A 144,179-nucleotide genomic window follows, 5' to 3' on the forward strand; every position below is an offset into this window, starting at 1 on the left:
CTATCATTTTCCTGATTGTAAAGGAATTTGGCTTGATTTTTTTTATATTAACTCTTCAGTTCTCTCTGAACAGGAAGGAAAGGAATTTCAGAAAAAGAGAGGACATTTTATCCTAGGTTCTGGAATAAAAACAACATGTTCTCTGATTACAAATCCTTGTTATTTATTTAGGGGAATAAAATCTTTTTTCCCCCAGGACAACAAGTCAAAATGGAAGAAAGATTTTGATTAGATTTGACTCAAAATACAAAACAGGATGAGAGAGAGAGAGAGAGAGAGAGAGAGAGAGAGAGAGAGAGAGAGAGAGGATGTTAGATACCCTAGAGCTTAAGTTTCAGGCAGTTGCAAACTTCCCAGCATGGGTTGGGCACTGAATTTGGTCCTGTGAAAGGGTAGCAAGTGCTGTCAATGGCTGAGCTATAATTCCAGAACCAGAATTTAATTGTCCTCTTTAACCCCATAGTTCACAATCCAATCAATTGTTAGTGACCTAATAAGCCATTGCCATCTCAGAAAGTACTGGATGGAGCTCTGCACTCCTTGTAAAGAGAGAAGTACTGATAACTGAGTCATAGAGCAAACAGAACATTTCTCAGAACAAGGAACTAGGTGCGATGAGCTACTTTCCTGGCACCACAGTCTGTAACAGACCCAGAAGACCCCGGAGGCCACTTGATTCAATCAGGGTGCTTGGGCAGCCTAGGAGACCAATGTCTGTAGGTGCAGGTGTAAAGTCACCTGTTCTAAGAGCCTTAATTTAAGAACAGATGCAAAGGGATAATGTGACTCCTCTTCCACCGCCTCTCACACACGAGGAAATGGAGGTATTAGAGGATGTTGTGATTGTTAAGGTCACAGGGGTAGTGACAAAGCTGTGATCGGAAGCCAGGCCACCCGATGACAAAGTCTCAGGGCAGCCTTGTCAGAGTCTGATAGATAGACCCGAGACCTTAGCTGCCTGCTGAAGTTGGGTAGGGAAGGGTACAACTGTTCAACTGTTTGGTTAATCCTGGCATGGGCCATCCTCTCTCTTCTCAGGGAGACCATGTTTACTTCTTCAAAGTTAGACATCAATCCTTCTGCTTAAGAGAATGACAAGTGGGTATGTTCCTGAGTTCAGCCCCGTGTGTCCTTTACGTGGCGGAACCAGACACAAATGTAAATGTCCCTATGTGACCAACTTAAACACACCGTGTTAATGTTCACTTGTGGCTTCTCTGGCCTTCTTTATATCTAACAGAATTCTCTTCATAGGGTGAGATTGACCTCACTCTTAATTCTAGTAGCTTCAGTCAGTCAACTTAAGCTCTTTGATGATTGATTGTCTTATGGAAGGGCAATCAGTGCCTCAAGAACTCAATGTCAGAGCATGAATTGAAACTCTTGGGGAAGAGGATTGTTTATATTCTTCTCTGTTTCAATATGGAAGTTGGGAGACCAGAAGTTTCTGGTCCTATGTTGTAACCATATTATATGCAGTTGGCCCGTTTAAGTAAGTAAGTATGTTGAAAAAGCATATGAAACTGAGAGGGAGGAGCTAGGCCCAGGCATTTCGTCTGAACTGCTGGATTAAGTCGCTCTTGTCAACATATCTATATCTGATTCAAGACCTAATAATGCTCTTTTATCTACTGCTTAACATCTCAATACCTATTAGGGGGCACAGCTGTGCTTCGCTATTGAATTAAAGTTCATTTAAAGTTGACCCAAATAACTTTCTTAGGCTGGGGTTGAACAGGCTCAATGGTAGAACTCTTACATGGCGCACATGGAGCCCTGGATTTAATACCTAGCTCTGCAAAAAAAAAAAAAATAGGAAAAAAATTTACAAGGGACCAGCGGGATGAATCAACAGGTAAAAGTGCTTATCACGTAAGCATGACAGCCTGAGTGTGATTCCTGCAACACAGTAGAAGTAGAGAAGAGACTCCTGAAAGTTGTCCTCTGACCTCCACCTTATTTGACACAAAATCCTATAATGTAGCAATCAATACTTAGGCTAATTAAAGGAGTGAACACTCCTAACATTTTATTGTTAGAAACTTTGTTATTACAAAAAAAATAATTTAGTAGGGATTAGAATGGATTCCTTCTAATTCCCTCTTGAAGTAGGGAATTTTGCCCTATGCTTTAGGCATGATAAATCACACCTCTCCTTTCTGAGACCTAGATTCTATTCTGAAAAAACCATCCAGAATATTGCAACATGGATGCCTTCTTTATTGTAGGTGACTAAGGTTCTGCCAATTGGCCCCAAGAAAAGTTTTGCCTTCAACTGGACATTGGCCTTGGCCCTTGCCAATATTCTAAGGTCCTTTTCCATTGAGAGCCTCCCTTAATATGGCCATCAGCCAAGCACTAAGGGATGCATAATATCCTCCCATCTCCTGGATACTGGCTTTGTTACAGGAGGCTGCCTTTGAAGAGACTTGTTAGGCAAGCAGATACAATCGTTTCATGTGTCATGTCTTGAAACAGTATCTGATTTTGCTTAACATTTCTGCATCAAGTGGCATTATTGAAAATATGCCATGGTTTGGCATTAATATTGGCTAATCAGGGCAGAAGACTGAACCATCAGAACAGATGCTCAGATATGAAAACCAGACACCAGTAAATGAGAATGGGCACATTTGATGGAAACTGAAAGCCAACTAGTCAATTAAAATGGTCCCTTGACCCGCCCAGCGTGTACCAGCAAGATGTCCACTGACACTTATTGCTCAGCTTTCCCCTTGTTTGCCCACTCCTCACCTCGCTGAGAACAAACGGCGGCCAGGGACCACAGGACGGGTTTTTCTGTGACCTCCAGGTGGCCTTGCTGAGCTGGCTTCATGATATGAGCCTAATGAATATTTGTTTGAGCAGACATTATTAACCTGGTGATTGCTCAGGAAATATCAGTGGGTGGAAGAGTACAGCTTGTCTCTCTCTGATGAGGATAATTATAGAATTATACCAGCAGAATATCACTAAACAAATGGAATGTTTTCAGATGACACGCAGGTGATAAGGGAATTGGTATTTTTAAGGCCTTATCTTTCAGTGTGATCTTGACAAACCAGAGAAAGAATATATAATCAAACTGATTTCTTAAACACAACAATGAATAGTGCAATTACAGAACAAATAACAGAGGCAAAGCAGAGTATAAATAGAAAGATACTGATGAGGCTCACAGGATGTAGTCCTTTAGCCAATAAAAAAAAAAAACCAAGTTCTCCCTAAAAGTTTGTTTGCTTTTGTTTTGTTCAAGTTAGCTGTATTGGTTGGCATGATTGACAGATATTCGCTCATTCATTCAATAACTTACCCAAGCACCTATTGTGTATAAAGTGTCCAGCAGGGTATCTTGGGGAGACAAGAAGTTAGTGAGGTCTTTTTTTCTAGAAGAGTTCCAAGACTGAAGTGAGAAGACAAGGAAGAATACAAATTATTTCATTACACAGAGAAGACTTACACCACAGCTGAGTAATCGGCCAGGGAGGAGAGTGACCATGAAGGACATCTCTGTAGTCCACCAGGACAGCTGTATTCAACCAGTGGCAGAGGGCCAGCACCCAAGAGTAGCTCAGGGGAAGCATCAACATGGAGGGTACAGTCTCATGGCCCAGAGGCTACTTACCCTTAACATATCAGGCCCATGTAAGCACCCGGGTTCCTCTAGAATACAACCAGGAGGAGGAAAAAATCCCCATAGTGACCAATATCTACTTTGCGAAGTAGAGGTCTCACCCACATTTAGTTTCCCTTAATAAAGCATTTTTCATACTCAAATGTCATGGATCAACAAATCGAAATTCTTGGGCTGGGGAGATGGCTGAGTGGATGAAGTACATGCCATGCAAATGTGAAGACTAGAGTCCAGATCCACAGAACCCACTTACATCTGGGCGCAGCATCGGTAGTGTGCATCTGTAATCTCAGAATGCACCCATGACAAGCGGACACGTGAGTATTCCTAGAAGCGCACATGTCAGCTAACTTGGTACATGCAGAAGGAATAATAAGACTCTACCTCAATCAAGAGGGAAGTCAAGGACTGCCATCTGACGTTGTCCTCTGATCTCCACACGCACACCCCCAACATACACACAAACATGTGCACACACCCACACAACGTATATACACACATTTCAAAACAAATTCTTTCTGCTTTTGGTTTCTCAAGACGAAGTTTCTCTGTGTAACTCTCTTGCTCTGTAGACCAGACTGACCTCAAACTCAGAGATCCACCTGCTTCTGCCTCCCAAGTGCTGGGATTAAAGATGTGTGCCACCACTGCGAGGCTCAAAACAAATTCTTAACTTATACTGAAATTTTGCACAAATAATACAGTGTCTCTCAAGAATGTCAGAGTTGCTTGTGGTTGGGGGGCCTTGTCGTCCAAAGAATAACCACTACAGGAGACAGCAATCCCCTTGAATGTGTACACATGGCAACTGTGGACCACCACAAGCAAAGCCAGCCAGGAAGTCAGCCTCACACTCACACCAGATCCTTTTGGTATTATTATCTGCTTCATTAGAAAGTCCACAAGGAAGAACTCAGACTGATGCGGTCTGGATGAGGTGCCTTCTCTGTGGTTAGAAGAGTCATGACTCTGTGTGTGTGTGTGTGTGTGTGTGTGTGTGTGTGTGTGTGTGTTGATTCAGTCACCAGTGAGGAAAGAAGAGCTTTCTAGAGTCAGGAAGAGAGACTGTTCAGGTCATGAAACATACACAGGGCAAACTCCTGAGAGTTTGTATGTATTCAGTTTTTATCTACAACACTTACAGTACAGAAAGCTTTAGCCAACATTTTCTTAATCAAGTTGAATGTGCTAGTCCATGCTCTCTACAGTGATGATAGGTTTGAGGAGAGGGCAAAAAGCATGGATATAACTGTTTTCCTTGTATCACTGTAATATGACATTTTAGAAAAGAATATCATCAAACTGAAAAATAATGTCAACAAGGAATCTATTGCCTGCTCTACCCTGACTCTATAAATACTTAGGATGAGACATTTGAGCAAACTTCTTAGAATCAGTGGTACCCAGTACTATCACCATGAATCTGATCTCTAATATACCAGTGTACAAAATATGAAGATTAATAACGCATAATGAAAGAAAAAAATCTGATTTTTAAAAAATTTCAATATATCAAAATGCCTGAATAGTTCACCGCTGGTGTACAAACGCAGGACTAGAAAGTTCCAATATTGTACATAGTCGGCAGTAGAAAAAAGCTGAATAACTGAAAATATTACAGAATTATTATTTTTTAAAAATTCCCTTTAATGAACAAAATTCCCCTAAGGAAATTTAGGGACTTAAAATTTCTTAGCTCTCACTTCTCTTCTGGATTAATTATTTACTGTGTAAGTACGTGCCTTTCCACAGAAAGAGAATGGCAACAGCAGACATGGCTGTCAAAAGTTACTGAAACCAAAAGATATTTCCTTTAACATTTTTTATATGTATGGGTGTTTTGGCTACAGACACACGATGCCACATGTGTGCAGTTCTCACAGGGGCCAGAGGAGGGTATTGGGTCCCTTAGGACTGAAGTTATGGATGATTGTGTCACATGGGTGATGGGGACCTAACCAGGGTCCTCTTAGAGCAGCCAGAATTGTTAACCACTGAGTCATCTTTTCAGCTCCCCTGCCTCCGAAGTACTTCAATATATATGAATCCTTAAAAAGAAAGAAGAAGGTCAGTGAGGTGGCTCAGCATACAAGTCTGATGACCTGAGTTTGATCCCCAAACCTAAGTAAACATGGAAGGAGAGATTCCAACTACATATTTTCCTCTGATCTCTTCACATAAGCCATGGCACATACACATACATAGCCCTACCTGCACATACACATACGCACACGATGCTAATAAACATGAAAAAATTAAATTAAAAAACAGAGAAATTAAGCAGATTCCAGTGGTCTCTGAAGACATCCTTCTAGTCTATGAATGAGGACCAAGGAATGGAACTGAGTCACCCACAACTGTTTAGACCCTGGGTGAAGTTAAGTTCGGAGGCATGCTCCAGAAGTCGGCTCGGGCAAAGAAGTTCAGTCTCTGCCAAAGGGAAGGGATTTCTTCCCCAAAGGGAGTTCAGTCTTTCCTCAGAACTATGACCGTGAGGGCAGTCATGTAAGGAATACTTTAGATATTAGATACTAAGTAGCAGAAGCAGCTTCTGCTCTCTGCGTACTGTGTAACCAATAAGTGTGAGTTAATGATGCTTTTCATCTTCTCTCCACATAGAAAGCAAAGGTCATTAGGGCCAACTAAATTTTCTGCAACAATAGGACCAGCCATGCAACATCATTAATATTGTACATAGGGTCACAGGCATCCACATACATCCCAGAAGAGTTTGCGGACTTGCTCAATTAACGGTTCAAGTTTTTTTTCCTTTTTCTTCCACTAATGATTAAGTCCACTGCTTCCTGTAACAACCTCTGCTAGAAGTTATTTCCTTGTCTCTAAGGTAAGTATTTGTCCTAGTGGTTCTCAGATAGTTTGGTGTCCAGCAGGGTCCCCTTAATTCTATTAAAAATTATTGAGGAATCCAAAGAACTTTTGCTGGGGTGTGTGTGTGTTTGTGTGTGTGTGTGTGTGTGTGTGTGTGTGTGTGTGTGTGTGTGTGATGGGGCTGTGTTAGCTGTTGATATTTGACATTTTAAATTAAAATTGAAAATGAAGCAGACATGGGATGGAGATTTCTGACATGATAAAGCTGGTTTCCCTCACCTACTCCTTCCTGGACAGTAAACCCTTCTCTCACAGCAGCTTGATCTGGCTGGGTTTCTGCCACCTGCAGATAAAAGAGCACCGAACAATAAAGAATTAGTCTAAGGTAATAAATAATGAAGGCTTGGATTGAATACATCAAAGTGCTGTTTCCTCCTTTCCTTTTGCCACCCCATTAATTGAAAGCCTCCCGAGGAGTGATAAATTTAAACACAGCTAACACCTACACTTCACAGCACCTTACAAATTTCAAAGTGCTTTCACATTCAGTATCTAATTTTCACTACAACCCTATGAAGTAGTTTGTCTTACAGATGAGAAAACTGAGAAGTGCCAAGCCTGTTAGACTTCACACAGCGGTGAAATGGCTTAGCCAAGACTAAATCCAAATCTTACTCGCTGCATCTTCATGGCCAAAGTTCCCGTCTGTGGTGATGCTATTTTACATGACACAGAGCTGTAGCACAAGTCTTCCCACATTCTCTTTCTCGTTCTAAAAAAAAAAAAAAAAAAAAAAAAAATCCATCCTCCTACGGGTAGTGGGGCGCTGCCTCTGAGGTAGATCCTTTAAAATAATCATCCTATTTGGCTGTGGCCTGTCGTTCAGAGGGCATGAGTGGGGTAATATCACTCTCTTGAGATCTATCAATGAAGGGCTGTGGAAAGGGACCTAGGAACCCGGGCAGAAACTGGAGAAGCAGGATAATACTCTACAGATAATCCGCAGATTTTGAGGACCACCGCATCTCTAAGAAAGCTTCCTTGCTCCGGGATCAGGCGAGTAGATAACGCGAACTGCGGGACTCAGATTTCGAAGTCTTGGATTTGAAAGGTCCCCACGAACAAAAAACCGACAAAGTCAAGTTCCCAAGGCGAGAGAAGAGGAATTCAAAACAAAGTGTCTTTTCCCAGTATGAGAGGAAACTCCTAGTGCACCGTTCCACATCATGCAGATTTTGTTATCTTTCGGGGTTACTTGGACAGCCCGGGCCAGGCACGCCCGAGGCGCTCCCAGAATACTACAAATCCCATAAAGCCTCGTGTCGCGGAAGATGATGACAAAACGCAGGCGGATTGGCCGGGGCAGGGCGGGGCGCGCCGGTCCCTTCCAAGGGGCGGGGCTAGAGGCGGGGCGGGCCGCGGGCGCCTCGGCGGACACGCCCCCTCGCCCGAGGCCCCCTCCGCGCCTCTTTCCACCGCCTCCTTGCTCTCCGCGGTCAGAGAGGGCCGGAGCGAGAAGATGGCGAAGACGTACGATTATCTGTTCAAACTGCTGCTCATCGGCGACTCCGGCGTCGGCAAAACCTGCCTCCTGTTCCGCTTCTCTGAGGACGCCTTCAACACCACCTTCATCTCCACCATCGGTGAGGGAGCGGCCGCGGCCCGGGACAGGAGCTGAGACACGGGGGGCGGGTGCCCAGGGGCCTGGGAGAGGGCACGCGAGGGCTTGACGCCCCGGGAGGGAGACCCCGGGGGCCGCCGAGAGGGCAGTGCGAGCCGGCAGGGCGAGGGCGAGAGGGGCGGGCGGGGACGCGGGGCTGTGGGCGGAGGACGGGGAACCAGAACGGTCGGGAACCAGGGGTGTTGGAGACACGAGGGGGCTCCGGGGCGGCGGCAGAGGGGTCCCAGAGGGACAGAATCGGGGGAACACAGGAAATTGTACGGAAAGAGAGAAGGAGGGGTAGAATGGATACGAACATGGATTAGAAAGACAGGAAAGAGGAAGGAAACGTGAAGGGGGAAATAAAGGGTTGCGGACTTAAGAGGGGCTTCAAATGAAGTCAAGGGACAGAGGACACCAGGGACGAGAGAAATGAGACTAGGCGGTCAGAAGGGAATTGGGGGGAATGAATGAATGTTCAGGAGGCAAGGAATGAAGCGACATTGGCTGTAAAGGTGTGCGCAGAGACGCCAAGAGAAAATGCAGAAGGAAATTGTGGATGGGAGAGGGCTCAGGAGGACCAGAGGGCAGCATGAGGCTACTTGGTGGAGAAAGTAAAGGAGAGCTGGGTGTTAGCTAGAAAGGAGAAGGGGAAGCAGCCGACGTAGTGCAGGGGCTGAGCAGAGAAAAGAGAGGAAATGGAAAACGTGGGGCTCAGGACTTTCCCCAGTAACTGGGAACGCTGGTTCCCATTTTCTCTTGACTTCTTTGAATCAAGATTTTAAAAGTGACTAATGATGGGGTAATGTCTATGGAGTGTTTTAAGTTCTTCTGCATGTTAATAGGTATTAAGAGGGCTGGCGACTTTTGGGATGATGTGCTCAGAAATTATTGTTCACCCCTTCACTCTGTTTCTTGGGAAGCAGTGTGTCTCAACTTTTTAAATTCTTGAGCTTGAGTATTTAGTAACATCCAAGACACGTGATTGAGCTCATATTCCACCTGCCTCCCTATATAGTTTTCTTTGACTCTAATTACTTTTTAGGTGAATCACAGCATTCTATATGTTTCCCAATTACTTCAAGAAAAAACATTTTCCACTCGTCCCTGGGAGCTGTCCTTCTTATATCTGTAGTTAAAGACGTTTGTGTGCAGATAACTGGATCTTTAACTTATCAACCTGAAAAGCAAATCAAAACTTGTTTTAAGCTTTCGGTAGAATAACCTTAACATCATTCTCCTTGTTAAATAGCTGCAGTCAATTAAGTTCCCTAAGTATCAGCTGTTTGGTTGCCTGGGTGATCTTTCTAGTTTCCAGTACTAGCTTAGTTAACTTTTCAAATGGTTTTCCAAGTGAGCCACAAGTAATGGGGAACCAGTGTGTTGGCAATAAGTATGGTCAAGTGGCTGGAAAGTTACCTCAGTGACTTGCTGCTCTTACAGAGGACCCAGGTTTTGTTCACAGCACCCACCTGGCACCTCACAACTGCCTGTAACTCCAGTTCCATGGGATCCAACACCCTCTTCTGGCCTCTGTGGGGACCAGACATTTACATGGGCACATGTAAAAAAACACTCATATACTTGAATTAAAAAACAGAAGAACAAATCTATGTTTAATTAGTTGTATATTCTTTTAAGTAGGTATATTGTTTTCTTCTGATTTCGTCCATACAGTCTGAATGGAAATCTGGGTGTTGTGATGTCTGAGCTTAAGGAAGTTTGAGTTGCAAGTTCTTGGCAGTTAGTCTTGAGTGGGACTTTTCTTTTCTGAGGAAGCAGATTTTAAATGTCATCTTGCATCTCGCAAGTGTATTTGTAAGAGGCTTGGTGGAAGCTGGTATAGCTACCAAAGGACATTCATTTTTGGTATCAATTTCAAAACCCCAAATAACTCTGGTTCAGTGCTGATTGCATACTGCAGTACAGATGGTAAAGGACAGGCCTAACAAGTTGAGTGGGGAGGCCTCTGTCTATTCTGTGTGGGGTTCACTCAGGGTTTCCTCCTGCCTTGAAAGTGAGCAAACATGGGCAAGAGGAGTAGCTCAGCAGTTGAGAGTGCTTGCTGCACTTCTAGAGGACCCAAGGTCAGTTCCCAGCGCCCGCCTCAGGTGGTTCACCAATGCCCGTAGGCCTGTCACTTCAACTACAGAGCAACTAACTTCTCTTCTAGTCTCTGGACAGCTCCATTCACATGTGTTCATCTGAAACACAGATGCACACAGTACACATAAACCTTTTTAAAGGAAAAAAAAGAAAATGAATAAATTTCACTGATACAGTTTGTTAAATTCTTTGGATTCCCCCACAATAGATTTACCTCCCCTCCACACTTTGTTCTACATTTCCAATAAGGATATTAACTATACAAACGTAGTATTTTTTTTAACATAGTATTTTTTAAAAAAAATTACTTTTCTGGGCTAGGGATTTAACTCAGTATACTGTATATACTCATATACTATACAGTATATGCTTAACATGGGTGAGGCGCAGGACTTAATCCCTTAAGCCCTCCCCCTACTATGCTTTTGTGTATGTGTATGTGTAGTATATTACATTTCACAGTGAAGGATTCGATTCTTTTCTGAGTGGATTATTTTTAGTGATTGAAATAGCAGTTATTAAAACCAGTGTCCTTCGATGGCTTAGATTAGGAGATAGATTTTCCGTGGTGAATCTCATGGGAACTCTTGGTCTTTGTACTCTCTGTGTGGCGAATGGGGTGAAAAAGAAGCTTCAAGCTGTTTGTTCTTCAGTTGCTATGGAGGAGGGGAAGATCCCATGCCTCTTACTTAGGCCCAGCGCTCCCACGGATGTGGTAGTAGACAGCCAGACACCTTCTAGAGCTGAAACTAAAATGCTTTGCAGTTGCAGCCATGCTCGAACAGTGGGGTGAAGTTCGTAGCACTCTAGTGAAAAGTCCCATCACCCCTCGCTGACGGCAAACACATTTCTAGCAGCCGTGCCACTCCCTGCCAAACCCCAAACTGCATCTCCAGGTGATCTGAGGTGGTCGAGGTGACAGTTGGTGACCCATCTTTTCCCACCATAATTTAAGTGTCCATTTGTGTAAACTCTAGAGTTTTCTATGGCTGGGCTTGTCAAGGTCTTCTTGTGACCCTGCTGACAGACTTGATAAGCACCACACCCCAGGAGAGAGTCCTTCTGAAGGCCTGGGGTTTGTGTGTGTTTGGCAGATAGGTCCCGTGTCTGCTTTTTACTATGAAGGCATGCTTTCATTTTGTGTCTTGCCAGTGTTTTTAAAAATGAGGTTCTTCCATCCTTAGGCTGTGTGGATGGGGGTTCTGGTGTCATGAAAGAGGAGACAGTTATTTTGGTTCCGGATAAAGTTGTCTCATATACTTTTCATTTCCCTAAGGCTTGGGACTTTGAGTCCTTTCTGTACTTTGGCAGGGTAACGGTAGATTTTCTTTCACGTGGCTTACTGGGAATCTTCTGCTCTATCAGTCAGGTAATACCTGTTAACCATGGAGTAAGGATGCTTTAGCCTCTTGGAATTACAGGTGTAATGCCGCAGACCAACTAACTAGCTTTCTAGTTTATATTGGAAAATTGAAAAAGTTTTGATTGACTCCTGTCCCATCCCTTACATAATCATAATTAACACTTAGATAAATATCTTTAAATATAAGACAGTAGGAAATAGTGATAGTATTTACTATATGTTATGTTCCCTGTGGGATGTGTGTGGTTTTAATTGATCCGAAGGCACCCTGACATCTTGAAATGGCCTTGTATTGAACAAGGCGCTGGTAGAACAGAGAGAGAACAGTACTCTGCCCTGTAATGGGGCCTTCTAAACCGACTCCCTTTGCTGCCTCTCCTCCTCCCTGCCCCCTTCTTCCTGTTAAGTATTTCCTGAGTGGTTTCATTATTTAGTATAGTCATTGTTTGACATCAGAGAGAGAGTTGTAGAAATTATCTTCTTTATGCCCTGTCCCAGCTTTATGAATGCAAAACTCTACCTTCAGTGGAACTATCGGTGAAGCTTCAAATCCAAGTCTTTATCCTTTTGTCACTGCATACGAGTGTGATCCTCTCTGTAAAGACATTTTCCAGAGAGTAATTCCACTTTGTGCATTAGGTTTGTGCCTGTGTATGTGGGAAAGTAAGGTGTTTTCCACTTTGATTAGCAGTCTGTTAAGGGAAATAGTCCTGAGAGACTCTGTATGGGGATAACTTGGCACATACATAGCCTTTGCCCTTTCTTCCAGGCCTGGAGTTTCAGGTCAAGAGATCATAGTGCACCCTGTCGTTAACATTCCTTCCACATGTGAAATAACTCATGAAATCATTTTTGTAGCCCCACATTGGTAGTTGTCAATGCTAAATGCCAGCAGAACACTTTTGGTTGTTTTTTTTTTTTTTTTTTTTTTGGTTTTTCGAGACAGGGTTTCTCTGTAGCTTTGGAGCCTGTCCTGGAACTCCCTTTGTAGACCAGGCTGGTCTCGAACTCACAGAGATCCGCCTGTCTCTGCCTCCCGAGTGCTGGGATTAAAGGCGTGCGCCACCACCGCCCGGCTTGCAGAACACTTTTGGGCATTGTATTCTGTCCCATTGTAGTCTTGTCTTGGGTTCATTTGCCTTGAGTCAGTTAACAACATGGATCAAATGGGGTTCTTGTTTTGGTTTTGCTTTTACATTTTAAAGAAATTGTTAAAGATGACAGCAGCAAAGACTATATGTGACCCTCCAAGTTATTTACTAATTGACTGGTTCTTTGTAGAACAAGTTTGTTGACCTTTGCTTAAAATGTAAAGCTGCATTTGGTTGTTCTCCTTTCAAAACTTATCAAGACTTACTAACTGAAAAACAGTCTGTCATATTTACATTTTTATCCAAGATTATATCAACATCTGGCTGAGCATAAGCCAGATACATAGAAGTCAATTTTCATTTTCATAGTTGTTTTTCTTGGTTTCAACTTCTCAAACTAAAATACCAAAGAACATGCAAGTTCAAATTGAACATTTTGTGCATAAAGCCTTATTTTAATGCCATGTTCTTTCAGAGCTCTTGGGTAGGCTTCCCTTCTCAGTGCTAGTGTTGATAGCAATGTTAGGCGGAAGTGGGACTTAGTGGTGGATGATAAAGGGTTGCATTCCTCTCCGTGATGAGTGTTCCAGCCCATGAGAAAACCTGTCTAGAAATGCAGGCATGGGTAAACTGAGTGGTGCATATGAATGTGGATCTGTCTGAAGTGTTCTTTACTAAAGAGCTTCAGCCACCCTTCTGTAGGCAGAAGTTGGGGGCAGGTTCACTGGCAACAACAGCAATGCTGTCTGTATCTACTGAAAAAAGCCAGAGGGGAATCAGTTTGGATATTGTTTTAGAGGAAAATAAGTTTAGTCTTTGAAGATGAGGAAAAATTTAGTCATTGATTTTTGAACTGAATCTGGAAGGAAGGATGCAGCAGCAATGAGGATAATAGGAGCTGCAGGCTTGGCCTGGGGCAGCCGCAGGGTCTATTCTGCCACCTGCCTGCAGCTCTCTGCTGCAGATCAGCGCTCCTGTGTGTTGTAGCCGGCACCTGGAACATTTTCCAGGCAAGGGTTCTCATAGCAGGATGAGGAGAGGGTTCCAGATGGAGGAGTAGATGCTAGATAGTGAGTCAGAATGTGGAGCAAGAGATGTATACAGCTGTGGGAAGATGAAGCGAGAAAATCAGAGTAAGATTATCAGCTGCTCCTGCCTGGGTCAGGGTGCAAGCACCAATAAGTTCCTGAATGGGAGGTGGTAGAGGTGTGGACCTTGGCCAGCTGGGCCAAGGGAATGTATGTCTCCCAGCTGCGTCGTTATCATTGCCACGTTGGAAAATCTTGCCCTCGAGATAGGCTGAACTTTTCTTAGAAAACCACAAACGTATGGGTAGTTTAAAAGTAGCTAAACCGTGTTGTGGTGCTGGTAAAACAGACATATCTGTGGTTAGTTGAGGCTTGTGAACCACCTACTTACAAACCAGGCATGGTGGTCAAGGATGAATAGTAGTTACAGTATTTGAAAATGGATCCTTCATCAGGACTGTGTTTTCATGAATAAACCCTTAGTCACTTTCAGTTTCTAGGTAGGTGAAGCAGAATGTGGTGGCAGGGAGATGGCATGATGGATTCAGGGGTGCAGCAGGTCCCAAGTCGGATGGGTTTGCATCCTCTTCCTAGAGTGGAGGCCCAGGATGAGGAAGTCATTCTCTGGCCTTAGCGGATTCATCAGTGATGGAGTGTGATCATCTGTACGTAGTTTTCAGGGTCTGTGAGTTTCCCAAGACAAGAATCAAGTCAGAATCAGTAAATCTCCAAGGCCTATTTTATAGAAGTGTGCAGTGAATGAATGGATAGATGGATGATTGTGAAAGCAGTTACGGACTGTAGAGAAAGCATTGCATGAATTTTTTGTCTTTCATAGTGTTTGACATAACTAGATTATATCTGAATTGAAATAAGTGTTTAATTTGACTTGTTAATATAGAAATGCTGTCTTCTCTAGTGTAAAATGCTGTTTACCTTCCTGTAATCAGTTTTAGAATATAAAAGTGATTTCACTTATCTCTTGGTGTGCATAATAAGCCATTTTAACAGCCTGCTTCCAACCCCCCACTTTCATAAATACCAAACAGAAAATGAGTGAAATCACTGGGTGTGTATTAGAAGAGCCATTTCAGCTTTGTCTCTGCCCATTAGCTTCGAACAATGCAACAGATGCCTGTTAACAGTTTCATGCCCATTTTTAATTAGCAGATGGAGCTGTGTTTGTGTCTGTGTCCTGCACAGCACTTGTCTGAGTCACAGGGTACTGAGTGGATTAGGAATAAGCTGGACTTTTGGACTGAATACAATCAAATTCTATTTTAAAACATTTATTTTATATATGCTTATTATAATTATATAGAACCAATTATGTACCACTGAGATAGCCTATATCTAGAGGAAAACTAATGCATACAGTTATGTTTTCTGTCATTATTAAAGAAAGGAAATTACTATTTTATGCTTTCAGTGAAATTGCCATTTTGTGGCATTTCTTGAGGTAAATTCTCATGAGGCAGCTTTCTTTAAAGACTCAGTGCGTCTTTTGGCTTAGTGTGTTGAGGGGTACTCAGCACTGTGAGGGAAATGCCACTGTCCGTAGGTTGGTGTGGCTTGCTGGAAGGCTACTTTCTGTGGATATCTGAAGTTCTGTCTGAGCCCAGCAAGATGGAGGATGGTGGTGAATTCCTAACATCTGTCATGGGGAAGCGGGGTGGGGGGGGTGGGGTGGCACCTTCCTGCACATATGTTATTTTCTAACATGAGCAGGTGGCTATTGTTCATGCAACATGTTATGACTAAATTTCAGTATTAACAAATATAGACTGTAATTATTAGATTTATTGTATGTAATGATGTGTCATTTTTCCTTAAAAAGATTTATTTATTTTTCTTATTTGTGTGTCTGTTTGAGTATATATTCACATATTCACATGTGTGTGCAGGTGCCGGTAGAGGGTGTCACATCTTTGGAACTGGAATTGCATGTGGTTTCTATGCTCAATTTTTAAGTTAGGGGATTTTTCTTATTTTGAATTGAATGAATAAGAACCTGAAAGGAATGGCTTCTTTGAAAAAGAAACTAATAAGATTTTGATGCTTAGCTGCTCAGGGCTTCCTTTGGGAAGCCACATGAAGTGGTAGCTTATTTTCCCAGCCGCCATGCAAGCTGCTTTCTTGCTGCCTTACTGTAGGGCCTAACCCGGCTAAATAGGCTCACCTGTTGCTGAACCTTTGGATGGTCCCCAGGAGCTCTTTTCCTCCTCAGTCCAGAATTTTGTTTCTTGGCTCCCAGAGTAAATGCTAAAAAAAAGCTCTTTGTGGTATCATGATCATCAAATTTAGGTGTGTGGTTATACTAACATAGACCACAGTGGCAGCTGGTGGCAGCATGGCGCAATTTCTTTTCTTTTCTTTTTTTTTAATATTAGGGTTGGAAACATTCTTTTTTTTTTAATATTTATTTATTTATTATGTATACAATATTCTTTCTGCGTGTATGCCTGAAGGCCAGAAGAGGGCACCAGACCTCATTTCAGATGGTTGTGAGCCACTATGTGGTTGCTGGGAATTGAACTCAGGACCTTTGGAAGAGCAGGCAATGCTCTTAGCCGCTGAGCCATCTCTCCAGCCCGAGCATGGCACAATTTCAAGGTGCTTTGCAAAAAGCAGAATTAGGTGTAGAATCCCATCTCATCCTGGTAAAAGTCAACCACAGAGAGATTAGGCAATACATAAAGTTCCAAAGCTTTTGGCTGCCAGAGTTTGGACTGGCAGGGCTTCTCACATCATATTTAATTTTGCTGTTTTGTTGAAAAACTAGGCAATACTTATTTTAATAAATCACAGATACTTTTCCTGATATATAAAGTAGAAGGACAATCTGACTGTTCAAGTTTTGTTTTGAAATATAGGGTAAACTAATTCAAAGCAGAGTTACATACATGTATTTTTTTATGACATGATGCAATGTTTATCTGGAATAGGTGTTCTGAAGTATTCATTATCTCCATAAACACATGTAGATACATAAAGGCCAATAGAAAGGTGAAAAGCTTGCATTGTGAAATGCCAGTGGCCAGCTGTACCCTGTTTGTTTGTTTGTTTGTTTTTGGATTTTCGAGACAGGGTTTCTCCATAGCTTTTGGTGCCTGTTCTGGAACTAGCTCTTATAGACCAGGCTGGCCTCGAACTCACAGAGATCCGCCTGCCTCTGCCTCCTGAGTGCTAGGATTTTGTTTATGAATCAGGATGGGGTGGGTTACTTTGTATGGTTTTCAACGAGGAAGTCTTTACTGTTTTCTAAAGTACTCTGATAAAATCTAAAACAGCTTAGAGAACAGCTTTTTATTGAGAGTTTTCTATTCCAGTTTTAAAGTGACTCAGGTTATTTTTTCATTTCATTGGCCATTGTTAGAGCCCCACTCCTACTGTACTTGGGGAGAAGGGCTTGCCGTGGGCGAGGAAGAGACTGAAAACCATACCTTGTGCCCTTCTACCAGTTTCTTTGTTCCTTCTTTGGTGTCTTGCTTTGTGTTGGCAGCTAAAATTAACCATTGGGTGAGGATTTAGAAAACTCCTGCCTGGCAGTCTGAGAATCAATAGTGACCTTTTCTTGCTATTTCCCTTCCATATTGTTTAGAGCTGGATGGTAGAAAACGATGCTTGTCTTACTTAGTCCCAGCAGCAGTGAGCAATGACACAGGAATGAGGCTGTTACCCAGAGTATTTGAGTTGGTGCATTTCCTATTATGTTTACTTACATTATTTTAAAATATTATAACCCTACAGTATGAAGCTTTTATGGAAAATTTTAAGTACTTAATTTCCTATATGTAAAATTTCACTGTAAATTAAAATATAGAACCTGTATATAGATTATCTTTAAAGATGTTTCCATGTCTTGGTCTCTCAGTCTTTAACCTTGATAAATACCATTACATTGTAAATTTAGGTTGTGCTCTCCTTTAATTTACCACATTTTTTTTTGTTTAAATGGTCTCTTAGTTACTGTAAACACAACCTGTAGTATTGTGCAAAACAATGGCTATGCGCTTCCTTCCAGGTACAGGCATTTTTCCTAAGTGTAAAATGGAAGGGCAATCCCCCAAAATGATGATCGAGTTTTGCTATGAAATACAGGGTAAACTTCTTAAAGATTTATTTAATTTATTTTTTATTTATGTGTGCCTGTGTGAGTTTTATAAGCACATGTGTTCAGATGCCTGAGGAGGTCAGAGAGTGTCAGGTCCCCTGGAACTGGAATTGCAAGCTGGGAACTTGCAGGGAACTGAAACTAGGTCCTCCGAGAGAGCAGTGCTTGCTCTTAACCATGCAGCCATCTCTCTTGTCTCCTCAGCTGCTCAAACATTGAACTGCTAGTTTATTTCTTATGTTTATCTGAAAGAGATATTGCGAAATACTCATCTCCTTAAATGCACACAAAAGCACACGAACACATCCACTAGGAGAGAATGATGACTGCCTGTACTGTTATTTGTTGATTGCTTGTAAATTCAGTCTTCCGTCCATTATTGCACAAGCTCCTCTCAAGGACCTTAGGCTGGCCGCTTCCTCAACAGTAAAGATTGCTAGCTTCCCTGTCTTCAGAGTCCCCCAGCAGCAGCATTTTGCCAGTCTATTAAATCATTATCTATAAAGAAGAATAGATTTCCCTTTTTTAAAAAAATATTTTATTTATATATTATGTATACAATATTCTGTCTGTGTGTATGTCTGCAGGCCAGAAGAGGGCACCAGGCCCCATTACAGATGGTTGTGAGCCACCATGTGATTGCTGGGAATTGAACTCAGGACCTTTGGAAGAGCAGGCAATGCTCTTAACCTCTAAGCTATCTCTCCAGCCCCCTAGATTTCCCTTTTTATTCTCCACTAATGATTATGCTTTCTTCTCACCAGTGGGCACTAGTGTTTGACACGTTAGAAGTCAGGGTAAGGAAGTAGTAGCCTTGTGTTGCTCTTGTAGACTGGCTAAAGATTTGTAGCACTGAAGAGATTGTCCGGTGTTGTTTAATCCTGTCATGAGCATTGGCTCTCTGATTTCATGTCTCCTTTCTCTCAACACCTCATTTACCTTCAATTCTCTTGCTTTAAAAAGGAACTAATAGTTTAGTGTACAAATCTGGATGTGGTTAACATATTGTGAAAGAAAAAAATGAAGGGGTTAAATTCAGATATCTGGGCTCCAAGGACTTTTGGGTTTTATAAAGCGATAGCTGGAGCCAGGTGGTGGTGATGGCGCACGCCTTTAATTCCAGCACTCAGGAGACAGAGGCAGGTGGGACTCTGTGAGTTCAAGGCCAGCCTGGTCTACAAGAGCTATTTTGGGGCAGGCTGCAAAGCTACAGAGAAACCCTGTCTCGAAAAACCCAGTAACTAGTCAACTACTCAGTTCAAACACAGCATTTTCTTTGTTTGTTCTATCAACATTTGTATGTGGGTGTGCACATGTGTGTACTCATGTGTAGAGGCCAGAGGTCAACCTCGGTTGTTGTTCATCAGACAGAATCTCTTATTAAACCTGAAACTTGCTGATTCAGCTAAGCTGGCTAGCCAGTGAGGATAAGGGATCTTCCTGTCTCTGCTTCTGCCCCTGCCAGCCCAGTTCTGGGATTATAAGCACATGCCACCAGGCCCAGGTTTTATATGAACTCTGGGGGGCAAATACTTGACTGAGCCATCTCTCCAGGCACAACCACTTTCATTTTGGGTCTGAAAAACTTTGAGAATGGAAAAAAATGAAGAGTATCCAAGTCATTTTAATACAGCAATAGGAAAGACTGCAGCAGGATAAATAATGGTGTTATGAAAGTACCAAAGAGAGGTTGAGGAGAGCTTATAGGAGAAAATTACATGCAAACTTGTCAGAATCTGAAGGAGGGGTGAGTTACTAGAATGGGAGTGAGGACTCTCTGGGCAAGGGCTACTGCCTGCATGGCCAGCATAGCTTCCTGGAGGAACTCTGGCTCCCTGGCCAGTGGTAGAGGATGTGACCAGAGGTAAAGGTAGAGGGTGCTAGAGGGCAGATTGGGAGAAACTTAACAACCTCCTAAATCAAGGCTGGGCCTTAGCCTGAGGGCAGCAAGGAGCCAAGGAAGGATGTCACCTAGGGAAGCCAGTTAGGGTTAGCAATCCCAGGTGCCTCTTCCTTCCCTTGGGCTGTTACTATTGGCAGAGTGTTTCCACTCCTGTCTCTGTATATAACCCTTGACATTACCACAGAAGATGTGAAGAGATGATTGCCCTGTCCTAGGTGAGAGGAGCTTGACGCTTGGAGAATGGACTCTGTCAGTCCTGTAAGTAGATAATGGAGCCCAAACCTGCAGCTCACACCAGTTCTGGGCCCTTTGTCCATGGCAAGCTGAATCTCTTAAAGTGGCTATTGGCATTTTCTATGGGTTTCAGTGTGTTGAGCTTTTATTTAGGCCCAGGAGCAGCCCCTGAAAGTGATCTGGAAGAACTGTGTAGATAAACCTGGAAACCCTTAAGGGTACTGAGTGGAACATGAACAAGCCCCAGCAGCAGCTAATGCTGATGTGCATATGTTGCCTCTTGGCTTGGGAGGTCAGTGAACTTGTGGTTTCCAAGTTGTCTTAGCCACTAACTAGTCCTTTAGGAAGAAATCAGATATGTGCAGAGCAGAATGCGGGTAGAAGGGCCAGAGTTTAATTATAAGCCCTACTCTGGTGAAAAGGGAACTGATTATATCAGAAATCTCTGCATTGCCTCTCCACATGGTGCCATTGGTTTATTTATGTGTGCTTGGTTTTATATAGGCTATAATTTGCTAGGGACAGCTACCTTAATTGTGAACTTCCTTCCTCATGTCAGGTTTAATCTTCCTGTTAGCCTATCCTATCCTGTCCTTTATTTTTTTTTATTTTTTATTTTTTTTTTATTTTGAGGGTGAAATTCTGTCTAATCCTGGCTTTGTTTAGAAAACCCGTTTGGCAAAGTTTTCCTCAGTGGTGTAAAGTAGACCTACCTATATCTGGATTGTTTTCTAACTTTGAGCCTCCAGCATGCCACTGTGAGCCAGGACAAAGAAAAGTCTGAGCAGCTAAGCTTGATGTGACATGTCCACTTACTCTGTCACGTGAATATGCACCTGGGTGCTCCACAGTCTCAGTTTTTATGGTGCATGTTGGTACAGATCGACTCCTGGGAGGCTAGAAGCAGAGCTGAAGGCTCTGGATCCCTGAGAGTGTGCAGTGGCATTATGGTACTGTGGAAAAGATGTTCATCACACAGTTTCAGACGAGTCAGTAATGAACTTTCATGTGCAAAAGAGTCTAAAGTCTTTTTCAGAGCTCTGATCTAAGTTATAACCAATGGACAAAGTGGGAGAGTAGACAGAAAAACCCAAACAGTTTATGTAAAAGAACTTGGGCTTTTGTCCTGGAAACCCCCAAGTTGAACTTCTGATTTTAACATTTCCTGTTGGAGATTCTTAAGGTAAATTAATTTTAGCATTTTCTTAATTAATAAAGGAACTTCTTGTTAGGACTTTTGAGAAAAAGATGCATTATTGTTTGTAGCATAGGTTTAAAACTACTCTCTCTCACACACATGCAAACAGAGTTACATATGTGGGAACTGGATAAATCAAGTTAGTTCCAGTTAACCATATAAGCCTAGACAGCCAAATGGACCCTGGAAATCCCAGGGGACTTAATTGGATAGCATTTGCCCTTCATAAGAGCTAACATTTATGCCAGGTGGCGGTGGTGCATGCCTTTAATCCCAGCACTGGGGAGGCAGAAGTAGGCGGATCTCTGAGTTCGAGGCCAACCTGGTCTACAAGAGCTAGTTCCAGGACAGGCTCCAGAGCTACAGAGAAACCCTGTCTTGAAAAACCAAACAACCAAAAAAAGAGGCACCTATTAGGATGGATCCTATAAAAATATGGACAGGAAGATCTTGCTTATTTTGATGAGGTGTACATCAGTGTTGTAGAAAGTTTAGGACTATGTGTATTTTTTTACATTATTAGAAATACTGTCTAGACTCATCTCTAGAGTGAAGGCCCTCGCTCATCTGGCATCAGGAGACCCCTGTACAACATGTCAGTGTAAAGTGTAGTTTCTTGGCTTCCAGCTACTATATATTCTCAGGGGAGTGAGAATTTGGAGAAAAACACAAACAAAAAATAGCGTAGAATAATCTGTCCAGAAGGGACAAATATTTCAATTTAAATATTCTAGCTCCATGGCCTCTCTTAGGGCTTTGAATTTTTAGTGCAATGAGTTTCAGAGTGAAATCATGAATTGTAATGAATTTGTTTGCATATATGAATTTGAACAATACATTAAATTTTGAAGCATTGTATCTGATTTTAATGGCGTAAATTACCCAGCTTGAAAGCTAGTTAATAGTTTTTCTTTACCTAATAATCAAGATGATGATACTTTAATCTTAGAAAAGTCATTAATCATGCTTTTATAGCATCAATACATGCTATTAATTTCTTTGTAACCATTAAGCTGTCTTATTAGGAAAATTAGGGAAATAAATGTGTCAGCATAAGCATAAAGTATGATTCCCCCTGAATGTTTTCTCTCTTTAATAGATGATGATTATATGTACAGGGCAGGCATAAAGTTATAATTGGTTTTGTTTTTATATAGATCTTGTTTGGTAAAGGAAGCTGAGGTAAGAACTTAAAAGTGTTGTCTTGTTTTGGGTTTTTTTGTTGTTGTTGTTGGTCTTTTGGGTTTGTTGTTGATTTTTTTTGTTTTTGTTTGTTTTGTTTTGTTTTTTTGAGACAAGGTTTCTCTGTGTAACAGCCCTGGCTGTCCTGGAACTCACTTTGTAGACCTGGCTGGCCTCGACTCACTGAGATCCATCTGCCTCTGCCTTCTGAGTGCTCGGATTGAAGGCATGTGCCACCTGGCCTTTAGCATTAAAGATAGCTAACTGATGGGGCAGAATCTGGGAGGAGTTGGGGGCAGGGCACAGCTATGTTAAAAATACATTATGTGAAATTCTCAAAGAGTTAATAAGAATATTTTTTTTAAAAAAAAGCTAGATAGCTTGGAATGGTACTCTTACCTTTAATCTCAGTGGCCTATAATCCTGGTACTTACAAGGCTGAGGCAGGAAGACTTTTAAGTTGGAGGCCGAGCTGAATTACATAGTGAGTTTCAGACCAGCCCGGGCTAGGTGATGATGAGAAGATGGATGGATGGATGAGTGGACAGACAGATGGATAGATGATAGATAGATAGATAGATAGATAGATAGATAGATAGATAGATAATGGGAGACAGGGATGGGGTCATAAGGAGCTTAGGGACAATTAAGAGGGTAGGTTCTATTTTTGACTATAGTTGAAAGGGTTATATTCAAATTTGTATTACATTTGGCTTAAAATTTTAAAGACTGCGTTGGTTTTAAGAGTTCATTTTTTGGGTTCAAAAGCAAAACAATACAAAAAACATGCTGTGGACCTCTTTGTTTCCATTCATTCCTCAAAAATTATGTTGCATCTAGGAAAGTTGTTTTGTTAAAAATTTTAAGGTATTTGGACTGGAGAGATGACTCAGTGCTTGCTGTGGGACTGGATTTCAGATTCTCAGCAGTGTTGTAGGAGACAGCTTGTTTGTTCCAGCCGCTTAGACCCGAAATAATCACTCAGAAACTATATTATTTGTAATACTGTTTGGCCAATAGCTTAAGTGTATTTCTGGCTTACTCTCATATCTTAATTTAATCCATTTCTATTAATTTGTGTATATCCATGTGGCTGTGGCTTACCAACAAGGTTCCGGCTGGTGGCTCGCTGCGGCTCCATGATATCTCACTGACTCTGCTTTCTTTCACCCAGCATTCAGTTTAGTTTTCCCAGCCTAGCTCTATTCTGCTAAACCACTGGCTGAAACAGATTTATTCATTAACCAATAAAAGCAACACTTAGAAGGACCTCCCACACCACAACAGCACCCACATAAAAGCTGAAGAGGTGTGGATACCTGCCTGTAACCCCTATGCTCTTGAGGCAGAGCCAAGGATCTTTAGGGCCAGCTGGATAGGTTGGGTTCAAAGTGGAGAGCAATTGAGGAAGACACCACATGTCTACATCTGTCCTCCATACACTTATACACCACTCATAGATTTGTGTGTAAGAAAATGTTCAGATGGTCAGAGTTTTGCTTTAGAACAGTGTGAAGGTTTGTGATGGTGAGTTTTGCTACTGCTCAGTACTGAACAATGAAATGTGCCTCAAAGGGTAAGAACAGCAGCTCTCAGAAGGATGGGAGCTATGACCTGCATCTTTAGAACCTTTTGTTTGGTGCTCAGGCACACAGATCTCTTCATGGACTGCATGCATTGGCACTGTGTATAATTTCCTTCCCAGGAATGACTCTTTGGTTAAGCAGTAGTGCTTCTCCTTTGTTGGAAATGCATAATATACTTCAAAGGCTGTGTAATTATCACATTATTGCTTAGAACCATTCTCTAGATACAGTCAACTTGTTTTTTCACTCAGTGTTGATGTACAGTAAAATAATAAATGTCTGCTGGCTGCACTGGTGCCTCTGCATACATGCACAGTTCTCAGTGCATAGAAAGGCTTCAGGAAATGTTTTTCGAGTGACTGTTCAGTTGACATCAAGCACATCTCCTTCCCTGTCTCTTTCACCTCTCTTTCTCAGGAGTCTTTGCTAACTTGATTCATGTTCTTGGTACCATACGTTCCCATTCCCTTTCTTCTGTCTCATCTGGTTCTTTTGGTTCTGCTTTCAGTCCCATTGAAATATCTCCATACCTTCATTTTTATCTTCTTCAAAGACTTCTTGTCACCCCACTTCATTCCTTAAGATCTACTCCATTTTCTTCAGAACTCAGATCACCATGGCCTGTCATAGCCAGTGACTTGCTCAGTACTTGTGCCCTGAAGCATCTAACTAGTTGTTGGCACCCTTTGTTACCCACCCCATCATCTTCCAGAATTGTCAGCTCCAGCAGGCTTCCCCTCTTCTAACTGTGCCTTCTGTTGCCATTGTTAGTTCATTTTGCTGTGTAATTAAAGCTGTTTTCCAAATGATTTTTCTCTTTTGGAAATTAGACACACTTTTAATACAATTTGTAATCATGCTCATGTGTATGATTCTTGCATTAATGTCTGTCCCTCCTGCCAGCTTGCTAACCGAATGAGTGCAGAAAGCAGATTTATTGCTATTCTTTAATGGATCTCTAGCAGTCAGCCCAGTGCAAAAGCACTTACTGCCAAGTCTCATGACCTGAGTTTGATTTCTTGGACACCCATGTTAGAAGGAAAGAACCAACTCCCAAGTGCCGTGGCCTGTGTGCATGTGTCTTACACACATGCAAATGAATGAATAAATAAAATATAACAAATTTGGAAAATCCTTTGTGGTTTAGGTACTTTCCTTCATTACCTATGATTCCCCAAGTTTCTACTTTATATTCCTATCCTCTTACAAGTTCCTTCTTGTTCATCCTCTAACATAAACATAAAGAACCATTTCATGACTTGTTACCTATCTAATAATAATACTGCCATTTATTCTTTTCTGTATACAGGCTCAAAGCCTGCACATTATCTTTGTCTCTTTATAGTCTTCTATCTGCCCTGGTTTAGGCCTTCAGCAATGTTCATCTAGACACCTCGGTGTCCTCTTAAGTGGCCTGAACACTTTCAGTTTCATTTGGACATTCAGTTTCAGCATCTTCCTGTCCCTGGTTCTGTCCAACACTAAACTAATTAACTTTAGGGTATAGCTCTCATTGGCTATTCCTTATTTTTAAAAATCACAGTTTCTACTTTGCTTGATCAGACACATCATCCTTGGTCTGTCGTTGTGAACTCCCCATAATGTGGTATTAGCTGTACCTCCTGTTCTTACTAGGAGTCCTATATCCCAGGGTTCTGAGGCTTACTGGGTGGGACTGTAGCACCACTTCACCTGGCAAGTGTAAAATTGCTAATGGCCCTGTAGTGGTTTGGATGAGACTGGCCCTCATAGGCTTATATATTTGAATATTTGGTCCTCAATTGGTGAAAATCTTTGGGAAGGATTAGTAGGTGTGGCCTTGTTAGAGGAGGTAAGTCACTGGGGCTGAGCTTTTACTGGGGGTGAGCTTTTACTGGGGGTGAGCTTTGAGGCTTTAAAAGCTCACACCATTCTCAGTTAGCTCTCCCCTTCTATATGCCAATCAAGATAAGAACACTCAACTTTCCTGCTGCCATGCCTTTGCTCCCCCATGATGAACACTTCTGAAACTATAAGCCCAATAAAATGATTCATTTTATAAGGTGCCTTGGTCATGGTATTTTTGTTTGAGAAAATTAACTAAGACAGGAATACCATTTTCAAGTTTTTATAATGAAAAAATGCTTCTTTATTTACAAAATGATGATGATAATAAATGGCCATAATTTATCTGCCTCTCACTTGAAAACTAAACAAGCAAGCAAAATATCATAATGGAATTCTTGCTGTTTTATTTGAGAGAGAAGACCAGTTCCAGATCACTTATTTTCTTCTAAGCAAATTTTATGGAGCGGAGGGTTGCTAGCTTTCAGTCTCTTTTCAATCTCTCTTTTTTTTTTTTTCTCTCTCTCTCTGTTTCCTTTTTTTGAGGCAGGGTCTCTCTACATAGCCATTGCTGTCCTGAACTCAGTAGGTAGACCAGTCTGACCGCTTTCAACAACTTCTTCTTCTTCTTTTAAGATTTATTTATTTATTATGTATACAGTATTCTCAGTGTTCTGTCTGCATGTATGCCCGCAGGCCAGAAGAGGGCACCAGATCTCATTACAGATGGTTGTGAGCCACCACATGGTTGCTGGGAATTGAACTCTGGACCTTTGGAAGAGCAGGCAGTGCTCTTAACCACTGAGCCATCTCTCCAGCTCCTGCAACTTCTTTCATTCTTTTCATAACCACTTTTTTTCTGGGGGGGGGGGGAGTCTTATTAAGTAAGTAATGTGAAAGTCTGGAGATCACTGCTATACTCAAGGGGGTAGCTCCATTAAAAAAATTTTCATTTTATTTTTTAACTGATAGAATGAGAAAGAGCAAAAGTCTGTCTTTACCATGCACAACATGCTATTTTGAAGTATATAAATTGTGCAATAACCAAATCTAGCTAATCCATAGGGTGTTTTCTCACATAGTTACAACTTTTGTGATAAGAATACTTTGTAACTTAGAGAATTTATCTGATTGCTATATATTTTAACTATAGTTACCTTGTTGCAGATAGGTCCCTTGGACTAACTTCTGCTATCTAACTGAAATTTTGTAACCTTTCATCAGTATCTCCCCAACCTTGTTTAGTTTCCACCCATACATGCCCTCCCTGTTCACCTGTGTTGTGCCAAAGATAGAATTCTTACACACACACACACACACACACACACACACACACACACACGTATGTATGTATTAAATTTTCTTTATCTGTTCAATCTGTTCATTCTTTCATGGACATTTAGGTTCATTTCGTATCTTACCATAAAATGGCAACTATGTGAGGCAGCACATGTATTACTTAGCTAGATTTAGTCATTGTACAGTGTATATACTTCTAACATGTTGTACAAGGTAAATGAATATAATTTATCTTATTTTTAAAATACTGCAGTAGTATGGACACTGTGGCTTAGTTGGTTAAAGTGCCTGTCTAGTAAACAGAAGATTCTGGTTCAAATCCAGGATCTGTGCTTTCTTGCCAGGCGTTGGTGGTGCACACCTTTAATCACAGCACTTGGGAGACAGAAGCAGGGGATCTCAGTGAGTTCAAGGCCAACCTGGGCCACTCGGATCTACAGAGTGAGTTCCTGGACAGCCAAGGCTACACAGAGAAACCCTGTCTCGACAAATAAAAAAAAAAAAAGTACAGTAATACGGCAGTGTTGACATCCTGAGATTGGTGGGTCATACAGCATTTATATATTTATTTATGTGGTGTTGGGTATTAAATCCATAGCCAAATATGTCAATAAGGACTCCCTATTTTTAATGTTTGCATAATCTTATTCTGTTTTCCATGATGGCTATACTGGGTACACCTTATTTCTGCTGGTTAAGATCTTGTCTTTCTTGATGCTCCTTATATATCATCTTTATTATGACAGTTTCAGAGTCTTCTTCACCCTACATACCCTCCCCTGTTCCCTGCCAACCTGAGGATGTTTTCTCCTGCCTCAGTGGTACTCTGTACCCTGTGACACTTTGAACTTTTGCCTAGTGCATACCATGTTATTTCTGTGTTATGAGGAGACCTGCCTTCCTTTTCTCCTTCCCAGCCTCCCCATTCTTGTGGGAAATGTCTTTGGGACAGAAATTTGTTTCATCTTTAGGTTCTTGGTATTGCTGATTACTATACTTGAGTCTTTGGTGCTCAAAAAATGCCATTTAACTGAAATTTCCAAGTAATTCTGATGAGATAATTGATGAAGTGAAATTCTTATCTTCATGGCTAGGGGAAGTTTGTAGTGCTGGGAATCAAACCCAGGATTTCATGTATGCTAGTTGAGTCCTCTACCACTAAGCCACATCTCCAGCTTCCTTAGAATCATGTTAGGAATGAGTCTTCACTTAACCTTTTGAAGATGAATAGTCCCAGGTTCAGGCCTATTGTGGTTTGGGTAGTTTAATTGAGTAATTAACTAATTTTATATGGTAGACTTCTTGCTAAAGCTGATTTTGAGTTTAGTTTGCAGAAGAAGCCCTGAAAAGTCTTTCTCAAGTGGCAGGTTACCTTTCTTTGCCTCTGACCTCCTCTAGAGCTGTCAGTACTCTTAACTTTGGCCTGATCTGGATGGGGCTTTTGTTATGCTTGTAAGAAAGATCATGTATGTACTATTCACAGACCTTTTGCGCTCCCTCTCCCTCCCTCCCTCTCCCTCTCCCTCTCCCTCTCCCTCTCCCTCTCCCTCTCTCTCTCTCTCTCTCTCTCTCTCTCTCTCTCTCTCTCTCGTGTGTGTGTGTGTGTGTGTGTGTGTGTGCGCATTATTCAGAGGCCTGTTACTTGTATTCTTGGAATTTATTTTTTTTCTCCTTTCTTACTTCTTCCACCCCAAGATGTTTGCCTGTTTGCATTTGCGTTAATGGGAAACCCAGGTTTCACGCATGCTAGAGAACTTTCTGCCATTGAACTCCATCTCTGGACCTTTACATTTTTAAAAAAAACATGGTCTGCTAAGTTGTACAGGCTGACCTGGAACTTTCCATCCTCAGCCTCCAGTGCTGGAGTGATGCGTGCACCGTCATGCTTGGCATGCTGAAATTCTTTGTTACTGATCTGAACTGTGTAAAAGCACAGCTGGTGACACAGCGAGGCAACATGTGATGTCCAAGTGACTTCTTCAGAGACGTTTTCAAGTATTTTTTGTTTTTTGGATTTTTTTCCTACTGAGACAGAGATTAATTTTTTTCCAGTGCTGGCGATCAAATCCAGAGCCTCATATCTGATGTGCAAATATTCTACCACTCAGCCACATCCCCAGCTCTTGTCTTTTGAAACAAGATCTCATGCAGCCCAAGCCGTTCTTGAACGTCTGATTCTCCTGCCTCTAGCTCCCAAATGCCGGGATTGTAGGTCTGTGGGTTTTGGGATGGGTGGGTGGCAGTGTGTGCTAAACAACATTGAGCTAAGAATCCAGCCCTGAGAGATGATTTTAGATTTGGAGAAAAAAAAATGTCAGGATTTCTGCCAGGGAAGACACTGAGAGGAGTGGGAGATCATGTCACCATCTCCTCTATAAAGTCTTCTCTTCTGGAAGGGTGGGACCTGGGCAGTGAGCATGGTGACTCAGGTGATGGCTGCACCTGTGGACAGTGACCAATGGACCAGATTTTGGCCTTTTAGTAAGTTGTGGGCTGGTTTTGTGTTGAGTGACAGGCAGATAAAAGATGAGAGATTGAAGAGAATGAAGGCTTACCCTCACATCCCAGTGCTTGCAAGCTGCATGCTCACCCTCCTGTGTGGGAGGTCCTAATAACTTTGAAGAGCCAGTGCTCAACTCGGCCTGAGGTGATACTACCATACAAGTGACCCACCACAGCCTTTTGATATCAAAAGATAAGAGCAGGAAAAGAGGCCAGAAGAGAATTCCATGGTTAGTTTAAGATATGTGTCTTTGCTGCAAAAGCCCAAATCAAACAGAAAGCTCAGCCTGCAGTTAGTTTAAGTGAGTGTTTTGTGTTAAGCTCTCCTCTTGGCTTCTCTGGCCTACCTCACTTTTTTTCTTGTGACAAAAGAACCCTCTATAGATCAGAAAGGTAGATATTATGGAGATGCCCCTGAGGCCACAGCCAGATTGGGTGTATTCTTCTCTTGATGTGTTTGGGATGTAGGGAGGCTATAACTGCATCCCACCCCAGGATACACACTTAGCAGACCTCTGAATGACAAGTTTACTTAATCTGCTGTGTCTTTAACCTGAACATTTGGACAGGAAAGAATGCTGAAGCAGGACTTTAGCAAGAGCCTTAGTTTGAAATTGCCCTCCCAAAGCTTCTTGGTACTATATTTCCCAACAATCCTTTTAAATGTAAAAATGCTGAAAGTAGGGGTATGTGTCTAGAATTCAAAATGAACCTCCTGTTAAGTCCGTAGACAGTTTTGATGGGCCTTTTTCCTTGGTAGTGCCCTATTTACTGGTCATCCAAAAGTTCCTGGTTGATCATTCTGCCTCCTTTAGAAGTGACCTTCCTGCTCAGTGTGTTGACAGTCACTTCGGTGGGTTAGTGTAGCAGTGTCCTTGATGTGTAGCTAACAATGCATGCTAAACCATCCATAGCAGAAAACAAATAGTAACAATGGGCTGCCCTTGGCTACATGTTTAAGGGTTGAACTGTTGTAAGACAGAGTTGTAGAGGGAGGGCTTTACCAGTACATTTTCTATTCAGTTCGTGTTTAACTGTGACTCATAGTTTTTTCTAGATCGACACCTCCACCCCACTTTTTTTGAGCCAGGGTTTCTCCATGTGGCTTTGTGTGTTTCTCTGTTCTCTCTCGCTGTCCTGGAATTCTCTTTATAGATCAGGTTGACCTCAAACTCACAGAGATCCTCCTGCCACTGTCTCAGTGCTGGGATGGGATTAAAGGTGTACCCTACCAACCCATCTAATTCAACCCAATTTTGAGTGGATTTAAAATAAATTATTTTATTTTTGTATTAGAAAAGTGTCACTTTTCAGCAAGAGTAGGGGAATTCTGACTGAGAATCAGAAAAGATAGCAGTGATGAGCTGATGCTACTTTTGACTCAGGAAATAAGAATAACAGCATCCTCACAGAGTGTTGTCGGATTCAAGGGAAAATTATAATGAGAAAAGAAACACCACCTCTGAGATTTACTGTAGGAAAAACATAAGGCAGCGGGCGGGGGGGGGGGGGGGGGGGGGGGAGGAAATTCTAAAATTTCCGTATATGGTCAGAGGAGGGTAGTTTTTGGACTTCCCCAAAAGTTTCCCTTTTCACTAAAACAGCCCCAGAGAACTGACGCATGATTGAGGTCTGAGTAGAAGGACACTGGGACACGGAAACCTGACTGTGAAAGGTGGTCTTCACATACAGTCCTCCAGATGCCTCTGAGGGGGTGGAGACATGTAATTGAGAGCCATGGTGGAGTCTTGCCTGGCTTGCTTGCGTAGTTCCAGTATATAATTAAAAGCACATGTGATTATCAGTAAACACTGAGGTTTGGGTTAGGTTTGTACAAGACTTTGGCAGAAACCTAAAGCCTGTTCTGGTGTCTTAAGCTGGCCCTCCCTCCCTGCCTTTCTCTCCCTTATTCCCTCCTTTCTTTTATCTTTTCCTTCACTCCTTTTTCTTTCCTCTCTTTCTCTTTGGAGTGAAAAGGGACTCTAGATTCTGACAGTTTTCTTTCTTTTTTAATGTGTATATACGATGTGTGTGTGTGAATGTTCATGTGAACATAGGCATGGGCATCAGAGCTTGTCTTCCACCTTGTTGAGGCATGGTCTCTTGTTCATGTTGTATGTCAGGCTAGCTAGCTGGCCCACAGGCTTCTGGGGACTCTCTGCCTTCCTGTCCATCTTGTGAAGGTATGCTGGGATGCAAACTACCAAGTACATCTAGCTTTTATGTGGGTTCCGGGGTTCTAAATGCCAGTCTTCACACTTGCACACTTGAGCTGCTGAGCTACCTCCCAAGCCCTGTTCTTCTTTCAAACTCACTATTTCTAGCCTTTACATAGATTTTCATTTATGTACTTCTCAGGGAGTACCTGAGATCCTACTGCATGATTCTTTATTTCTTTCTTCAGATAAGTTCTTGTAAATGTAAATGTCCTTTTCATTACCTCAAACACATGGGAGACTCTAGACGATGATTTGAGAAGGGCCTTCCATATGTGCCTAGGAAAACTGACTGCTGTTTACTACATTACGGTACTCTGTGTGGGGCTAAATGCCCACACAGTCCACTGTGCTACCTAAAGAATTTCTTGGTCGCTGGGTGGTGGTGGCTCATGCCTTTAATCCCTGCACTCGGGAGGCAGAGGCAGGCAGAGGCAGACGGATCTCCTTGAGTTCAAGGCCAGCCTGGTTTACAAAAAGTAGTTCCTTGACAGGCACCAATGCTACACAGAGAAACCCTGTATTGAAACAAACAAACAAACAAACAAACAAAAGAACCACCAACAAAAAAGAATTTCTTGTTCAAATTGATTCCATATCTCTAAACTGAAATGTGTGCTTTTCATAAATTTAGCAAACTGTTTTTGAATATAGATGAGATAGCTTTTGTATGTAAAAATAATGATAAAAGGGAAGTTGTAAGTTTAACTTATAGTATGGGGGGACACATAGAAACACACACACGGACACACAGATAGATGCATGCACATGCACATAGAACATTGTCTTCCTTCTGGCCATGGAGAATTTGTCCATAAATCTCCCCAGCTGTTTATTTATATTGTGTTGGAACTTAAAGGAATTAAATTCTCTCAAGTAATTTTCTATATTTCTGATCTATTTCTGTTTCTCCTGTCCTCAAGAACGATAAAGAAATGGCCTTGTTCGTGTGAGATCAACTTGTATATTGTAGCAGTTCCTGCTATTATACTTGAGCCTGGTCATTCATTCCCAGATACCGTGGTTGGAAGGCAGAGACTATCATATAGTTATGAGAGCTTGATTTCAGTTGGAAAACAATCTGGCTGCAGAAATTCTTAAAGATGGGTGTGCACATTGCCAGGTCCTGCAAAGTCTCAGCTTCCAATGATGGACATGACCAGGGGTGTGGCCTAGGGGTGTGGCCAGGACAGTTAGCCTGCCTCCAGTCTGTGGTGTTCTATTTTTCTTCTCTTATCTAACTTTGAGATGTGAGTTTCTGCTTTTGAGAGTTCATGTTTCTTACTTTTCCCTTCTAACTTAAAGGCTGCATGTCATCCTTCTCTGACTGCAAAAAAACAGGGGAAGGTATTTTCTATGGATTATGCATATGCTATTTCTTTGGTTTCTCTTGTTTCTTAAGTAGGTCTTCAGACAGGGTACATAGAGCTCTTCTGTCCTCGTGCCTCCTATCACATTAGCACTAGGCCCAGGAGTACACAGTCATTCTGATGGTCTTCCGCATTCCAGACAAAGAGATCCCTGCTTTTGCTGAGACCAGTTACCGTATTTTTACCCCAACTCACCAGCTGTGACCCTGGTCCCACCGAAAGGACACTTTCTTTACAGTTGTTCTCAATCTCTGACTCTGAAATCTTTATGCCTACTCTTTTGCTGAGTCTTGGGGGAAGAGGGTATGGCATAGATGTCTCATTTAGGGTTAAGTATTCCATAACCACTTATTTTCTGAACTTGACCAGTTGTCTTTGTATTAACCACTGTCTCCTGCAAAAAGAAGCTTCTTTGATTAAGGCTGAGTGTTTCACTAATATACGGTGTCGTTTTATGTCAACTTGACACAAGCTAGAGTCACTGGAGAAGAGGGAGCCTCAATTGGGAAAATGTCTCAAAATATCAGCTGTAGGGCATTTTCTTCATTAGTGATCAATGGAGGAGGGCCCAGCCCATGGTGGGTGGTGCCATCCTTGGACTGGTGGTTTTAAGTTCTAAAAGAAAGCAGGCTGAGCAAGCCACTATGAGCAAGTCAGTAATAAGCACCTTTCCATTGTCTCTGCATCAGGTCCTCCCTCCAGATTCCTGCCTTTTCTGAGTTCTTGTCTTGGCTTCCTTCAATGATGGACTACATTGTGGGAGTATAAGCCAAATAAACTCTTTCCTCCCCAACTTGCTTTTTTGTCATAGTGTTTCATCATAGCAATAGAAACTTTAGCTAAGACATAGGGCTAAAAAGATAAGTACTTAGAAGGCATTTGGATACTAAACTATATTATTAGCAAAATAATAGTAGAAGTTAGAACCTATAACCTATAGATACCCATGGATTCTTGAACAGGTTTCCAGTACCAGGCATAAGTTCTCTCTTGTGGAGTAGGCCTTAAATCCAATCAGAAGTAGGCTGGTTACCTCATAACATTTATGCCACTATTGTACCAATGGACATATCTTGCCAGGACAGTTATTATTGTAACTCAGTGTTCATAGCTGGATAAGACTGTTTATGACTTTTTTCCCCCAGCAAGCACTAGTGATTTTTAATAATGATAGCCTATGCTATAGCTGTCAACATCTTTATCTGATGAGCTGGGGAAGTCTCAGGATACAGTCAAAGGATATTATTTGAATCTATTATGAAGATTATCTAATCAGAGGCTCATTATATTCTTTGTACAATGTGTACTATAACCACTCTAAACCGATTTAACTGGAGCTTGTGGTTTTGCAGGCAATTGGTTTCTCATTTAAAGGATGTGTTTCCATTCCATGCATTTACAGTAAGGTCATTTGCCGAGTTCTGTCAAACTCTTCCACATTTTTGTGGTAGTTCTTATCCTCTAGTGAAGCTGTCAGATGAGAGCTTCTCAGGTGCAGGCAGAAAACGTGGGCAGGCACCATGCTGGAACAGGATTTCTACCATTGGAGTTCTCTATGCCCATCCTTCCGAGTCCCATCTGTACCCCCTTCTCTACAAAACACAAAGAAAGTACTGAATTATTATCCTCTTCCTTGTAATGCTTTTTAGTTTCAACTCCATGTAAGGTCTTGAAGTTCTCATTTCACCTTCCCTCCCTCCATCCAAAGAGTGGCCTTTCCTTACCAACAGTAGATCTTAAAGAACAAAAGAAAGAGTATGTGACCTTTGGTTAACTTCCAGAGTGTTCAATAAGCCAATTTTTTTTTTTGGTGTGAGTTGCAATTCAGTATTGGATCATAAAGTCAATTTAGTGTGTCCATAGCAACTTTTTGTTTTTAATGGAAGGGAAGAAAATAGTGCAGAATGCAGAGTCCACTTCATGTGCATGGTCAGCCAGGCATGATGGCTCACCCTCTGAGTCCAGCACTCGGAAGACAGAAATAGGAAGGGGCTTCAAGTCTGAAGCCAGCTTAGTCTACAGAAGGAGTTTTAAGTAACCAAGGCTACATAGTAAGATAGTGTCAAAAAAAGTATAAGTCAGATACACAGATACGATTTTATCAAACTTTGGTGTGTGTGTTGCCGGGGGGGGGGGGGAGATATGTCATAAAGAAGTATTTCTACCCTGTGGGTCAGAAAAGCTCGAAAGCCATTGCTGTCCCTTCATTTTGCCACTAAAGATTCAGCTCATTTTAAAAACAAGTCGTTTCTACAGAGGCTGCATTTGACTGGACAGATTCCCCTTTTCCATGAAAGAAACTGGCCCTTTTCACTGTCAAGGCTCTATTGATGGAGCTTTGGCTGCTGCCTTGGCTGGCTGTGTTTTTGTTAAGGTCTCTTGGGTAATAAGCCTATTGTCTCTCTTGGTTTGGGGCTTCCTGCTTTTTGGTCTTTCTCCACGGACCCTGGAAGCCCTTCTGGTGGTCGGAGCAATGGCAGACGTTCCCACACAGCACACAAACTTCGGCAGCCTACTGTTCTGTGTCTGTTTTCCAAGTTTTCAGAAAAGGTGGCTTCTGGGAAAGGGAGACTTTCCCATCCAACAGGAAATCACCAGTTCTTTTTATTTTGCTGGTGGGTTTTTACTCAGCTAGTGTTTGTGTATTAGTCACCTAATATAATTACGCAGTTGGGGTTTATCTCATTGTGGGCATTTGTTTTGTTGTATGTGGATTAAAATCAAAAGCCCCCAAGCCAATTTAAATGATGATTTCAAAGGTTAGGTTGGGAAATAGTAGCAGAACTCTTCCTTCCCTTCCGTTTTGTTCAGGACTGCACTGCTGTTTTCTTCTCCTTCTTGAATTCTTGATGTCTGTTTTATGTGTACTAATTACTGTGCTTTCATTTGTACTTTTTCTAATAATTTAAATGTCTCAAAACGGCTTCCGTGCCTGTTCATTTTTGTATGTTTATACACTAAAGCTGTCCAAATAGTAACTTCTGTTCAGAGCATCATTAAGATGCATCCCAGTAGATGCATTTAGAGCTGTGTGAACCTGACCGTAGTCCAAAGTAATTAATCAATGTCAGGAAGTATTTACTGAGTGCCCGGTACTCACTTGGCAAACAGAACTGAAGAGCTGTAAGGAAGAGATTAGGCTGTGGCCTTTTGAAGGCTCTCCTTTCACGCGGTCTTTCAGACAGCTATGTCACCCAGTTGCTCACAGTGCTGGGCCTTCCGCTCAAGTCAAATTGGGAAAGTAAAACTTTATGATGCAGAACAACAAAAGCAACAGAATGTAGTCTAACCATACCCATTCTAGGTCCTGTGAGGATTTAGATTAGAGAGTAGCATGTAGGATCCCCTGGAGACCAGAGGCGGAGTTACTGCAAATGGAGGCACTGTCAGGTCAGGATTTAAGGGATGAGTACTACCTCCCCAGAGGAGAATCCTGCCCCTAAGAGACAGACACACCACACACCAGAGGATGAAGGAGGCATTTCTGAGTTGGTTTGTCCTACAGAAAAGCCAGGCAGTGGTGGCGCATGCCTTTAATCCCAGCACTCGGGAGGCAGAGGCAGGCAGATCTCTGTGAGTTCGAGACCAGCCTGGTCTACAAGAGCTAGTTCCAGGACAGGCTCCAAAACCACAGAGAAACCCTGTCTCAAAAAACCAAAAAAAAAAAAAAAAGAAAAATAGGGTTGGGTATGTTGGGTGGGGCTTTGTACTTTAAGGTGGATAATTACATGAGCTAAAAAGGCTGCTTATATCCAGCGGTGCTTCTTTCTACTTTGGGAGAAGGAAGTGTAAATTACTAACAGGACTGTACTGTATTTGGATAGAAGTGGTATAACCAAGAAGCTTGGAGTCCCCAGCCCTGTCATTGGCTGCCTGTGAGTTATATTAGTACTTCTTGGCCACGGTGCTGACTCAGGGACAGACTTCCTATTTAGAGGGCCTGGTTCCTGACTTGACAGCATATGACACTCTCAGGTCATTGGGTCAGCCTGTCCCAAACTGCTCGGTTGATTGTGAAGCTCCCATAGTCATGATTCTGCCTGCTTTTCCCTTCTAGCTGAGGTCCTGCGTACCAGGCCATGGGAGCGGGCTAGTCTGTGTACTTGTTCTTTGCCTTTGGCTCACAGATGAACAGTGGAAATGTTTTCCTCAAAGAAATTATAGGAGATAATTGTTGTCACTATTTCACTTCTGAGTCTCTAGTTCATTTTTCTCCCTGAATATTTATTTTACCTGGTCGTTATTGTGGAGATCTGTTTCCATCAACTTCTGCTGGGGCTTGATAACCCAAAATCTCAGAGGCTTACACAGGGCCACACATTTGATTCTAATAGTGTCAGCTGTAATTCATAGTTTCCCCTCAGGTTTCTCTGTTCCTCTTCCATCCAGGGTCCTAAGCAGCTGGCCTCAGGGGACTGAGACTGGTAAGAGAGTATGTAACAGGAGAAAGAGAAGCTAGAGAGTTCTCCCTTTTCCCTTGGGGTGGCTTCTTCTGCAGAGACATTTCCTGTGGAAGCAGATCCACCTTGCTTCCATGTTCCTTTAAGAGACCCCAGGCCTTCAGCTCCAGTAACACCATTTTTCTCTGGTCTCTGGGATTGTATGCTCCCTGTTAATGCTAAACCTTCTACCAGTTTGGCTTTCAGCAGCTTCATGGCTTGTATAACCAATTCCATTTCTTAAATTCTTTCTGCTGTGGGCTGAGGATAGGAGCTCAGTGGGAAAGGACTTGTTTAGCATGGGCAAAGATCTGGGTTCCATTGCTAGCACCACAAAGTAAACAGGTCTATTTTAAAATAAAGTCTACATGCTGATACCTTTTTAGTATACAATAAATTCCTTCTATTATAAATTATTGAAATGATTTGTTAGACCCTGACTGAGAGACATTTATTTAAAGAAGAAAATTTTCTTTTGCCTGCCGTCTTTCCCACCACCCCCTAAAGTACAACCTAACCTCAGAAGCAGGTATAAAAGTATCTGTTCTTGCTGGACGGCAGTGGCACACACCTTTAATCCCAGCACTTGGGCGGCAGAAGCAGACGAATCTCTGTGAGTTCGAGATCAGCCTGGTCTACAAGAGCTAGTTCCAGGACAGGCTCCAAAGCTACAGAGAAACCCTTTCTCCAAAAACAGAAACAAACAAGAAGCATCTATTCTCATTCTCCCACAAATGACTTCTAATGAAGCAGCATGATATAATGGGAAGAATCCTGGGTCCAGGATCCAAGCCCTATCACTTACTGCACAGTGGCTTTAGCCTCAGTGTCTCTGAGTGGAAATAAATTTCTATTATCCCTTCCTCCATCTGCAGGTAGTCTGTGATGGTCAGAACAAAGAAATGCATTATAAACTCTCAGTTCACTCTGGTGGTTCAGGGGCTTCAGTGATGCCACAGAGTTGCAGACTGTTATTTTTTTTTTAATTCTATGGATATCTGTTGGTTGCAGTATAGTTTCTTTCTCATTATAAACTCAGAATTGGAAGATACAGCAATTATACAAAATTATATCAGGCACTCACCTTATCTTAGAAGATATTTCTATATATTTAAGAGATAACTCTAAATGCTAAGAATAGTTTGACCATAGCTAGTACCCTGGTTTCTGGTTTTTCATGGCCTCCCTGTAAAAGCAGGCTCTTTCCCTGAATACAATATGTCACAATCTCAGTAGACTTGCATGAGATACTTCAGTCCTATGAGCAGAAAATTTCCTCTGCCCATCTCCCAACCTTTCATTTGAGTCTTTCTATAAGGGAGAGATTTACTTTTAACTCAAAGTAGATCTTTATTGATAGCATCCTTTCTAGTTCAAAGGATGCCATGGTGAGCCTGGGGATGTAGCTCAGTTAGAGTACCAATATCATCACTACAAGAAAAAAAAAAGGATGAGCAGGTCAGTTTTGGTTTATCTAGAACTATGTTTCAGAATATATCTGATGATCGGTTGTGCATGTAATTGTGTATGTGTGAATATATGTGTATACATATGCATTTTCCATAGCATGTAAGTTGTTTAATGAAGCAGAGTTGAAGTTTATTATAAAAAACCATTTTAGTAGAAATTTAAGCAACAGACGGGAGAAAGAGGTGCTCAGGAAAAGGACAGTACATGCCCAAGAGTAGGGACAAGTTTCTCAAGAGTCACATGGCCTAGCCTGTTTAAAGTGTGGGCAAAGTCAGATGACACACATGTCTACTAATGGGTTTTCTGTATTGTGATAGTAGGTTTCTCCACTGATGCCATAAGCCAAACCAAGCCAAATTTAAAACTAAAAGAACAGGTATATTTGAGCAAAGCAACTCCCAGGTGGGTCCTCCAGCCTCACAGATGGGGGGGGGGCAGAGAAGTCACATGGCCAAACTAAAGCAGGGAGCTTATATACCTTGTAGGTGAGGGGTGATGACATGTCCTCCACAAGCTGGGTTTGTGCCTAAGTGTGGTCAAAAGCTAACCACTTTAGGTGGGATCTTGGGCTACTGGAAACTTCAGGGGAGGAGCTGCCACAGCCGCCAAGAATACACAACTGGGCTCTTTTGCACCGTTTCTTAGTTGGAGATTCTCTGAGACAGTGGGGTTTGGAGCAAGAGAAATGGGACTTTCTGGACCAAGAGGAGTGAGCTGGAGGTTTCAGCTGAACACTACATCATAGTAAAGGTTGACCATCTTCTGTGTGTCTCTGTCTTAAACCATCAGTGACACAAGGTACTGGGAGTGTTAGCTATTCATTCTCACAGCAGCCCAGCAATAGGGAGCTGCATCTTGTTACCGTGTACAGCTGCTTCCAGGGACCAAAAGGGGGGGGGGGGCATCATTCTGAATACAAGACAGGAAAAGACCAAAATTCAAAATACCACTTCTACTAAGCATACATTTCTATCACACTACTAATAGTCAGGGACCATCTGTTGAGAGGGTTTGGTACTGTCAATTTTTAGCATCCAGTGAACTTGGAATGTATCTCTCATGGGTGAAGACTACACTACTATGGCACCTCAGTCAAGGTACTTAACCTGTTGCTGCCTCAGGTTCTTTATTGCTGAAACAGGGGAAAGGATGGCCTTGAGAGGACACAGTAAATGTAGTCACATCTTTTATGTCACTGTGCTTATCAGATGAGGGATTTTTGAGTCAGGAGCTCAGTATTCTCTGTAGACTGACCTACTGTGAACCAAATCAATAGGTTTTTGTTGTTTTGTTTTTAATACTATGTCTCTTTTTTTTCTTCTTGAGAATTTTTGGGAGCAGGGTACCACTGTGTAGTCCATGCTAACCTCTGACTCACAGTCCTCTGACATCAGCCTCCTGAATGCTAGGGATTACAGGCATGCCTCATCATGCCTGGCTAATATTATCATTTTTATAATTATATTTGATAATTTTCAATTTTGTCTAGCCATCAAAACCCTTAGGATTTAGTGAGAATTTCAGACTTGACCCAAAATGTATTTGATTTGCCGGGCTGCTAAGAGGTAACATGAAGGGGATAGTATAATGAATACTATGTTGTCTTAAATTTTAAGTCAAATTTACTTATAAACAAGAAGAAAAGTTTTCCCTTGTTGTAGTTTCCATTTGTGATAGGCAGGTGACACTTGTTTATTCCCGCCTTTGGGGACACAATCATGCACTAGTTTGTAGAAACAGCATTAAACAGGCAGCTTGACATTTTAGGTTCATCATCTGTGTTAGTTCCTGCTTCTGAAGAGACCCAAGTGTGGAGCAGGCTTAGCACGTGATGACATTCTGGTGCTATCTGTAGGTCCTCAGAACCAACCACTCTTCTTTGAGTACGCAATGCCTGACTCAGTATCAAGCACCAGGAGGTGCCCCAGTCTCTGGAAAATGAAATCCTGGCATCAAAATCTTCCTGCCTGCAGCCTGTGAAGCAGCCTCAGAACATTTCCTGTTCTGCTACTGAAACTGGACTGCAAACTCTGAAAAGGGCCAAGCCTACCACTTCTCAGCTTTAGTCTCAGCCTTTAGCCTGGAGGCCAGGAAATGTACATTACTTATCCAATGTAGGTTAAATATCAAATTTTCAGAATGTAGTCCCATTCCCTACCACTGCTTTCTTCTGTCACCCTCAGAAATTCCTGAAAGGCATTGCTGTCCCAGTGGTAGTGATCTCTTCTATTTCCACATGGCCAGCAGCATTTTCCCTCGTGTTCTCATTCTCCTTGCAGGTCATTTGGGGCTAAAACCACACAGTCATTGTGCTGTTTCTCAACTTCTTTGCATCACTGTCATGTGCATTTCTAGACCTAATGACTGCACTGGGCCAAACTGGGAGCCACTAGAGATGGAAATTCTGCCCCAGGCTTGCCTGAGGACATCTTGAAATGACCACGTGTCTGAAATGGTCATGGGGAGTACATAGTTGTGTTTCATTTTCTGTGGTAGGCACTTAGGGTTACAGCCGGAACAGTTTGTATCAGTCACAAATGAGGAAAATGAGCTTAACATTGGGAATCAACCTTTTGATTACAGAAGTAACATTTTCAGATGATGTTTTTCTTTTTTGCTTTGAAACAACAAACAGAAGCCCTCAACTGTTTCTATTTGAAACATTCTGGGTTTCTTCCCAGACATGTAGAAATATAGAACTTTCCATCTCTGCACCCATGAATTTACTTTAAAATACTGTATGTGCCTATTTTTTGTTTTATTTTGTTCTTAGGTTTAACATCCTGTTGTTATGCGGGGTCTTATGAATAGAAAGATGAGCTAAAAATATAGAAAGTAAGCCAGGCGTGGTTGCAAATGACTATAATTCCAACACTCAGGAGACTGAGGTATGAGGATCATGAATTTGAATTCAAGACTGTCCAACCTCAACTTCTTGTCCCCATCTCAAAAAAAGGCAGAGTATTTACCAAAGTTACTTTTGCCCTTTGTATAGAAGTTAACTATGTCCTCAGCTGAGCAGTTTTTAAAGCCCAGTGAGCTCACTTTATCAAAGATTGCACTGTTGCCCTCTTCTGTTTTATAGCTGATTAGATTAATTGGATAAATTATAGTACAGCAAACTTGGAATTATCTGAGCTGATTAGAAATAGCGACAGAATGGACAAATGACATCTACATGGGATGCCTGCTTGCCGGGGTCTGTTTGTGTAGATATCACAGACATACAGTGTAAGTGGAAGTTGGTGTTTATCTTTTCTTTTGTTTTTACACATCCTCTTACAGGTGGCAGCAAATAAACGCAGTATAGGGGTAGGGAATGGGGAACAAATTTGGGCAGTTTGCTAGCTAGAGATTGTAGCCCCCCAGCTGGCATACTTCCTGGAAATAGCTACTACCCTCCTACTTCTCAGTGCTAGAGTAACTGCTTAAGGCGGACTGGCATGATCAATTCTGTTTCTTTCCTGTTTCACTTTCATTAGCTATGCTTCTGGCCAGCTCACTTTCCTGAGGAATCTTGATAATAACAAAAACACTAACAAAGAACTAACAATTCCCCATATAGCAATCTTCTTTTCACACAGAACAAATGAGCTAGTTTGGTGTGCCTCTTTATGCCCCCAGATAAACAACAGATGTTGAAATCATTGCAGGGGTGGCTACCTAGAGCTGCTCTAATCCAGAATTTGAAGTCTAGTCACACTGAGTGCTGTTTCAGTTACAGTGGATGAAATATTTTCCTTGAGGTTACTTAATACAAGAATAATGTAAGAGGAAGCACCAGTTTCAGCTCCTGATGTTGAGAATCCTGCCATGCAGACACATGTCCTGGTGTAAACTGCTCGACTGCAGTGCATGTTACTTTGCATAACTCCAGTTTTTACATAGCTGTAGACATAGTGAATTTTAAGTTTTGTTGCTTTTTTTTTTTTTTTTGGTTTTTCGAGACAGGGTTTCTCTGTGGTTTTGGAGCCTGTCCTGGAACTAGCTCTTGTAGACCAGGCTGGTCTCGAACTCACAGAGATCCACCTGCCTCTGCCTCCCGAGTGCTGGGATTAAAGGTGTGCACCACCACTGCCTGGCTAGTTTTGCTGCTTTTATAATGTTATAACAAATACTTAGAAAGTTTCTATGTAATCTTGATAATGTTCAAAGATTACTTTTAATATCTTCAAAGCATTGCTCCTTGGTGGATAAGGCACAAAGTCTTCAGTGACTGATGTGACAAGAAGAGGCGGGGGTAGGACAGACATACAAAGCCATTTTCAAGGAAGTTGTTCACCTCCAGCCATCTCTTCTGTGCCCATGACCTCAGGTTAGAGCTCTCCAAATGAGTCTTTTGTATTTCACATGTCTGTCAGTTGGGGCAACTAATTGCCTGGGGATGACATGTCTAAAAAGCATATATTTTGTAAATTGAAATGTGTACCTGAGGAAAGCAGGTGCTGATGGATGTTGGGTAATTGTTAACATTCATCTCCAGGATCTAGAAAGAGCTGTCAGTTTTGAAAGAATGAGAAAAGGCAACACAAATTGAATAATTTTCCTACCCAACACTGGGAATGAGTTGGTGGAAATACCTGTGCATTTAAACAATTTTATATTATGTATATTTAAAGTTTTTGTATAAAATATATGTTGAGCTTATTCTCTTGTCCTCATTTCTTCCTCCCCCTCCTGTCTCCTCCATCCCCCTCAATAGCTTTTCTTGTGCTTCCATGTCATATATACATACACGATTTTACAGATCTCTAAAGTCTAGGAGCCACAAAAGGGAGAAAGCGTAGGCTATCTGTCTTTGAGACTGCCTTAATTGACCTAATGTGATTATTTCCAGTTGCATCCATTTTCCTGTAAACAGCATAACTTTCTTTTTCTTCATGACAGAAGAAAAATTCCATTGTGTGAGTATCCCACACGCCCTTTGCCCTTCGCCCCACTGACTCAGGTTAATTACAGTAGTTTAGCTGTTGCAGGCACTATCCCAGTGAACACTGATGCCTGGGCAGGAGTGTGCATGGCCCCCATCTTAGCTACCAGAGGGCTAGAAAAGCCTTTATCTCAGTCCCTACTTTAAATCTGTTTTTATTTTTTAAAAGCTGAAAAATAATTTGAAATGTGTCTTTGGTCTTTTAAAAAAATGTATGGAGCGTGGTACTGAAGGTTCTCTGACCATGGCAGTGTCTGGTTGGCGTTGTAAGATGTCTCATGTGCATGCTGCAAAAGTTCTCTCCTCCTTTCCCGCTCTCCTCTTGTTTGCATACTGGAATCCTGCAGCAGAGAAATACGGAAATACAGATTAAACTCAAGATCTGCTGCAGCATGTGTCGACAACTCCCACATTTTATACTTTAAATATAGTTGTTCCACATTCTTTGTGTTCTTAAGGAGGTAAATGTCTGTATGAACAAAAGATACTAAAGAAAATGTGTGTGTTCATCTTCATCCCTGGGCCAGACCAGAATAAATCTCTAGGTTTGGAACTTAGATGAAAGAGCTTATATTTATGAAGCTAATTGCTGTTTAAAACTCTTTTTTTTTCTCGTCTGTTTTTTCTTTCTTTCTTTTTTTCTTTCTTTCTTTCTTTTTTTTTTTTGCTTTAAAGACTAAACCAGGGAAGAAATTTTTACAGAATCCTTCAGCACCTATAAAGTTACAAAAATTGATCTTAAGGTGGGAACTGACTACATACATAGACGGGCTTATTGGGTATGTGGAGGTTATAAAGTGTACTAATTACTTCTGCATGCATGTGACCAGATTATTGACAGCTTCAAAGATTTATTTTGGTGCACGGTTACATAGGATTTCAGTCTGTCATGGCAGCAAAGGCATGGCTGCTTTCCCGAACCTCTTGTACCTCACATTGTGGCCAAACATGGATCCCAAGTGAGTATGACTTTCCTAGTGAACTACCTCCACTAGCTGGGTCACACCAAAAGGCTCCACAGCCTTCAGGGTTCCACCCACAGCCCAGGACTGGGTGTTCAGAACATGAACTTTGGAGGTACAGTTCAGATTCAAAACATGATATTCACAGCTGTGAGCTTTAAATTATTGTATCAGAAGGGAATGTGCTTACAAATCAGAATGATGTAATCATTAGTAGTTTTCCATTTTTTATTAGAAAACTAGTGTTCTACTTGTGTCATTTCTGCTGATTTTGTTCTCTTCACAGTCACATACTCCATCGTTTGGTTTTAACATTGTTGGTTTCAGTGGCTTCTTGTACAGCATTGGAATGCCAGTGGACTTGATGGAGGAGGCTTTGCAAACTAGATTCAGAGCTGAGTTTTCTCTTGGGTTGATTTTACAACCTCTAGTTACTGTGTTTTTCCACAGAGAGGGTAGCTGGGAAGAAACTGTGGTCTTGCAGGAGCGAGTATGCCTTTAGAGTTCTCTTTCTGCCTCCAGTAATTTGGTACAGACCTTCCTCCTCTGCTCCCTTCCCCAATTTGTTGATTCATATTAACTGGGTGAGGTAAATTTCTAAGTTTTATATTTTGCACTATATAACCTAAAATTCTTCTAAACAAAGTGACTCAGAATTTTCCTAGAAAACAAATTATTGCTAAGGTTGTTTCAGCCCCATGGCATGGATAACACTCTTTATAGTTCCTATTTAAAGAACTGAGTCTGAGAGGGAGCAAGACTATCCTTTGTTTGCAGTTTTTGTACTGTCATATTGTGACTTAATTCTGTTATTTTAGTCTTTCCTATCCCCCCCCCCTTTTTTGAGTCAGGGTCTCAACTATGTAGCTTTGGCTGTTTTGGAACTTACTCTGTAGACCAGACTGGCCTCAAACCCAGAGATCTGCCTCTGTCTTCCAAGCACTGGGATTAAAAGTGTGTAGCACTACACCTGGCTTCTAGTCTTTCTTCTCAGCTTCTAAATGAATGGATAGAATGATAATTTTCAGTACATGGGCAGATCCAGGAGATTCAGTCCATGTCTTGATGCATATTTTTTTCAGCATCATTGGAATGTAGTTGTCATTTTTCCCAGAATTAACTCCAGTGATTTGGCAATCTGTTTTTTTTTCCCCATTGCAGTAATATGTAAAGTGAGGGATTTGCTGTTTGTTTTTAAGATTTTTTTTTCAGTGACTGTAGTTTTTCCTTAACCTCTAAGTGAACAAGCCCGACTGACTTGTTAAAAGTCCAGACAAGGCAGTTCCTGGCTTAGAGTCTGGTGACTCATATAGAGGTTTTCCTGTTGTAGAGGTGACTTTCTTGGCAACATGGATGGAGCAGAGGAGATGCAGCTAGTTTCGTTTTTGAGAAGTTTGGTTCTTGAGGTGATCATGAGTTAATTACGGGGAGAAAATGGAAATCTCAGAGCTTTCCGAACTTTGAGTTTTCAAGAAGAGTTCGCATATAAAATTCTTTGTGAACAGAGATTTGATTGAAGACAAAACATCTGTTCACAATCTTAAATTCCTCTCATGATAAATGTCAAACTCATTGTTACTTCTAGACTAACACTTGACACATTTCCTGTGTGTGTATAAGTACCTGTGAGCATATGCATGTGTGTGTGAGATACATGTATGTGTGCAGGTAAAAGATTTCAAAAGCCCATGCCGTTCCCAGCTAGCTCTCTCTGTCTTGTACGTGTGGATCAGGATTAAGCTCTGAGCTGCTGCTCCAGGTTCATGCATGCCTGCTCCCCCCATCTCCCCGCCATGCTATCCTCCATGTTGATCATTTCCATACCCTCTGAACTGTGAGCCCCCAGTAAACTCGATTCTCTCAGTTGCCTGGGTCATAGTGTTTCTTCACAGCAGCAGGAAAGGAACTAAGACAAGTTGGTACTAGGGAGTGGAGTCTTGCCTTGAGTGTACCACTTCCTTTGTTTCATTTACCATCAGGCCTTTCTTTAAACTTTTCATACCTTTGAGCATAAGACTTGGTTACAACATTAAATTTCCTGATGTACTTTTTCTTCTCAAAGTGTAAATTTTTATTTCTTTTTGCCCTACTTGTTCTTTTCCTTTAGATCTGCGTAACTACATAATGGAGTCAATATCAGCCTGTCTTGAAACCACCTCTGCCAACAAAGTTAGTACAAACTCTTTATGTTAGCCTCAGGCAGGTCCTTAGGACAGGGGCAGAAAGCAACCACAGTCTTTGTGAGAATATCACAAGAATTGTCTCTAGTCTGATTGCTAACATTGTTCTCTGAAGCCTCTTGAGCCAGGTTTCTATATTCTACTTGGTTCTCAGCTCTACGGTTAGAAAGCTCCAACTGGGATGGCCTCTTAACCCCACTTACAGCGTACAATTGCTTTTCTAGTCTTCCACATTCCTCCAAAAACCCCAGATGGTCAGCTTGTCACAGCAACACTAAGACAGAAGCACATGCACATAAGTTGTTAAAGTACACGCAAGGGTTCAGGACACAGTTCACTGGCACAGTACTTGTTTAGTATTTCCAAGGCTCAGAATTCTCTCCCAGGCAGCACCAAAGAAATTAATCTGTGCTTCACCGTAGGGCTTTTATTCTGTCATGTATGTTGTAGCCTAAAGAAAAATTGAGGATTCTTCCCCAGGTTGTAGAACTAACTCCTGATTTCTCATCTCTTGTTAGTTCAATCAGATCTAATGGGTACAGCTGTCTTATTTAATTGAGATATAAGTAGAAAATTCTAAAATAGTGCAAAGCAATGCAGCTTTTTAAAGCAGGAAGTGGTGATTTGTGTCAGGGTTAATTTCTACCACAGATGGACTTAGCTTGCCACTTCCTATTCATAGAGTAGAAGACCTGAAGAACCATGAAAGGTTCCACTGCATTTGTTAGTATGTCAGCAGTCCTTTTTTCTTGTTTTTTTGAGACAAGGTTGTCCTGTAGCTTTTGGTTCCTGTCCTGGAACTAGCTCTGTAGACCAGGCTGGCCTCAAACTCAGAGATCCGCCTGCCTCTGCCTCCCAAGTGCTGGGATTAAAGGCATGTGCCACCACTGCCCAGCTGTCAGAAGTCTTGTAAATAGTAAGTTGTGTTATGAGCCCTTGCTAGTTCACCTTAACAGTTCTCTTTGCATCGACTTAACTGAGCTAACAAATACGCATAGCTTTCAGTGGCTATCTAAAGTCTCATCTAAATGTTTGCCTCCTAAATATTAGACTAAAATTTTCAAGCTGGAAGGCTCTGACTATATGGTGACAATAGATTTAAAACTAACAGAATGTTTATTTATAAGAGAATAATGTCTTAACCCTCCCTTTTAAAATCTAAGTAGCATTCTTAATTATAATTCTACTTTTATACATTTTCTCCAAGTTTTTTTTCTTTGTAAAAAATATTTAAAGTAAGTCTGTGACTCATTTTTTCCAATTTCACTAGATAGAGATTTTAAATAATCACCTAGAAGCCAGCTCAAATTTCATTATTCTCTGTGTTCAGAAGTACACACAAGCCTAGGCAAAATGTGGCTGGCAGAGAGTTTCGAAACTGGCCTGAGCAGCCTGTGCTGCGTCTGAATTGCTAATAGTAAAAATCTTTGTGGCCCCACCACTTAGGAGGCTGGCTTGGAAGATCCTGAGCTTGAGACCAGCCTAGGCTAAATAGCAAGGCTCTTGACTCATAAACCAAAAACAGGGGGCCTGGAGAGATGGTTCCTCAGTAAAGAGCACTTGCTGCTATTCCAGAGAACCTGTATTTGATTCCCAGCACTCATATGATAGCTCACAACCACCTGGAACTACAATTTCGGGGGATCTGACTGACCTCTGAGTGTACCAATTTATGTAAAATAAAAAAATCAACCTTTGTAATTAAGAGAGTATATATAGGTTTCTCTGAAGTAGATTTCAATATTTGGGAAGCTCTCCACTGAAATAGCTCAGAAATGTAAATCGACAAACCATATAACACATGCAGACAACTTGGGGTTCCAGCTGTTTTCAATTGTGCTTTTAAATAGAAGTAAATCTTTTTCTTTCCACTTGTAAAAACATGATGTTAAATTTCTGCCTCTTAAAGTGCATCAAAGGGAATGGACAATCGATGTAGAAAAATGTTCAGTGCTTTGAGTAAACGTAGTCTTGGAATTGTGCTTTGCTATCATTTATTGAAAGGCTGAGTGATCCAGATAATGTACCTTCCCACCATGGTTCTAGTGCCTGCAGCCAAAAGATCAGAACCTAAGACAAAGCCTAATGTAACAACAGCAAGCCCTTAAACTTCAGTAGGACAGGTAGGGAAAATTCAGTTGAAGACCTCTCGGTTTTTAATGATTTTAATTTTAATGATTCAGGCAGCAGGCCTCTCCCGTACCCTCGCCCCCCTGATAAAAGTTCCAGGAGTCTCCAGAACAGAGAAGTTGAATGTAGTTATGAACTGTAGCACCCACAGCACAGAGTACATCAAGTCACAGCTCATGCTGAAGGTCAGGAGGGCTGGCCTGCTGCCCCACATAGAGAGTTCCCAAGGCCAGCCTAAAAGCAGTCTTTCCCACACTCAGCCAGTGGTATCCTTTTGCCCCGCCACTAACCCAGGGCAGCCTCTCCTTTCTTGGGGGAGGTGCTTAGTATATTCACATCTGTCAACTAGTTCAACTTCAGCGTGAAATGGTTGGGAGTAGTCTATCTGCTCCTTCTCCGCGTTAAACTCTTTCTAAATTGCAGGATGAAAGGTGGCCCATTCTGTGAAGTCTGTCTACTATGGGTTGGGCTGTGCTCTGTGTTCCCTCCCCAGTCTTGGTGAAACTCATCTTTCCAGCTGCCTCCAGCTGCCTCACTGGTTTCTGAGAATTGTATTATAAGCAGAACTGTGAATGGGCACACACTCCACATCACACCTCTCTAGTTCCTTGAAGCCCCGAGTCCTTGGGTATCCCATAAAATGCTTTCTTCTCAGAGATGTTAGCAGAGCCATGGGGGAAGAAATGGGGGTCTTCTTCCTTCTCTTATTGAATGGAAAATCAGGACTCCTTTATCTGATCCAGTCTCACACACACACACAGAGTACCTACCAACATGGTAACATTATAGGGCTCACAGGCCCTCTATATTGAACAAGGCTGGAAGGGCCTGCTTTGTCTGCGGCTAGATCTTCTTAAATCCCTTTCATTATTAAAACTTGGATGGCTTTCCTATGTATTGTGAATGGATGTCTGCCTTCTTTTTTGTTTTCCAAGCAACCAATATTTGCTTTACATTTTTATTTTTTACCTTTTATGTATATGTATTTTGGGGGCTCAGAGGTCAATGTCAGGTGTTTTCTTCTGTGACTTTTAACATTATTTTTTCGAGACAGATGTCTCCACAAACCTGGAGCTTGTTTTGATTAGGCTGGTTGACCTGTAAGGGCCACGCCCACCCTGGAGTATCACTACCCTACAGTGCTGGGGTTGTGGATACAGAGTGCCTCACACGATGTTTTGTTTTAGTATTTTTAGCATGGGCTCAAGGTCCTCATGCTTGATCACCCCACTGAGGCATCATCCAACCATAATATTTGTTTTCAAAAAGCATTTTTGTTTGTAACTGCCTGTAACTGCAGTTCCAGGAGATCTGACTTCCTCTTGTAGCCTCTGAAGATACCCACACACATATGCACACATGTCCACACACATGTGCTCATACTTTCACAGGCAACACACATGTATACACATGTAAAAGAAGTTTTAAAGTCTTACGTGTACATGAAAATACTGCTTGTTTAGGTGGAAGCTCTACCACCATCCATATATACCCAGAAAGGTTGGGACGTTGGGGATCTCCAGCTAGGGGCAGTCCATGCTCTGGTCTCACTCTTCCCATTCCAAATCCTGTCCCTGAGAAAGCCTGCCAAAAATCAGCCCCCCTCCCTGGGGCTGCTCAAGACCATGCCTACAGGCTATATAAGACCTGGTAGCCACTACCCTGCCTTCCCAAGGGTCACCCAGGCGTTGCTTTGATCTGTTCATTTAACCTGGATTTATCAGTTAGGTTTGATTTGGCTTATTTCATCTATGGCAGAGGAACCCAGCAACTGGGGATCCAGTACCTATCATTGCTAATATAAAACACTCATATCCACGTACCCATTGCTTGATTTTAAAAGTAATGAAATTATAGTGCTGGAAAAATGGCTCAACAGTTAAGAGCACATACTGCTCTGCTCATTTAGAGTATCTGAAGTCAATTCCCAGCACCCATATCATGTAGTTCACACACGGTCTAACCTCAGCTCAGGGGACTCCAACATCTCTGGCCTTCATAAGAACCTGCCCTCATGTGCGCACCCACACATGTGCATACACACAATTTAAAAATAAATCTTTTTAAAAATTAGTTAATATAGCAATCAATCCCCATGTAAATCCTCAATTTAATCCTCCCTTAATTTCTTTCCAGAAATAATAATTATTTTACTATGTATTATTTTATTTAATTTGTTACCAACTATTTTCATGCATATTTTAAGCTTTTTAAAAAATTTTATATGTGTGGTATTTTGCCAGCACAAATATCTGTGCGTCTCTTGTGTGCAATGTCTATGGGGCCAGAAGAGGGAGTTGGATTTCCCTGAATCTAATGTTATAGACAGTTGTTAGCTGCCGTATGAATGCTGGGAATTGAACCCCCGGTCCTCTAGAAAAGCAGCTGTTGCTCTTAACTGCTGAACCATCTCTCCAGCCCGGTGTTTTATGCTTTAATTATCAATTGATGTAAGTGTAATTGTACTACTTTACAGATGGATGTCTGTGCTAATGAAACAGACTTTATTTTTAGCAGTTTTAAATATTTCCAGTAATAATTTGACTATATTTCTGCAACTTGTTTTTTTCCCAGTTAATGCTATGTTTTGTTAGATTCCACCGTGTTGATAGATGTGGCATTGTTAGTGCCTCAGAGTATTCGCTCTTCGAATACCAAGAGTGTGTTCTTGGTATTCCTCTCCTGGTGGTGGACATCGCGGTGTTGCCAGTATTTTCCCACGGCCTTTAAAGAACAGGCGTCACAACAAGACCTGGACATTCTTGTTCATGTCTCTTGGGGCAGTCGTGATCTTAAAATAACAAAATTTAATTTTTTATTTGCAAATAGGATTTTTTATTCATATTATCTTGTTTTCCTCCATCCTTAGATGACAGCATGTTTGTAATCTGAGAAGAAGACCATAGTTTATTGGTATAGTGTATCAGCTAACCTTATGTGAACATCAGTGAGGTGGCTCAGTGGGAAATGTCTGTGGTGTGCAAGGCTGGCAACCTAACCTTGATCACCAGGTAAAGATAGACAAAAATAGATCTCACAAAGTTGTCTTCCAGTCTCCACATATCTGTTATGGCCTGAAAAACCCATGGTCACATTACACACACAATAGAAATGTGTTTGGTTTTTTTTTTTTTTAATAAATCTCATTTCCATTACATTACCTGGCATCTCTAATAATTCCCTTACAAGGCAGTACTTTAAGATGAAGTGCCAAGTGGATAAAAAAATATGGACCGCTTCACAAATTTGCATGGGATCCTTGTGCAGGGGCCATGCTAATCTCTGTGTTGTTCCAGTTTTAGTGTATGTGCTGCCGAAATGAGCACACAGATTTTTTTTTTTTTAAATTTATTTATTTATTAAGGATTTCTGCCTCGTCCCCACAACCGCTTCCCATTTCCCTCCCCCTCCCCCGATCAATTCCCCCTCCCTCATCTGCTCGAAGAGCAATCAGGGTTCCCTGACCTGTGGGAAGCCCAAGGACTGCCCACCTCTATCCAGGTCTCGTAAGGTGAGCATCCAACCTGCCTAGGCTCCCACAAAGCCAGTACGTGCAGTAGGATCAAAAACCCACTGCAATTGTTCTTGAATTCTCAGTATTCCTCATTGTCCGCTATGTTCAGCTAGTCCGGATTTATCCCATGTTTTTTCAGGCCTAGGCCAGCTGGCCATGGTGAGATCCCAATAGAACATCCCCATTGTCTTAGTGTGTGGGTGCACCCCTCGTGGTCCTGAGTTCCTTGCTCGTGCTCCGTCTCCTTCTGCTCCTGATTTGGACCTTGAGATTTCTGTCCGGGAGCACACAGATTTTTAATTCATCATTTGTATTGGGTTTTATGGCTAATTAAATTCTTGGATCTATTTTCTTAGCCATAAAAGCAAACCTGTGCTATTAATCTCCTAGGTTCTTCCCAGACATGTGATTCTTGGTCCTATCCCCTCTTCTGCCTCCGTATAGTGGATAACATGATCAATTATAAGCAGCCATTTAGCGTAAGAATCAATTCAGAAAAAACTGTCAAAATGAAAATGGCCTGAATCCCTTGGGAATATTTTCTTACAGTATGTTTCCTGTGTTATTTGAATAGATAAATTTTAATGGGAAAAGTAAGTCTGTTTTAAAATCATGGAAAAAAATCCCATTGGGTTTACTCAACTCTGGTCTCCCGAGGTAGATGTTGGTTTAGGTTGCCAGCTGAGTGGGTCACACTCACATAGTCTGTGTTCGTGGAGTGGTCATGAGTCAGGTTGACAGAGAGCTGTTGTTTTGAACACAAATTATTGTATTATTTGCTGCCAAAAACTGATGCTCTTTAAAGTCTATTGAATCAGGAAATATAGTGCTTCAGAAAGCTGTGTTTCTAGAGATGCAGTTGTTCTCTTCGATTTTATTCTTTTAAGTTTTTATATTTTATCTGTGTGTGAAGGTGTTTTGCCTGGATGTGTGTTCACACACCTCACAGAGGCCTGCACTGTGGTCATTGGTGCTGGCTTTGTGACAGTTCCTCCTGCGTTCAGCTTCTAGTCATTTGGGGAATGGGGACTAGCCAGGAGGGCTGGAGGACTGTCCTGGGGAACGGGGACGAGCCAGGAGGGCTGGAGGACTGTCCTGGGGAACGGGGACGAGCCAGGAGAGCTGGGCTGGAGGACTGTCCTGGGGAACGGGGACAAGCCAGGAGGGCTGGGCTGGAGGACTGTCCTGGCTGGAACCATCAGAGTTTAGCAGAGGATGTGTCAGATTCCTGGATTGCTCACCATCTTGCCTTTTTATTTTCTGGTTGGTGATTAAACACTAAGTGAAGTTACCATCAGAAAACTACAACAGTTAATCAGTAAATGGAGGAATGTTCGTGACAGGGAATGGTGACCCAGGTTATTGTTTGCCCATTTCACATGGATGCAAATATGAAATTTCATTAATGAAATATATTTGAATATTGCAAAAATATATGATTCATACCAAACAAGCTTTCCAGTCTTTGAGTTAAGATGGGCCTTAACCTAAATCTTGGATGAATTTAGATTAGTTTAATCTTGGTAAGTCCCATGGCACTGATTACTGCACATATTTGGCCTTAGCCCACCAGAATATGATGTTCCTATGACAAGCCCTTAAAAAATGAGACACCAGGGACTGGGGAGGTAGCTTAGATGGAAAGTTCCAAGCACAAAGACCTGAGTTCAATCCTATGGGGTTTTTTTTGTTTGTTTTTTAAAAAAAGTTGTGTGTTGAAATCCCAATGCTCAGAAACTTCGGATCTCCCTGGCCAGCCAGCCTCACCTTTCGTCACAAGTTCCAGTCAAATAAGAGAATAAGAGACCTGGTCTAAAAAAACAAAAACGAAAAAAAAAAAAAAGAAAGAAAGAAAGAAAGAAAGAAAAGAAAAAGCAAGGTGGCGAGGAGAGTATGGTGAGATGGTTAAAGCCCTGTAAAGCCTGTCACCCTGAGTTCAGCCTCTGTACTCACTCGGTGGACAAAGACCAGATCCCCACAAGCTGTTTTCAGGCCCCCACGCAACACGCCCTCTCTCCGATAAATAGACACATGGAATGTATTCCTTCCTTCCTAGTTTTTTTTGTTTTGGTTTTTTGATAATTGAGGATACAGAAGTCCAGAATAGTTAAGCCTCCTGTCTAGGTCTTTCAGTTCAGTTCTTATCAGTACTATTAATACCCTCCATTTTTAGTGAAAGGTTCTGATTGCTTTTCCAAGTTAGCTAATCCACTATAATACGCTGCAGCTGAACCAATGCCAAATACCGTCATTCACAAGGAAGTTGTTCTCTGACCTCCACGCTCAGCTGTAGTGCACAGTAGAGCTCTTTCTCACACATATGCTAATAATAAGGGAAGAAAGAAAACCACTCTTTAAACAAATTACATTTAATGACATTTTATGAGCCCAGAATGATTCATGAATCAGGTAGGTTCAATGATACTCTAGGGCTGGTCTGCTACATGGCTGGATAACAGTTACAGAAAAGGGACGTGAGGTACAGAGATAGCTCATTTGTGGTGATATTTTATTTGTATTTAATAAATAAAGCTGGCCTGCAGATCAGAATGCAACACTAAGCCCCTAGAGACCAGGGAGTGGTGGTACACACCTTTAATCCCAGGATTTGGGAGATTGAGACTGTAACCGAGGAGTAGGGATCTCTGAGTTCAAGGCCACCCTAGGCTACCCGCTGGCAGTCCAGAAACGGGTCCAGGTGGTGGTGGCTCACACCTTTAATCCCAGCTCTAGGGAGGTGGAGACAGGAGCGATCTGGCTGGGCAGAGAGAGGAATATAAAGGGAAAGAAACAGGAACTGACTGGTGTGTGGACTCTGAAGATTTATGGAGACAGGATCTCACCCTATCGGTCTGATAGGTAGATTTGGTAGAGGTAAAAGGTCTCTCTAGTGGTTGACTGCTTTGCTTTTCTGATCTTCAGTCTAGCTTTATTTATTAAAATATCACTACACCCGTTGACTAAACCTTGACATTTGCCTTATTTTGAGCCTCGTTTCACTAAAGCTTGGCTGATGGGATTAACCGAGGCCATTATTCCTTATAAAGCAAATCGAATAATCTTAGTACTGAGTTGAGTTGTGTTTCCCCCCATCTATTAGAGAGAGCATCTGAGAATGAAGCCAAATTTGGTTTGAGTTAATGTGGCAAAAACCACACTTCACAAATCCACTGCCTTGCCATTTGGAAGCATGCAGCTTAGTGATGGGTACTGTCTTCCTGACTGTGAGGTCCACTGCAGAACTTCTTACCTTCTAGTCCCCTTTGCCCCTCCTGCTGGCTTTATTTCTCTGATCTGGAAAGGCATGAGTATCGTTTTTTAAATGTTAATTTCTGGGCTGGAGAGGTGCCTCACCAGTTAGGTGTACTTACTGTTCCAGAAGACCTAGGCTGTTGTTTTTGTTTTGTTTTGAGATATGGCTCTGGAACGCACTCTGTAGACCAGGCTGGCTTCAAACTCAGAGATCCACCTGCTTCTGCCTTCTGAATGCTGGAATGAAAGGTGTCTGCCACCAGGTTCAAGTCCCTGTATCCATATAAGGTGACTCATAACCACCTGTAACTCCAGCTCCAGGGAATCAGCACCTCTGACCTCTGCACACACATGCAACCACACATATACACATAATTAAAAATAGTTAAGGGCCGGGCGGTGGTGGCGCACGCCTTTAATCCCAGCACTCGGGAGTTAGAGGCAGGCGGATCTCTGTGAGTTCGAGACCAGCCTGGTCTACAAGAGCTAGTTCCAGGACAGGCTCCAAAACCACAGAGAAACCCTGTCTCGGAAAAACCAAAAAAAAAAAAAAATAGTTAAAAACATTTTAATGTTAATTTCAAGAATGATTTATTGAATGCCTACTGAGTGTTAGGCGTTGTTCTTTAGTGGGGCCAAAAAAGGGAAGGGTAGGTTTTTGGTTTTAGTTTATTTTATACTCGAGGTTTGTGTGTATCTGTGGTGGGGGAGGGGTGCACTGGGCACACACCTGCCATTGCCATGTGTGGAGGTCAAAGAACAACTGAAAGGAATTAGTTCTCTCTACTTGAGATTCAACACTGAACTCAGGTTGAAAAGTGCTGTTGCCCATTAGCCCCCTTGCCTGTGCAAAAGAGTATTTCTACAGGGTCATTGTGACACTGGATTTGGGGATATTTTAAAAAATCGGCTCACAATAAAAACTAGTGTCTCCATCTGAAACAAGTGAGGGTAGACATAGGTGCTGTGGGATGCTAGCACTGGTAGTCATGCTTCTGTTACCAGCTACTCCTGCAGTACTAACTACTGTAGAAGAAATGGGAGCCGTGCAACCCGGGAACACTGGGATCAGATTGTATTTGCTCAGTCCAGGGCCATTAGTGAGAGAAAAGAATGATTAAGAGGCTAGTTTGATAACTCAGTTGGGGTGTCATTTTTGTCTGTTTCTACATCCAGAAGCTACAAAGGCTCCCCCATGGAAAAGTACCACACAGAGAAGAGGGTGAAATCCTGTTGGTTTATGCATATGCATTACTGAGAGCTGGAACTGGGAAGCAGTCTTTTTGGGTGCTTTCCACCTCCCTGTGAAGAAGTATTATACATGGCTGTGTAATACCCCTGCACATTCCAAATGCTGCAGTTACTGTTCAAGACCATTTATAGGACACACAGTTTATATGTGTTGTTGAAAACTACTGGAGACTGAGTTCAGTGTTTTAAAAGGTGAAAGAATGGGGGAAACAACTAAATACAGCTGAGAGGCCAGATGAGGGGGTTTAGCAAATTGCTGCCCAGCTGTATTCATCTCTCATCCCCACAGAAGCCCTTATTCCTGAGGTTGGAGCATAGCTCAATTGGGAGAGTGCTTGCTTACCTAGCTTGTAGAAAGGCCTAAGTTCCCCAGCACTGCGTAAGCAAGCCAGGGCGGTGGAGCGGTGTGCACAAGTGTGCCGTTCCACCACTTGGAAGGTAGAGAAGCAGCAAGATAATTCAGGGTCATCCTCAGCTACATAGTGATTTGAGGCCAGCCCGAGCTAATGAGACCCTATATCTCAAAAAAAAAAAAAAAAAAAAAAAAAAAAAGTTCCTGATAAATGTTAAAGCATGCTGGTAAGACAAGGGTTTTGTACTTCTTTGTAGTAGAAGTCCTAAGGAAGTTTTCCAGTTTTGAGCTGTCATGATTTGGGGATAGGTGAGGACATGGTGAACGTTTGAAGTGCCAGAGTCCCAAAAGCCTTTCCTGTGTCACCCTTCAGGCCTGTAAAGCTTAGGTCTCAGGTTCACATTACACTGGGAGCTTTGAGAATTGCTTGCGACAGACTCAATGGGTGTCAGCAGTTTGGGAGGAGGCAGGCCTCGTCAAGTGAGCTCTTTGTTGTCCTCGTCGTCATTGTTCTCTCTGGAATTCTGAAGTGTGGCCAGGGCTGAAAACCACGATGGCTGTTTCAGTTCTAGGCAGTAATCTGTTAGGACATTTGTTAAGTAAGATGTATATGAAATCCCTCCTAATTGTATGAAATAGAATAAGCTTTCCCTCCCTTGCCATGAAATAGGCAGAATCTCATTTTATTTTTTCTTAAGTTTGCAGGTTCTGACTAAGCAAGTGAAGAGAGGGAAAGAAAATTGTTTTAAAGAGGCTCCATGGCCTTCTGTAGGGAAAGGTTGGGGCATGTGGACCGAAAGCATTGTGTATATATATTTCGGAAAGGAGAAAATATGTTCTCAGTCCTTCTGAGTTATGTAACTTTGCAGGATGTAGTCCATTTGTGCCCAGATCATGAGGCCTGTAGTGTGCATTTCACATGTGTGGGAACGCTCTGCAGAGGGATCAGCATTCCTTTCTCCAGGCTGCATTCAGAGGAAACATGCCACTCACACCCTCTGTGTGCTCACATTTTCCAGTGCGTTGGAGAGCTTTTTTTTTCTTCAATAGAAATCTTTGTTCCCTCCCTAATAAGACTTGGATTGAATCTGAGGAACTTAGCATATCCTTCTTTGTTTTCTGGCAGGGATTGATTTTAAAATCAGAACGATAGAACTCGATGGAAAGAAAATTAAGCTTCAGATATGGTAAGTAAAAAAAAAAATGAAGACACATGGAGTTTCTATTTGAATCGGGACCTGAAAATGGGGTTAAAATGTGATTCAGGGTATTAGAGACATGGAGCAATCCTTCAGACTGTTCTTTTCTAAAAACCAAGGGGAATAAGCGCTGCACATCCCTGTGTGGCAGGGTGGGGAGGTGAGGAGCAGAACTGATCCAGAAGAGGTCCAGAGCCCATCCTTCCAAATCTCTATGCGAGAAGAAACAAATTCTCAAAAACATAAAATAGTTCTTCATTGGAGTTGCCACTGTGACTTAGATGCAGCAAAATGGCTAAGTGTCACAGACCATGGACTTCTTCTAGCCACAGTATTTTAAATTAAGGCCTTCTTTCCATCACTAAGATAGAATACTTGCTGGACAGTGGTGGTGCACACCTTTAATCCCAGCACTCAAGAGGCAGTGGCAGGTGAATCTCTGATTCAAGGCCAGCCTAGTCTACAAAGTGAGTCCCAGGACAGCCAGGGCTACACAGAGAAACTCTGTCTTGAAAGGAAAAAAAAAGGAGAGAGAGAGAGAGAGAGAGAGAGAGAGAGAGAGAGAGCATACTCAAGACACAGGATTTATAAAGAAAAGATGGTTTGCTTTGGTCCAGTTAGTCTTGGGTTTGGTGGAACCATTGGTTTGGATCTCTGATGAGGTGCTGGGTAGCAATGTCAGGGAATGAATGCGTGGCAGAGCACACTTTGTAGGCTAGGAAGGAAGGAAGGAAGGGCCCAGGATCCTACAGTTCACTTGAAGAACGTGCTTCCTGTGACATAAGGACTTCCCACTAAGCCCAGTCAAGATTCCACCACCTCCCAGTATCACCACTCCAAAGACTAAGCCTTGAAGATGTGGCCATTGGGGGAAGCTTCTCCAAACCATTGTGTCTTCCCAGGCCCTGCTTTTTCTCACCTGTAAATGAGTTACACTGATAAAGAGTAGAGGTCTTCAGTAGCCCTGGTATTTTATAATTTATTAAGTAGAGCCTATTTAACTGAAAAAGCAAGGAAGAAAACAAATAATGCCTTGCCTTGATTCAGGCTACTGTGGATTTAAAAAAACAAATTAAAAATTTGAGATGTTTATGGTTAGTCTTTGGGAACTTGGAGAATGATGTTAGACTCCAGGTTCCTGTGTAGTTAACTGCAGGCTCTGTTCTGGAGGAGCCATGCTTTGTTCTGCTCTGCTGAGCAGGATGTACACATTTGTAAGTCCGGTTCAGCAGTTTGCTTTGTACAGAAATCACAATGCAGTCAAGAAAGCAAAATGCCTTAATCATGTAGCACTTAGAGAAAGGACTGCCGCTGCCTCCAGGAGCCCAAGAGTTTAGAGCTATTCTCTGTTTCCTCCCACATGCCAGTTCCTAGCGGACCTATGTATTTGGTTTCCTGTTGCTGCTTTTACCATCAAGTCCTGGTTCTCATCCAAGTCATTGTGAGATCTGACAGACTTCTGTGGCCACCGCTGCCTCTGTCTCTCAAAGCACAGTGTGCTGTCTGTGTCTCAGGCTCCTTTTCCCAGCCACACTGCACTGGGAGCAGATCAGGATTCTATCTCGTGTAACTTGGAGTCCTCACCTGTGGTAACTTTTTAAATCACTCTTTCCTTTTTTGTTTCAAATTTTAGGGACACAGCAGGCCAGGAAAGATTCCGAACAATTACAACAGCATACTATAGAGGAGCCATGGTGAGTGGGTTTGGGGGTTTTTATGGCATCAGGCAAAAATAAAATAGGGGTATTCATCGCCTATATATAGTTATGAAGCTAGAGTCTACAACTACCTTCTTCAGCAAGGCAAGCTTGGTCCTGGAAACCTGACTGGAGCAAACAGGGAATGAGGACAGGACAGACAGACAGAAAAGCTGGGCTTGGGTGGCTGTGCTCGCTTTGATGAAGCAGCACATGCACACACTGTATGAGAGCATTGGCAGTGTGCACAAGAGGAAGAAGGGCTCGTTTGTCTCCACAGGAGGAGTGTGGCTAATGTCATCTGGGGGCAGTTTAGGCACTGGACATCCGGGAGGAGGAAACGGCAGTCTTCCTAGATGCTTCCTGTACACTGTCAACATTCACACATAGACCAGAGGAAGGCTTTGATAATTCCTATGATTCCTTTCATAATTCCTATGAGTCCAGGGTATTGTGTCCTTGTCAATAATATACATTCCGTTGGGACTCCGGTTGATCCTCACAAATTCAGTAAGGGCTTCCTCTCCTCCCTATATAGTAAAGTGAAAAAAATAAACTTTTAAATGTGAAATCAGGAGATTTTAAGGGTTTTGAAAATTGTATTTGATTTTTAGTAGTTATATTTTTCTATTAGTGTTAATAATAAGTAATCAAGCCATTAACTCTTAGATGTTCTAGAACTGCTCTACATTCTGCTGAGGTATTTTTATATTTTTGCTATCTTTTTTCCTTTTATTAGTACTTGATGGCAATCTTAGCAAACCACAAACCCTGTGACTAAGTGTTCCTTTCTTGGTCTCTTTTATCCCTCAGTCCTATAGCCATATCACTCTGTATCTCTATCCACCCCTGCAGCCTGGCCTTGATTATGGCTTCTTGCCTGGCTAGGAAGTGGCTGGATGATTCATAACTCTAGAGGACCATGGCTGCCAGGACCTTCTGGGCTACTCCTGACCATGTCCTTATTATCATAGCTCCATCACTTGGTTGTTTCTGGCCTCACATGCTTCTCTACTCAATGCATTTAGTGTCTGTTAATTCTGGGCAGGTCCTGTGTGGTGTGGGGAACACAGTGGTGGGTGAGCACCTTGGAATCAGAAGTGTATGGCTGTGCTTGGGATGTCAGGCCCAGAATAGAGCTTCATCCCTAGCTTTTAGGCCTGAGTCTGGGGATGTGGCTCAGCGGTAGAACATGCGATTAATGTACCTGATGTTAACTCTAGTACCAAAAACCAAATAAATTAAGAAAGTATAAGCCAAGCCCAAGTTTGAGCCTTAAATTTTGATGATATGTTCAGTCTTTGAAAGATACAACATTAAGCTCATGGAGCCCACCTGATAGGTTGTAAGGTACAGCTACTGAGACTCCTGGGAATGACAGAAGGTAACAGAGCTGAAGGGGTGATGGCTGTTCTTTGCATCCAGAAAGATATGACCTGGATCCATAGGTCCTTCCACTACAGTACTGCCACCTTTTCCTCCCCTATTTCCCCTTGTCTACCATTTTTTGAGTATTAGTAACTCATCTCTACCACAAGAATGACGATTCCTGTTAACACATTAGCATACCACTAGCCATTTACTGTGTTCTTCACACTTGGCTCTGTGATACTGTCTTAGTTAGGGTTTCTATTGTTACGATAAAGTACTGTGATCAAAATCAACTGGGAAAAAAGGATTTATTTCTTCTTATAACTAGTAGTCCTATCATCCTCAAGGCAGGAACCTAAATGCAGGAACTGACGCCAAGGCCATGGAGAAGTACTAGCTACTGGCTTGTTTCTTATGGCATGCTCACTTTGCTGTCTTAGGACTCAGGACTCTCAAGTGGGTTGAACTTTCTTGCATCAGCCATCAATAAGAAAATGCTCCACAGGCCGATATTACGGAAACATTTTCTCAGTTGAGATTCCCTTATCTCAGATGACTCTAGTATGTATTAAGTTGAAAAAAAAAATTAGCCAGAGCAGATACCTTTAAGATTGTAAAGTGTTCTTATTATCATAAAGAGAATGATTACTGCTCTTTTATTTTGCTTAGATTGGAATCAGAGGAAAGGGACCTCTTGTGTGTGCCAAAGATAAATTTGTTGGTGTTTGTTTCTCCAAGGACTATAAAAAAGAACATTTTAACAGGGAAGGTTTGGTGTAGTTCACAGGTAACTTTTGATTAGAAGCATCTTAGACACATTAGTGTTTGTGTTGGCCAGTGTTTTACATTCTGGGACTAGGTGGTCCCACCATTTCTATGTTCCCTTTCCCTTGAGAGTAGGCAAGAACACTGCCTTGTGGAGTGGCTGTCTCACTTGGATATTTAGCTCTAGGACATGATGCAAAGAAAGAGGCCAGTGGGATGAGTAACTTAATTTAGACTCAAGGATTATCTGGCTTTCTCATGTTTCTACTCCCTCATTTTCCTTCCTATCAGTTCACATAATTACAGATGATCGCTGTTCTGGATAATACTGGCTTTTCCAGTCTGAAGGTAGAACTTTTCTCTTTTGTTTTGCTGTTCCGGACACAGTAGATGCTCAGTAAATACTTGCTGACAGTGTGAATCAGGGGAGACTCTCCAGAGAAATGCTGTTCTGTTGCAGTCGCCGTTCTCTCAGGCTGTCCGCCTGAGTTTTGGGGCTGTTGTGTTTGCAGGGCGTGTGCCGTTCCCAGCAGGTGGTGGTCAGGCTGTGCTTTGTCTGGCTGGATCAGGCATGCGATACTCTTCTGGAGTCTGCCACTATGGAGACTCCTTAGTTTTGTTTACAGACTTCACAGTAAACCCTGCTGGACAATTAGGCTGCAAGGGGAAGAAGGGCCATGTCCTTACATTATTGCTATTTCTCATAGACCAGTAAGTTCTGGATTCTTAGGCAACAATTCTCATTGTAGACTATACTAGATCTATAAAGTTTACCTGGTACAGTTAATTTATATTTCTAGCAGATTCATATTAATATCAGTTACCTTACAACCATAGGAAGTAGTGTAATGATTTTTGCTACTGAAATTAAAGAAGTAAGTTAGTAATAAATAGCTGCTGTTTGTTGAGGCCAAGTTATGTCCTGAATTCTGGGTTAAGTAGTTAAGAAGAATCTCGCGTTGGAGACCGAGAAAGCTAAAATACTGCCTTCCAGGATCTTCCTGTTAAATACCTAAACTAGAAGCATCCGGCTTGAGAACCTCTACCCTTCACACCATGCTGTTCAATTTCTGTGCTGACCAAAGGACGGGACATTTGAGGCAGACAGGGTATTATTTAGCCCAAACGATAGATAGTAGTGCTATAGTAGTTACTTGGTTAATTTTAACTGTAGCTAGCAAAATACTTTGCATCAGTAATTATTGCTATTTTTTATTGTGGTAAATGATAAGTAGCATAAAACATACGTTTTCCATTTTAAAAGTGCACTTTTTCATTTTTATTTTTTTAAAAAATCTTTTACAAAGTATATAGCCAAAGTGAAATGAACATTTGAGGCAAGGAAGGGTGGGGTAGAGGAGAATATTGCTTGTCATTTTAAAACTTACACACCTTTTCTTCCAGTATTCAGGAGGCAGAGGTAGAGGCAGGCAGATCTCTATGAGTTCGAGGCCAGCTGGTTTATATAGCAAGTTCCAAGGCTATGTAGTGAGACTCTGTCTTAAACAAACAAAACAATACTTTCCCCCTTGCTGTTAAAATGGATCTAAGTGGAATAAAAAAGCTTTAGGAATTCCAAGAAATAATCTCAAATCCTACCTTCCTGAGAGAGAACTCTTAATATTTTTTATTTCTTGGCTTTTTTGTCTTATGTGTTTTATATGATTTATATATGTTTACATTTATAGTTACTGACAAAGTTGGAAGCCCGCCTGTGCAGGACTTTGCCTGCCATGCTGTGGAATTTAATTCTGAGAATAGTAGAGGGCACTGTGAGTGTTTGAGCATCGAGTCGCTCATGGTTGTCTTTTCAGAGAAGAGACCAGAAGAGGTCAGAGTGAAAGCAGGAAGACAGCTGAAGATTGGGTCAGCAGCTCCAGGAAAGGCTAACTGAGGAGAATCTAATCATTGAGCACATGAGTGGAGGAGGTCAGGCTCTGAGAACACTGGCCACAGGCTCTCCAGGTCCTAGGGACTGGCTAGGAGGGAAACCCCAAGTGTTGACACTGCTGCCAGGCTTTTATTGCCCTTCACCGTGTGATAGTAAAGGAAGAGTAGGAGATTTGGGAGGGACTCACACTCTTCTATTTTACTTGTGAGAATTTGTGGTGACTATAGGAGATACCTAACAGCTGTTGTCTAGACAGTGTTCCCTAAAGGACATCTTGCTTGGTCTGCCTTCTTGGACCCATCTTGTCCTTCTTCTCAATAGATTTGTGTATCTTCTTTTTTTAAAAAAAAAGATTTTATTTATTTATTTATTTTATGCATATGAGCACTCTATCTGAATGTATGCCTTTATTCACACCATAGATGGTGGCCAGCCACCATGCGATTGCTGGGAATCGAACTCAGGACCTCTGAAAGAACAGCCAGTGCCCTTAACCACTGAGCCATCTCTCCAGCCCCTTAAGCTTCCTTTGAGTCTGTTGAGTATATGCTAGATGTTCAATGACAGAATGCTATTGGATTTGTTGTTGTTGATTTGTTTTTGTTTTGCTAAGTGGCAGGCACCGTGGGCTTCCTTCTTCATCAGTCCCAGCCCTTTTGTCAGGTTGACTCTACTCGGTCTTCATGCCTTGGCTTTTTACTCATTTTTTTAGAGAAACTGTCCTCACTACTTGAACCTTTTCACCAGATAAGATTATGCCCCAGTTGTTTTAGTTCAAAGCTCCACATGCTTCTTTGTAGCACTTGTTAGAATTCTAGTTAATTGTATATTGCTCTGTGTTCTTTGTTGACCATTCTTGAAAAGAAGGGACCTGGGTCATCCTGATCACTGCTCAGAATATCTAGTATAAGCAGAGTATCTAGCACATAGTAGGTACTCATCAAATTCTTGGGAGGAGTTGGAAGGTTTTTTTTAGTGGTGTGTGTATGTGTTATTTTAAAGTTCTACTGTGGATCCTAGGCAGGCCTGAAGTTCTCCTCTGCCTCCTGAATGTTAGGATTTCAGACATGTGCATGGTCAGCCATGAAATCGGTATCTGTCTCTCTTTCTGTCTACTCTCTTACGATGCTGGACATCTGGCTGGAGGATTTACCCACGGTAGGCAAGCACTCTACACTGTACTGCCAGTCAACTCCATACTGTTGAATGGATTGATACTTAAGTGCATATAGCACTCACAGTACTGAGAATGGTCCTGGAGATCCTATGACTCGATATTTTCAGAGCCTGACTTCCTCTCATGTACCAGCTTATTAGATTCTCCTTAATCAGCCTTTCCTGGAGCTGTTGCCTGGTCTTCAGCTGTCTTCCTACTTTCATGCTTAACCTCTTCCAGTCTCTCTTCTGCAAGGGCACCCGTGACTGGCTCACACAGTTCTCACAATACTGAACAGTGGTCTGGGCACTTAGCATAGAGGCATTATTTGAATTAATTTGGAAGATAAATATTTTAGATTTTTACCAGGCAGGGAAATCTTTAAAAACACAATGACAATGCCTTAACTAACCCATGCAATAAATACATTATGCTTTCATATGAGTTATCAGTGTTAAGACAAATGGTAGCATTGTGAGCCTATATTGAAAGCCTGTATTCAATACAGGTAAACCTGTATTGAAACAAAAAATTTAGAACAGTATGGTCTCGGTCTCAGTAGAGGGATAAAAAGAATTATTTTCATTTGTAACGAGTGAATATACCCTGGAAATGTCCTTCTTCCTCTGAGCATTCACTGTCCCTGTCTTACTTAGCCAGGCCTGAAGCTCCAGCTCGTGCTGATCACTATCACCTGAGGTCAGGTATAAAGAGTGGCTCACCTTTCCCACAATCACTAAGTCATTAAAGTTAAACAGTGAAGATGTTAACAGTTCATTTAGACAGTGAAACAATAGCAGAATTCATTTGTTTTTGCCTCTTTATTTTTCAAATTTATTATGAATAAGTTTAAAGACCACAAAAAAAGACAAAAGAAAGGCAGGTGTCCTGCATTGTGAGCTGTAAGTATATGGAATATGACATAAAGCCTTTTGTTTCCTCCCATAGGGAATTATGCTGGTCTATGACATCACCAATGAAAAATCCTTTGACAATATTAAAAACTGGATAAGAAACATTGAAGAGGTATGTCTGGAAGCAGAGTAGCAGTGCTGGGCATGTCGTGGGCTGTCGCTTTCTCCTGGAGGTGGCTGCTGCTGAGGGGCAGAAAGGGCAGGACAGGCCCACCCTGCCCACTGAAGAAAGCTAGATCCCCAATGGTGGCAGGTCAACAGCTCTATAGAGATAGTAGACAGGAGAGTTTTCGTTTTTAAACTCAGGTCAGAGCTTAGACAACATCATCTGGGTCCGTGTTTTCCCCTAAGGAAACAGGTGAGGAAGGAGTGACTTGCCAGTGTCCATAAAGCCTGGAAGACTATCTACAGCTAAGACATCTGGTTCCCAGCTCTTTCACTAGCATAAATAAATAGATTTCTGCAACTTTTTTCCCTTTCTAACATTTTTTTTCTCCATAGATAGTAGAAATTTGGGTTAGTTCCAGGATAGTTGGTACTAAGTTTTCTTTGAAATCTCCGTGGTATTTCAGAAAGAAACTGAGTAGGAAATAATTTAGCACATTTGAATGAACCCATAATATTGATCTTTTTATATAGTTAGAACCCAGGTTGCTTTCTCTACTGGGTGACTCAGTACTTAAGTTTCTTCTATTTTTGACTGGAATAATTGTTGGAAGGTTTGGCTGTTGTATATGAGTTATGAGAATAAGTGTGAGCCTTTGGGGGAAGATGTTTGTATAGGCTCTGTGAAGGCTCTGAGCTGAAGTAATTCTCCCTTCTACCTTTAAACGTCTTTCTGAATTAGGCTTGTGTTGAGTGAAAGATAGTCAAGCTGCCATGTTTCCGACAGGTTGGGGTGGTCTCGCTCAGGCTGTTTCAATATTGTACTGTTTCTCCCTGCAGCACGCCTCTTCAGACGTTGAAAGAATGATCCTGGGTAACAAATGTGATATGAATGACAAAAGACAAGTGTCAAAAGAAAGAGGGGAGAAGGTGAGTTTGAACCAGATGAGTAAAGGGTGGAGTCCACTGCCATTCAGTGTTTGTTTTCTTGGTACTGACTTACGTTTTTAAAATACCTGCTTTAGTCTCTCAAGAACTGACTAGCAAACAACAGTGAGACGTAGTCTGTACTTGGATAGTGGGCATTAGTATTCAGGTCCAACCCCGTTTATAGCATCCAGTCAGGACTCAGCCCTAGAGAATGCTGGGAGGGACAAACTGGCCTTTCTTAAGATCCAGCAACTCTTGTTCAGGCTCTTTCAGATTTGTGAGAAATGCTCAGCTTTGAAGTTACAATAACTCAGTTTCTGAAAAACTATACTAGTGTAGGTGAAATTTCAGCCATAATCACTTTCCAGTTCATTGTTTTCCCTAAGAGTATAGAAAGTTAGCTTCAGTTCATGAGCAGCAGCTCCTGGTGTCAGAGGTGACATCTACAGGCACCTGACTATCTTACATCTGTAGAGTAAATGATTATTTTTTGTCACGTTTGCTTATTGTATTTTCTCAGTTCTTGAGAGACTTTCTGCAGTGATGGGCGCAAACCCATTTGTCTTTCAGTGTGAGCACCAACGTGTCCTTAGAAACCTTCACTTGATGTGAGTAGTGTTACATGGGTTAGAACTCTAAAAAGAGTTCAGATTTGCTGTTCTATTTCACAGGGCAGTTCTTTCAGAAAGGAAGGTCAGGCTAGTTACACTTGGAAAGTTCTGCTCCTGGAGACAAGATAAAGGAGTAAATGAATCCCAGGTGGTGGTAAGGCTGAGACTCCATCTCATAGTTTTTCTTGTGTGTTTGTTAGAGACTCACAAGTACAATAGAACAAATTTCTAACATGACATTTTAAACAGAAGCTGTGTCATTTTTAAACTATGTTAAATTATAGAATTTAAAGCACAGTATAAGAAAACAAACAAAAGTGAAAACCATGAGTTCTGGCATAGACTCTTGGGGGCTTTGACAAATGTATATTCTACTAAGGGCTTTGTATGTCCAAGCCACTTTCACTAAATTTGATTTCTGTTTGCCTTTCAGTTAGCAATTGACTATGGGATTAAATTTTTGGAGACAAGTGCAAAATCCAGCACAAATGTAGAAGAGGTAAGGAATGTATGGTGGTCTCGCTAGGTAGCAGCTCAACCCAATCCAAGCGTCCTGAGTACTTTTATGCCTTGGGCTTTTACATAGACTCTGCCCCCTGGATTTCTTGCATATGGCCTCCACATAGGTTATGTTAAGATTGCTCAATTAAGATTCTCAGAAGAGAGGAGACACAAGTTCATATTAAGTTCAGTGCAGCTATTTGTTTGGGAGTTAGCAATTGCAGACTCAGTGTCCTTTGCTCATTTGTCGTTCTTCCCTGCTGGCCGTCAGCAGACAAGCACAATCACTTGAATTAAACTGCTGTCTCTTGAATGGAGTCCCTTTGTGTACACATTTGAAGTAGATTAAGCGTGACACTATAATACTATGGCATTTAGTAAATATAAGAAAGTAGTTTTCATAGATTAGTCTTAATACATTTCCATTAAGTTAGCCATTATAACAGAATTATCTGGGGGGCTGGCAAGATGGCTCAGAGGGCAAAGGAGCTTGCCAGGGAGTCCGAGTTTGAGCTTTAGAACCCATGTCCTCTGACTTATGTGTTTGCACTGTGGCGAACATTATCTATACACACAAACACAGCAAGCAATTAAAATGTAGTAAAAATAATTTTAAGAAGCTCATCTAAGGTCTTCAAAGAACAGATGAAAATTATAATTTTATGATCAGTTTTTAAAAATTAACAAAATATCACCAGTATTTCTACCCTTTGTGAAGAAAACCTGCTCTAGAAAACTGTAGATGATCTGTATCTTTATCTGCCATGTAATAGAGTTAGTACCTGTGCTTAATGGTCCTCACAGTTCCAACTAAGCTGTAGTGTCTTAGATTCTTCTCTTTACACAGTGGCTAAAATAGCAAGACTTAAGTGGCCTTAGTGGTCAGTGGGTACCTGTCAGGACTTTTGCTTTCTGTGAAACAATCAGCACTAATTTTCAGGTTGCCTACTGAGTATTGAGAAACAGGAACTTGACACTGATTTATTTTCATAAGCATAGATAAAAAGAAAAGCAAACTTCCTTCTTTTGTGAACAGATTCCTTCCACCAAAGTGGGGGAGCTCCTGTGGGACACCCCTCAATCTTGACCCCAGAATGAATTTCATACCTCTGTGGAAACAAAGTAAAAATGATGACAGATGTTTTTAAAGAAGCCAGTGAGTGAAGTGGGTTTTCTCAGCTTCCTTTTAAATTGATTTCCACACGTGTGTGTGCATGTGGTTTAGGTGAGTTCCGGGAACTAGCAGTTCAAAGTATTAAGGCATGGCCGATTCTGCATACTTAAGTATGTCCCCAGAAGAGGTCAGAAAGGAAAGGTATAGGTTTTTGTGAGATGGACTCTTAGTGCTATAGTTTAACCCATACTTGTTCTTAGGGCACTTCCTATACAGATTTTAACATTGTGTTGGATAGTTATAGGTCAAGTTAAAGTCATCTGAGAGGAAGGGACCTCGATTGAGAAAAATGCCTCCGTAAGATCAGGATTTAGGGCATTTTCTTAATTCGTAGTGATTGATGGAGGAGGACTGAGCTCATTGTGGGTGGTGCCACCCCTGGGTTGGTTGTTCTAGGTTCTATAAGAAAGCAGGCTGAGCAAGCCATGTGAAGCAAGCCAGTGAGCAGCACCTTCTATGGCCTCTTTATCAGCTCCAGGTTCTTGCTGTGCTTAAATTTCTGTCCTGATTTCCTTTGATGATGAACTGTGATGTGGAAGCATGATCTGAATAACCCTTTCCTCCCCAAGTTGCTTTGGTCATAGTGTTCGATCACAGCAATAGTAACCCTAAGGCAAGCATCATCTGGGCCAGAGGTTGAAGCCTTTCCCTAGGGGAGCAGGGTGGTTTAAACAGAGCCTCTCCCCTGTTCTTAGTGTATTGAGAAAACTACTTATAACTATGTGTGCCACATTAGGAACTTGTGGCAAACATTGCATGCATAAAATATTTGACCAAGGAATGACAATGTGACAACACTGGAAAATGCGATATAACTGAAAAAGCCAATAACGATATGCTAAAATTTTAATTATACTATTTTTTCAATTAGAAACTCTGCAGTGATATATTCACAAATAAATAATAAAAATTCTATATTTCTGTTTTGAAATACAATTATTTAACAATAATGTTGTTTGTTTATTTTACCTTTAGGCATTTTTTACACTTGCACGGGATATAATGACAAAACTCAACAGAAAAATGGTTTGTATCATTATAGTTTTTATTTCTATGATACAGCCTTTCAGCCTGGTACTCAACAGAATGGACAGCATGATTATAATATGCTCACATAATCTTACTTGTTCCCGATGCTTTCTTATGATTGCACCATGATTCTATTTTCTATTGTTTTGGGTTGTTTCTGCACCACAGCTGTCTCTTTCCTCTGGCTCCTTAAGTGGTAGTTAATTGAATTTTTATCAGAATAGTGAAAATAATAATGGTATAAATTTCTTTTTTCATAAAATTGTCTAGTTCAATTTTCATATAATACATACTTATATCTATGTAATGATAATCTTGGAGTTGCTCAAGTTTGCTTCAATTTGAACTGTCAGATATGAATCTTTAGGTCGTCCTAAAGTTCATTTTACCGTGGGTCCTCATGAAAAGTATCTCCCTTCTATTACCAACTCCTCTTGCTACTGCCTTAGCCCTGTTTCCATCATTATTCTTGACACCTAACAGGCCTTGGCTGAAATTGCTTTAAACTAGATAGAGGATCATCCTCCCTAACACATGGTTAAAACCAAAGTGCTAACTAGCCTAAGAATATTTGTCTTTTCTTAATCCACCACTTGCAAAAAAGAAGACAATGCTGAGACTTAACTAATTCCCTCTCTGGTAGAACTTTGCAGTGAGCACGGGAGAGAGTGTACTAGAGTGTATTCCTCACATGGTGTGCTTTTACTTTGTAGGTAATTGGGGTCAAACCTAAAATTTTTGTTTCCTTAGCAGCTTCATGTCCTGTTTTTCAGAATGACAGCAATTCATCAGGAGCAGGCGGGCCAGTGAAAATAACAGAAAACCGGTCTAAGAAGACAAGTTTCTTCCGTTGTTCATTGCTTTGATGAACTCTTCATTTCTGAGAGACTGCAGTATACCTAGAGGGCCCTTCCCTGCTTCTCTGAAAGCACAGGTTACCCAGCCTCAGAGTCACCTCGCCCTACTGCTGCGGAGAGCACCATGGAACTCTAGACCTCTCAACACAGAACACCAAGTGGATTCCAGCCTCATGGCCTAGCAAAAGAGCAGGCTCCTTTCTTCAAACATGGAAGCAATTACGTGGAGACACTTGCAGGATCTAACTGGTTTTTCCTTGTTTTACTGCCTGTCCTGGAAGCTGCTATCTTTCTTTGCACATGAGTGTCAGTCTTTCTGTGGTACAGCATAATCTTAGACTCCTAACTGAGCACTTTAGTGGCATGAAGTTCTAGACTTACATATTTGGGAATATTTAAAGACAGCAGAACATTAAACAGAGCAACCTCTAAAATTAAAGGATGGTTGGCCTGGGTCATATGGCCAGAAGTTCTTCTCTTGGTAGCATTTATTAAAGGACTTTGATTTATAGTGTTCTTACAAATCATTAAATTCTGATTAACTTTTAAAATTCATAAAATACCCATCTATTCACAGAGGCCACATCATTTTCATCTTTTCAGGTGGTTATCAATTTTGTTCATCCCTGAGTAGCTGTATTCTTTTTAAGTTGGCTGCCACTGGCTCCTCTGAAACAGCGTGTAGAAAGCACTGTAGTCTCACTGTTTCTGAGGGTCGTATTTGCTGTCCCTTTTCCTGCCTGACTTCTTGTCATTATTTACTAATCTAAAACCAATAATCTATGTAAGAACTCTTGTGTCTGTCTGTGAACTTCATGCATTGGGATTCCACATAGGGAGAGAAATGGTCATTAGGGCTTTGTTATCACACCAGAATATGTAAATATTCTTTCTTAGTTTTACCCATTAGCTTGTCTTACCCATTTTTTAACCATAGTCCCCATCTGTGAGAGAGTTAGCAAAGGTTAGATTTAGATTTCAGTTTGCATAAAACATACCTATATGGAGAGAAATTAGACATGTTGCTGTAAGATAGTTGTTAGCAATGTTGAAAAGGATGACTTTTGGTTCTATTTGGTGTTTAAAAATATATATAAAAGTAATTAGACCTATCACTTTCTCCAGAAATCTTGTCTTTTCTTTAGAGCACATACGATCCAGGTTTCAGCTTTCAAACAGCCATTGCTGAATGTATAGGACCCAGCCCTTTACGTTTAGGTTTGTAGTTAGAGATGTGGTGTGGCTGTCTAGGCCAGAGCCAACCGAAAGCTTTGCTGCCTTCTCACCAAATGCTGGTTCTGATGTTTCTTTTGTATATAAAACACACTAGAGGGGGTAGGAGGTGTTTAATGTTAAATTACGTGCCAAATACAGATCATAATGTCACTGCTGTTGTAGCCTTCAGTGTCCTTACGTAGAGGGCCTAGAAACAGGTGACAAGGGAAAGGAACTGGTAGCAGTCACTGCCCTGCTCTTGTGCTGTTCATTAAGACCTGGAAGTGGAAATGGACATGGATATTTGGTTACATGGGAATTCTGCTTCAGTGCTTGGACCAGTCAGGCCTTCCCGTCTGTGGGAAGATTCAGAAGCGTTCCAGTGGCTGCAAGCATACCAGAGTTATTTTTGGTGGATATGCTGACTTTACTGTGGACAAACTTTAGCCTTTTCTTCTTTTTCCCTAGTTACCTATCAGCTTAAAGTCACATATTACTGTCCAGATGTAAGTAGTTCTCTCAGTGAGAATTGATTGTAAATCTTAACATCTTCAAATTAAATACATTCAAATTAAAGACGATATTTTTTTTTTTTTTAGAAATGTCTTATCACTCCTTTTTTTGGGGAAAAAAGTTCAAGCAGTTACAATGATAGCAAAGTACTTTGCAAACAGCAGGAGCTGTGACACCATATACGAATGTAATTCTCTTAGTATTTACCTCTGACTGTTCGGTGTCTTAACACTTTGGTTTCTATCTCAGGGGTTGTCTGCAAACCAAAACTGACATGTTCTGTGGTCAGCTTTTTTTTTATAACAGACAAACCAGAATGCTTTGCTTTTGATTCTTCACTCTTGTTGTGTCTTTTGTGGGTTAATAACTAGTCTCCATGAACTCTTCTCTTTGAATGAGCCTGTAAATGTTAGGTGAGTCTAAAAGTGCTCTTTGAAGTAGCAGCAAACTGGGAGTATATTCTCTGTTATATAGAAATAAATTGTCCTTACTATTTTCTTACATTTAGCTCTGCTAAATTGTATATGATTTGAACTCAGACCATAGGAAATTCACTTTCTGCATGGTAAAAACAACCCAACAACTTTGCTTAATGATGTACATATGGTGCATTATTTTTTCTATCTGTAGATGAATTTAGTGACAGATAATTGTCTGTTCCCTGCTGAAACTCAAGAAATCTAGATTTCTTTTTTGTGTGTGTGCACGAGCGTGTGTGCACATTGTTGTGATCTTACAGATAGGGTAAAGATTTCGCAGCAGTATTAGTGGGTCAGTGGCTGCACTTTATTATCATTGTGCTAATTTTTTGACAATAGTTTGACTCAAGAGTTTCAAAGGGAGTCTGAGGGTATCAGACAGTGAAGTGTGCTGTAACTAAGTAGCATGTAAATCGGTTGATTGCACAATGTTTCACTGGGAACCTATTCTAGCCTCTTTCTTCAGATGATGCTGAAGTGATCTCCCTGCACACTGGTCAGGGAAACTGCAGGGCTTCTTACTGCACGTGGACATTTTATGCAGTCTTTGTTATAAATTTCCTGAAGACTCTTTACTTTGAAGGACTGTTTTTTTTTTATTATACCTCATTTAGCTAACTAATATTCTAATACCTGGAAGAAAAACAGTGAGCCAGCCTCTAAGCATTCAACAAAATTTAGACAGTATGTTTTATCTTGTTTTGAACTGAAGACATCCTTGGAAAAGAGGAATTGACACCTTAGTTTCAAATAAAGCCTACATGTCAATATCCAGTAGCATACAAAAAAATGTTACCACCCTGTCAGGTAATGAACTTAGTTGTGCAATATACAAGGGACTGTTCCAAGTGAGAAATGACCACTGCATTGTAGAGGCTCCAAGTCCTGGGAATCTCTGTTAGGGCTGATGAAGTATCTTCCTCTGAGCAGTAGAACAACAAATTAGCAGACTTTCTCTTCAAGCTTATGACTTAAATGATTTTAAAAATATATCTTAATCTTTAAAGATGAGATTCTAAGCCTAGAATTTTAAAACCGCATTTTATTATGTTGGTTTACTCATCTCAAAATTTCTTCAATTCAGTTTTTTAGACTTAAAAAAAAATTAAACAGAACAAAGAAACCTTCGTTATCCTTCTCATTACACCCAGTGGCAGAGAAGACTGTCTGAAAATGAAATCCCTTGATTCAGAAGGACATAGCAGGTCAGGAGATACTAATAAAATTTATGAGCGCCATGTTCATTAGAAAGAAAGTAAACGACTGAGCACAGAAAGGAAAATCAGCAAGCATTTGTTTTAAGGATTTCCAGATTTTAACTTTGTGTCTTGAGATGTGTGCCATATGCCAGGAACTAACAGAACTTTATATTTCATCTTTGTACCTTTTTAAAAAGTGAACTTCTGATTGTTCATTCCAATGGCCTTACAGATGGGTTTGTCTTGACTGTCTGCAGCTGATGCTGCAGTTCCCTTAATGCAAAACGCCGGGAACTGTCTGATGAAAATCATGCCCCCGTGGGAACTATGGAGGTTTTTCATAGACTTTTGTGCTTAAACATATTTTCCTTTGCCCCAGTGGCTTACTGTGGAAAGCTCCTGTGGATAATACAGACCTGTCTTGTGGCTGGTCTGCTGAAGCCACTTCATTAACTATGCTGATACTGAAGCCGTGTTTTTAAAAAAATGGGTTTTATTCCCGGTGGACTTTTTTTTACAATAATGTTCATCTAAAATAAAAACTACATAATGAAAATGTTCATGATTCTTAAGTGGATTGTACATTTTAGAATATATATATAGATTTTAAACTGTATTTTAATTGATCTATGTTCATTTTACATGGTACTGAGTTTCATAAGGACATTTAAATGCAAGTATATAAATAAGGTAGGTTGAGTATATTACCTCCTTGTACTGACTGTTTCACCTTCCCATCTTTTCCTTCCCTCTCCTATTAGTCTCCTCTATTCCCTTAGACAGATGTTTTACACACACACACACACACACACACACACACACGGTTTTATGTATCTATAAAATCTAGGACCCATAAATGAAAGGAACATCTGATATTTATCTAAGATTGCTTTAAATCTGTTAAGATGAATAGCACTAGTTATATTAATTTTTTGCAAATGGCATTCCTCTCTGTGGCTAAAAAAGTTCCCTTGTGTATATATGCCACATTTTCTTTATCCATTCCTCTATAGTTAGACACCTAGGTTGGTTTAATGACTCCGCTACTACAAAGAGTGCTACAATAAACATCGCTGTGCAAGAGCCTCTGTGATGTATTGACATAGAGTTCTTCAGATAGCTGGGTCATTTGGAAGATCTACTTTCAACTTTGAGGAAGCTCCACACCAACTTCCATAGTTGGCATTGCCACCAGCAGTGTATAAGAGTTCCTTTTGTCCACACCCTTTATTCCTACCAGTATTTCTTTTCTTCCCTTTTTTTTTTTTTTTTTTGATGGTCTCACTATGTAGCCCTGATTGGCCTTGTATAGTACTTGAGACTCACAGAAGTCCCCTTGCCTTCTACCTCATCAGTGCTGGAACTAAAGGTGTGAGCCCTGATTTTGTTTTATTGATTAACTCTTACCGTTCAGACTGGGCTATGATGATCTCTCTCTGTAGTTTATTTTCCCCCTCCCAAAGATTCAGATTTATTAAGGGCATGAACAGTTACTGAGAGTCCCTGGAATCTACGGGTAAGGTCTAGTATGTGCCTAGGCAAACGGAGGAATTCCGCAACCAGGGACTACTTGAAGTATGGCTTTCAGCTCCACCATGCCCATTTTGGCCTGAATGTACTTGACGAATAGAAATAGTTGCAGCAGGGCTTGCCTTCATGCTCAGCAAGGCCCCAAAGGCAGCGTCTTTCCACATTTCTCACACTTCAGGCAGGGCTGTGCCTGTCCTTGTCTAGTGAGGTCATTCTCTCAGTGAAGTACACTCTGTTGTAGTCAGGGCTCTCTACAGTAGCAGAACTTAGAGAATTAATCTCTCTTGCTCTCTCTAAATATAATTATTAAGATACCAATATATTAATATGTGATACATTAGTGTATATTAAAGGGGATATATTGGGATGACTTACAGACTGCAGTTCAGCTAATCCAACAATGGCTGACTGAATGAAAAGTCCAAGGATCCAGTAGTTGCTCAGTCCACAAAGCGTGATCTCTCCGATGGTCTAAAGTATATGCTGGAATCCCAAAGAAGAGTAGGCTCCAATGCCAGTGAAGGAATGATTGCTAGCAAGGTGGGCAAAGAGCAAAAGCTTCCTTCTTCTGTGTTTTTATATAGGTTTCCAGCAGGAGTGGCCTACATTAAAGTGTGTCTTCAGCCTCAAGATTCAGATCAAAGGTGTGTGTCTTCGTACTTCAAAGGTCCGTACTAGAACTGGATTCACCCAAGCAAAAAGAATCTCTCACGGATTCTGCATCATAGTTCATTCCAGATGTGATCAAGTTGACAACCAAGAATAGCGATCACACCCTCCTTGTTGCACTTGGGTCCTCTACACAGTCAGAGAAATTTCTCTGATAAGCAACTATAGAAACGATCCCTGAAAGTAGTCTTCTCAATGTAGTTTTCATTTGCATTTCTTTGATATCTAGTGAGATTGAACACTATCAAATGTTTGTGGGCCATTTGTACCTCATTTTTTGTGAAGATTTCTTTAGCCCATTTATTGACTGGGTGGTTATGAGTCCTATTTAGCTTTTTGTATTCTAAATTTTATCTTTGTATATTTTAGATATCTTATCTAGCTTAGTGTTCTCACGTTCCAGGTCCCCATTGTGGTGACTCTTTGGCATGAGGAAGTGCCTTTCTGGTCCATTCTGTCAGCTCCCCTCCCCCATTTCAGCTTTATGAGAGAAGCATCATCTGTCCTGCACTTAGGACCTGGAGGTACTGGGGCACTGTCAGATTCTGGGACTTTAACCCAGGTGTTTCTGTTGAACTTGTCCATATTCAGTTTGGTTTTGTGGTCTGAGCTGATGAGGATGACTGACCAGGTCTCTTCCTCTTCATGTGGTAGCCTTTAGCCGACCACCTGGATCTCTCTTCACCCACACCAAATTCCCCAGGTTTCCAGAGAACCTGGCTGGTCATTTCCAGTCTTGCCATCGAGGAGACAGCTACTATCTAGTTTAGTGTTCTCACGTTCCAGGTTCCTACTGTGGTGACTTTTTGGCATGAGGAAGTGTCTTTCCTGTCCATTTCTATCAGCCCCCTCCCCTCCTCCTCTGGCTTTAAGAGAGAAGCATCAAGATCTGTGCATTGATGACATTAAGAAACATCTCCATCTACAGAAGGAAGTAAACTACACGATATGGCAACAGCGCTTGAGCTACTTCGGCCATGTTATAAGAATGAATGATGGCAGATACCCAAAGATAGCACTGCTTGGAGGAGTGCACAGGATAAGATAGAGGAAGGCCTCCAAAACGCTGCATAGACAGCATAAAGGAAGACTGTGGAACCTTGGATGTGACGATAACACAAGCATCTAGGACTGCTCAGAATAGGAACAACTGGAGAACCACCATAAACAGGCTGCCCATGCATGCTTAAGCATCATTTAGCTGGGGCAAAGATGATGATGATGATATTCTGGATATTGTCGTCCACAAATATGGTTAACAAAGAATTTTTCCTTTCTGTAACTTTTTATCTTCCTCCATTAATTGTTTCCATTAATGGGGTTGTACATTTTAAAAATGTTTCTTCAGGTTTTCTAAGTATGTGATTTAAACTGTGGTGGATTTGTGAAATTTTAGCAAACTTCTTATCTCAGCCTGATGTGTTTATTAAAGACAAAATGGCCAGACCCTCTGCTTGTTCTTAGTTCAGACTACAGCAAGGTTGTCCCGTTGGAGCACCTACAACCTGACATTGCTTATCCTGCCTTCCTCAGACCTTGCAAACTTGGTTCCTCTTGTTTCGTTCTCACTGATAATAACACTTAGATGGCGTCAGGCCTGTGGCTCTCCTGCTGTTGTACGTGTTCCTGTTTCACGTGTCTGTCTCAAAATCATTTCATGGTTTGATCAACCTGTTTGCTCTAAGAGCTCCTAGGGAATAGCAGCAGCCTTGAGGCATTTAGCGCCTTCTCTATGATGTATAGCTTCCTTCATCCCCATTCTGTTCTCTTGGTGACAGAAGCATTTTCCTACCCAGGCTCTTCGCTTGCTTCCAGGGTCATCTTCCTACCCTGTCTTACTTTTCAGGGAGCTCAGAGCTCATGTCTTCAAACCCATCCTGCTCCATCTCTTTCCCTCCACATCTAAGTCTCCTTGACTCTTTTGCCATTGTCTTGTGACTTTCACATTACTCCTTTTTTAGTCTTCTACTGGAATCAAGCTTTTAAAAAAGACTTTCCAGTAACCATTGTGGTGGTGGACATCTGTGCAGGCCAACAGTCGGAGGGAAAAGGCAGGTCTACGTAGTAAGGCCTGTCACAGGAAGAAATATAACACGTGAAACTTGTCTATAGTCTTTTCAAAGTTGTTTCATTTTTATACATGTATTTGTGTGTGTGTGTGTGTGTGTAGATCAACAGACAACTGTGGGAATCAGTCTTTCCTCCTGCCATGTGGGTTCCAGGATCTAACTCAGATTGTCAGGCTTGGTGGCAAGTGCTCTTCCCAACCCCATTGTTACTACCCTCATTTGTTTATTTTCCATTTATTCCTTACCCAGTCTAGATCTTGCCCCACCAGTTCATCGATACCGTGTTTGCAACAGCTTGGTTGGCCAAGTAGTGACAATTTTTAGTCCTTGTGTTGACTAACTTTCCTGTTAAATCTCTGTCCAAGACATGTTCTCTTCTCTCAACTTCAGACAGCATTCTGATTCCTGCTCTGATTCTGATTTCAGAGTAATTCCATCTTCTTTCATGGCTTTTTAAATGACTTCAGTGGTGAGGCCAAATAATGCCACTGACCATGTCAAAGTCCTAATCCCTGGAACCGGAGTTACTTTATTTGGCAAAAGAGGCTTTGTAGATATGGTAAGGTGAAAATTCATCAGATGAGAGACTAACCTGGGTGATCCAGGTGGATCCAATGGAGTCCCAGTGACCCATGACCCTATGAGAGGGACACAGGGACATGCCAGAATTAGAAGAAAGTTATATGACCATGGAATCAAAGCAAGAAGAGGTAATGCAGTGTAGGCCTGTGAACCAAGGAGTATAAGCAGCCTCTGAAACCAGAAAAGAGGTCTCCACCACAAAGCTGCCTAGAGGAGCCAGCCTCCCCCAACACCTTGGTGTTATCCTCCAAGGTACTTTGTGTACTTATAACCTCGAGATCTATAAGAGTATCTGCTTGTACTGCTTTGACCAGAACATTTGTGGACATTTGGTGTAGCAGCAACAAGCCACTAATACATCTTTGAAATGTATCTCTACCCCTAGCCTCTTATGTCCTTGTTGTAGAATATTATTTTAAGATGTGTTACATTTGCTTATGCTGTGGAACATTTGTTCTAATGATGCAAAGATGTTTTGCATTCTTTTATATTACATTTGTTTAACTCTGTGAAGCTGTGATACTTCACCTGTCTAGAACACCTGATGATCTAATAAAGAACTGAACGAACAATAGCAACACAGGAGAAAGGATAGGCAGGGCTGACAGGCAGAGAAAATAAATAGGAGGAGAAATCTGGAAGGAAATGAGGAGCAAGAGAACAAGGAGAGGAGGACACCAGGGGCCAGCCACCTAGCTACACAGCCAGACACGAAGAAAGAAGTAAAAAAAGGCATACAGAAACAAAGATAAAAGCCCAGAGGCAAAAGATAGATGTGATAATTAATGATAAGAAAAGCTGCCTAGAAACAAGTCAACCTGATGCTGGGCATTTATATGTAGTAATAGGTCTCTCTCTCCATATGTGATTTATTTGGGAACTGGGTGGCAGGCCCCCCAAAAAACAAAAACATGTCCTCTTAGATTTCTGCCCTTCAGTCAACACCATTTCTGGTCCCCAGCACCATCCTCTCTGTTCCTCAGTAATTACCAGTAAACCCAGGCCCAGGAGGGAAAACTTTTTTCTCTTTTCTTTGTGGTATCAGTCTAGCCCCCCAGTTAGCCCCTAATCTTGTAGCTCCTGAAGAAGTACAGGAACTGAACCTTTAGTTTTCCATCAGTGTTCTTCTCTAAGACACCTGGCACATAGTAGGTATTTAAGAAAATTTAAAATAGTGATCTTCAGAAGTCATCAGAAGGAACAAGGCACAGGAAAGTGAGGTGATTGTTGTAATTTAAAATGCTTGCTCTTGGGCCAGTGAGATGGCTGAGCAGATAAAGACGCTCGCTGCCAAGCCTGACAACCTGAATTTGAGTCTGAGCCCCACACAGTGGAGGGAGAGAACTGACTGAGAGTTCTGACCTCCACATGTATGCAGGCCATGGCAAGTGTGTGCACACATGAACACACACTGAGTAAAAAATACCATGTAATTAAAATGATTTTAAAGTTTTGCTCTCATTTCTCTCCCTCTCCAGACAAGGTCTTCCCTCCTCTTCCCTGTCTCCCAGTACTCTTGATTACAGATGTGCACCGCCATACAGGCTTTTCTATGCTTCTAAAATGAGTGGCTTTAATGAAGAGACGTAGGGACTGGCTAAAATAGTGGTAATGAAATCATTAAAACATGGGGGAAAGAATCTTATTTTGAAGCCAAGGAAGAAACTACAACAACCACACACACAGAAATAATAGTTGCTATAATTGAATCTTAAATCTACCTCCATCTGCCTAGGAGTCAAAGGAAACCTGAACATGCTGAATTAACTTTCAGTCTGAACACGAGAGCTGCCCAAAAGAAAAGGCAAATGGAAGTTCTATTGCGGGGCAAAGTGATTCATGCCTATAATCCCAGCACCAGGGAAACTTGAGCAGCCTGGCTGGGTTACACAGTAAGTTCAAGGCCAACCTGGAATACAGAATGAGCTTTATCTCAAAGAAAAGAGAACAAGAGTTTAATAATACATGTATAGGAGAAACTTCAATTTATATTCAAGACAAGTATATTACACTTCTGTGGAGCTATTTCTGCTTGGAACTGAAGTAGCCGAATTGCATTGATAACTTTGATTCTAGGTCAATGCAAAACATTCTGTCTGCACACCAGTTTTAACAGGATGAGATAATTTTAAAAAGAAGTGGTACAGCTGGAGCGATGGCTTGGCTGTTATATGAGTACTTGGTATTCTTCCAGAGGATCCATGTGTGGTTCCTGGAACCATCTGTAATTCCAGTTCCAGGAGGTCAGATTCCTCTGTCCTCCGTGGGTATCCACTCTCACATGCACATACCCATATGCAAATGCACACCTACACATAGTTCAAAATAATAAAAATAAGGCTGAGTATGGCATATATCTTTAATCCCATCACTAAGGAGGTAGAGGCAGGCAGCTCTTTATGAGTCAAAGCCAGCCTAGTCTACATAGTAAGTTCCAGGCCAGCCAGAGCTACACAGTAAAACACTGTTTCAAAATAATAATAATAATAAAATTGTTTTTTAAAAAAAGACAAAGTATTCAGTGGAATAAATGGGTTGTACTTGTGACTGTTTAAGGTAGCAAAGATGACAGTTTCTATAAGAAATAAATACCTATTTTCTTAGGTGATAAGCAAAATGCCTCTGTCAGTCCCCAGCTTTTCCTACCAGTCTGTCTTTTGACTAATACTTTCCAAGAACTATCTGTGATGGATATGTTAGTTATTTTTCTCGTGGCTGTGACAAAGTACTTAACAAGCAGTGCCAGGGAGGGAGGGTTGGTTTTGGTTCCAGTTGAGGGCCTTACATTTCATCAGGGTGGGGAAGACAGGCTGAGGAGGGGAAGTGACCGGTCACATTGTACCCACAGTCACTAAGCAGATCATGAACAGGAAATGGGATTGGGTTACAAAACCTCAGGGCCCATCCCTAAAGGAAGCACTTCCTCCATCAGTGTTCTGCCTCCTGAAGCTTCCACAGCCTTCACGAACAGTGCCACCAGTTGGGGACCAAGTGTTCAAACACATGTGCCTGAAGGGGGCAGTTCACGTTCAGACTATGGCAGTGAATATTAAAGAATGTTCAGGTGGGCCATGTTTGGTCCTCAAGGACCAGTAATGAGATATTATTCTCACTTAACATGAATAAAGCTGGATCTTAAAGATGAATGACCAGGGGACTTTACAATATTTTCAAACCTCTCAGAAATTATTAAATTACAGATGCTTCTAAGTTTCTTTCTAAAATCATTTTATCCCTTGAAAAAGTAGTTTAGTGAGTTTCTTCTAGGCACTGAGAAATAACATCTCTGCCCTCTAGAGGTTTACATTTAAAGAGAAAGATGAGCCAGTGAAATGAGCTTGTGTTAGAGTACATAGCAAGGCAATGCTGCTGTTGCTATAGGAATGTCCAAGCAAAACACAGCTCTCGTTTTAAAGGGTTTAAACAACTGTTTATTCTGGAGCCAATTTTGAGTCATCTTTGCCTAGGAGGATTGCCCCAAATACTGTGTTCCAACATGGAAATGGGCACATGAAGGTTTTGTAGTTACAAAATAAAAGAAAGCGATAAGTCAAGGCCCCTTCCAGATACACAACAAAGCAGGGAAATCTCTGCTACAGGTCTCTGATGACGTTGTTAGCTTTTGGGTTGGTGGAGACTAGTAGTTAATATGGTGGGAACAAACATCATGTGATAGTCACAAGGACTTTAGACACAGACGTGGGCAATGGATAGCAGTGCACTAGAGCGCTCAAGATAATTTGGCTCCGTACAAGATTACAATTCTCCACAATCATGCAGTTGTAATTAGTCAATATCAATCTTTAACACAGATGAGGCTGTTTGTCCTGAAATCTAAATTCAGACTTAGAGAATGCCTTCAGAAACAACTTTATTTTTCGAAAATAAGGAGTTAGTGGCAAGGAAACCAGCTTGTCAGAACAATTCATCACTATTTTCATCCCTTTTCCATCGGGAACAATTCCGTCACCTTGGTCATACCGGTAACGCCAGTCTGTATTTTTTTTTAACATATGATGGTGCATGATGTTCCTGCAATTGTGCATATGGGAAAATGTACTTAAAAAAAAAAAGGAACCTTGCCTCTGTCCTGCCGTTTATTTCAGTTGACCTGCAGCACAAAAGTGGGCTAGTAGCCTTCTAGGCCACCTCACAGCCTGCCGACGCCAGTGACAGTGTGGGAATGAGGACTCTGAGCACATCTTTAAGTCCACAGTGAGCCACACTTTGGAATAAGGATCTGGAGCGCTGCCAGGTCTGAGGCTTGGGGCAGCTCATAGTCCCCGGAGGTCCAGGCGCTGGATCTCCCCACACCAAAAAGTCTGCTCAGCCCGAATGCAACTTTCTTTGCTCCAGAAAATCTTGAAGGAACCCTCCCATCTCCGCCCCCGCCCTGCAGCCCCGCGTGCCCTGAGGCCAGCACAGCTCAAGGCTCGTCCTCTCCCCCCCCCCCCCCCCCCCCCCGCCCCAGCCCCTCGCATCGGACAGCACTTGGAGTCCAGGGAGTCTGCGCACACTTCATCCTTCCCGGCGGTGCCACAGCTCTGACAGCATGCGAAGCCCCTCGAGGCCGGTCCCCCTGCACTGAGCAGATTCCCTCGAGGAACCGCTATTCTAACAACATATGAAGCCTCTCGAAGCCCCAGCGAAGGCTCTGGCTGCACTCTGAGCCTCTCAGGAAACCGACTCCTGAGCCCCTGGTTCACTTTTGGAGCACCACCCGGAACTAACTCCGGAGCTGGAGCTCCGCCTCGGGCCCGCCTCTTCGACCAAGAGCTGAGTGCGCTCCAGCCTCTTTACCCCGAGTTCTGCCCCGCCCACGACTCGGCCTTGTTGTGGGGCATCTCGAGGCCCCGCCTCCAGAGTTCCGCCCCCCGACAAACTAAGGCTCGAGGTCCCGCCTCCCGGATTTCGCCCCGCCCACGACCCTGCCTTATAGAGCAGCTCAAGGCCCCGCCTTCCAAGCTCCGCCCCACTCCCGGCTCTGCCTCGTGGAGCTTTTCAAAGCCCCGCCTCACGAGCTCCGCCCCGCCCACGGCTCGGCCTTGTTGTGGGGCATCTCGAGGTCCCGCCTCCAGAGCTCCGCCCTCCCCCCCCGACAAGCTAAGGAGCAGCTTGAAGCCCCGCCTCCCGAGCCCCGCCCTCGGCCCCGCCTTGCTATAGAGCACCTCGAGGCCCCGCCTCCTGCTCTGACGGAGCGCGGAGCACCTGGCAAGCCGGCCCCGCCCGGCAACCCGCTAAGACAGCGCCCTACGCTCCTCGGTCCCCTCAGGCTCCCTGGACTGGCTTCTGCGGTCGTCATGACGGCGGCCGTATTCTTCGGTTGCGCCTTCATCGCCTTCGGGCCCGCGCTCGCTCTCTACGTCTTCACCATCGCCACCGACCCTTTGCGCGTCATCTTCCTCATCGCCGGGTGAGACTGCCCAGAGTCCTTGTCGCAGCGGGCCCTCTCCTGAGCCCGGGTTCCCATGACCTCGGGGTCACCACCCCCTGTGGGACTGCCAGGGCTGAAAGGAGGGGAGGCGCTGAGAAGGGCGAACTGAGCAGGCCCGTCTGGGCTTCCGTGGGCTAAGTGTGGGAACACAGAGGCATTCATGTATGGAGCCTTCGTCTTTCCGTAGGGGTCCCTTTCCACTCGGTGCCCGGTGGCACCGAAGATCGTTCTCACCCTCTGCCATTAAAGTCAGCTGGGGATCAATAGCCCACCCTTCCTTAACCCCCATCCTCGGACTCAGAATGCCTGTGAGGGGTTTGGGCTCAGATTTTTCTTGTAGACCCCTGGGTGATGATGGGGGTGCAGCCGAGGGTGGAAGCCCGAGAAAACGCAGCATCACCGGACAAGGCACGTCCTCCTGAGAGCTTGATGACTACCGATCTCTGCTGGTGAATGTGGCCTCGGTCTTTGCACCTGCTGAGACCGTTTCTGGGACTTGGCGTCAGGCCAGCTAGTTAGGCCAGGGACTCCCGCCTTTTTGAGCTTCTTTTTGACTGGACTGAGCACTTTGAATAGTGCTCCTTCGCTATTGTAATTTAAAAACAATAGAGTTGGTTGATCCAACGGCTTATAAAGCTTGCTGTCGTCATTAAAATCCGCAGGAGAGATTGTACGAACCGGGCCTGGAAAACAGCTACATCAGCGCACGGGTTTGCGGCTTCTGAATTTTACATGGCGCATGCTATTTAATGCAGGTTTTAGATCTTTGTTTTCTGTCAGAAAAAAAGACACTTATCTTTACAGATATCTAACCATTAAATCCATAGTTTCTGGAGAATTTTGAGGATATGAAAATCGCAAGAGTGACGGATTGTATATTTCTGTGGCATACCAAAGAGGCAAAACATCGCTTAGAAAAAATAGCTGCCAAGTTTCACTTAGTCAGTCCGTGACACAGTGTCTTAGTGTGCACATGACAGGGTCACCGAGCACACTCTTGTTGCACACTCTGGCTCCTCTTGAACTGTTTTTCTCACTTGGAGGAAATAGATCATTGATCAGCAACTGCTAATCCAGAACACCACTTCGAGGATTTTTTTTTCCCAACTTAAAAAAAAAAATCAAAATCTTTGTTTCTTCTCCAGCAGATTTAAAGTCATTACCAATCTTATGCTTCTGCTAATTTGTGGCTTTTTTCTTCTACATTCTAGTGCTTTCTTCTGGTTGGTATCTCTTCTGCTCTCGTCTGTTTTTTGGTACCTAGTGAGAGTCATTACTGACAACAAAGATGGACCCATTCAGAAGTACCTGCTCATCTTCGGAGTGTTGCTCTCTGTCTGTATCCAAGAACTGTTCAGACTTGCATATTATAGACTGTTAAAGTAAGTTAAATGTTTATTTTCCCAGTTAGACTTGAGTTATGATTTGGTGATTGGCACATTTCTACCCTGAAAATATGGAGTATTTAAACTTATGACCTGGTTTGCCTCCCTACCTGCCTTCATATCCTCCCCTTTTCTTTTCCTCTTTCTTCTCCTTCCTCCCAAAAAGTGTTTCTTGAGAATTTGCCCAGTGTCAGACACTTTGTAGAGACTGGAGTTACAAAGGCGGTAAAGAGACAGAAGTTCTGTCCACGAACACCTTTAATTCCAGCACTCAGAAGGCAGAGGCAGGAGCATCTCTGGAGGCCAGCCTGGTCTACACAGTGAGTTCCAGGACAGCCAGAGTATAGTGAGACCTGGGAAGGTCTGACCTCCTGAAGCTTATGATGGGAGGAAACTAGCAAGAAATGAATAAACAAATATAAGATGAGAAGTACCTTGAAGAAAAATAGTTCCGAGAAATACTTACTGAAACAACCAAGAGCCTTTCCATTTGGATGTCATATTTCCCTCCTACCACCTGAAATACATTATTCTTATGGAGATTATGCCTTCCATTGTTTTGACTATTGGTGAGAAAAAAAATCATTTTTAAAACATTTTCTGTAGTTTCAAGTCTGCAAAATGAAAAAAAAATACACTTTTTTTTAAAGAGCCCAAGGGATGAGCTCCCTTTTGTGGATAAGATGTGGTCATCTGTCAGACCCATGAGGACCTCATAGGAAACCACTAATTTGAGACACAGCTTGTACTCAGAACCCCATGTGATTTCAGTAAGTCATGAGATCAGCTTTGCTTGTGGAGTAAAGCTCAGTGGAGTGACAAATGTTCTGTCCTGTTTTCATTTTGGTCACTGAGACTCTCCATGGATTTCGTGGATAAAATGTGAGCCTCAGCAACAGCACCTTGAAGGGAAATTTGATTTCCTAATATGTTATTATTCTGGACTAAAAAAACATTTAGTAATAGATATTAGATATCTGTTTTATAATGAAGTAATTTTTATTATAAATTCAACACCAGGAAGCCATTGCTTGGAAGCAAAAAAAAAAATTATAGCTTTTGGGTTCCTGGCATGATGATAGTTCAGTGAATAAAGGTGCTTGCCGCCAAGCCTGATGACCTGAGTTCAATCCCTGAGTCCATATAGAAGAAGAGAAAAGACTCCCTCAGGTTGTCTTCTGACCTTTACATTTAGCATTACTGTGTTCACCTGCGTGCACACAGAGAAAATAAGTAACAACTACATGTAACTTTAAAAAGGTTTTTTTGTAAAGGTTTAAAATCACAATTGCTAGTCTCTGGGGAAAACTGAGAGCATTAAGTAAATATTGAAAGTAATATTAAGAACTGGGAATGGAGCTTAGTTGGTGGGGCCCATGTCAGCATGCTCAGAGCCATGGTGGTTTTGATTCCCCAGTATTCTTTTTTAAAAAGTAAAAGAAATAAAAAGCAAAGAGAGAGAAAATGTAACGTTTAGAGCTGAGCATGGTGGCCACCACCCAGTAGCCTCAGCTACTTAAATGAAAAGACCTTGAGCCCAGAACTTTCAAAGAAACAAAAAGTAACATTTACATTTTTACAGGGAGGACATCTAATTGTGTTGACATCTAATTGCATTGAATGTTTCTGGTATACAGAAGTTAGTTACTACCATCCTAAGATTGAATTTATTATTGTTTTAATTTGAAAGTACAAGGGATTGAGGCCAGGATCTTGCACAGGAGAGGCAAACAGTTCATACCCCAACCCTCAATCTATTACCTAAAATGTAACTGTTTATTACTGTGAGGGTAATCAAAACAGTTACTTTTGGCCTGTGCCATGGTGTTTGTCACAGGGTTCCTGTCAAGTCTTAGCACTCCTCAGTTCTTTAAAGGCACAGTTGTGTCTCCTAAGCCCTTTTCTGCCTCTGGCAGTGGACAGGCCCCCTCTTCTTGGTGCCTGTTTTTCCACAAATGCTTATTTGTGGGTGATCTTTGACAAGACATTGTTTTCTAAATAACTCAGCCTCATAGAATACCAAGTTTTCTATTGCCATTGTCCCTGGCTCCTGTTGCCTTTGTGACATTAGATGATAGTTTTAATTTTGAAAAATCTTAATTTCTAATACAGTATTACAGTTTTGGACATAGGCTTAGTAGCCTCTGTTTCAAGACCTGGCTTCGCCAGACTGCCAAGATTTAGATGTGGTACCTGCTATTCTTTCCTGCCCATGTCTTCAGTTTTTTACATGAAGCAACAACCTTTCCTTGGCACTATTGGAGTTTCCAAGAGACTATAAACTGAAAGTAGGTCCTCTTTTCGGATGAGAATAGTAAGAGAATGGCACTGTGTGAAGACGGAATCCTGATATTTTGCATGTTAACAAGCTAAGAAGTTCAGAAAAACCTCTTTGGCTTCCTAGGAAAGCTATTCTTGTTCTTCTTAAAGGATGTTTGGGAAATTTGCAATCAGTTGGTCAAAGAGACATGCATTAATAAATGCCTTTGTTTGCATTGCAGAATTCATATTTAATAAACTTTTGGCATATTCTACAACAATTTTCCATCAGACCTGGTCTGTAATCCTAGTACTTGAGAGATGGGACTGAAAGGATCAGGAGTTCAGGAGTACCTTTAGTTACTTCCAAGTTAAAGCTTACCTGATTAACATGAGATCCTATGTCAAAAAACAAAAACAAAATCCCCAGGCCAAAACAAAACAAAACAAACACACTTCTCAGATTCCTGGAGAACTTACCACTGTTGGATATTATATAGCCATGCTAAAGCAAGCTTGAGAATTTTGACAAATTTTTTGTAGCATGTTGTTAATAACTAACATGTAAGTGGATACATTTAAATCAAACTCTAGTACTACACTGTATTAAGATAAAGATTTGGCTTAAATCAAATTTTACTTAAATATCCCACTTCCAAAAATAGGTTTTGTCAAAAATTGAGCCTTTTAGTTTAAGGACTAAAATTTGCTTTTTTTTCTTTCTTTCTTTCTTTTTTTTTTTGTTTTTTTTTGTTTTTTTTTTTTTTTTTTTTGTTTTGTTTTTTTTGTTTTTCGAGACAGGGTTTCTCTGTGGTTTTGGAGCCTGTCCTGGGACTAGCTCTTGTAGACCAGGCTGGTCTCAAACTCACAGAGATCCGCCTGCCTCTGCCTCCCAAGTTAAATAAGTTTTTTTTTCATGAGTGAGAAATAGTTCCTTCCTCACGAATGGATTAATGAATGAATATTAATAGTAAGAACCTTTAGTGCTGCAACACTTCCTCTCATGAACTCTGTAACATAGAATGTGGATGTTTATCAAACTTTTAAATTAACATTTTCAAGATACATGAATGTTTGTTTTGTTTGTTTGTTTGGTGAATGAATTTAACCAAGGCTTTGTAGAATAAGAAACTGGCTTGTGGACATACAAATATTAAAATATTCTAAGTTATGTAGCCTAAAATATAACTGTTAACTACCTAAAGCAGATGTCTTTGGTAACTGTTTGTTCCCTGAAACTACTGCGTGATTCCTAAAATGTATAGAATTATTTTGCTTGAATTGAAAGTTTTGTACCTAATTTGTAGATGGAGGCTACTCTTTCATTTCCTAGCTACCGAGACCCAAATAATCACACAGAAACTATATTAATTACAACACTATTTGGCTTATTAATTCTCACATCTTAAACTAAGCCATTTTCTATTAATCTGTGTATCACCACGAGGTTGTGGCCTACTGGTAAGGTTCCAGGGCATCTGTCTCTTTTGGCAGCTAGATGGCATCTCCTTGACTCCGCCTACTCTCTCTGTATCCCTTCCAGCCTGGCTATATTATGCCCTGCCATAGGCCAAAGTAGCTTTATTCATTAACCAATAAAAGCAACACATCTACAGAAGGACATCCCACATCACTAATTTAGTTTTATTATAATACAAGTACATATTTAGTAAATTTAGAAAAATCTTAACATTTATAGAAAAGAAAAAAGGTAAGGTAACCCCTACTGTGGGTTTGTTTCCTCCTCCCCCACTGACCTATATTCCCTCCACACCCCCACATTGGTATGAGGATGTTGGATAACCTGAAACTGGATTTGCAAACAGCTGTGTGCTGCCATGTGGTGGCTGGGAATTGAACCCAGGTCCTCTGAAAGAGCAGTCCATGCTCTTAACCATTGAGCCATCTCTCCAGCCCAGCCTAGCTACAGTTCTTTTTTAAAATTGTCACTGTTTTGTAAAATTTCTAAAGTGATGTATGAGGGGTTACAAGGTGTAACTCAGTTGGAGAATAGTTACCTATCAAACATGAAGCTCTGGGCTCTATCCCCAGGACCTAATGAAATGGGCATGTTGTATACATCTGTAATCTTAGCTCCATAATAATAGTGAAGCCAGCCAGTTACATGAGACTATCTCAAAAACCAAACAAACAAATAAGCGAAAGGAAAAACTCCAAATATCTTAACTACCTGAATTCGAAGTTGAGTAAACTTCCTCATTCTATGTTACAGAGTTTGTGAGAGGAAGTGTTGCAGCACTGACAGTTGAAAGTACAAAACGTGATAAGTTTCCCAGTTCAGTTCCTGGTGAACAGAATGGATGGTTGGCTGTGCTAGGCAGGATGGCTCTTCTGTTTACTGAAGTAGAAATTCTGTTGCATTTGTTACCAGATTCCTAAGAACAAAAATTGAAAGTTCCAATTTTTACATTATAAATTTTTCAAAATTACTGATAAATTATTTTATTATCTATCTATCTATCTATTTTTATAAGCTAGCATCTCATTATATAACACTGACTGGCCTGTAACTTGTTATATAAGTCAGGCCAGCCTTAAACTCACAGAAACCCAACTGCTTCTGTCTCCTAAGTGCTGGGATTAAAGGGCTACTCTATTACCTCTGACTCATTTACTCTTTTTTGAGTGTACAGATGAGAGTGAGATTATCAAGAGATCTGACTAGAAATACACCATTTGGGTTTTTCTGTGGTTTTGCTTTGTTATTTTATTTTAAAAGTTTAAAACTTATTTTAAAAGTGGAGGTCTCATGTGTCCCCACATGACTTCCAACTCAATATAGTTGAGAATGACCTTGAACTTCTGACCTCTGGTATTTCTGACGTGAGCCACCATGCCTAGAAACTTAATATATTCCTAATTGCAGTACCACACTGTATTTAATAGAGAGAAAAAACTTACACAAAACAAAAATTCTCCCAAATGTATCGATTAAACTACATGGGTACGATTCCTGGTCAGGGAACCAAAAAATAAATAAATAAATAAATAAATAAACTACATGGGTACGTTTGTTGCTGTAGATTTCTGCTCTTGAATAACTCATAAGGTTGAACTAATCTTTAGCAGAATTCCTCTTACAAGTAAGTTTGTTTTATCATGGAAAGTTATACAGTTTAGTTAGTTGGTGTGCCAGAGAAATATGAAGACAGTCACATACATATCTGGGTTACATCCTTCCTGTCAAACAGTGCTTCCAAGTGGGCAACACTGTTCCTTTAGATTCTAGAAAAGCAGAGGACACTTTTTACTATTCACATGGCTATTTTGGTTGAATTCTACATTACCAAATATAATCAGTGAAATTTTTATTTGTGCAGTGATTCTGTGTTGATGTAATGAATAGATTAACAGTAATAACTATGTGTTCCTTGAGATTTTAAATTTTATTTTACATTGGCCCTTTGAATAGTGTCTCACTGTATAGTCCAGCTTGGCCTTGGGCATACAGTAGTTCTCCTACCTCGGCCTCCTAAGTGCTAGGATTGCAGACATGAATCACCACACCTGGCTTCCATGAAGTTTAAATTAATGCAATCTCTGGGAAATAGGTATGTTCTGGTTAACTTGTCTTTTCTCAGAGTTCATCCCACCTCCTTTTTTTTTGTTTCAGCACTGACAGGTCCTTCCAAAGTATTTTGGTTCTTTTGTTATTTTAATATATATGCTGTACAGTATGTTTGATTTAATTTAAATATTCTTTCAGTTGGCTTTTAAGTGATTGCAGAGTTTCTGGGCAGCAGGACTAGTAATAGAGACAGTAGTATAACAAATCACATCTATCATTTCTAATATGTCTGCATGGTGATGAGGGAGGGGCAGAGGCAGATTCTTGGTATATTTGTGAACTGGCTGTAACAGAAGTATGGATATGATCATGCTGGATTGACTTATTACTGAGAAGTATTTGTTTCTCCTATTATAGTATTTATAGCCTATTCTAAAGGTAGCATTTCATACAGGATATTATAGAAACATCAGACTTTATATGCTCCTGAATTGTGAATATGAATTAAACATGTAAAATATTTTAGAATCAAAGACCTTATGATTAAGTACCAGTGTGAGAATTTGGATCCTCAGTATAGATCATGTTCTTAGCCTGTATGAGGCATGAGATTAGTTACTACACCAAAAAAAAAAACAAAACAAAAACAAAAAAACCAGGGCTGGAGAGATGGCTCAGAGGTTAAGAGCACTGGCTGATCTTCCGGAGGTCCTGAGTCCAATTCCCAGCAACCACATGGTGGCTCACAACCATCTGTAATGAGATCTGGTGCCCTCTTCTGGCATGCAGGCACACAAGGAGGCTGAACACTGTGTACACAATAAATACATACATACATACATACATACATACATACATAAAACCAAACTGCTGTTAAAAGGGTGAGAATGATTTTGGTTCTTTGAAGTGGAAAGCAGAATGAAGGTTCAGAGAATATAGCCATAATGAAATATACAACAGAATGCCAGTAAATTGGAGATAAAAACATAAGACTTTGGGAAAAAGAAAATTCAGAGTGGTAGATCCCTCGGGCTAATGAGATAAATACTTATTGATTCCAGAAATTGAAACATTGCTATTATTCCTATTGAATTTAATCCCTATTGGCTTGTTACTAATATTTTAAATTTTTCTTTTATGGAGACATCAGCTAGATGAGGTTGATAGAAATTTCGTTTAACTTCAGTTATCAAAAATGTGCTGGGTTTCACATAAATGGATTCTGGAGTGTAACCTGATCAGGAGCCTTACCAAGTATCTAGCTTTGAAGGGTACTGTGACCTGCTTGATATATGACTTTCTCTTTAAAAATAAAAATAAAAAATGTGTTTTTACTTTAGAAGAGCCAATGAGGGTTTGAAAAGCATAAACCCTGAGGAGGAGACAGCACCTTCAATGCGACTGCTGGCCTATGGTAAGTTAGAACCTGTGGTGCCAGGAAGAAAGGGAATAGAAGTGGCACACATACACTCATGCAGGCACAAGTGCATGCGTTCTCTCTCTCTCTCTCTCTCTCTCTCTCTCTCTCTCTCTCCTCTCTCTCTGGATCTAGGTCTTCATGTAGAATTAGCTCAGTCTGGCCCAGAGATCCCACCTTGCAATCACAGTTTCTCCCTCACAGTCTGGCTACAGTAAACCAAAGCCAGGGCCTTCAGCACATTACCCTCTTCTTCCTCTCCTTTCTTCTGCGCCTCTCCTTTGGTCATTGACTCTTACATCCTGTGCTTCCTTTCCTCCTCTCCTTTCTCACTTAGCCTTCCAGCTTGCTGAGGCTTCAGCAGCAGCAGGTGCACCCTGTTCCCTGCAGTGAAATAGTATTCCCCAGTCCTTGCAAATTAGATTTGAGCTGAACGCATAACAGGAAAAGGGCTTAACGGTGTTTTTCTTCCTCTTTAGTTTCTGGCTTGGGCTTTGGAATCATGAGTGGAGTGTTTTCCTTTGTGAACACCCTGTCTAACTCCTTGGGGCCAGGCACAGTGGGCATTCATGGTGATTCTCCTCAGTTCTTCCTTAATTCAGGTATGTGTCATAGCTGTGTATGTTCAGGGTTCTGTGCTAAAGGATCATCCTTATTGTGATTTATTGACTTCATAATTCAAGTAAAGGCGATTTATGATAAAGCCTTTTAAAGGGAGGTTTTTTTTTTAAGGGAAGATATTTTTAGGTATTACAAGTGAAGGTCCTGGAAGTGGGTTCAGGGTATAACTGGAGTACTTCAGAATATTATGGGAATTTATCTTGCATAAGATTTATATTTTTTTCTGGCATAGTGGTACACACTCAGCACTCACTCTGAGAGTTCGAGGCCAGCCTGGTCTACAGAGCAAATTCCATGACAGGCTCCAAAGCTACACAGAAGAAACCCTATCTTAAAAAAACAAAAATCCAAACCAAAACAACATAAAAAAAAACAACAAAAACCAACCAACCAAAGATTTCTTTATATTCATTTGGCTATACTAAAATGTTACAATACAGTTGAGACATTAGCAGCTAACTTGTGTGAGATATATCCTCTTTGTTTTGTCATTTTATATTCGTCTTCAATATAAACCTGTAAGCCCCTCCTTTACTTTCTGGCCTAGTACTAGGTATCAACACAAGACCCCTAGTCCTAAATTCTAATTTTTGATTAATCTATAACTCAGTGCCTGTTACAGATAGGCAGGGTGATTTGATCTTTAAATTCAGAGGGGAAGATAGTAGATGAGTTAATCTTTTTATGCAATGATGCAGTAAAAAAGAACCAACTCTTTTCACATTGATTATTTACCAGCTACACGTTTCGACACAATGATCACAACTTTGTTTTATAATTAGAATATTATTTTATTAAATTTCTCTTTTAGAGAAAAAATATGTTGTGTTTGTAGTTGTCTAGACCAACAGCAATTATGTCATTAAAATAGTGAACTCACATGCACAGTTTTTCAATTAAAACTTATTTTTCAATTTAAAGATCACAGTCAGGCTAAAGGTCATTAGGAAGCTTATCATCTTGCAGGGGAATATGATTAAGAACTAAATAGGGTTTTGATATATTTTTAATAGGATAAAAAGGTTATAACAAGAAATGACCAATTTTGAAAAGCTGCCATAGTTTAGAGACATCATGTCCATCCCTGAACCCAGAGACAGCCCTCCACCATTTTTAGTTTCTTTGTTAGTTCAAATCTTAGCCTCCCCTGTGGACATTGATGCTGTCATCTTCTCAAGTGAATCCATCCTCTGTGAAGCCAGCAAAGTAGTCTTCCCTGTTTGAAAAGCCTTTGACTCTCTGAGGCCTATAGCATACAGTGCAGACTCTTTAACTCTGGCTATGAGCTAAGGGAAAGTGTGTTAATGGATTGTGCTTATTAATGTTCCCTCCAACACAGCAGATTCACAAACTTGATATTCCTGACATAAGTTTTTTATGATTTATTTATTTTTACTTTATGAGCATTGGTGCTTTGCCTGCATATATGGCTGTGTGAGGGTGCCGATTCCCCCAGAACTGGAGTTACAGACAGTTGTGAGCTCCCATGCGGTTACTGGAAATTGAACCTGGGTCCTCTGGAAGAGCTGCCAGTGTTCTTAACCACCGAGACGTTTTTCCAGCCCCCTGCATAAAATTTAAATGATAATAATACTTGATTTGTAAAAAGCAAATGTAGTTTTAATGGCTAATGTCCATCAGAGCCCAGTAGAAAATAAAAAGACAAGCTGTTTTCTTTCCATCCTCATGTATTTCTGGCTTTTGTCCTCTAGATAGTGCTAATTTCCTTCCGTAAAGCAGGCTGTTTTCAAGTCCATTTAAAAATGAGTCCCTTGGGAGAGTAGATTTGTTCCTAAAATGGCAATTAGGATAAGAAAGGGATATGAAGCCATTAATTAGCATCTATATCTGTGTCTGCTATGTTAATAATACACATATTGTACGATACCTGTATGTACATGAATTTTTATGTTATAGGCAGTCATAGTTTATGAAGTACACATGTAAGACAGTTTTTTTCAATGTTTGTGGAGCAGGCCAGCAGCGAGTTAAACTCATTGCTGTCTCTTGGAAATTCTTGGTAGAGAAGAAGTATGGGCTTTAGATTCCAAGTTCAAATCATATCCTAGCTCACTAATATTTTGATATAAGTCCAATTGATTATTTAACTATGAATTCTATAAATAATTATTGAAGATTTCTCCATGCCTTCCAGATAAAAACAAACACAAAGCATAATATAAATGTACAGAGAAGAGATGTGTTGACTGACATTGGGACAGTAAAGTTCTTTGCCTTTGTCACATATGCCCCAGCTGTGAATGATTTATATGACTATTGTTTAATACTTCTCTCTTCAGTTGTGTCTAAACTATAAGCAGGAGCTATGGTTATCTCATTCAGTTCCATCCCCAGCGCCTCTTGGAGTCCTTTGTTACTAGAGTTATTAGATGCCACTTCACAGCTTATGGAGGAAGTACCATTTGAATAGAACTATACTTAAAGATGAATAATGGTTATACAAACCAAGGAAGGGGCTTCAGGGAAGGATGTTCCAAATAGAAGGAAGAGATCTCTTCCCTGCAGACTTCAATTTCTAGTTTTTTTGGAAAGGACAGAAGTAATGACTAAAAGCTGGGCATGGTGGTGTACACTTATACATCTCTGCACTCAGGGTGCGGTGGCATGTGGATTGCCGTGAGAGAAGCCAGCCAGGGACATAGTAAGACACTGTCTAAAGAAAACAAAAAAATGAAGAAAGAATGTCCAGCTCAGAGTCATTAAGCATTAAATGAAAATAAATCCAGTACTATAAAGATCTGAAAGGGAAAATTTCACACTGTTTTTAAGCTTTATTAGTCTAGACTTCCTCAACTATCTCAGCTAGAAGCCACGTGGCTCTCTGACTGTGTGGGACATATGGACTAGGCATCTTGGTATTTGTTGACTTGCTCCACAGCCATTTCTCCAGTTTAGCCCTGGCTCTACTGTGCCAGTTCCCTCCCCACCTTTCTGATAGTGAGAGTCAGAGTATTCATATCAGTGTGCTTTCATGGCCTGATTTCTAGAGGAAGCATTCACATTGTAAATTTTTTATTGTTGTGGAATAAAATTTACATGCATTACTGTGGCATATGTGTGGAGTTCAGAGGACAACTTGGAATCAGTTCTCTCCTGCCACTGTTAAAGAAATATTATGTCTTCCCATTGAGAAGTCACTCTACACATTTGGAGAGTAATAATAATAATAGTGTGTTTCCAGCTATGGCTAGTGCCCAAAGAGCCAGCCTCCAATAGTAGATTCCACTAACTTATATATGCATCTTAGGTTTATGCATTTTATATATGCTGTCATTCTTAAATCACCCCCCTTCCCACCCACACTCAGGCTACACAATGTAAACAGAGATAGAAGATGCAAATCTGGCAATTTTTGCAGATGAGAGATTTACACAGTAAAGATATTGCCAGAATTATTTTAAGTGTGCCAATCTGTTTGTTTGTTTCAAATAGTTGTGATCAGGGATCGTTTTGTCCATCTAGCAGAATTATGCTATCTCAAGAAGGGAACTGTGGGCTTTATGGCACATCAGGACTTGACAGTGGTTGTGACCCTATGCTGCCTCTTGAGCTGTCTGTCAGAGGCATGTTCTTTGATACTGGGTAGGGCATAATGGTTGACATTAAGTTAGGGTGACTTCTGTTATGGAAATGGAGCCTAATCTTGATGATCAAATAGTTACTTATATCCTAAATTTAGTTTATCATTAAAAGACTTGGTTAGCAAACTACTTACTTTTTATTATGTATTATGGAGGCAGCACTCCCTTAGTTAAATTCTACTTTTTATAACTTAAAGTCTTCTAAGCAAATCAAGGATGACCTTGAACTTTCTGAGCCACCTGCCGCTGTCTCTACCTCCCAAGTACTGCACCACCATGCCTGGCTTGAGTTCTGTGTTTCTGACACAAGGAAGCAGTTGAGGAGTCATGGAGAATATGCTGTTAAAGTCCTTTGGGTCTAGACTGTACAGGAACTTGAATGCTAGTCTGAGATGTCATTTTATCATCAGACTTCTTAGCTGGAAGCATCAAGACATTCAGACCTGGAATCTGGAAGCACGATCAGGACCAGTTAGGCCCAGAGGATACTTGCCTGAAGCTTGTAGAATAACACTGGTTAAGAACAAGCTGGAAAATGTCATCAGTAAGAGCAACCCTGGGAGCACACCTAGCTCAGTACCCATGGCAATGCATACAGAGAAGGGCAAGCAGAAACTGCCAGGCAGATGGCAAATGCCTGTGATAGGGACTCCTCTGGGTCCTAGAAAACCCCTCCTTAGAGTATGAACACTTTATGATTAAGAGAAAAGTTGCCACTGTGTCAGTTTTTGCCTTGGTCTTTTTTTGACTCAGAGAAATTTGAAAACCCTTGCTTAGCCCCTGGGCATCTTAAGTGGTCTCAGTGTCACACCATTGACAAGAATCTTGTGTAGGAACTGTCCTCTTCAGAATGATGGCTGGACTTGAACTGAATCCTTTTATGTCATCTTTCAGAGTCTGACACGAAAACACTGTCACCGAGATGTGACAGCTTATTCTCCTCTAGCCACACCAGTTATGTTCTTTTAATATTATTTTGTGGATCTCTTACTTCACATGAATAATATGCATTTTCACAGTGTGTTTGTTCTCACCCAGCATTGTGTTCTCGAGATGATACGTGCTGTGGGTCACATAGAGTAGTCCACTGTGTGAGTACACTGTAGTTTACTTATTATACCCAAGGGTGAGCATTCTTTGTTTTTACAGCAGCGCTGGGGTAAATATTCTTGTATCTCTTTATGCACATTTATAAGAAAGCCTCCTTGGCAGGATTCTTAAACTTGACCAGGCATCGAATCTGTAGGAAGGCTGTTTAAAATGGCTTTGCTGGGCTCCTGCCCCTTTGCTTCGGATCCACGGTGGGATGGATACTAGTAATTTACACTGGTAACAAGTCCTTGGGATAGTGATCTGTTGATTCTAGACCTAACTGGTTTGTAGTACAGATAGAATGTATAGCGTATACAGTCTATAGTGTAGCTCAAATGCCTTTCTGGACTGGAATAGTTGTAGCTATTCTCCTTTGCTTGGCAATACCAGGTTATTTTTAATTTAAGCCATGTAGGACTATAGCCTGGGGTTTTCCTGTCTGGTGGGTTAAAGCTCATGGTCTTTACTACGTGGCAGGAAAGGGTAATCTATATGCCTTTTTTCATGTTAAAGTATACAGAATATATGGTACTTGTCTGCTTTAAAGAAGAAATGTTATCCAGGACACAGTACACCTACGTAGGCAGTATTCCCTAGAGACCTGAGGTTGCTGATCACTGCCACTTGTGGAAGAAGAGTCTCAGATAATTACAGAGATCTTTTAGTTTCATTCTTGTTTGTTCTCATCACACCATTTTTAAGAGGTTCTAAAGAAAAAGTCCCCTTTAGTGCTGAGACTTGTTTAGACAGAAGAAGCTCTGTTCAACTGAGAAAGTTATCTACAAATAGGGCTGAAGGGTTTTTGAAAATGAGCTACGTTAGATCTAGAGATGTGTTTCAGCGGTTAAAAGCACTGACAGTTGTTCCAGAACACCTGGGTTCAATTTCCAGCAGCTGCAGGCAGTCATAACTATCTATAATGTCAGTCCCAGGAGATCTGATACCTTCTTCAGACCTGTTCAGACATTAGACATACATGTGTCACACAGATATATATGCACACAAATTGTCTATACATATAAAAATAAATATGTTTTAAACAAGTACTTACATAGATTTCATACTAATATCATTGCATACCTCAGGGAAACTCCTTGAAAGCCAAAGCCAGGTTGACTTTTTGTCCAACAGGTTTATATTCCAGAAGAATAACTTCTACAAAGATATGGAGAAAATATAACTTCTCCAGAATTAGCATGGAGTTTGTTTGTTTGTTTTATTTATTTATTTATTTATTTATTGGTTTTTCGAGACAGGGTTTCTCTGTAGCTTTGGTGCCTGTCCTGGAACTAGCTTTTGTAGACCAGGCTAGCCTCAAACTCCCAGAGATCCGCCTGCCTCTGCCTCCCGAGTGCTGGATTAAAGGTGTGCGCCACCACCGCCCGGCTAGCATGGAGTTCTTATCAAGCCAGTTCTGTGCACTTGTGGTCAGACTCCATCACTGCAGCCAGGGGACCCTCAGAGCCGGTGCACAGTGATGGGGTTCAGCCGGCTTTGGTGTCTGTTGTCTGCAGGACTGGCTGCTAATTGCTGACTTGTCTTTTCAGCTTTCATGACGCTGGTTATCATATTGCTGCATGTGTTCTGGGGCATTGTGTTTTTTGATGGCTGTGAGAAGAAAAAGTGGTACATACTCCTTACAGTTCTCCTGACTCACCTGCTGGTGTCCACCCAGGTGAGTGTTGTCTCTGTGTTCTCAGTGCTTGCAGAGCTCAAGTGGGTCTGAGTGGTGAATTCCACCCAAATGAAGGACACGCTCATGGGAAAATGAGGGCAAGTCAGAACAGCCCTGGAAGTGGACAGTGGGTCATGTGAGTTTTAGGAGAATGACAGTCTCTGCTAATTTGGGGGGGGGGGGTGTCTCACTAGAGATTTTCCTCATGTCTGTCCTTTAGTGGATGTATGGCCAAGCCTAAGATAGTCTGCATCACGCTCATGTGAAGAAGCATATCTGAAGCAATTTTCCTTCATTATAAACTCCTTAAGACACATATTTTACGTTTAAATCTTTAGGTGGAAATTTTTTTAATTTGATTATTTTGGTTCATCATTTCCCATTTGTTGTTTTTTGGCTGTTGTGAAGCTTTCTTGACTATTTATGTGCATGGAACTTTCCCCATGTGTTTAGGTTTTGAGGCAGGGAACTGTGAAGTCAAATGGTGTGAATATTTTGAGTCCTTGATACAAACTGCTAAAACGGGCTCCGTAAAGTGACGACACATCACACATTCTGACCAGCAGCAGATGTGCTGGTTTCAGTCCCTCACTGACATTATAGCAGCACCAGTCTGCAAAGTAAAGCTTAAAACAGTTGTCAGATTTCTTTCCACAGCAAGCAGTGTGTAAGGACTTGGATCTGCATGGTCATTGGTCGTTTATATACATGACATTATCAAAATGACCCTGCCATGGACCTGTCTAGACCCTTTGTGCGTTTTATGTGAAATTTGAAAAAGTTTCTCCTAGGCCAGGGAGATGGATAACAGGTAAAGCTAGGCAAGTTTGATGACCTGAGTTTGAGCTACAGAGCTATTGGAGAAGGACAGAAGAACTAAACTAGCTTCCAAAAATTGTCCTCTGATCTCTACAACTGCACCTTGGCATGTGCGTTACATACGCACACAAATCATAATAAATGATTCTTTTAAAAAAAGGTCTCTACTGAGTTGATTCTGTAGACAGGGGCGTGGGTGAGCCACACCTGAGCATGTGAGAGGGGCATAGCTGGTACCACCTCTCTTGTTTGTGGCTCCATGGTGGTGGGAATGAGGGAAAGATGTCCTGCCTCCTCCCTACTGCCTCTAGCTGGTAAGGACTGACCCTCCCCTTTACCAGATGCAACACTCGGGAAAGCAGGCCCTGTACCTTGTCTGGGCAGCACAGCGGAGCTGACAATATTCTCAGGGGGCACCCGTGAGCCAGCCTGAGAATCTGAGTATGAGAGATTTGGCCCCAACATTCATCTGTCATATGGTGGCATGGGCAGGGAAGAGATACCCTTTCCCCACAACCCCTCAATGCCTGAAGCATGTGGGAGAGCTGTCCCTGCCCCTCACCAGCTGCAGCACTCAGGAGAATGAACCCTGCACCTCACCTGGGCAACAAGGTAGATCTGGCCCTGATGGTCCAGGTGTGGGAGAGCTGACCCTTAGGATCTGAAAGCAGGAGAACTGGCCTTGCCCTTTGTTAATTGCTGGAAGGGGTGAACTAGCCAGGGCACACTAGAGAGCTCACCCTGATAGTGAGGACATGGGGGTTGGGGACTAGCAAACTAACCAACCCTATAACTACCCAGGTCCAGAACCAGGGTTATGAGTTGGACCACAGTAACATCTACCCCATCCATAATCTTCAGAAGTACCTGAAGGGGTTGATCCTGAAGACCCAAAGCTGCAGGATCTCCACAACAGAGGGCAGCAACAGAATAGCCAAGAGGAGTCCCAGTGAGGGTGCAGCATAGATAGTATAGCAGAAACCAGAGACCTGAAACCAGACCAATAACTCTTGGCAATGAACACTTACAAGTAAATATATATGGACAAAAGGTTTCCTGTGTGAGACACTGTATCACACTACAACTTCCATGGAGAGACTTTTACTTTTCTTTTTTTCTTTTTTCTCCTAAATTGTATTCTATTTTCGGGGGATGGTTTGCAAGGGTAGAGGGCAGATATGAAAGGATGGGAAAATGAGTGGGATGGAGATGCATGATGTGAAACACACAAAGAATAAATAGAAAGTTAAAAAGAAAAAATTCTCTACTGATGGAACCTTACTTCTGTTTCTCTCCTCCCTGTCTATTTAGAATTCCTATCATATTTTATCCACTGGGTTTCTTGCCCTCTAATCCGGCTAACATTCAGTCTGTTTGCCTCTTACTTACATGGTTAAACCTTGCAGTACTTGTGGCTGCTAAAGTTGCCTTTATCATGATGGCATCTGTGTCAAGCCAAGCATGTATTTGTCTACCTAGTTGGGCTTGGACTACAGAATGAGATTATGTCTTAAAATACGAAGTGGAGGGGAAGATGAAGGATAATTGACATACATATGGAAAGAATTTCTCTGACTACTACACTAAGAGTAAACTGGCTAGGAGAGGTCTCCTCATTAAGGGAAAGGCAAGGAGGATGTGGAGAAAGAGCAGTGAAGATCTAGAAATAGCCAGATAAAGGAAATACGTATCAGAAGTAGATCCATCAATGTTTCCACAGAGTGGATGAGGCAGATGAGAGGAAGAAGAAGTGCAGAGGATTTGGTTAATGTTTTTGGCCTGGACAACTGAAAGGATGGTAGTGCCATTAGCTGAGTTTGAGTGCTTGAGAGGCATGGTTCTATTCGGGTTCATTACTTAGAAGGTGCTCTGTTAAACATTCAAGGTAGAGGTCAGATAAGAGTTGGATGGAAAGGGGTAGCTTTGGGGAGGAGTTTGGTTGATAAAAGGTGGCTCAAAAATTGTGGGTAAACAGAGGCCCAGGACACTCCATCCTTGAGATTAGACTAAAAAGGAGGAGTCAGTAAAGAAGCACAAAGAGTAACTGAAAGTAGGAAATTAGGGCACCCGGAGAGCTGAGTGTCCTGGGAGCCAAGCACACTGAGGAGAGACATGGGATCTACCTGTCATTTCTTTAAAGACGTGCTTTCACTGCGTAGCCTTGGCTGGCCTCAAACTCTCAGAGATCCATGTACTTCTGTCTCCCCAATGCCTGGATTAAAGGCTTGCGGCACATCTGCTGCACCCAAAGCACTTCACCCACCGAGTCATAGCTTTAGTGCTCTAGTGTTTAACTGTTGTGAAGAGTATGACTCTTAAGTGTTTACACATATGTCCTTCAGCAAAGACGTGTGCACGTTTCTCTTGGATACATGTCCAGAAGCACTCTGGCTGGGCTAGAGGAATCACTAAGTCAGCTGGTGGGATCACTCAGTTTTCAGCATGGTTATGGTGACTTAAACACTAACCATTTATTCATGAGCTTCAACTCTTCTATGTCCTTGCCAACACTTGTTATAACTTTCTTATCTTTCCAGGAATATAGTAGACACACAGTAAACTTTGAACTTTTATTCCCTTGGTAATAAACACATCTTCATATGTCTGCTGTCAGTTAGAGAATTCTTTTTCAAGGTGTTGTTCAAATATTTTACCTACCTCCAACTTTCTTTAAATTTTTAGAAATTCTTTTTATTTTTTTTATAAAAGAAGGTTTAGTTGGGTGTATGTATTACAAATAGCTTCTACAGCATATTTATTTGTTTTGTTCTTTAGATAGTCTCATTCTATAGCCCAAACTAGTTCACTCTGGAGCTCTCACCAGTCTCATTTATGGCAATCCTCCTGTCTTAGCTGCCACATCCAGCTTTTACATTGTTTTTGGAGGTGTTTTGTTTATAGTTCTGGGGCTCCCACATGCACATAGGCAAGTCTCCCATGAGTTACATACCCAGTCCCAATTTCCCATTTTATATTACCAAATTAATTGGGGTTTATTATTTCTTATGTTCTGATGACTAAATAATTTAAGCTTTAAGTCTTAAAAATTAGTTTCCTCATTTGTATGTTCCCATTTTCTATAATAAATTTATATAAATTATATATAATTTTATATAAAGTTATAAAATTGTAAGATTTTATGTAACTTTTACATGTATTTTATAATAAAGTTATAAAAATTTTTTGTGATAGCTTAAAAGAGAAACTTGTTCTAAAGGAAATAAACCGAAGAAAATGCAAAAGACTTCATCGATGGTTCTGAAATATAAATGAAAGTTTTTATGGGATTGACCTTAGAATTATTTGAGAAAAGAATTCATAAACTTCTCAACACCTGCCATGCCTACAGATGCCTCTAGAATGCAGCATTCTTCCTGTATGAGGTGCTCCCTGCAAAATGAACCCACTTCCCTGGCCAGGGTTGATAGGTCAAGTTCAGTACCTTAGCACGTACAGGTTGCGTGGAGATGAGAGGGGTTACTTAGTGAATCCCAGAACACGTATTTTAAAATCATCTGGTTAACAATTGCCACAGTCAAATCTTCTCCTTTGTTAGGATAAAGCTGGGGCTAGGTGGGAACTTAGGCTCTAAATCTAGCTCTGGCCCAACAGAGACAAAATCTGGCTCCCAGGTTAAGGCCACTCTGTTTAGGCTGTGTCCCTAATCTATCCTGCCCCCAGTACTTCCCACTTTTAGTAGTGCCACCATCGTCTAGGACCAGTCTGTCCCTTTTTGTACACTGAGACACATCTTGCACAAAACTTGCTGATACAACTTTCGCCCCTCCTACAACATTTTTTGCTTTCATAACACCACAAATCTCAAAGTATAGTCTCCACAAATTCTGTCTCTACCTTTTAAAGGAAATCATTATTTGTATGTATGTATTTATTAGTGTGTGTGTGTGTGTGTGTGTGCGCGTGTATGCACGTGCAGGTGTGTGCGCATGGTGTGGAAGTCAGAGGACAACTTGGTCTGTTCTTCCACCATGTGGTTCCAGAGAGTCAAATTGATATTATCCAGCTTGACAACAAGAACCTTTATCCACTGAGCCATCTCACTGGTCCTGTCTCTTCTACTTTATCCCTCAGACTTCTAGTCCAGTCTGGCTTCTGCTCAAACCACCCTTCCAAACTCTCACTTTTTCAAATATAATGATATTGTTGTTTGTTCATTTTGGCAGTCTTTAAGATTATTTTATTTTAATTTGTGTGAGTCACTGTGTAGCGGGCTATTTGATCACACTGTGAACCCTGAGTTTGCATGTGGAATAATTAAATAAAATCAACTTTGGGCCAGGAAGCAGAGTTAGCAACTAGTTGACAGAAAGTAATAATAGAGAGTCAGAGGGTGTCTGTAAGACGATAGAGATACAGGAAGGAGTAGGGAGGGACTTTGTGTGGCATGGGCTTTTTATTTTATTGTAGCAGATGGACTCTCTTTCAGAGATACCTGCAAAGAGAGAAAGTCAACTAGTTGTTACTCAACCTCTCTGAGCTAGCAGGTTTTCACTTTCACCCCTCCACCCACCAAAAACAAACAAACAAACAAAAACCACCACCACCAAAAAAAAAAAAAAAAAAAAAAAAACCCTAGATAAGAGAAGCCAAGAAGCAAACCAGTTGACATTGCTTTTTGGCAATAGACCCAGGAAGAGACATGTCTCTTCACTGGTCCTGAAATCAAAAGGAAATGTCAAACCTTGCTCTTTTTTTCCTATGTGTCTTCTCACTTCTGTATAACCAGTTCCAGTCAGCTGGTTGTCATTTGAGTCAAGCAAAGTGCAAGACACAGACCAGTGTCTGCTGTGCCTTCCTGAGGCTTTAACATGTGACAGTCATCCCATATTTATGAGATGCTGTCCAGCTTTTGAAAGGTTCTGAGTTTTCCAGTATCTGTTTATTCCACAGGTTTTAAAGGCTGTGTTTTTAACCAGGCTGATTTATTTTTCCTTTGCAGACCTTCCTCAGTCCTCATTATGGAGTAAATCTTGTATCAGCATACATAATCATGGTGCTCATGGGCATCTGGGCATTTTTTGTTGCTGGGGGGAGCTGCCGAAGCCTGAAACTCTGCCTGCTCTGCCAAGACAAAGACTTTCTTCTTTACAACCAGCGCTCCAGATAACCTCTGGCTGTCGGCACTCCAAACAGCAGCCTGTGTCTTTAGAGGAAGCACAACTGTGTTCTTTTCTAAAAAGACCCTTTGCTCCTGGCACTTGGAAGCAGCAGAACTGTCCGTGTGCTTTCATGCAGCAGCCTCTGGAAGAGCTGCCGTGTGGCCTGCAGCCTGCTGCACATTTGAGGCCTCCTGGAAACAAAGACTGATGCTTCTGGACTTCCCCCCCAGATCTGATTGTCCTGAGTGTGCAGCGCAGCTGAGAATCACAGATCCAATGGGAAGTTCTGAGAATCCCCAAAGAGATTGAGGTTTGGTACTTAACTGTCTCCTAAGCTAACTTCTGCTGAGCAAGTAAATTTCTCGATGTGGTAACCTGGGTAGCCCTGTGTTTTGTGTACTGGTGTCACACAAGGCTGAAGGGCTGTTCTCTCTGTGCACGGCTTTCATGTCCTTCACTAGAACCATAGGCTGTGTCCTTAAATGCAGTAACCTACACTGACACTATTACTTAGCCAAGGCAAAGTTTGTATATTAACTATTCAAGTTTTTTTTTCATTTTACATTTTTCTTCTTGTAGGATAAAGTTATTCTTTTTAGTATAAATCCAGGGTCTTTAAGCGTGACGACATGCTGGCTTCCTTGGGGGAGTCTAAAGTTGTTCCAAGTCCGTAAGCCTTCTCAGTTAAAAGCTGCTGCGTGTGCTGTCTGGAGCTGGGCTGGTCGAGGGAAAGCTCACTGTTCTTATCTCTGAGAAGCCGGACAGGGAGATAATGATGTATCATTGGCAGAATGGCGCTGACCTTATGAGAGCAGCTGAAAGCACAAAGTAGTGTGATGTTGACACCTTTCATTTGCTCTGGTGACACTAAACAGCACCATCACCCAAACGTGACAGGGGGAAGTTTGAGACAGACATTAAGCTGCCAGATTTCAAGCTGGCATGTGACTTTTAATCTTCAGCAGGTTTGTCTTGGTTTTGGTTACAGTGAAACAGTTCCCTTTCTAAGAATACCCAGGGGCTTTGTTGGTCTTCTAAATAAGTCAGCTCAGTTTCTTCTTACGATGAAATGCTACTGAATTGGGAGTGTACTAACTGGAAACTGTTCCCAATCCAAGTTTTTTTGGGACTTAGAAACTACGTCTTTTTGAAAGTGTTGACCCCAGCTCATCTGTGCATCTTCTGAAAGAAACAGGAGCAGCAGTGAGAGGACTTGGCAGTGACATGGAAGATGAGCCTGACAGCACTGTGCTGGCACCAAGAACCTGTGTGGTTCTTACCCCTGAACTAAACCTTAATTGGTTAAACATGTGAGTGTCTCAGTGCAGAGATGCGAGAGCAGTAAAGCTCCTAGGAAGACTACAAATCACTGAGAAGCCTCTGTGGTTATCCCCTTACAGGTTACTTCAGCACTGCCACACCAGTGCTTCTGCTGGAGCTGGTGGGTTTGCAGCTTTATATAAGGTTTTCCATGGACTAGAAAGGACAAACATAACTCCAGATACTAGATTATAGCACAAAAACCTAAATAGGAATAGTCAAGACAATATTCCTCCACCAGAAGTCAGTAGCCGTATTGTAATAGGCCCTGAGAAATACAATTTAGTTGAATCATCAATGACTTCAAAATAGCAATTATGAATATATTCAGGGACCTTAAAGGGGATATGAATAATGCTGTAATGAAGACCATGAAAGCACAAGTGAACAGTTGAGTGAAATGATAAAACACTTTAAGACATGAAAATAGAAATAGAATCACTAAAGAAAATGCAATTTGAAATAAAACTGAAAATGAAAAGTCCTGGATGTCAAACAAAAATGTCAGAGGTAAATCTCACCAATAGATTAAAAGATGTGGAAGAGAGAATTTCAGGTCTTGCAAACAAGGTAGAATAAATAAATAGCTCAGTCAAAAAAAAAATGTGACTTAAAACCCAGGCACAAAATACCCAGAAATCCTGGGACTCTATGAAAAGACAAAGTCTCTGAATAATAGATGTAGAGGAAGGGGAAGAAACTCAGGTCAAAGGAATAGAAAATATTTGCTAACAAAATATGGAAGAAAAAAATTCCCGGTCTAATGAAGGAGGTACTGATCAAGGTGCAAGAAGAATACAAAACACCAAATAGACAGGACCAGAAAATAAATTACCCACAACACATAATAATCAACACACTAAATTTACCCTTATGTGAAAGAAAGGGTATTAAAAGCTGTAGAAGAAAATCTCCAAGTAACATATAAAGACAGGACCATTAGAATAACAGCTGACTTTTCAATGGAGACTCTGAAAGCTAGAAAGACTTGAATGTATGTTCTACAAACTCTGAGAGATCATGGATGCCAGCCCAGAGTATTATACCCCCCCCCAAAAAAAACTTATCAATTACAAAAAATGAAGATAGAAACATCCCAAGAGAAAACCAAATTTAAATAATCTACCAATCCAGCTCTACAGAAGGCACTAGAAGAAAAACTTCAGTCTGAAGAGGTTAACTACATACACCAAGAAGACAAAAGCAATAAATAATCCCAAAACAGTAAGTAAAAAATGGGGATGGGGCACACTATAACAACAAAATAATAGGAATCAATAAACACTACTCATGAATAACTCTCTATATTAATTATCTCAATTCCCCAATATAGAGACAAAGACTAAGAGATTGAATTAGAAAACAGAATCCATCCTTCTGTTGTATCCAAGAAACATATCTCACTATCAATGATAGACATTACCTTAGAGTAAAAGGATGGAAAATGTATTCCAAGCAAATGAACCGAAAAAAGCAAGTAGGTGTAACCATTTTAAGATCTGACAAAATAGACCAAATCAAAACTAATCAGAAGAGATGGGGAAGGATTCTACATAATCATCAAAGAAAAAATCCAACAGGAGGATATTACAATTCTAAACATTTATGTGTGAAACACAAGGAGACCCAAGTTCATAAAACATTATTACAGCTAAAATCACATGTTGATCCTCACAAGTGATAGTAGGTGATTTCAGTATCCCCCCCACTACTAGACAGGTTATCCCAGACAAAAAAATAAATAGAAATGCTAGAACTAAATAATACCATAAATCAGAAGGACCTCACAGATGTCTACAGAACATTCCACTCAAACACTAAAGAACATACCTCTCAACAGCTCATGGAACTTCCTTCAAAACTGACCACATACTGGGGCACAATGCTAGTCTCAACACATAAATGAAAATCAAAATAATGCTTTGCATCCTTTCTGGATGCATCATGGATTAATTAAAGCTGAATATCCACAACAACAAAAAGAGCAGAAAGAATTACACGGATATGTGGAAACTGAATAACTCACTATCAAAGGAAAAGTGAGTTAGGATTCAAATCAAGAAGGAAATGAGAGGCTACCAGGCGGCCCTGTTTAGGTGCTGAGGAGTTCCATCTGGACGGGTGAGTGTGTGCTATCCAGGGGCGGATTGTCCTGGAAGAGAGCACAAACCCCCCTCCCCAGCTCCTTCTGCAGGGCTGTCTTTCTTACACACGACCAAGCCCCCCAGCACCCCCCAACCCTGCCCTGCTGTATGCTAGGACCAGTGCTCAAGAACAGTTTTAAGCTCCTACACTAAGGCTACCCACCCAGAGCTGTCAGTGCCTGCCTACCGGGCAGGCCTCAAGGTCCCCTGTAAGGGAGCCTGGGCACCTTCAGCTTGTGCTCTAGGGTCCCCTGCGCTCTTCTGGATACCGCCCTGCCTGCCCCGTTCTTCCTTTTGTCCCCGGATCATTGGGCTACCAGGCAGCCCTGTTTAGGTGCTGAGGAGTTCCATCTGGACGGGACGGTTCCTGCTTCAACACTGAAGAGATACACCCAGAGAGTCAGTCACAGCGAAGACTGGACCAAGACACCAGTCCTCTCCTGGCTCCATTTGAAGGAAGAGATGGGAAGGCGCCAATGCAAGAATTCCTCCAACAACCTGAAAGGCAACATGACATCACCAGAATCCAGGGATCCTGAAATAAGAAGAATTGTACACCCTACTCCAGAAGAATTAGAAGAAATCGACTCAAAAGTGAATTATATGAAAATAATAGAAGACCTTAAACAGGAGGTGAAAAACTGCCATAAACAATTAGAGATTACAAACAAAAAGGTAGAGGAAATGAATAAATCGCTCAAAGATACCCAAGAAAACCAAGAGAAACAAGAAAAAGCAATCAAACAGGTAAGGGAAGCGGTGCAAGACTTGAAGAATGAAATGGAAGTAATGAAGAAAACACAAACCGAGGGAAGGATGGAGATGGAAAATCTGGGTAAACGAACAGGAACTACAGAGACAAGTACTACCAACAGATTACAAGAGATAGAAGAAAGATTGTCAGACACTGAAGATACCATAGAGAAAATAAACACACTGATCAAAGAAAACAGCAAAACCAACAAATTCTCATCACAACACATTCAGGAAATCTGGGACACAATAAAAAGACCAAACCTAAGAATAATTGGAATAGAAGAAGGAGAAGAAGTACAGCTCAACAGTCCAGAAAATATATTTAATAAAGTTATAGAAGAAAACTTTCCCAACCTAAAGAAAGATATTCCTTTGAAGGTTCAAGAAGCATACAGAAGGGCTGGAGAGATGGCTCAGCGGTTAAGAGCATTGCCTGCTCTTCCAAAGGTCCTGAGTTCAATTCCCAGCAACCACATGGTGGCTGACAACCATCTGTAATGAGGTCTGGTGCCCTCTTCTGGCCTGCACACAGACAGAATATTGTATGCATAATAAATAAATAAATATTTAAAATAAAAAAGAAGCATACAGAGCACCGAATAGACTGGACCAAAAAAACCCATCTCCTCGCCATATAATAATCAAAACACAAAACATACAGAATAAAGAAAGAATATTAAGAGCTGCAAAGGAAAAGGGTCAAGTTACTTATAAAGGTAAACCTATCAGACTTACACCTGACTTCTCTATGGAAACCATGAAAGCCAGAAGGTCCTGGATAGATGTACTGCAAAAACTAAGAGAACATGGATGCAAGCCCAGACTACTATACCCAGCCAAGCTTTCGTTCACTATAAATGGAGAAAACAAAATTTTCCAGGATAAAAACAAATTTAAACAATACGTAGCCACAAATCCAGCCTTACAGAAAGTAATAGAAGGAAAATCACAAACCAAGGAGTCCAACAATGACCACAATAACTCAAACATCTAGAGACCCTTCACCAGCACAACTCAAAGAAGGGAAACACACAAACTCTACTACTAAAAAAGTGACCGGAGTTAACAACCACTGGTCATTAATATCACTTAATGTCAATGGGCTCAACTCACCTATAAAAAGGCACAAGCTAAGAGATTGGATACAAAAACAAGATCCAACATTCTGCTGTTTTCAAGAAACACACCTCAACCACAAAGACAGGCACCTACTCAGAGTAAAGGGATGGGAAAAGATTTATTAAGCAAATGGACCTAAGAAACAAGCAGGTATGGCCATACTAATTTCTAACAAAGTTGACTTCAAACTTAATCAGAAGAGATGGAGAGGGACATTTTATACTCATAACAGGAACAATTCATCAGGATGAAGTCTCAATCCTGAATATCTATGCCCCTAATATAAAAGCACCCACGTACGTAAAAGAAACATTACTAAAACTCAAGGCTACCATCAAACCGCACATACTAATAGTAGGAGACTTCAACACTCCTCTCTCACCAATGGACAGGTCAATCAGACAGAAACCTAACAGAGAAATAAGAGAATTAATGGAGGTAATGAATCAAATGGACTTAACAGACATCTATAGAACATTCCACCCAAATAGGCAAGAATATATCTTCTTCTCTGCAGCTCATGGAACCTTCTTGAAAATTGACCACATATTCGGTAACAAAGCAAACTTACACAGTTACAAAAAATATTTGTAATCTCCTGTGTCTTATCAGATCACCATGGATTAAAGTTAGAATTCAACAACAATGTTACCCCCAGAAAGCCTACAAACTCATGGAAAATGAACAGTCAACTACTGAACCACACCTGGATCAAGGAAGAAATAAAGAAAGAAATTAAAGTCTTCCTTGAATTCAATGAAAATAAAGAAACAACCTACTCAAACTTATGGGACACTATGAAAGCAGTCCTAAGAGGAAAGTTCATAGCACTAAGTGCCCACTTAAAGAAAACAGAGAAAGCACACATTGGAGACTTAACAGCCCACCTGAAAGCTCTAGGAAAAAAAAGAAGCAGACTCACCTAGGAGGAGTAGAAGACTGTAAATAATCAAACTGAGGGCGGAAATCAACAAAATAGAAACACAGAAAACAATCCAAAGAATCAATGAAACAAAAAGCTGGTTCCTGGAGAAAATCAACAAGATTGATAAACCCCTATCCAAACTAATCAAACGGCAGAGAGAGAATATGCAAATTAATAAGATCAGAAATGAAAAGGGGGACATAACCACAGACACAGAGGAAATTCAAAGAATCATTAGATCTTTCTACAAAAGCCTGTATGCCACAAAACTGGAAAATGTAAACGAAATGGACACGTTTTTAGATAAATACCATATACCAAAGTTAAACCAGGACCAGGTGAACAATCTAAATAGACCTGTTAGTCGCGAAGAATTAGAAGCTGTTATCAAAAAACTCCCTACCAAAAAAAGCTTAGGACCAGATGGTTTCAGTGCGGAATTCTACCAGAACTTCCAAGAAGACCTAATACCTATACTCCTTAATGTATTTCACAATATAGAAACAGAAGAGTCATCGCCAAATTCCTTTTATGAAGCTACAGTCACTCTGATACCAAAACCGCACAAAGACTCAACCAAGAAAGAGAATTACAGTCCAATCTCACTCATGAATATCGACGCAAAAATCCTCAACAAAATACTGGCAAACCGTATCCAAGAACACATTAGAAAAATTATCCATTATGATCAAGTAGGCTTCATCCCAGAGATGCAGGGCTGGTTCAACATATGAAAATCTATCAATGTAATCCATCATATAAATAAACTGAAAGAGAAAAACCATATGATCATTTCATTAGATGCTGAAAAAGCTTTTGACAAAATTCAACATCCCTTTATGATAAAAGTCTTGGAGAGATTAGGGATACAAGGGTCATACCTAAATATAATAAAAGCTATTTACAGCAAACCGACAGCTAACATCAAACTAAACGGAGAGAAACTCAAAGCCATCCCACTAAAATTAGGAACTCGACATGGCTGTCCACTCTTTCCATACCTCTTCAATATAGTGCTTTAAGTTTTAACAATAGCAATAAGACAACATAAGGGGATTAAGGGGATTCGATTTGGAAAGGAAGAGGTTAAACTTTCATTATTTGCAGATGATATGATAGTGTACATAAACGACCCCAAAAACTCCACCAAAGAACTCCTACAGCTGATAAACACTTTTAGTAATGTGGCAGTATACAAGATCAACTCCAAAAAATCAGTTGCCCTCCTATACACAAAGGATATGGAAGCAGAGAGGGAAATCAGAGAAGCATCACCTTTCACGATAGCCACAAACAGCATAAAATATCTTGGGATAACTCTAATCAAGGAAGTGAAAGATCTATTTGACAAGAACTTTAAGGCATTGAAGAAAGAAATTGAAGAGGATACCAGAAAATGGAAGGATCTCCCTTGCTCTTGGATTGGGAGGATCAACATAGTAAAAATGGCAATTCTACCCAAGGCAATTTATAGATTCAATGCAATCCCCATCAAGGTCCCATCAAAATTCTTCACAGATCTTGAGAGGACAATAATCAACTTTATATGGAAAAACAAAAAACCCAGGATAGCCAAAACAATCTTATACAATAAAGGAACTTCTGGAGGCATTACCATCCCTGACTTCAAACTCTATTACAGAGCTACAGTAATGAAAACAGTGTGGTATTGGCATAAAAACAGAGGAGTCGACCAATAGAATCGTATAGAAGACCCGGATTTTAACCCACAAACCTATGAATACCTCATTTTCGAAAAAGGAGCTAAAAGTATACAATGGAAGAAAGAAAACATTTTCAACAAATGGTGCTGGCACAACTGAATGTCAACCTGTAGAAGAATGAAAATAGACCCATATCTATCACCATGCACAAAACTCAAGTCCAAATGGATCAAAGACCTCAATATCAGTCTGAACACACTGAACCTGATAGAAGAGAAAGTGGGAAGTACCCTACAACATATGGGCACAGGCGATCGCTTCCTAGGTATAACCCCAGCAGCACAGACATAAAGGGCAACATTGAATAAATGGGACCTACTGAAACTGAGAAGCTTCTGTAAAGCAAAGGTCACTGTCACTAAGACAAAAAGGCAACCCACTGACTGAGAGAAGATCTTCACCAACCCCGCAACAGACAAAGGTCTGATCTCCAAAATATATAAAGAACTCAAGAAACTAGACTTTAAAATGCTAATTAACCCAATTAAAAAATGGGGCACTGATCTGAACAGAGAATTCTCAACAGAAGATGTTCAAATGGCCAAAAGACACTTAAGGTCATGCTCAACCTCCTTAGCGATCAGGGAAATGCAAATAAAATCAACTTTGAGATTTCTTCTTACACCTGTTAGAATGGCTAAAATCAAAAACACCAATGATAGCCTTTGCTGGAGAGGTTGTGGAGGAAGGAGTACCCTCATCCATTGCTGGTGGGAAAGCAAACTTGTGCAACTACTTTGGAAAGCAGTGTGGCGGTTTCTCAGGAAATTCGGGATCAACCTACCCCTGGACCCAGCAATGCCACTCTTGGGAATATACCCAAGAGATGCCCGATCATATGACAAGAGCATTTGTTCAACTATGTTCATAGCAGCATTATTTGTAATAGCCAGAACCTGGAAACAACCTAGATGTCCTTCAATGGAAGAATGGATGAAGAAAGTGTGGAATATATACACATTAGAGTACTACTCAGCGGTAAAAAACAATGACTTCTCGAATTTTGCATGCAAATGGATGGAAATAGAAAACACTATCCTGAGTGAGGTAACCCAGACCCAAAAAGATGAACATGGGATGTACTCACTCATAATTGGTTTCTAGCCATAAATAAAGGCCAGTGACTCTATAATTTGATATCCTAAAGAAGCTAAATAAGAAGGTGAACCCAAAGAAAAATATATAGCTATCCTCCTGGTTATGGGAAGTAGACAAGATTGCCGGGCAAAAAATTGGGATCTTGGGGGTGGGGTGGGAAGGGGGTAAGGGGAGATGGGGAGAGAAAAGTGATAAGGGGAGGATGGGGGGAACTTGGGGAAACGGGATGATTGGGATAAAGGAAGGTTGGATGGGGAGCAGGGAAGTACATATCTTAATTAAGGGAGCCATCTTAGGGTTGGCAAAAGACATGGACCTAGAGGGGCTCCCAGGTGCCCAGGGCGATATCCCCAGTTAGTTCCTGGGGCAGCTGAGGATAGGGAACCTAAAATGATCCTATTCTATAGCCATACTGAAGAATATCTTGCATATCACCATAGAACCTTCATCTGGCGATGGATGGAGATAGAGACAGAGACCCACACTGGAGCACCGGACTGAGCTCCCAATGTCCCAATGAGGAGCAGAAGGAGGGAGAACATGAGCAAAGAAGTCAGGACCACAAGGGGTGCACCCACCTACTGAGACAGTGGGGCTGATCTATTGGGAGCTCACCAAGCCCAGCTGGACTGTGACTGAAAAAGCATGGGATAAAACCGGACTCTCTGAATACGGCGGACAATGAGGGCTGCTGAGAAGCCAAGGACAATGGCTCTGGGTTTTGATCCTACTTCATGTTCTGGCTTTGTGGGAGCCTAGCCAGTTTGGATGTTCATCTTCCTAGACCAGGATGGAGGGGGGAGGACTTTGGACTTTCCACAGGGCAGGGAACCCTGACTGCTCTTCAGACTGGAGAGGGAGGGGGAGAGGAGTGGGGGGAGGGAGAGAGGAGTAGGAGGAGGGGGAGGGAAATGGGAGGCCGGGAGGAGGCGGAAATTTTTTATTTTTTTTCAATAAAAATAAATAAATTAATAAATAAAGAAGGAAATGAACAACCTTTTAGAAATGAATAAAAATGAAAACACAGCATGCCCAAAGCTATGAGATACAATAAAGTAGTTCTAAGAGTCAAGTTCATAACACTAAGTGCCTACACCATATTATAACTTAGTGACATGCCTGAAAGCTCTAGAACAAAAAGAAATAATAATACTCCAAAAGAGTGAAAGGCAAGAAATAAATTCAGGACTGAAATTAATGAAATAGAGGCAAACAACAACCCCCCCAAAGTCAATGAGGAGTTGATTCTGTTTCTTTGAGAAAGTCAACAACAAATCCTTTATCACATTAAATAAATGACTGAGAGAAGACCCAAAGTGGGAGATTCCAACAGGCACAGAGGAAATTCAGAGAAATAATAAGCATATAATTAATAAATCTGTATTCCACTAAATTGAAAAAGCTTTAAGAAATGGATGAATTTCTTGATACATACAATCTCCCAAAGTTTAAGTCAAGATCAGATAAGCAATTTAAACAGATCTATATAACCTAGTGAAATAAAAGCAGTAATTAAAAATCTCCCAATCCAAAAACCCTGGACTAAATGGATTCAACATAAAATTCAACCAGACCTTCAAAGAAGAATTGATATTAATGCTCTTCAAATAAATCTGCAAAATAGAAACTGAAGGAACATTTCCAAATTGTTTTTTCAAAGCCACTATTACCCCAATACCAAAACCAGACAAAGACCCAACAACATCACACAAAAATAGAAAATGAACACAGATCTTAAAAAAAAAAACCCTCTCTAACCATTACTGTGGCCTCAGCTGGTGAATTTTTGTGGTTGCCTGTAGGACAAGAGGATTATATCCTGGAATGGCCTAATCTCAAGCCATGCTAATTATTTCTATAGTATTGTCCCTCTACTGGTCAAAGCACAACACATATGGATAAGTTTAGAACACTCCAATGAGCCTTTCTGAGCTCAGTATTCATGTGTATAAAGTGTGAATTTATTATATACTTAATAAAGTGATTGTGAGTTACCTTATAAACTTTCTGTGTTGTATCCAACACATATAAATCACCTTTAAATGTGTGCTAGTGGCCAAAATCTTTGTTTGTTTGTTTTTTTGAGACAAGGTTTCTCTGTGTTGCTCTGCTGACTTGGAACTCACTTTGGCTGGCCTTGAACTCAAAGAAATCTGCCTGCCTCTGACTCCCAAGTGCTAGGTTTAAAGACATGTGTTGCCATTGCCTGGCCACATTTTTTTAATTAAAAAGTTGACATTTGTATGTGTCTGGAGGTCAGAGGACATCTTGCAGAAGTTGGTTTTCTCCTACTGATATTTGTATTTCATAAATAATTATGTCTTTTTATGCTGAGTGGAAATAAATTCTATGGTGGAAAACTGAAATTATATGGCAATAAGGAAATAGTGTGATCAAGCATGATGGTACACTTTTGTAAACCTGGATTGAGATGAGGCAATGATATCTTAAATTTAAGGCCAGTCTGGGCTATGGACATAGTGAGCCCCTTGCCTGATAAAAGATAGTAGTTTTTGATCAAGTGAAAGAATTATTGTGTATCTGCATTTGTTGCTTATTGATAGAGCAAGAGCAAACATTACTGTATCTTTGCCTGCATGTATGTGTGCCTTGTGCTGAGGAGACCAGAAGTTGGCTTTGGATCCTCTGAAACTGGAGATACAGAGCATTGTGAGCCACCGTGGGGGTACTGGATCCTCTGAATTGAAACTGGCTCCTCTGTAAGAGCAAACAAGTATTCCTTACCACTGGACCATCTCTCCAGCCCCTTAAAATACATAAAGAAAGATATTCTCTAAGCCAGTGGTTCCAAGTTCTTTTGTCAAACTGCTTAGGTCACCATTTTATTGCAGCATAAGATAATAATACCTTAATCCCTGGTGTTTAGCTATGGCACTAATTTTAACCTTTTATTTATCCATTTATCAAGATCATATATTAAAAGAGACATTGTAATAAAATATTTTATAAATTTAAAATGTACCATAGACTAATAAACTTAAATATTTAAAAAAGCTGTTCCTTAAAAATATCCAGTTTTTCTATGTAGTGGTGGTATACGCCTTTAATTCCAGTACCCGTGTGATGTGGAGGCAGGCAGATCTCTGTGAGTTTGAGGCCAGCCTGGTCTACAAGAGCTAGTTCCAGACAGGCTCCAAAGCCGCAGAGCTACAGAGAAACTCTGTCTTGAAAATAATAATAATAAAAAAACTCTAAAATTTCCTTTTCAAGACATTTAAAGTCTCTTAAAACATGTGTTCTAGTAATATCAAAATAAAGTACCATTTTTTTTTTAGACAGGGTTTCTCTGTAGCTTTTTGGTTCCTGTCCTGGAACTAGCTCTTGTAGACCAGGTTGGCCTCAAACTCACAGAGATCCACCTGCCTCTGCCTCCCGAGTGCTGGGATTAAAGGCGTGCGCCACCACCGCCCAGCCATAAAGTACAATTTTTATTCTTAGAGTGAAGATCCCCAAATGTTCTAGAGTATCCTTGCTTCCCTTTGAAGCCTAGACATTGGAACCCTGCTGACAGAGCCAAGGTGCATGTCCACTCTGAGTTTGACTCAGTACCCCATGTTACTATGGCTTGAAATCAGAGATTCAAAGCAAGTCAGAAAACAACCGGTGGCCCTGGTTGAACTCCCAATTAACCAGAAAGAAAATCAGAAATAACCAGAGTCATAGGACATCTCCCTGTGCCCTGGTGAAAGATTTTGTAGTCTAGCCAGACCTCCTTTGCTTTCAGTAGGGTGCGCCAAAACCAGAATCCAGAAACCAAACAGAAAAGTGCTATAGAGCTAAAAGAGTTTCTGTGGCTTACCAAGAAAGGGAGGCCTCCCTAAAAATGCTTGCTACTTCGTTTTTCAAGTATAGCTGTTCACTGCAGAGGGTCCCTGGAGCTGGAGTGTAAAACCCACCTCAGAGTTTGGGGTGGAATTATCTTGCTGGGGCCTCCATATGTCAATCCTGAAATTCACCAGAGAAAAACCAGTTCCACCATTTTGGCCAAATTAAAGCAAGTTTTTATTAAAATATTAAATACCAACTGTTAGGAAAAAAATCTTAAGATGAGCTGCTACGCCAGTACAAAGAAATCCAATCAGACCAGATTAAAACACATCAAATGCCCGTGTTTAATAGACAACTGTCCCAGGGGGCGGGGGGGAGGGGGAGGGAGTGGGGGGGCTGGGGGGTGGAGGGGTGGGGGGGCATTGCAGGGGAAAGACAGAGATAGCACACACTCTTTGTTCTTTCCATCACAAGCCTAAATAGCCTGGGGGAGAGGTCCTGATTCCCCCCCCCCTGGGGAGGGGTCAGCGCTTGGCAGGCTGGGAGTTGGAGTCCAAGCCAGGGCGACTGCCAGGACAGGGGCTTCCAATCATCCCAGACTTCTTGGATATAGGGGTGTTAGAGGGCTGGAGTGATGCCCCTAGCTTAATATTACATTCCAGACTCTTTGGATATAGGGATGTGACAAGGAACTGAGGTGATATTTATGACCAAATATCCCAGAATGAATGCCAGGGACTGGGGTGACGGTTCCAATCATCCCAGACTCTTTGGATATAGGGGTGTTGTTTTGACCATACACCAACCAAGAGGGAATTTGGTCAGAAACTTTCCAGATAAGTGGCCCCAAGGCATATGTTGTCTGGCTTATAAGTATAAAACCCATAGGCCACCATACTTTCCCATGAGGGTTGTTGTTATTTTCCAAGAGCTACAACTCCCAGAATTCCAGGAAGTTACCTGGTCCTTGGGCAGGTGGGACTTACAGGTTAGCTTAGGGTCTAGCATCATAAGCCACTCCAATATCAGAAATATGACCATGAAAGCATAATTGCCTGCATTTCTCCTTGCTTAGACTAAGCAAATTTGAGCAGTAACAGGAGTTACTGAGTACCAGTCTCGGCATTCCCTTAGGGTTCAGAACAGGACATCTACAGCAAGCAAAAACTGGCTGAGAAGGGGGATATGAGGGGCAGAACAAGATGACTCAAACATGTTTCTTCTGCTTCTTTTCTTATTCCTTGGGCAAGGAAGAAAAAGCGTTCTTCCCCACAAGGTTTTCAGTTTTTATACACATACAGACAAGTTAGCAATTCCATAGGCAGTAAGAATAGTAACAAGCATGCATTTCACAGAATCGCAAAAGAAGGTAAAGGAGGCCCTCTCAGAGGAGGAGGCAGGGCTGTGAAGCTCCCCTGGAAATGCCAGGAGGATTAATTAAGAATGGGACGTTAAATCACTACAAAATTTTAAGAAGATGTTTTCATGCGCTAACTACATTTCTTAAGTGTAACTAATTAAGCTAGAAGTTTATGATTAATAATTGTAGAAAAACACAGCAGTGCTGTTTCTACTTTCTTCCCCCGCAACTGGGGATACAGCTTTGGTAACCAAAGCAACCCGTGGATGAAAGTGTTTGATTTGTATGTTCATCAAATACCTGAATTTCCTTGTAACTCCAGCAGGGTACCTCCTGGCACCCAGGTGAGATGGAATTTCTTTAGGACTAATTTAGCCACCCATGCCTTTTTCCTATATCTTTAGAGGTAAAGGCATAAACAGTTAATCTCCTGGGCTATGATCTTATGTTCATTGAAATCAGCGTGAAGGGTAAATACAGAATATTAGTAGCTTGCTAGTTTAGAGCAAAAGGTCAGTAGATTACACTGCAAGTCGAGTTTTCCTTGTGGAGTGTACATACACTCCCATGGGTCTGTCTATGGGTCTGTCTATGGGTCCCAGGCACTACCCAAGAATAGACCATCCAAAGAAAATTTCTAACATTTCACCCATTTTAGATAAGATCACCCGTCAGCACACACCCATGGCTTTTCACTCAAAATGGATCAATAATCCAAATATTTGAGCTAAATCATAAAACTCCTAAGGAATCACATGTTAGGTAAACCTTCATAACCTTGGATTTGGCAGGTAAGCCCTAGCTAGGACAACAACAACACAAACGGACAACTGGGCTTCTTCAAAATTAAAAACTTTTACACATCAAAAGATGTTCAAGAAAATGAAAAGAAAACCTAGAGAAATACCGGTACATCGTATGGCTAATAGAACGAAAACTCAACAGCAGAAAGGTGAATGATGCAACTTAAAAATGAAGGGGAAAAGAAGGAAGAAAAATGCAATTATATTATAATCTCAAAAAATAAAAATCAGTGAAGAACCTTAGTAGGCCTTTCTCCAAGAAGACATACAAATGGCCAGTCACCACTTTATGCTTATTATCTTCACTCATTAGAAAAAAATCAAGATCATTGTGAAATACAACTTCACAGTTACTAGAATAAAAAGGAAAAAAAGATTGCTAAGAACATGGAAAAAATGGAGCCTTTGCACATTGCTGATAGGAATATGTAAAACAGCTGCTTTTTAGTAACTAAAAACTACAGATACTAAAACCACTCCTGTATAATAAATGGTTGAAAACAAAGGCCTGAACAGATGCTTGTACAAGAGCCTAAGGCTCTATATGTACAAGGATGAAAAGTATGCAGTCATATAGGAATGAAGTCCTGATGTAGGTTCAGTGTGCATACATTATGCTAAAATGAATGCATTATGCTAAAAGTAATAAGCCAAAGAATAAGCCAATTTTATCAGGTTCTACATATGGGCTGTGTAGAACCCATAGGTAGAGAAAATGGATTAGGAATCAGGAGGTGTTCAGAGAGGATAAGTTACTTCTTCGGGAATAGGAGTTTTATTTAGGGCTCTGAAAGTGGATTTTAAGTCCTAGACAATTGAATAAATTAGTGCATCGTGTTTTCTACCCATTTTAAAACATGTGTTATGTAACACAGTTAAGAAACTGCCTTAAACGCAGAAATGATTTAATTGCCTAATTATATGCCCTCCTACTAATCAGCTTGGTACTTAATTTCCCCTCTTTTACAATTAAGCACCAACACACACACACACACACACACACAGTATTAGTAAACAACATTGCGCTATAATGCCTATATATACTCTGTAGCCCTTCAGGCAATCATTATGTATTCTTTGGTCTCTGGCTCCTTTTTGTCATCAGTTTTTCACTGTCGTCCATGTTACAAGCTCTTATAGTTTGTCGTAAGCAGGATTCCTTTTGCTGCAATAAAATACAAAGACTAAAACCAACTTGGGAAAGAAAGAGGTTTTTCTGTTGTTTGTTTTTGTTTTCTTACAGCTCTGACTCCATCATCCAGGGAAATTAGGACAGGAACATAAGGCAAGAACCTGGAGGCAGAAGCCTGATGCAGAGAAGCTGATGCAGAGGCCATGGGAGACTGCTGTTTGCTGATTTTCTCCTCATGTCTTGCTCAGCCTGCTTTCTTATAGTACCCAGGACCACTAGTCCAGGGATAGCACTGCCCACAGTGATCTGGGCCCTTCCACATTAATTATCAGTTAATACTAGGCCCCACAGGCTTGCCAACAGGCTAATCTGGTAGATGGTATTGTTTTAAATTTAGGTTGCCTCTTCCTCCGCCTCCTGAGTTCAATCTTCTCTTTAGAGTAGGTTTCCCTCTGGAACAGCTCCTCGACTGTATATTCCCTGCTAGATCTCCTTTGCCTAGAAGGGTGTCTGGCACAGAATGAGCATTTGGTAGCTCAATGTTTATTGTTTATTAGACTATTTGATTCCAGAAAAAGATGGATCAATCTGTAACTCAAAGAAATAGGTGGACAAGGAATGTCAAGACAAAGTTTACTGCCCATCTACCTTGATATTAAATATACATCAGGGCTTCATGTTGTGTCTAAATGGCAACACCATCCTGTCCAGCCTTAAAAATTGTAGATAAAAGAGTTGACCATGTGAGATGCTCTCTCTCTCAAAAAAAAATCACTAAATACCCCATGTCTTAGTTTGTTTGCTATTGCTGTGATAAACCAAGATTGGGAAGAAAGGCTTAATTTTGCTTACTGGTTAGTCCATCATCCAGGGAAGCCATGGCAGGAACCTGGAGGCAGAAACTGAAGCAGAAGTCATGGAGGAATGCTGCTTATTGGCTTGCTCTCTGCAGCTAGCTTAGCCTGCTTTCTCATACAACCTAGTCCACCTGCCCAGGAAGGCACCGCTCAAGTGGGTAGGTGCTCCTACCCTAATCTAATCATTAATCAAGAAAATGCTCCCACTGACCTGTCTACAGACCAGACTGATGGAGAAAAACCCTCAATTACGGTTCCCACTTCTAAGATTCTTCTGGCTTATGCTTGGTTGACTAAAAACTACACACGCTATCCATTACTCTAGGCTCATTTCACCACCAGAGAAATGCATATAAAAAGTACTTTGACATTCCATCTCACCCTAGTCATAATGACAACCATTATGAAAAAAATTCCAACAACAGTTCGGTTGAGGATGTAGACAAAAGAAAAGCTTTGTATATGATTGGTGGGACGTAAAGTATTCCAACCACTTCAAAGTAATACGGATAGACTTAGCATGTGATTTGTCTGCTAGTCATGGCACATTCCAGAGATACAGTGCCTATGGCAGCACATTCATGTCGGAGCTATGGCACCCCGGGTGTCCATCTACAAAGGAATGGATAAAGAAAATGTAGTGTGTGTACACAATGGAACTTTCCAGTCGTAAAGAATGAAGTTATGACCTTTGCCGGAAAATAGAGGCAAATGGAAATAATACTATTAAGTGAAACAGAGCAGTCTCAGAAAGTTCAAATACAAAAGCGTCATACATTTCTCCCATCTGTGACTCACATGCTTTATCTAGATAGAAAAACATGTATGTATATATTGCATGAAAGAAACTACATAGAAGAACATATAAGACTAGCAAGAATTGGAACTGGGGAAAGAGGGTAAGGTGTTATGGGAAAATTTCCTCACTGCACAATATATACTCATGTGGAAATGTCTTATACAACCTAAACTCTGTACAATGACTATATACAATAAAAATTAAAACCAAAACGCAGCAACCGTAGAGGTGGCTATGTGAAGTCTTTGCCAAAGCAGAGGGAAAATGTGGAACAGTCTAACTTTGGGGCCATTTTGCTGCTGGATTGCACTGGACATAAATGAGTTCAGGGGACATTGCTATTCACCACTAAGCCTAACCAGATTGCTTGGTTTGTGCACTACTAATTTTAAAAGGTGGGTTGTTAATATCTTAAATATTAACACATGAGGATTTGTGTCTATAATTTGAAATAGTTTTGGAATACTTTTATTTATATTAACATGTTATATTTTCACCAAATTCTTCAAAAAATCATATGACATAATCATAAGCAAGTTATTAATTATGGTCCAGCTCCTCTGATTTCAATGAGCTCCAGGGAAAACAAAATCTGTGTTGACTCTGGATGGTAAGCCTTGTTCTAGAACACAGCAGGTCCCCGACTAGCTGGTGAAGGAGTACGCCGAGATGCTGTGTCTGGGGGAAAATGGCATGTGTTTAAAGTGATACATTTTCCGGTCAATAGTGTGCACTTTGACATCCAATGTTTCCTTTTTAATTCATCTCAAAATGTATTAACAATTCTTTCCTTAAAATTTCTAGTATATCCCAGGAATTATTAAGAAATATGATGCTGACTTTCCACATCCTTTCCCCCCACATATTTCTGAAGGAGCTGTGTTGCTGGTTCTTATTTAGTTACACATCTATTAAAATCATACTTTAAGCCGGGCGGTGGTGGCGCACGCCTTTAATCCCAGCACTCGGGAGGCAGAGGCAGGCGGATCTCTGTGAGTTCGAGGCCAGCCTGGTCTACAAAAGCTAGTTCCAGGACAGGAACCAAAAGCTACGGAGAAACCCTGTCTCGAAAAATCCAAAAAACAAAACAAAACCATACTTTAAGTAAAATCTATTTTATATATGAAGATTTGCCTTCTGGCTTAGTGTTTAGTCTGATCTGGAAAATGTTTCTTGTGTTCTTGAAAACACAGAGTCGGTGTTAGCACCTGTCAGGTAATTGTGTAAAGGGTCTTTTAGAGCCTTTCTATCATTTACTGAGAGCGATTAGAATATTTTACACAAGGTTTAAATTTCCATTTGAATTGTCTATTTTCTTCAATTTTCAGATCTTGTTTATGTTTTTTTTATTGCTAGATGACTTTACATTTGTAATCGTTATATATTCCTGATATTAAACCTGTTATTGTCTTGAAATGTGTGTATGTGCATGCACTCTTGTGTCTATATGGGTACACATATAGAGGTCAGAAGACACCTTTTGGAGTCAGTTCTGGCCATCCACTTTACTGAGGTAGTCTCTCCCTTGTTTCCACCATTGTGGTTTATACTCCAGGCTAACTGATCTGAAAACCTGCAGGCAAATCTTCTGTCCATTTTGCTCCCTTCTCACCATAGGAGTGCTGGGATTATATATCCCACATCCAGCTTCTCCTGATGACAGTTTAATTGGGGTTGTGCTGGAATCTATGCATCCCCAGCACTGGTCATGCCTACAGCTGCCTCCAGGTCAGCCAAGGGTGTGGTTATCATGAGAAGCTGTTGGGGTCCCTTAAGGCCAGGAACTCCTCACAGGGCCAGAGATCAAAAGGGGCCACCAAAACAAGAGCCCATGGAACAATGCCACCAAGGAAGGAGCTCAGCAGTTAAGTGGGAGTTAGCCTAATCTAGAGAGGGTAAGTGTGCCCATGGGGATGAGGGCCTGGGTGATGTGGGATTCTCCTCTGCATGCTGTGAATATGTTTTATTACCATTGGTTAATAAAGAAGCTGCTTTGGCCTATGGCAGGACAAATTAGGGCTAAGCAGGAAAGCTAAACTGAATGCAGGCCTAAAGAAGCGTGTCATGTAGCTGCTGAAGGAGGATGTCCAGAACCTAACTGGTAAGCCACAGCCTCATGGCAATACGCAGATTAATAGAAATGGGTTAATTTAAAATGTAAGAGTTAGAAACCCTGTCTCAGAAAACAGAAAACAAAACAAAACAAAAAAGATATAAGAGCTAACTAGGAATACACCTGAGCCATTTGGCCAAACAGTGTTGTAATTAATAAAGTTTTGTTATGCGATTAAATGCCATGAAAACTCGCCCAGGAAAGAGGTCTACTTCATGGCCATTATTGACATTCTTACTCATTGCGATGCGAAAAAGAAAGCTGCCCACGCTGCAAAAACTGTTAAACATGGCGCTGGAGCTGAGATCTCAACCGTGAATCCAGAATAGTATTCAAAGCGCTTTTTGGACTTTATTGGGCACATCTTGACGTAACCTCCTGCATGGCCCCCATGGACATGAGCACGGGAAGGCTGGTGGTGGCTTCGGTGTGGGAAAGTTACAACCAAACCCAATGAAGCACCCACCTTGCAGGAAGCAAACCTCCTTGTTTACATCTTCAAGCCGAGATGACTGAAGTGGGGGGCTACTCGGTTTAACAGCTACCTGATATTCCCCAGCACCGTTCCAGCTATTTCTGACTCTGTGTGTGCGCACAGGTGTGTGTACACACACTCTAGCACACATTTTAAAATAATTAATTAATATTAATTAATTAAAACCTGTCAGCTTGAATCAGAGCTTGTAACAACCAGCCCCATCTGATTCCAGCTCTGGCTGAATGGGTAGATGAAGGGACAGCATATGGGGAGGGAAAGAGGAAATGCATGTCAGCGCAGCCGTGGCAGTACCGCAAGATAAACTGCAGCTCCGTTTGCTGAGGTAAGATGTGAGAGTGTTCATGATGATGATGGTGATGATAGCAATGATGACGATCAAAAGAAGGATCGATTTACTTCAAATGTTACACTCCTGGCCCGCACAGAGACTACTCCTGATGATGGTTGCCTAAGTGCACAGCCCCAGGCAGAAGGATGCTAGCATTTCCCTGTGTACTGGCTCAGGGCTCTGACCTAACCGTGTCACCCCCTCCCCAGTGTCCCAGGCTGAGCCCTTCATCTTCCAAGAGTCCGATGCCAAGACTGTCTACAATTTCACCTCCCTAAATGCTTCCAGGAAAACCGCTTGCTTCTCTTTTCTCACCTGGAGACTCTCATCGTTAGACCCTGGTGTTGAGCCGCAGAAATGCATTCTGCAAAACAGATGCAGAACTGCCCTGAAAGGTGCATAGTTTGGGGCAATAGGAGCTACACCTCCCACTGCAGAAAGATGAGCAAGGGGTTAAAATCCTCCTGTAACCCTAGGCAAATCCCAATTAATGAGGTTTATGTTCAACCATTGTTTAAAGAGTGGAATTTTGTTATGTATTATCCCCTTTAACTGAAACCCTCAGTTTTACTGTTTACATGGTTAGAAAAACAGGGATATTTTTGAATCTAAAAATTTAATATACAGCATGTGATTTTTGAAGTTTACATGTAAAGCCATTTTGCAGTGTAAGGAACATGTCGTGTTTGGAGATACATCTTGCAGTTGTGTTTTTGAGTGAGTGTTTTGTTTGGAGTACCTAGTAGACAGGCTTTCACATAAAAGCAAAAGGAGTTTGTTCCTCGAGATGTGTATTTATCAACCTAATGTTTATTAAACCCCAAATCTGGTTCTGTAAGTTCCTTGCCCTAAACTGTGCTGGTTGTGTTTAACCAGGTTAAAAACCTCCCAGCACCAATCATGTTCCCATCGCCTCCCCTGTGTTCCTAAGAGGCCTCAAGTTACAGAACACTTCACTTGCTTGTAGCCTTATCAACTTACATGCTGTGCTGAAGCTGTGCCTTTAAAACCCCTGTTTAATAAGTGAGATGGTCTTTGTGGGCAGTTTGGAAAGGAAAAAAAATAAAAGTCCACCTTTTAATAACTACTTAGAAGTCAACAAGCCCCCTGGCAGGCTGCCTTCCCAGTCACGTCAGTTCAGGCCTCTCTAGGCACAGCTGTGCCCGACATGCGCGGGCCGCCTTCACAGAGTCTGGAAGCCTGCATCAGCACCATCGGACTCCGACGGACTGACCTGCCACGATCCTTAGCTGATGGTGTTAACTCCACTGTAACATAGGTGTGCAAATCTGTATTTTGATGCATTTAAAATAATCAGTGCTGTGTGAAAATAAAATAAAATATAAAGTTTTGTGTGATTATTTGGGTCTGGGTGGCCAGGAGATGAAAGCACAGTCTCTGTTTATGCCTGGGACCCAGGAAAGCTGCTCTACCTGCCGCAAGGCAGATTTCTGCGCTGGTAGGAGACATTGCAAGTTGGGAAGCTTTCGAACAGGAGAGGTGGGAGAAGACAGTGGTTCATTTGCTTACTCTGAGCTGCTTGTTTAAGCACTGGGTGGATATGCTTTAGTTTGGATATACTCTCACAGCATTTGGTTTATATGTCTATTCTGTTTAACTGCATGGAATGCACCGTGAGTAGGACCAACCTCCTAAATGCTCCAAGTTCACTCAAAGCAAACTGAAGGGCTACTGAGTGGGGCAGGACCTCGAGATGCTCCTGCTGGGTCAGAGAGAGGGGCAGGGCAAGACCACCGGTACGGTACGACTGAGCCTGGAGGTTGCTCAGTGCTTGAAGGGATAGGAATGGCGTGGAGAGGGCGTGGCTACCACGTGGATCAGAAGGTACTGCTGCTGTGGCCCCAGATGGAACCAATCAGTGCGACTGTGGTTGTGTGCTTGCTGGCCCGGCAAAGCAGTCCGTCCATCCGTCTATCCTTCCCTGGTGAGCTGCATCTGGCCAATCAGGCATACCCGCGCTCTACAAAACTCTTCCGGGGACTTCTGAGACACACTTGCCTTTTCCTCTTCCCAAGCTGCCTGGAGTCCGCACCTTGCCTTTCTCCTGTGTCTGAGAACTATAGGTCTCCAGGTCTTGGCAGCATCCTTATTAACTTTGTGCCCCAGGTGTCTTGGTGCTCGCATTTGGATGAGCTCCTTCAGAGGTGGCTTGTGCCTCAGGCCCTGACCTAGGTTTTTCTATCCTTGCCCATTTCCTGCTTGGGGGCCACGTGCAGTGAGCTTCAGGTGAAGAGTGACAGGTGAATGCTGGAACCCTGGATCCCCTATCACCATTGACCACAGATGAGGGTGCCTTCCTGCAGCGGCACCAGCATTAGAAACAGCAGAGTCTCAATTAGGGGCCTTCATTTGAAGTCTTTTTTTTTTTTAATTATTTATTTATTTTACATCCCGACTGCAAGTTTCCCCTCTCTCCTTTCCTCCCATCCCCTCCCAATCCACTCCTCTGTTTCTGTTCAGAAAGGGGCAGGCTTTCCATGGCTATCAACAAAGCATGGCATGTCAGGCTGCAGTAAGGCTAAGCACCTCCCCTTGTATTACACACGGATACATAGCCTGAACTGGCCATCTCCTGTGATTAGGTTGATGACTACCCCAACTGTCATCAGAGAGCCTTCATCTAGTAACTGATGGAAACAGATGCAGAGACCTACAGCCAAACATTAGGCTGAAGAGAGGGAGAAAGGCCTGGAGGAGTCGGAGGGGTCAAGAGGACATCACAAGAAAACCCTAGAAACAACTAACCTGGCTCATAGAACTCACAGAGTCTGAAACAACAACCAAGGAGCCTGAATGGGACCCACCTAGGCCCTCTGCATATACATGACAGTCCTCGTGCAGCTTGGTCTACTTGTGAGCTCCTAACAATGGGAACGGGGGCTGACCCTGTCACTTTGGCTGCCTCCTGAGAACCTGTTCCTCATAAGCTGAAGTCTTAAAAACGCTTTCCAAAACCTTTGGCCTAAAGTAACAAACACCGAGAAAAACATTTCATCAATAAAGGCATCTAGCCCTCATCTATTTAGATCTTAAAATGGGTTTTTCTGGTTTGGGTGGTGGATAAGTGCAAATCACATATTCAATACGCAAAGTGTAAAGTTTAATGTCAAGCTCCACACCCTTCCATTTCGCATGCCAATTCTAACTACCTATGAGTTCATTAAATTCCATAGAGTTTAAGTCTGGTTAATTTTGCTGTGTGATGTTTTTATTTGCTTAAAAGATATTTTTAACTAATAAAGTCGATAAAACATTACTTAATAAATTCAAATATTTAAAAAAAAGGAAAGGACCTTAAGTTTACATGCAAACTCCAACTGTTGATTTTTTGGTGTTACCAAGCCTTTTTTACACTTACGGAGGTTGAGATATAAGCTTTCCTTTTTTACTGGGTGTTCCTAGACTTCATGAAACTGTGTCATGTGTGTCTATGACAATTGCTTTTATGTTCTGTTTATGCCAAAAAAACGTTTTGCCAACTGTGGCTACTTTAGTTTTTTTAATTTATTTTTATTGTGTGCTAAAATTATTTTATTACTTTCACACCCAACCAAAATGTGCATTCCAAATTTGGATGATATATTAAAAGGCTTGGTGATTACTTACAGATTTATAAACCTGGGGACTTGAAATACTTTAAAACTTATTAAAATTTGGGGCTATTAAGTGTTAAATAAAACCTTAAAATGCTATTTGTTTATATAAAATAATGTTCACTAGAGTCATAAGATAAATATTTTATTAAGCTACCAAATTGCTATGTGCAGGGATTTTTGATACGGATTTCCTTCCAAAGCAGGTTCTAAGTAGGTCAAGATAATTTTATTTCGTTAATATAACAACCAGAGGTAATAAAATTGTATTTCTTTTTGAAATATTCTTTTTAAAACTTTATTATAAAAATATCACATATTTAAAAAATTACACCAAAATCATCCTTATCTGTACATTTCAGTGAACTGCTATACTGTTAGAATAGCTATTCAGAATGGGAGCTGTAGAATTTCACATTTGGTTTTCCATTTTTACTATTGAATATATTTTTATGCATTAATCCACCATCAAACTCAAAAAATCCATGACATAGCTAGAAAAATAATTAGCTTTTTATTCTCATTCATAACTCATATCCAAATTTTTTTAATATGAAACCGCTAAATGTAAGGTTTTATATCTTTGCTAAAGATCTTTCTTGTAAATTTTCTCTTTACATTGAAGATTACAGGAGAGATAATCCCAACAAACAATAACATTCAAGATCTTTGCTAAAAAAGTCTATTTTAAGTCTGATCATGTATGGATACTATGTCTATATGTGCTTATGTTTTTGTATTTTTTTGGTATCAAACTGACTTGTAAGTAAGTGTTCAGGTAAATTTCAATTAGACATTAATTAGACTTGTGGCACATAAAAAACAAATATAAGAAGAGTAAATAAAAAACAAACATTGTTACTCGCTCCAAAAGTGAGTTTGGACACTAGGGGACCCTGGATACTCATTCATCCAAAGGGATCGGAGCCTTTTCCAGAGTATCTCTGACATCACAATCCCTAGTTCTAGTGGGCGGCAAGCACAAAGAGAAGAGGACAACAACAGCAACAAGAGCCAGAAAGTGAAAACCAGGGTCTATAGAGAAAGACGTCAGGGGAGGCATCACTCAACCCCAGAACCGTGTGAGTCTGAACGGAGAAGGGTGAGAGGTGTGGACACCTGAGGAGAGAACACCATTCAGAGGAAACAACAGGAGGCTGAAGAGATGGCTCCATGGTTAAGAATACTGGCTGTTCTTCCGGACGACCCAGGTTGGTTTCCTAGCACCCCTATGAAGACTTATGACTGTCTATAACTCCAGTTCTAAAGTTCTGCTGACCTATTCTGGCTACTCCAGGCACCAGGTGTGCACATCATACACAGACAAAAAAGCAATAAAGTAAATAATAAATAATAAAATCAAACAGTAACAAAGATGAAACAACTCTGGTGACGCTGAGGGAATGGAGGTCATGTTTCTTCTCTCCAACAGGTCGGCAGGCACACCCACACACCTAGGCTGAGTGAGGAGCACACCTACCTGGGATAAATGTCTCCAATATCAATGGATTGTTTTTTCTCTCTGCTTCTAGTCTCACCTTTAACCTTCTGGAACACTCCAGTCATGGCCAAGCTAACTACTGAAGTGCCAGACAGTATTGTTGAAGGGGGCAGCATTCTTCTACATATTCACACTAAATCACAGAATTGTCAAGCCTTTTCCTTCTACAAAGGATTTGATTGCAAAGCAGATGATAAAATTGTACATATAAAATAGCTACCGACTCATGTAAATGGGGGTACTAATCCAACAGGTCATACTGATGGATCCCTGCTGCTTTTTAATGTCACCCAGAAGGATACAGGATGCTACAGCATAAAAACCCCTGATACATATAAGCACAGTGAGCAAACAAATTCCTATCTCCCTGTATACAGTAAGTGATTCCTTGTGACTTCTGGGCACTGGGTTCTGTGAATTTTATTTGATACACAGTGGACTGTGAGGCCTATGATGTATCTGCCTATTCTACTTTGTGTCTCCAGACTGGGACTCGGCAGTTCAGAGCAGGACACACACAGTGCAGACACTGCCCTAAATGAGGATCCTTCATCTGACTCCATCCTGCAGAGAGGAGGCTGAGTGCTGGGATAATGGAACTGAGATATCAGACTAAGCCCAGACTCTCGTGACTCTCACCATGAACAGAAAGACCCTGTGGGAATCAGAGAGAGATTGGCTGAGGAAACCATAGGATCCTCACATAGAAGTCAGCACACTGAAGCCTGGGCTGAAGAGCTCAGTCCCAGAGTCAGTTCCAGCTGACCCTAGGGAGCTTTACTCCAGGGCTGAAATCTTACTCCCTCATGACCTGACAGAAAATCAGGCTTTATTGGATGTCTAAAATTCATAACTTATGGAAACAGCCAGTCATGAAAGAAACGTTTAGACTAAGTGACATGAGCATCTCATTCCGAGACTCAGGATGGAGAGCATAGCTGTACAGGTGTCTCAACTATCAGTCACCCGTTCTGATGGGCGTATAGGAAACAGGTACTCCTGATTATGTGAATTCTCCCTTGTACTAGACTCCCTCGTAGTAGACTCCTGATATGACTCTCTCTCTCTCTCTCTCTCTCTCTCTCTCTCTCTATTTTGTGGCTTTTTTGAGACAGGGTTTCTTTGTAGCTTTGGAGCCTGTCCTGGAACTCCCTCCATAGACCAGGCTGGCCTTGAACTCCCAGAGATCCGCCTGCCTCTGCCTCCCAAGTGCTGGGATTAAAGGCCTGCACCAGCACTGCCCAGCGATATGGCTCTTTTATCCCAAGTTCAGATCACTGTTTATATTTATGGCTGGCTTACAGATACGGCAAAGATCATTTACCATGTATGCTATTCTATAGAAACCGAGACACAGAAAATAGACTGGCCACATCACAGTCACACAGCTACGCTGACAGATGAAAAGTACAAGATACCAGTCTATAGCCTCCCCCAACCTTTCTACCCCATAGATTCTATTAGATGTCTGTGGACCAGCAGTGGGCTGGCTGAGAGCTCGGAAGAGGAACAATCTTATTTGATCCTTCCTCTGTTCATGGAGCCTCGGACTGAGAGTTCCCTTCAAGAAAACAGCACTATATCAAGAGAATAGGTCACTAGCATCCTCATCTACTTGCCACTTGACAGACTCTCCACCCATTGGATCTTCAATAAACAGAGGCTGAATGTCAGCGAGAAGATGTCACTGTCTCTAAATAACATCATGCTCCACCTAGATGCTGTCAGGAGGGAAGATGCAGGGGAGTATCAGTGTGAGATCGCCAGTGGGGCAGTTCCAACCAGAGTTTTCCAGTTCACCTAGCTTTTATCAGTGAGTGACCTCACCTCTTATCCTATACCAGAATGTGGGATTTATTAAGACACAGAGGCAGCCAGCATGGTGACAAATGCCTGTAATCCTAGGATAAAACATGGGACAGAAAGAACACGATTATGAAGCCAGACCCTATCTCAACAAAACGCAACAAAACCCAGCAAGATATTAACATAATGAACAGAACTGCAATAGGAAGAGTTTAGGTCCTGAACCAACTATATAGTCAACTCTCAGAGCCGAGGAGTACTGATTTCAAGGTGCCCACTGGATACCAAAAGCTATGGCTGTTCTGAGACCCTGTTAAAAATGGTGCAGTGTTTTGCACATAGCTAAATACATTCTCTCATATACTTAAAACACTCGATACCTAATTCCCATGCCGGGTGATACTAGTCACCCATACTGAATAAGAAATGACGACAGAAAAACTACTATGTATTTTTCAGTAGAGACATAATTTGTGATCCAATACACGGTTATAAAGGACCCATTGGGTTGAACTTCCTATCGTGAGACTGGAGTTTACAATGTGACCTTGCATAGCATTCCTTTTGTGTTAATAATTTTCTGTGTATGGTAAAGTTGATATGTTATGATTTTAGCCATTCTGAAGTACACATTAATGGAATATGACACATTCATATTGTGTGTAACCATCTTCACTACAGTCCGTCTCCAAAACTTTCTCTAGGTCTATCCCATCTCTTACAACGCCATGGTCCTTCTGTCTCTGTGCAAGTAGCAAGAAAATCTCATTTTTTATTGTAATATTAGCATGTAGAAATAAAATTAATTTGGGCACGTCCATTTTGTTGCCCTTAATTTTGCTGATTTTGCCCATTAGTTCCAACAACCTTTCTAAAATTTTTAGAATTTTGAACATATAAGTTGATGTCATTGAAGACACATATTTCATTGCCTTGAAGTAACACACACACAAACACACACACAATATACAATAAAATATATTTAATACTTTTGGAATTCTTATTATTCTGAAAAATAGTAGCCTCAAATCTCGCTTCAAATGCTAGCAATTATAATCTATATTTTACCAAGTTAATCGAGATAAATGTCAATGTTATTTTTAAAGCACCACCTTTTGATGAATTGATTTCTCTACTGTAATCCAGTCTCTCTCTTATATTCGTTTTATTCTTTCTTCTCGGAGGAGAACAGGGGGTTCAAGGGTGGAATGTTCTTTTATTTCTTCGTCTAGAGATGAAGGGAGGATCTTACGGTGTTGTTTTAAGGATTTACTGAATCAATAAAGTAACCCTTTGGCAAAATACCGCGCACACAGAAACCATTTCACTACTATTAGCTAAAATTAGTACTACCATTCTGTGTGGGTCTTGAAGTCAGGTTACCAGGTCCATCTCTGATTTAACATACAAATTCAGGCCTTTTCTCCACTCTAGCTGGGAATTATTTCTCTTTGACACAGGCAGAAATGCATTCCCTGAGGGAACAAAGAGAGACTGCAGGTCCTGAGAGTCTGTCTCCAGGACACCCCCGCTACAGCACGTTTTGCCTTTCACTCCTGCTTCTATTTTCTTTCCCTGACAGTTGGTCCAGGACAAGGATGTTCTTGCCTCTCAACTGGAACCTTTGCTGGCGTCATTCTTGGAATTGGGGCTGGGGCGGTTCTGATGGGAGCCCTGGTGTACTTCCGGTTTTCCAGGAGAATGGCAGGTATGGCAATCTCACCAGTAAAACGTGCCATGCTTAGGAGAGGGCAGAATTCATACACCTCTGCCTGAGAACTGGGTCTCCTATCTTCCTAAACTTCTGTTTCCCTATACTAATAGGTGTGGGCTCAACCTTCCTGTCCTTTATGGTCCCTGGATTCCATTGTCTCTTCCGTTCCCATCCAGTGTAAAGAAAGAGCTCCATCAAACTCCTCTGCGCCCTCCCAAGTCAGGAAGCTGGGAGCCAAGAAAAAAAGAAATAAGAAATCAAAGGACTAACAAGAGAGCAAGGCTGGCGCCCTGCCGAGCACAGGAGCCGCAGGAGGAAGGGTAAGACAGGAGGAGAACCCAAGGTAACGCAGAATCACCAGAGTCTTCTTGGAGAAGAAAACGACGAAGAGAAAAGCAGAGTCTGCCTGTAGAAAGCACAACAGGGGCCATGTATGCAAAATGAGTATAGAAGCCTCAGAATAAAAGAGACCCACGGTCCTGGGGATACAGCTCAAGGAGTAAATTATTTGCCCAGAGTGTAATCCCATGTTCCAAGGAACAAATTAGACGAACACTTACCACACAGGAAAGGAGCAAACACTAGAAGGGATCATGCTTGGGTTAAGGCAGGACATGCCATGGTATCAGAAGCATCACCGACATCAAGGAGATCCCAGGAACGATTTGGCTACATTGTCCTTCCTAGTTCAAGGAGCAGGGGGCCTGTGCTTGGGAAGTATAGTCAGAGTGTGAAACTCACTAGAAGTGACCAGGAGGCTCTAACACGGACAGACACTCAGCCAAGCCTCCAACCACACAAAGAAAAGCCACCCACTCAGTGAGAATTGATCCCTGCTACCTCAGGTCCTGCTCAGCCTGGGGTCCTAGCTTCACAAATCACTCCTCCTTCCTGAATCTTTCCGCAGGGAATCTCCACTTCCCAGCCCTAAGGAGCTCATAGGTCCTAGCCACTTCCTGCCTACAGCTGAGTCCCCTGCAACAGCTGTGAAGGAAGGGTCACTCCACCTAGGCTAGGCAGGCATAAGGGAACCTCGTTTGCGGGGGTCATCCTCATCCGGCCACCTCTCTTCCTGCCTCTAGTACAGATGCAGGCATTCCTCTCTGGTGAGACCTTCCTTATCTTATGAGTTATCTGGGCACTGGGACCTCTGTGGTCTTCCCTATTGCTATAGCCTGTCACAGTAAAGTACATCTGAGAGGGCTGTCAGCTGCTCCTTCTCTGATACTAAGGCAGTGGATCTGGAGTGAAGATTCTGAGGGAAGCTAATTCCTAAACTGATCTCGGGTCCCCTTCCCAGCAGCCCAGTCCCTCCACCTGCTACCCTTCTTCAGCCAGAGGTCGCAAAGGTTCAGCCATCTTTGCTTTACCATCACTGGTAACTTTTCTCTCGCTCCTACAGACCATGACAGCTTTGACAGCTCCCCCCCTTTTTTTTTGAGGTAAATATGACCAATTTCACTGCCTGTTTTCTCATGGAAATGCCTCTAGAGAAAATAGGGTATTTTTATTGTCTGTTTGTTTGCTCATTTATTTGTTGAGACATGGTCTCACCATATATTCTAGACTATCTCCAAACTCACTGTGTAACCAGGCTGGCCTTGAACTTGTGGCAATCTTCCCATTTTAGCCTTTCCAGTTCTGTGATTACAAGTGTATGCCATGACACTGTGTGTTCTCGGAGACAAAACTCCATCATGTTTGGCAGTATATGCCTCATTGCCATGAATACTTGCCTAATATCTTTCTTCCAAGGGAATATGCAATAGTGGGTTTCATAAAACTCCAAAGGCTGAGTCAGGAGGATCTTTGTGAGTCTAAGACCAGCTTGGTCTATACAGTGAGTTCCAAACCAGCTCGGGCTACATTATGAGACCCTGTCTCAGAAAAAAAAAAAAGTATCTTGGAAAAATCTCCACCCTTTGTTCAAGTGCCTGCTTGTCCCTGTGTCCCTTGGAAAGGAACTGGATCTCTTTGCTCAGTGTTGTCAGCTCTAATGGGCGTTCTCTCTACTGCACAACAAGGCTGAGAAACATTTTCTATAGTTTCAAGTCTACAAAAGGGAAAATACATTTAAGAGCAAAGCCTGAGGCGCGAGCTCCCGTTCGCAGGCTAGGATATAAGTGGATAGATTTAAATTGAACTCTCATGTTATACCTCATTCAATACTAGAGATCTTGGTTTATTCAGATTCTGCTTAAATATCTATGCTGCCACAAATAGGTTTGAGCCTTTTAGTTTAAGGCACCAACTCAAGCAAAGTTTTGCTGCCTGAATTTGCTACCATGATTAAAATGTGGAGCATTTATACCCATTTTTATAAATTTTCGTAGTCAAATAAGTTTGTTTCATGAGTCAGGACTCAGGAGCAGTTTCTACATTGATAATGAATGAATGAGGGACTGTAACTGTCAAACAGGACAAAGCCTTGTACAGTAAGAAGATGGCCTATGGCTGCAATGCTAGCCATTTCTGACAATTTTTAACACTTATTTTTATCTTATGTGTATAAATGTTTTGCCTGCATGTATGTCTGTGCACCGTGTGAAGGCCTGCTGTCCAAGAAGGCCGGAAGAAGACAACAAAACCCTGGACCTGAAGGTACACACAGTTGTGAGTCACATGTGGGTGCTGGGAATAGAACCTGGGTTCTCTGGAAGAGCAGCCGGCGCTCTCAACCACGGGGCATTCTCTCTACCCTTTCCACACAAGCTTTTAAAACTTTCAAGTTGTTTGCCTAAAGCCTAACTGTCACTGCCTTAAAAACATCTTCACCAAACTCCTGTGTTGTCTAAAACTGCTGTATGGTGCCTGACATATATGGGAGTTATGGATTTTTAAAAAAATACTTTTGAAAAATAGCTTGCAAATTTTCCAGCCTAATTCAATTTTTTTTCATACTATTGTTACAATAAACATTTTGTGGTTTTAGAAAAATCTTGTATTTACAGAAAAGTAAAAAGCTAAGATAATCACTACTACAGTTTTGGTGTTTTTGTCCGTGTCTGTGTTCTATCCCACGTGTCCCCTCCACTTCCCACCCAGGCTCCTGCCACGAGCTAGGCAAGAGTTCTATCACTAACCTATATTCTCGTCCCTGTTTGGGTTTCTTTTTTAGAGGTGTCTTTCTGGTTTTGTTTTTGTTTTTTTTAACTTTTCTGAAATAGTGTGTTAAGGGAGCTGAAGGTGTAGCCCCAGATTTAATCCCCTCTTAAGCTAGGCATGGTGGTACGCCTATCATCTTAGCTACATAGGAATTTTGAAGCCAGCCTACTTACATAGACCATCTCAAAACAACCAAAGAAAGAAAAACAAAGAGCCCAGTGTAGAACATGTGCTTGGTGTGTGTGAGGCTTTAGTTCCTGAACCAAAGAGAAAAATTACTGCTAGAAGGGTGAGAATGGCTTCGGTTCTTCAAGATAATGATCTGAGACTTCGGGGAAAAGAAAATTCAGAGTGATATATCCTTCAGGATAAAAAAAATATTCATTGAGCCCAGAAATTAGAGCATTGCTTTTATTACTATTAAACTCAATCCCTACTGGCTTGTTACTGATATTTTAATTTTTTTATTTTATGGAAACATCAGCTAGATGGAGTTGGTGGAAATTTCACTTGACTTTAGTTATTGAAAATGTGCTAAAATTGTTCTGGAGAGATGGCTCAGCAGTTAAGAGCACTGACTGCTCTTCCAGTGGACCAGGCTCAATTCCTAGGACCCACATGGCAGCTCATAGCTGTCTGTAACTCCAGTTCAAGAGGATCCTACATCCTCACACAGACACACACTCAGGCAAAACACAGAGGAATTTTTTTAAAAAAAAAATCTTAAAAATAGAAAAAAAGGCAAAGAAAATGTGCGAAGGCTAGATGTGGTGGCACACACCTGTGATCCCAGCACTCAGGAGGCCAAGCAGAGGGACTTCTGTGGGTTCGAGGCCAGTCTGGTCTATATAGTGAGTTCCAGGACAGCCAGGCTATGTAGAGAGAGCCTTTCTCAAACAAAACGAAACAAGGCAGCAAAACAAGCAGCAACAAAAAAGAGTGCTGGGTTTCACTTAAATGGATTCTGGATTGCAACATGGCGTGTAACCTGATCAGAAGACTCACTAAGCATCTAGCTCTGAAGGGTGCTGAGATCTGCTTGATAAACAGGTTTTTCTTTAAAAATAAAAAATGTGTTTTTCTTTTAAAAGAACCAGTGAGGATTTGAAAAGCGTAAGTGCTGAGGAGACAGCACCTTCAATGCGACTGCTGGCCTATGGCAAGTTAGAGCCTGTGGTGCCAGGAAGAAAAAGAATGGAAGTGCTGGAGAGATGGCTCAGCAGCTAAGAGCACCTACTGCTCTCGCAGACCTGAATTCAGTTCCCAGCACCCAGATGATGGCTCACAACCACCTGTAGCTCTAGTTCTAGGGGAGCCAACACCTGCACAGCCTGCACATGGCACACATAAATTAATGCAGGTATGAGCACACACACACACACACACACACACACATGCACACACACACACAGAGGATCTAGGTCTTCATGTAGAATTAGCTCAGTCTGGCCCAGAGATCCCACCTTGCAATCACAGTTTCTCCCTCACAGTCTGGCTACAGTAAACCAAAGCCAGGGCCTTCAGCACATTACCCTCTTCTTCCTCTCCTTTCTTCTGCGCCTCTCCTTTGGTCATTGACTATTACAACCCATGCTTCCTTTCCTCCTCTCCTTTCTCACTTAGCCTTCCAGCTTGCTGAGGCTTCAGCAGCAGCAGGTGCACCCTGTTCCCTGCAGTGAAATAGTATTCCCCAGTCCTTGCAAATTAGATTTGAGCTGAATGCATAACAGGAAAAGGGCTTAACGGTGTTTTTCTTCCTCTTTAGTTTCTGGCTTGGGCTTTGGAATCACCCTGTCTAACTCCTTGGGGCCAGGCACAGTGGGCATTCATGGTGATTCTCCTCAGTTCTTCCTTAATTCAGATGAGTTCATCTTTCTATGCAAAGATGTCATAAAAAAAGGACAAACTCTTTATTGGTTTTCACTTACCAGCTACAAGTTATGACACAATTATCACAAGTTTGATATATAGTTAGAATATATTTTATGAGGAGAAATGGGTTTGTAGTTGTCTAGACCAACAGTAGCTATATGGTTGAAATATGTGAACTCACATACACATTTTCACAATTAAATCAATGTTTATATCCTGGCCAAAGCTCATTAGAGGGATATGACCAACAACTAAATAGGGTTTTAGTAGCTTTTTAATAGAATAAAAATGTTATAACGAGAAATGACCAATTTTGAAAAGCTGCCATAGTTTAGAGACATCATGTCCATCCCTGAACCCAGAGACAGCCCTCCACCATTTTTAGTTTCTTTGTTAGTTCAAATCTTAGCCTCCCCTGTGGACATTGATGCTGTCAGCTTCTCAAGTGAATCCGTCCTCTGTGAAGCCAGCAAGCTAGTCTCCCCTGTTTGAAAAGCCTTTGACTCTCTGAGGCCTACAGCATATAGTGCAGACTCTTTATCTCCAGCTGTGAGCTAAGGGAAAATGTGTTAATGGATCGTGCTTATTAACATTCCCTCCAACATAGCAGATTGCCTTTGTGAATATTCCTAACTGGAACATTCCTGGCATAAATTTTAATAATTCCATTTTTGTAAAAAATGCAGTTTTAATGACTAATGTCTGTGAGAGTCCAGTAGAAACTAATATGACACCTTCTGTTTAGTGAATTTCCTTACAGTTTACATTGTTACAGGAGCTGTTTTCTTTCCATCCTCATGTACTGCTGGCTTTTGTCCTCTAGATGGTGCTAATTCCCTTCTGTGAACCAAGCTGTGTTCCTGGTCAGCTTAAATGAGTCCCTTGGGAGGGTAGATTTGTATCTAAAATGGTAATTAGAATAAGAAAGGAATATGAGGTAGTTAATTAGTATCTCTGTCTATCTATGTCATTGTGTATCAATAATACACGTATGTACACGAGTTTTTATGGTACAGACAGGCATAGTTTATGAAGTGCATGTCTTTGTTATCTGTGGTTGTGGAACAGGCCAGCAGTAAGTTAGGCTCATTGCCATTTCTTTGAAATCCTTAGTTGAGAAGGAAGTATGAAAGTGAGGTTCCAAGTTCAAGTCATATCATTGATATGGTATTTGGGGACAAATTCTTTTGATTATTTAAATGTGCAGTCTCTAAATAATTATTAAAGATTTTTCCTTATCTTCTACCCATGATATCTATAAAATCAAATACCCAGCTGCACCAAATCTTATATAAATATTACAGCGAGGAAGAGAAGTGTAAGGACACTTGTGGACAGTGCAGTCCTTTGCTTGTGTCCTCAGGTGTGATTAACTGACGACGAGACTATTGTTTATTTGTGTGCTGTAACCAACGTCTATAGCTGTCTTGGTTATGGCCATATCCTATCCACAGAGCCTTATGGAGTTCTCCATTACTGGATCAAATCTGATAAATATTGATTGAAAAATAGAACTCACTGTTTATAGTTATAGAGATTTACATAAAGATAAATAATAACTATGCTACCAGAGGAAGGGACTGAAGAGAAAGCTGTTCTAAATTCAGGAAGAGGACATCTCTCAGGTCTCCATTTCTGTATCTTTCAGTAAGGCCAGAGGTAATGTGTAGTAATAGGAGTGGCGGGCTACGTCCCCGGCACCTGGCTGCCCCCATGGCTAGCTTTACCCGAAATAATTACACGGACACTGTATTCTTTTAAACACTGCTTGGCCCATTTCCATCTAGCCTCTTCTAGGCTAATTCTCACATATTAATTTAGCCCATTTCTAATCATCTGTGTTGCACCCCAAGGTGTGCTTACCAGGAAGATTCTAGCCTACATCCATCCTGGGTCGGAGCTGAATGGCGTCCGTCTGCCCAGGAGCCGGGAGCATGGCGTCTCTCTGAGGCGTCTGCCCCCGAGAGGAGAGCTGTCGAGTCTGAGCTCACTTCCTCTTCCTCCCAGCATTCTGTTCTGTTTACTCCACCCACCTATGTTCTAAGCTATGAGCCCAAGCAGTTTGTTTATTACTTAACCAATGAAATCAACAGATTGATATATGATACTCCCACATCAGTAATGACCAAAAGCCAGGCATGGTGGGGCATACCTGTAATCCCAGCACTAAGGACGCAGAGGCAGGTGGATCTCTGTGAGTTTGAGGCCAGCCAGATCTACATAGAAAGTTCCAAGAGATACAGAGCTGCATGGTGAGGCCTTATCTAACTTTTTTTTTTTAAAAAAAAAAAAAAGAGAAGGAGGAGAACGTCCAGATTAGAGCCTATAAGAGTTAAATAAAATTAGCCAGGTTGTGGTGGTCGAGATGGTGACGGCAGCACACACCTTTAATCTCAGCACAATAGAGGCAGGGGCAGGCAGAGCTCTGTGAGTTTAAGACCAGCCTGGTATATAGAACTAGTTCCAGGACAGCTAGAGTTGTTACACAAAGAAATCCTGTCTCAAAAAACAAATGAAGAAACAAAGAATTAAGTAAAATTAAGAACAGTATTATAAAATATAACAAGAGCTCTTACCCTTGGAGCCATCTCTGTAGCCCCATGTTAGAATAAAAAAAAAAAGTAGTGTTGCAGTCTCTGAAGGACGTCTAGGATTTTATGTATAGGACCACGAACTGAGAAAGGATTAGCAATGAAAATGGGGGACTCTACAGATGTTGTTAGAAGGTCTTCATTTCTTGGAACTGAGTCCTTTTGTAATGAGGGATTCTCTT

The 144,179-nt window shown here is 41.4% G+C and overlaps 2 protein-coding genes, 1 non-coding gene and 1 pseudogene across 3 annotated transcripts; 2 read left to right on the forward strand and 2 right to left on the reverse strand.

The window, feature by feature from the left end:
* The first annotated feature begins 7,874 nt into the window (after positions 1 to 7,874).
* On the forward strand, positions 7,875 to 75,838 carry Rab8b (RAB8B, member RAS oncogene family). The gene is made up of 8 exons (XM_041679646.1): positions 7,875 to 8,106; positions 58,746 to 58,806; positions 60,452 to 60,512; positions 66,647 to 66,724; positions 67,558 to 67,647; positions 68,692 to 68,757; positions 70,909 to 70,959; positions 71,736 to 75,838. Exons 1-8 carry the CDS (start codon positions 7,983 to 7,985, stop codon positions 71,826 to 71,828), a joined length of 624 nt encoding a protein of 207 aa, XP_041535580.1. The 5' UTR covers positions 7,875 to 7,982; the 3' UTR covers positions 71,829 to 75,838.
* LOC121466255 lies at positions 52,473 to 52,576 on the reverse strand. The gene has a single exon (XR_005976739.1). It is a non-coding gene; the product is annotated as a U6 spliceosomal RNA (small nuclear RNA).
* A 1,669-nt stretch (positions 75,839 to 77,507) lies between the features above and the next one.
* LOC121466248 lies at positions 77,508 to 77,617 on the reverse strand (annotated as a pseudogene).
* Positions 77,618 to 85,262: 7,645 nt separating this feature from the next.
* Positions 85,263 to 107,389, forward strand: Aph1b (aph-1 homolog B, gamma-secretase subunit). Its single transcript, XM_041679686.1, has 6 exons — positions 85,263 to 85,488; positions 86,721 to 86,891; positions 94,023 to 94,096; positions 94,579 to 94,701; positions 100,962 to 101,089; positions 106,869 to 107,389. Exons 1-6 carry the CDS (start codon positions 85,376 to 85,378, stop codon positions 107,034 to 107,036), a joined length of 777 nt encoding a protein of 258 aa, XP_041535620.1. The 5' UTR covers positions 85,263 to 85,375; the 3' UTR covers positions 107,037 to 107,389.
* The last annotated feature ends 36,790 nt before the right edge of the window (positions 107,390 to 144,179 follow it).

This window comes from Microtus oregoni, unplaced genomic scaffold, assembly GCF_018167655.1.
Source record: "Microtus oregoni isolate MIOR12 unplaced genomic scaffold, Mior012 000032F_ref0000030, whole genome shotgun sequence".
Lineage (NCBI taxonomy): Eukaryota > Metazoa > Chordata > Mammalia > Rodentia > Cricetidae > Microtus > Microtus oregoni.

What these genes read in the sequence shown, in the direction of transcription:
- Aph1b (XM_041679686.1), top strand. Translation starts at nt 85,376, where the DNA reads ATGACGGCGGCCGTATTCTTCGGTTGCGCCTTCATCGCCTTCGGGCCC. An exon ending in TCAGTTCTTCCTTAATTCAG is followed by an intron (nt 94,702 to 100,961) that starts GTATGTGTCATA and finishes TTGTCTTTTCAG; the next exon opens with CTTTCATGACGCTGGTTATC. An exon ending in ACCTGCTGGTGTCCACCCAG is followed by an intron (nt 101,090 to 106,868) that starts GTGAGTGTTGTC and finishes TTTCCTTTGCAG; the next exon opens with ACCTTCCTCAGTCCTCATTA.
- Rab8b (XM_041679646.1), top strand. Translation starts at nt 7,983, where the DNA reads ATGGCGAAGACGTACGATTATCTGTTCAAACTGCTGCTCATCGGCGAC. An exon ending in AAAATTAAGCTTCAGATATG is followed by an intron (nt 58,807 to 60,451) that starts GTAAGTAAAAAA and finishes TTCAAATTTTAG; the next exon opens with GGACACAGCAGGCCAGGAAA. An exon ending in CAAAACTCAACAGAAAAATG is followed by an intron (nt 70,960 to 71,735) that starts GTTTGTATCATT and finishes CCTGTTTTTCAG; the next exon opens with AATGACAGCAATTCATCAGG.